This window comes from Macaca fascicularis, chromosome 11, assembly GCF_037993035.2.
Source record: "Macaca fascicularis isolate 582-1 chromosome 11, T2T-MFA8v1.1".
Taxonomy (NCBI): Eukaryota; Metazoa; Chordata; class Mammalia; order Primates; family Cercopithecidae; genus Macaca; species Macaca fascicularis.
This window is the reverse complement of record NC_088385.1, coordinates 100,444,744-100,588,922: the sequence shown is the minus strand read 5'-3', so window position 1 is coordinate 100,588,922 and position 144,179 is coordinate 100,444,744. Positions and strand designations below refer to the sequence as shown.

The following is a 144,179-nucleotide window of genomic DNA, read 5'->3' as shown; positions in this document are numbered from 1 at the left end:
TTGAGTTGATCTTCAAGGAGGAGGCAGAAGGAGAAGCGGTCTGAAGTCAAGTCAAGTTCAGGACACAGATAAAAGTACCTTGAATTTCCCCAGGACCTTCCTTTACTTTTTATTTTTGAGACAGGGTCTCACTCCTGCTCAGGCTGGAGTGCAGCGGTGTGATCTCGGCTCACTGCAACCTCTTCTTCCTGGGCTCAAGTGATTCTCCAGCCTCAGCATCCCAAGTAGCTGGGACTGCAGGTGCAAGCCACAAGGCCTGGCTAATTTTTGTATTTTTTGTAGAGATGGGGTTTCACCACGTTGCCCAGGCTGGTCTCAAACTCCTGGCCTCAAGTGATCTACCCATCTTGGCCTCCCAAAGTGCTGGGATTACAGGCATGAGCCACCGGCCCTTGTTTTTTAGATGTCAATGTAGCAAGGCGTGGTGATTAAGTGTGCAGCTCTGGATCCATCCCACCTAGGTTAGGATCCAAGCCGTGTGGCCTTCCAAGCCGTGTGGCCTTAGCTGAGTTACTTACATCTCTCTGATGTTTTGCTCCCACAACTGAAAATGACAATGATATTAGCAACCTCACTCATAGTGTTACTGGGAGGATTACTTGAATTAAAGCTTGCAAAGTGCTTAGCACTGAGTTTGTTTAGGACTTATTGACTTGATTTGAGCATCATGTTAAACCATCTTTTGAGCAGGATTGTATACCAATATTCAGCATTCATTTTGATTCTTTTTCTAGTCTCTCTTGTTCTTTTTCAGCATCCTCAAAATTTAAAAAAAAAATCACACAGTTGATATTCATTTACTAGGATCCTCCTGAAGGATACCTTCTTAGGTTTCTGTTATGTAAATGCTGTGTAACAAAAGACTCCAAGACCTTGTTGGCTTACCAAAAACATTTCTTTTTCATCCTTCTATGTAGGTCTGCAGGTGAGCTAGGGCAGCTGATTGGGATCAAGTCTACCCCATATTTCTGTCATTTGCTTGAGCCAACAGCTACCCGGGACAGTTCTCATGGTAAAGGACAGAGCCTGAGAAGCAAAGCCAAACCACATGGGCACATTTACAGCCTCCAATCATGCCCACTGACATTCCATTGGCCAAAGCAAGCCTCACGATCCAGCCCGACATGAGGAAGTGGGGAAACAGACTCCAATCTCTCCAGCAGGAGGCATTGTAGAGCAACATGGCAAAGAGAGGGTACACTCCAAGGAGAAAGAAGAGAATTGGGATACTCCAATCCTATCACAGACAAACTTCATTTTTAATGTTGCCTTCTTTTTCATGGAAAAGGAGAAAATAACTACATAAAAAGGTCATGGCCGGGCACAGTGGCTCATGCCTGTAATCCTAGCACTTTGGGAGGCCGAGGCAGGTGGATCACCTGAGGTCAGGAGTTCGAGACCAGCCTGGCCAACGGAGTTTAGTGAAACCCCGTCTCCACTAAAACTACAATAATAATAATAATAGTAATAATAATAATAATAATAATAGCTGGGCATCATGGTGGGCACCTGTAATCCCAGCTACCTGGGAGGCAGAGGTTGCAGTGAGCTGAGATCACACCACTGTACTCCAGCTTGGGTGACAGAGTGAGATTCCATCTTAAAATAAAATAAAATAGCCGGGCGCGGTGGCTCACGCCTGTAATCCCAGCACTTTGGGAGGCCGAGGCGGGCAGATCACAAGGTCAGGAGATCGAGACCACGGTGAAACCCCGTCTCTACTAAAAATACAAAAAATTATCCGGGCGCAGTTGTGGGCGCCTGTAGTCCCAGCTACTCGGGAGGCTGAGGCAGGAGAATGGCGTGAACCCGGGAGGCGGAGCTTGCAGTGAGCCGAGATCGCGCCACTGCACTCCAGCCTGGGCGACAGAGCGAGACTCCGTCTCAAAAAAAAATAAATAAATAAATAAATAAATAAAATAAAATAAAAAGGTCATTTCAAGGATTTCTGGGAAAAAAAAGTAAAGCCATTTCCAGAAAATTACCAGGATCGGTAAAATTTTGTCCCATTCCTTACCTGCTGGGCTGGCTTCGTGGGTGTGACTTGTGCAGGAGCACTGGGCTCCACACGTAGAAGAGCCGCGTGCTTGGCTGAATACTCTGCTAATGCTGTCTCACAGTTATTAATTTTTGAACAAGAAGCTCTGCATTTTTATTCTGCACTGGCCCCAACAAATTATGCAGCCAGTGCTGCCTACACATGCTATATTTAGGGTCCCAGATGGTGAGAATTAATGCTCAGACTGGTGACCCTGAATCTGTAGGTTTCTGAGTGATCCAGGATTCAATTATAATTATCATTTTTTTCATTCATTCAACACGTGTATTGTGTGCTATTCTAGGTATCAGGGATAAAACATTGAATCGACCAGCCCTGTCTTCATAGAATTTACATGGTGCCACACTTCCTGTATCTGCCCACCCAACAAATGACATTCATGTATCAGCTATTAATAGGACCTCAGCTACAGACACGCATACCAGCGTGTGTCACAGATACTGTATGTCGGGGATCACATGCAAATCCCAGCAGCCAGCAGGAACTCCAAGCATCCCAATCTCTTTCTCTCAAGAAAGCAAATCAGAATGCAAGTAAGAGTGACATTAGAGAGCTACATCTTAAACCCATTCTGATTTGTGAAGATAAAAAAAATCTTTCACAAACTTTGCTCTTTTGGATTTTATTCTAGCCTCTAGAGTAGCAAAAAGACAGATGCATTTGAGAAAAGTTTTCACCCATAAAGACTGAAATCAAAGAGCAAACTGAGTCTCCGGTTAACATTTCCCAGGGCCTCTGCAAATACTGTGAGAAATGCCACTTTGTGACAGCTCCAGCCAAGCACCAGGCTCATCCTTCAAGAGATCCACTTAACACTGTGTTGCTCAGAGGAGTGGAAAGATGTCGAATTGCTCATCTGCTTAAAAAACCCAAACAGGTGGATTTCATACTCAGACAGCAGGGATCCTGCCCTGGAAAGGCAACGGTCCTTTTTCTCATTTGATTGCTGTACAGAAATCTGTGCCCTTACCCCCTACTCAAATCAGATTTTTTGCTTCCAGCAAGCCCAGCTGAAGTAAACATGTTAACAACACACACATTTGTCTCCCTGAGACAGATAATATAGTTCAGCTCCATAAAAACCTAGTCCTAAGGCCCTAGTTCTCAAACTTTAGCCTGCATCCAAATCACCTGGAGTGCTTGTTAAAACACAGGTCACAGTACCTCACCTTGGAGTTTCTGATTCAGTAGGTCTTGGGTGGGTTCCCAAAATTTGCTTTTCTAGTAAATCCCAGGTGGTGGCTGCTGATGATCTTTGAGAACTGCTGCTCTAGGGCATTGCCTTGGGCCCTGCAGGGCTGCATGGGCAATTCTGTCCTCAGTGCAGAGAATGTCCCCACACAAACCTTAATTCTCTTTGACTTCTGACCACCCTATCTCATTTTCCTCAATTCTCATTCATTCCTCAACTCCCTTTAGCTGGCCTCCTGCCCTGCACTCTATTGAAAATGTTCTCAGTGAAGTTGAAGGTGACAAATTTGCTGCCAAATTTAATGGGCAGGGGACATCATCATTTGGGTATCTGATATGATCTGGGTCTGTGTCCCCACCCAAATCTCATATCGAATTTTAATACTCAACGTTGGGAGAGGGGCCTGATGGGAGGTGATTGGATCATGAGGGCAGATTTCCCCCTTGCTGTTCTCACGAGTAAGTTCTCACAAGGTCTGGTTGTTTATAAAAGTGTGTAGCAGCTGGGCGCAGTGACTCACGCCTGTAATGCCAGCACTTTGAGAGGCTGAGGCAAGTGGATCACCTGAGGTCAAGAATTTGAGACCAGCCAGGTCAACATGGTGAAACACCATCTCTACTAAAAATACAAAAATTATCTGGGTGTGTGCCTGTAATCCCAGCTACTTGGGAGGCTGAGGCAGTTGCTTGAACCAGGGTGTCGGAGCTTGCAGTAAGCCGAGATCGCACCACTGCACTCCAGCCTGGCGATAGACTGAGACTCTGTCTCAAAAAAACAAAAAACAACAACAAAAAAGTGTGTAGCACTTCCCCCTTCTCTAGCTCTTCCTCCTTCTCTGGCCATGTAAGACATGCCTGCTTCCCCTTCGCTGTCCACCATGATTGTAAGCTTCCTGAGGCCTCCCCAGCCATGCTTCCTGTGCATCCTGTGGAACCATGAGTCAATTAAACCTCTTTTCTTTATAAAGTACCCAGCCTCGGCTGGGCACGGTGGCTCATGCCTGTAATCTCAGCACTTTGGGAGGCCAAGGCAGGTGGATCACCTGAGGTCAGGAGTTCAAGACCAGCCTGGCCAACAGGATGAGACCCTGTCTCTACTAAAAATACAAAAATTAGTCGGGCATGGTGGTGCACGCCTGTAGTCCCAGCTACTCTGGAGGCTGAGGCACAAGAATTGCTTGAACCCAGGAGGTGGAGGCTGCAGTGAGCCAAGATTGTGCCACTGCACTCCAGCCTGGGTGACAGAGTGAGACTCTATCTCCAAATAAATAAATAACCCATTCTCAGGTCATTCTTTATGGCAGTGTGAGAACAGACTAATACAGTATCTCACCAGCCAGCTTAGCCACCAGTCTACATTGAACTCACTGTTTTCTCAAGCACTTGTCATCGCGTGTTTGGGCCTGAGCAGCTTCATGTGTTATTTGCAGCAACTGCCACTCCCTGCTAAGTGTAGTTCAGATTGGATTTTCAATCATAGCACCCTATAGCACTGGCCACAGGGATGGGCCTGTATCCCAGTAATGATCATCATACTCCCCTATCTCTTGGGTCACCATGATGGGCCCAGGGACAGTCAATGACACACACCAAACCAATCAGAGCCCTTCTCTAAAATTTTATATGGATTTCATTACATCTAAGACTCCATTACAGTAAGAAACACTATTATTTTATCCATCACTAAGAAATAATACTGCCAATTGGAACAACAAAAAAGGAAGATGCCATCTATTACAAGATGCTTCCAATTTCAGAAATATTAAAATTGGATGGGGCTAAACCTTGCACAGTGAAATTCAAACTAAGATGCTGGGAGAAAAAAGCTCTCTCTCCTGGAGTCCCTGAGCTGGGAAGATGTAAATGTCAAGTTGCAACAATACCACCTTCTCTCCATTGCCTGGAGGAAGCAAGTCTGCAGTAGGAAAGAGTGAGGCCAACACACCGAGAGAAGTGAAAATTTTAAAAAGAGAAATAAAGAGGGTGGAGCAGCTCTGTTTCTTCACATCAGTCCTTTATCCTTAAATTATTTGAAATCAGTTTCTGTCACTTGCAACCATGGAAATCCTGATAAATACAATCCTTTCCCCCATAAGCATCCCCAATAGTCCCCAAAGTAAAAGACTCATTACCCATCAAATTATCCAAATCATACTTAACTCCTTGCTCCTCCTCAACCCTTCGACACTGAACTAATGAGGAAATGTGTTTTCTTCAACTTCCTAAATATCTAATTCTTCCATTTCTCTCCATCTGCACTCAATCTCTCACCCCATCCATGATCCCCCTTCACAGACCCCTGGGACAGCCTCCTAACTGAGTCTCCTGGTTCTAGTCTTCCCCTGTCTAACTCTGGCTCCACACTTTAGTCAGAATGATCTTTCCAATAAGAACATCCCTGCCCAAAACCCTTTGGCGTCTTCTCATTGTCCTTTCACAATATGGCCCAGCCTATCTCCGCAGCTTTTTCTAGTTTTTTGAGCATTTTTCTGCTTTACACTTTTTTTTTTTTTTTTTTTTTTTGAGACAGGTTCTGACTCTGTCACCCAGGATGGAGTGCAGTGGTGCAATCACAGCTCAGTGCACTCCCCACCTCCCCGTCTTAAGCAATCCTCTCACTTCAGCCTCCTGAGTGGCTGGAACAACAGGTGCACCACCACACCCAGCTAATTTTTTGTGCTTTTCCTAGAGGCAGGGTTTCACCATGTTGCTCAGGCTTTCTTTAGACTTTTACTTTTCCCTGACTGAAACATTCCTCCTCGCTCACCCGTGATTTATTCATTTTTGATCCCAGTTTAAACATTGCATCGTCTAAGCCTGGGTGGACTCCTCTAGTTTCACTGAACCTTTTCACAGTTTCTATGGCATCTTCCTCATTATACTTTCAAAAATCAGCTGTTTACTGTAGCTTTTTATATTTGAAGACATAATAAACTCTTGTTTACACCCAAATCTTTAGAATAATAAACCATATCACTGAGATGTTAGTAAGAAACAAATAGTCCTGCTCTGGGGGCAGTTGGTGGGCTATCTGGACTAAAATGGTAATTATCTCCAGACTCACAGCTAGTCCCCAGGCAGGATGTGCCTCTGCCTTGTGGAAGATGTGGCAGAGAGTGGGTTCTTAGCAACTGCACTAGTTCCCAAGGGCTGCTGTAACAAAGTACCACAGACTGAGTGGCTTCAACAACAGAAATATACTTTGTCATAGTCCTGGAGGCTAGAAGTCTGAGATCAAGTTGTTGGCAGCATTGGTTTCTTCTGAGTTCTCTCTCTCTGGTTTGCAGATGGCTGCCTTCTCCTCATCTCCCCCTCTTATAAGGACACCAGTCATGTTGCATCAGGGCCCACCCCAATGACCTCATTTAACCTTAATACCAATTTAAAGACCTTGATATGGTTCGGCTGTGTCCCCACCCAAATCTCATCTTGAATTGTAGCTCTCATAATTCCCACCTGTTGTAAGGACCCGATGGGAGATAATTGAATCATGGGAGGAGTTTCCCCCATACTGTTCTCACGGTATTGAATAAGTCTCACGAGATCTGGTGGTTTTATAAGGGGGAACCCCTTTCACTTTGTTCTCATTCTGGCTTGTCTGCTGTGTTGTAAGATGTGCCTTTCGCCTTCCCCCGTGATTGTGAGGCATTCCCCAGCCATGTGGAACTGTGAGTCCATTAAGCCTCTTTTTCTTTATAAATTGCCCAGTCTTAGGTATGTCTTTATCAGCAGCATAAAAATGGACTAATACAGGCCCCACCTCTAAATACAGTCACATTCTGAGGTACTGGGTGTTGAGTTAGGACTTCAAGATATGACTTTGAGAGCAGCGGGAGAACACAATTCAGCCCATTACAGTAATGAATGAATGAACTTGTGAAGATTCCACATGCCACCACTTGAAAGAGTCAGCTCTCAAGAGTCACCATCACCTCTGGGAGAAGATGGGGCCAGGCGGTCATAAACGCTTATCCACTGTAGTGGGTTAAATTGTGGCGTAAAAAGATATGTCCATGCCCTAACCCCTTTCACCTGAGAATATGATCTAACATCCTGGTTAGAGTGGGCCCTAAATCCAATGGTTAGTATCACCATAAAAGACACATGACCAGGCATAGTAGCTCACGCCTGTAATCCCAGCACTTTGGGCGGCCGAGGCAGGAGGATTGCTTTAGCCGAGGAGTTCAAAACCAGCCTGGATAACATAATGAGACCCCCCAATCTCTACTAAAAATTGAAAATTCAGCCAGGCGTTGTGGCACATGTCTGTGGTCCTAACTACTTGGGGTGCTGAGGCAGGAGGATCGTCCGTGCCTGGGAAGTTAAGGCTACAATAAGCCATGAGAGTGTCACTGCACTCCAGCCTGGGCAACAGAGCAAGACCCTGACTCAAAAAAAGAAAAAAGAAAAGAAGAGACATGAAGAGAAGGGAGAAGACACATGGAGAAGGGGCCGTGCAAATGGAGGTAGAGATCAGAGGGATGCACCTACGAGCTAAGGAATGCCAAGGATGGTGGCAGCCTCCAGAAGACAGGAGCCAGGCGTGGAACTCACTCTCCCCCCATGCTGCAGAGGGAGCCAGTCCTGCCGACACCTTGAGTTTGGACTTTTGGCCTCAGAACTGTGAGAGAATAAATTTCTGGGGTTTCGAGCCCCCCAGTTTGTGGTAATTTGTTACAGCAGTCACAGAAAACTAGCACCTCTACTTCCATTAAAGGGAAGGGAGACCCTGTTCAGGAGATCTGATCTAGGATAGAGAAAGCGAGACACTTCAAAGCTTCATCAGGAGAGGTCTGGTTGCTTGAAAAATAGTCCAGTTACCAAGCTAGCCAATCTGAAGATAGTCAGCATTTTGGCATAGATCAGGAGTCTCCAATCCCCCGGCTGCGGACCAGTACCTGTCCATGGCCTGCTAGAAACCAGACCGCACAGCAGGAATTGAGCAGCCAGTGAGCGATCATTACCACCTGAGCGTGGCTTCCTATCAGATCAGTGGTGCCACTAGATTCTCTTGGGAGCACGAACCCTATTGTGAACTGAACATGTGAGGGATCTAGGTTGCCCGCTGCTTATGAGAATCTAATGTGTGATGATCTGAGGTGAAACCATTTCATCCCCAAACCATCCCCCACCCCAGTCTGTGGAAAAATGATCTTCCATGAAATAGGTCCCTGGTGCCAAAAAGGTTGGGGACCGCTGGCACAGATACTTAGCCCACTAAATATCCCCAAAATAGAACTCTCTCTTATACCAGGCCTGTTTATTTAGTACCTTGAGGTTGCAGGTATTCTGTCTCTGGCAGATAAAGGACAAAATTTCCTTGTATAATAATAATTTCTTAAATGTTTACTTTCACTGAAGGGTTTCTTTCCCAGAAAGCTTGAAATTAATTTGCTTTGTAATTTCTGGCAACAAATACTGATAGCAAATTTTTTTGCTGGCTTTTGTAATCCCAGTGACATCAAAGAACCTCCATCATTGTGGGAAATTGTTCTTCTAGGTAGCTGTGATGACATCACTTGCTATGAAGGAAAGGGAAAAAAAAGGAACAACAGGAAATTCTGCATTCGGTGGTTAACTGATAAATGAAGGAGGAACTGGTTTTGAAAGTCAGTTCCCATAACTAAGCAGCCTTCTCCATTACTTAGCTTTATTTATTTAATGTATTTATTCGTACAATCTCACTGGTAGTAGAAGTCCCTAGTCAAAAAGGCTCTTCACTCCTAGCAAATTAGGGAACATAGGCCAGAGCCCCTCACTTTGGGGGATGCCTGTTCACAGAGAGGATCTAAAAAAAGATCTGGGCAAAGAACAAAAAGAAAGAGAGGGAAAGGAGGAGGAAGAGGAAGGAGGAAATGGAAGGTGGAAGGGAATAAGATGAAATGAAATACAGATGACCAATAAACATTTGACCTAGGTAACCTCACTAATTGTATTAGACAAGGTTCTTCAGAGAAGCAGAACCCATAGGATAGGTGTGTATATGTGTGTGTGTGTGTGTGTGTATGTGTGTATGTGTACTTACATATAAAGAGACATTTAGATTAGTTTAGTGATTACCCGGGGAAGCATAAAGGCAAGATCTCAGAAAATCTGGAAAAGGAGCAAAATTGTGGAAGCAGATTCACCTGGCAAGCTGTTTATAGGTGGCCTTAATACAGAACCCAATGGAAAGGCTCTTGAAGCAGTATTTGGGAAATACGGCCACATAGTGGAAGTTCTTTTGATGAAGGATGGGGAAATCAAGTCAAGAGACTTTGCACTGATTACTTTTGAGAGCCCTGCAGATGCTAACAATGCTGCCAATGATATGAATGGAAAGTCTTTGGATGGAAAAGCAATTCAAGTAGAGCAAGCCAACGAACCATCTTTTGAAAGTGGTGGTAGGTGGAGACCACCACCTCTTTCAAGAAACAGAGGCCCTCCAAGATGTCTGAGATGTGAAAGAAAAGGTAGCGGAGGAGCAAGAGGGCATCCCTCATGTGGAGGACACATGGATGATGGCAGATACATTCTTAATCCCAACATGAGTTCTTCTAGGACAGGGGTCCCCAACGTTTTGGGCACCAGGGACCAGTTTCATGAAAGACAATTTTTTTACAGACCAGGGGTGGCGGGGGATGGTTTTGGGATGAAACTGTTCCACCTCAGATCACCAGGTATTAGATTCTCATAAGGAGCACAAAACCTACCCACGTTATGGAGGTAATCTGCTTTACTCAGTCTACTGATTTAAATATTGTTTTGTTTTGTTTGAGACAGGGTCTCACTGTGTTGCCCAGACTGGAATGCAGTAGCACAGTTATGGCTCACTGCAGACTTAACCTCCAAGGCTCAAGTGATCCTCCCACCTCAGCCTCCCAGGTAGCTGGGACTACAGGTACACACCACCATGCCCAGCTAACTTTCTTTTTCATTCTTTCTTTCTTTCTTTTTTTTTTTTTTTGTAGAGACAAGGTTTTGTCATGTCGCCCAGGCTGGTCTTGAACTTCTGGGCTCAAGTGATCCTCTCAAATGCTGAGATTACAGGCATGATCCACTATACGCCTAAATATTAGTCTCATCTAAAAAAATACCATCACAGCAACATCTAGACTGGTGTTTGACCAAAAACTGGGTACCAGAGCCTAACCAAATTGACACACAAAATTAGCCATCAAGCTAATAATAAAAATAGCAAGTATAATTGACAATAAGCTATTTTTCACCCAACAGGTTTACAGGGATTAAAAAAGAATCTCAGTTTTGTTGAGGGATGAGAGAACACTTGTGTACCATTGTGAGCCCACAGGCATCAACTTTTCTGAGGGCATTTTGCCAGTACCAAAATGGAAAGTGTGCATACCTTTTGAGAAAAAAAAAATATATATATATATATATATATATATATTTTTTTTTTTTTTTTGAGATGGAATTTCACTCTTGTTGCCCAGGCTGGTATGCAATGGCAAGCTCTCGGCTCACTGCAACCTCTGCCTCCTAGATTCAAGTGATTCTCCTGCCTCAGCCTCCTGAGTAGCTGGGATTACAGGTGCCTGCTACCATACCCGGCTAATTTTTGTATTTTTTAATAGAGATGGGGTTTCACTGTGTTGGCCAGGCTGGTCTCGAACTCCCGACCTCAGATGATCCGCCTACCTCTGCCTCCCAAAGTGCTGTGATTACAGACATCAGCCACCACACCTGGCCATGCATTTTAACAAATATGTCCTTTCTCTCTGACTTTTCTTCCATCACAATCTCCCTTGTGTCAGAGAACTCTGGAGTGCCCCTGGACACTATGGAATCTGGCTTAGAGAAAGTTGGCTTAGGGATACACGAAGTCGGGTGTAGTGGATATATTTATGTGTTTAGTAATCACTACCACGTCATCTTTTTATTGTACAGATGGACCCCGACTTATGATTTTTTTGACTTTACAATGGTGTAAAAGTGATACACACTCAGTAGAAATCATACTTCGCATTTTGAATTGGGATCTTTTCCTGGGCTAGCAATATGCAGTAGATACTCTCAAGATGCTGGGCAGTGGTATCAACTGCAGCTCCCAGCCAGCCACAAGATCACAAGGGTAAACAACTGATACTGTATTCTACAATGTACTGTATTTAGTACATTACATGAGATGCTCTACACTTTATTATAAAACACACTTGTGTTCAATGATTTTGTCCAACTGTAGGCTCATGTAAGTGTCCTGAGCACAGTTAAGGTAGGCTGGGCTGATAGGTGCATTTCCTTTTTTTCCCTTTTTTTTTTTTTTTTTTTAAGAGAGAGAGACAGGGTCTCACTCTGTTGCCCAAGCTGGAATGTAGTAGTGCCATCATGGCTCACTGCAGTCTCTACTTCCCAGGCTCAAGTGAGCCTCCCAGCTCCATCTCCCAAGTAGCTAGGACTACAGGCACATGCCACCACACTTGGCTAATTTTTAAATTTTTTTGTAGAGACAGGGTCTTATTATGTTGCCTGGGCTGATCTAGAACTCCTGGGCTCAAGCAATCCTCCCACCTTGGCCTCTCAAAATGCTAGGATTACAGGCATGAGCCACCATACCTGACCACATTTCTGACTTAGGGTATTTTCAATTTATGGTAGGTATATCAGGATGCAATTCCATCTAAGTTGAGGAGCATCTGTATTTGCATCCTAAAATTGTATTCTTTCTTCAAGAGGGTTTCCAAAATTATAACATTTCCCCAGACTCCTCAAAGCTAGGTCTGCCCACACACTGAGGCACAGTGTCATTTGCTTCAGACCCATGTATCTATCCCCCAGAGTAACCTTAGACTTTGATGGCTTTGTCCTGATCTTAGTTTTATAGCATTGTAGTTGTAGGTTGGCCCCTAATTTCCAGTTAAGTGCAGTGCTTAGCTCAGAGTATGGCTTCCAACCCATTCTTCTTTGTTCATTTTATTTTTGTACCTCTCTCCACCATTCCTCTACACACACATACACACACTCTCTCACTCACTCTTAAGTATCAAAGGCTGGAGTGCAGATTGGCCATGAGTCATTCTTTAAAAATGAGCTCAAATAGACAAGGCAAACACTTTTCAGGAGTGCCCACAGTTGCCTGTCTTTATTTTAGAGGACAAGAGTAGGAAATCAGGCAGGTGGTCTGTCTTTGAATCGACACTGTTTAATGAGACAGAAATATTTCCAACTCTTCACCTAACAAAACAGTGAACAAATAAAATTATCTTAAATTAGGAAAGACCCTCAAACCAAGATCTCAGAAAAAAATTTTAGCACACACAAAGTGCTCTAGAACTATTAACAGTTCATTTTAGATGAAAGCACGCCCACTCCTGCATATGGACTCTATTTCCATCTAAAATGTCCTGAAAGAGAGTTTCTTGTTTTTTGTTGTTTATTTTGGGGGAGGGGAAAGAGTTGTTTTCATCTTCTTTCCTTCTTCCATTCAATGCTTTTCCAGGAGTGTTAATGTCATCTATGTTGTTGTTGTTTTATGTTAACCTTCATTTCTCTGCTAGATTTTTAAATCATTTTCGGTTTAATTATAAAAGCAATCCAGGCTGGGTGCAGTGGCTCACGCCTGTATTGCCAGCACTTTGGGAGGCTGAGGCAGGAGGATAGCTTAAACCCAGGAGTTTGAGGCCAACCTGGGCAACACAGTGAGATACCATCTCTACAAAAAATAAAAAAATTAGCCAGGCACAGTGGCATGCACTCAGGAGGCTGAAGCAGGAGAATCCTTTGAACCCGGGAGGATGAGGTTGCAGTGAACACCACTGCACACCAGCCTGAGTGACAGAGTGAGTCCCTGTCTCAAAAAATAATAATAATAATCGCTTCTCGGCCTTTTGGCTAATATCAAGTACAAAAGAAGAATAATAAATATTTTAGAATAAAAAGCAATCCATCACCTGTCCCCCCAAAAACTTTCTAATGTATGTTATCACCTTTGACTTCCTCAAATCCTCTTCAACAATCACCCATACCTGTTTCAAGACTGGTGGGCATCATTCTATTCTTTGTATAGGGATTTGCTGTTTTCTAAAACACTTTCATTTTCTGGTGGCAATAAAAGTAGTCTGGTGGTGATACAAACTAATGTTGTTTCCTTTAACACTTACAGTTCATCTGTAGAAACACTTCGATTTGCACTCTTTTGCAAAGGCAAAACTTAGACAGTATCCACACACTTGTCTACTCATTATTATCATTCGAGACAGACAAAGAGCCCACCTGGGGAGGAAATTATCCATGAGAAAGATAGTCATGTGAAGGAATCATCTTCATTACTGCACATATTGGGATTTTGGGGGGGATGCATAGCAAAACACGTCCCTCAATAGCCTTGCTCACAAAAACAACACGTTGTTAAACGTGCCTTTCGACTCAGCACCTCCACTCTGGCCACTCGGACAGTAAAAATGCCCCACGGTTGTGCATTTCCACATGGGAAACAAATTTTATTGATGGAAAAGCATTATGCCCGTAATTTTTCTTTAGTTTTTTTGTTTGTTGGTTGGTTTGTTTTGAGACGGAACTTTACTCTTATCATCCAGACTGGAGTGCAATGGTGCATTCTCAGCTCACTGCAACTTCTGCCTCCAGGGTTCAAGTGATTCTCCTGCCTCAACTTCCCGAGTAGCTGGGATTACAGGCACGTGCCACCACACCCAGCTAATTTTTTTGTTTTTTTAGTAGAGACGGGATTTTACTATGTTGGCCAGGCTGGTCTCGAACTCCTGACCTCAGGTGATCCGCCTGCCTCAGCCTCCCAAAATGCTGAGATTACAGGCATGAGCCATCGCACCCGGCCTCTGGAACAACTTTCTACCAAGAAACAGTCCCACTTTCCAAGAAATGCGGTGCCGTCTTGAGAATGCCCCCAGTACCCGGTTGTTCCAGAAGACAAACCAAGGGGAAAAAACGCCAGGAGCAAATCTCTTGGGCTCCTTCAAGGTGAAATATTTGCTAACTGCATTGCCTTGTTGTCTTATTTGGATCGGAAGCCTGTTTAGCAGGAATTTGGTTTACATAATGGTTTAGGACAAGAATGATCAAGATTGAAGTTTAAGCTTTTCTCTTTCCTGGAAGCCAGGTAGCCTGAACGTAACTGATTGCCTAGTCTTTTCCCCTCTTGCTGTGTCCAGATCATGAAGAAATCCATGATGAGGGCACGGAGGGTTTCTTCTCTGGGTGACCAAATGGGACTTCACCAAAGCAGAGAAGAAGATTCGCAGTGGGGTATAGAGCAGTCATCATTCATGCGTCCACCAATGGTTTGTTGAGTGATTAGTATGTGCCAGAAGCGAGGCTAGGCACTGTGTGAATAAAACAGACACAACATCTGCCCTAGTGACGCTTGGTGTTGCATGAGAAGCAAACATTAAACAAATACTCATACATGTCAGTATAAAGCCACAGTCTTGGTAAGTGCTAGGGCATCAAGAACAGAGTTGGGAATGCCTATGATAAGGGGCTTTACCTTAATGTTGCTAGCGTTTACATCTGAAGGATGAGTCAAGGTTAACAGGAAGAAAGGGAAGGAAGCATATTCTGGGCAGAGGGAAGAACCTATACATAGAGGCTGAAATTCAGAGTTAAGGGAAGGGGCAAGTGTGCAGGATGCCTCCAGAGAAGTGGTCAGGACCATGCGGGGCCTTAGGTTTGGGTCTTCATCCTAAAAACAATGGGTCTTTAGACTATCAAAGGCCCTATGATCTGGTGAGTCTACGCATAGGTATTTACCTGAGAGAAATGAAAACTTATATACACAAAGGACTTGAAGACAAATATTCATAGCAGGCTTAAAATAGGTCCAAGCTAGAACCAACCCAAATGTCAATCAACAGGAGAGTGGATAAATAAATTGCCATAGGCTGGGCGCAGTGGCTCACGCCTGAAATCCCAGCACTTTGGGAGACTGAGGCGGGCAGATCACTTGAGGTCAGGAGTTTGAGACCAGCCTGCCAATATGGTGAAATCCCGTCTCTACTAATAATACAAAAATTAGCCGATTGTGGTGGCACATGCCTGTAATCTCAGCTACTTGGGAGGCTGAGGCAGGAGAATCACTTGAACCCAGCAGGCGGAGATTGCAGTGAGCCCAGAACGTGCCACTATACTCCAGCCTGGGTGACAGAGCAAGACTCTGTCTCAAGAAAAAAAAAAAAAAAGCTATATATTCATACAGCTTTCACACTCAGCATTTAAAAGGAACAGACTTAGCCAGGCACAGTAGCTCATGCCTGTAATTGCAGCACTTTGGGAGACCAAGGCGGGCAGATCACCTGAGGTTGGGAGTTTGAGACCAGCCTGACCAACATGGAGAAACCCCATCTCCACTAAAAATACAAAATTAGCTGGGCATGGTGGCACATGCCTGTAATCTCAGCTACTCGGGAGGCTGAGCCAGGAGAATCGCTTGAACCCAGGAGGCGGAGGTTGCGGTAAGCTCGTACCACTGCATTCCGGCCTGGGCAACAAGAGCGAAACTCCATATAAATGAATGAATGAATGAATAAATGAATGAATGAATAAATAAATAAATAAATAAATAAACAGACTACTGATCACACACCACCAAAGGAAAATCTCAGAAAGATTATGTGCAGTAAAATTAGCCTGACACAAAAAAGTCTATCTTGTATGACTGTATTTGTATGAAATCCAAAAATAGATAAAATCAATCTATGGTGACAAAAATCAGAAACTGGTTGCCTCTCGGGGTAGTGGGTAAGAAGAGGGTGAAATGGCAGGAAGTGGGGAGCAAGGGAACTTTCTGAGATGATGGTAGTCTATTATCTTGTTTAGGGTGGTGGTTTCACAGGTATATCAAAACACATCAAACAGTCCTGAAGATCTGTGCATTTTATTATTTGTCTATTATATATCAAAAAGTTTTTAAAAAGTTAAATACACATGCTAAAGTGTTGAAAGCACAGAACTGACATCAGATTTGCACTGCAAATAGAGCACCCTGGTTTTGGTCAGAGAAAGATTAGAAGGGGCTAGAATGGAAGTGGGTAGACCAGTTTCTCTCCTTTATGTGAATGACCTAGGAGCCAGTATACCCTTGAGCATTAATGAATGTCAGTCCCTCGCCTGAATTTAATGTAGAAGATTACAGACTTCACCTGGCTGACTCCCCTAGGAGTGGTTCAAAACAGCTGTCAATGGACAGCAAGAGGAATTTAGCTGGAGAAAAAAGGCTGGGAAGCTCAGGTAAGACAACTAAGGAAGCCACAGGAAAAAAAGACAGACTGAACCAAACTTCTATTGTGTAGACTCTTTCTAGGCAGGATTAATCATATTTGTTTTTAATATTTCAAATCTGTCAAATGTCTTCTTGGGTTCTTTTCCTCACAGCTACAATTTCCTTCTGAAATTAAGAAATCTAGCAGACCAGGCTGGGCATAGTGGCTCACCCTTATAATCCTAGCACTTTGGGAGGCCAAGGCAGGCAGATCACTTGAGGGCAGGAGTTCAAGACCAACCTGGAAAACATGGTGAAAACCTATCTCTACTAAAAATACAAAAAAATTAGCCAGGCGTGGTAGTGCACCCCTGTAATCCTAGCTATTCGGAGGCTGAGGTACGAGAATCGCTTGAACCCAGGAGGCAGAGGTTGCAGTGAACCGTATCATACCACTGCACTCCAGCCTGGTCTACAGAGTGAGACTCTGTCTCAAAAATAAATAAATAAATAAATAAATAAATAAATAAATAAATAAATAAATCTAACAGACCGAAACTGGCTAATGTAATAGGAAGGCAAAGATTATCTTTAATCCATAGTTGGAAATAACAGAAGTAAAATGAGATAAAACAGAGTCAGGTTATGTCTCAAAAAGATCATGGGCAAAATTAGAGCAATGAAAGAGGATTTGAGGGCAGGAGGGTTAGCTTGTAGAATCACACGTAGGATCCTAAAGGGTCAACAAAATTTCAAAGGCACTTGCTGAAAGTTTAAAAGAAACACAGAAACTAAGCGTTTTAGAGCTGGAAAGGACTCCTAGAGAACATTCCAGCCTACGTGTTTCACAGATGACGGGCAGAGGTAACCCGACCAACCAAATTACCCAGGAATATTTACAGCTAATATTTAACTGGGACTTTATCAAATGTTTCCACATTTATTGCCTATTTAATCTTCATGAAGTGCTGGCAAATAGCAATGATTAATTCCTCTTCAAAAGAAGTTGGGGCTCAGAGTGAAGCCAAGCAAGCTAACATTCACCAGTGTTCGAGTTTTTCTTCTTCCGGGGCATACCGCTAGAGCATAGTTCCCAGCTCTCCTGCAGTTGCAGTGGTGAGCTTGCATAAAACTTGGTTCTGACCAATGGGATATGAGTGGAAGTGATTTGAGTCCCCTCCAGGGCTGGCCATTGAAACCTTGAAACCTAGCGCATGATCCTCTGTTTTCCACATTCTTTTTTCCTTGCCGGCTGGCTGGGTGTCCTCAATCTAGTAGAGGAGCCTACGGCCCCAAGGGATGGGGAAGCCACCACTACCACGTGGAAGGAGTCTGTATCCCTGAATGGCACTGTGGAGCATACACATTTCTCCCCATTCATTGGCCAGAGTGAGACTGTAACAAAGGTGAGAAGTAAACATTTACTGTATCAAGGCACTGAGGTTTTGCTGGTTGTTGCAGCAGTTAGCCTAACTAAGAAAGGATAAGAAACTCATGCAAAATCCATATATGAGTTTATTTAAAGAAAATTTATTGAGCACCTAGTATATGTGGCAGACACTATGCTTGGCATTGGTCATATGTCAATGAATTAAGACAGATCTGGGCCATACCCCGATGGGGCTTACCCTTCATCTAGCTTAAGCTCCATCTAGTAGTTCTCAGAGTTATGGACAGGGGTAGAATTCAGATGAGCCTGCTAATTGTAAATTTCTTCCATTTTCTTCCAGTCCCAGCATAGGAGTTACAGGATGGGGAAAAATAGTGTTTATTATGTTCTCCAAGACCTAAGAAGGCCCAGCCATGGTAAAAACTCTCTTGTGCAGTAGTTTTTGTCAAGAAGGGATTTTCATCAAGAAGGGAAGGCACTGGAAAAACCATTGTTTTCATATATTTAATCTTTTAGTTATTTAAAGATTCAACCCTACATATGTATTTCTATTATACTGTTGAAAATGGCATTACTAAGCAGTAGGTGATGTAATGCCTCCAGATCTAAAATTCTGTAAGACTATGCATCTTTTTCTGATGACTGGCTTTAGCGCATCTCAAGGTCACTATTCAGAACAACTGTTTTATTGTAGTAGATTGTTGCCATAGAGATTATAAGGGACTGGGTTAAATCTCTCCAGCTCTGGATGTCCCAAGACACTGACTGAATGTCTTAGAAGAAAATGCTCAGAGCCTTGTTTCTCTTTCCAGATAAATAATTGTGGCAAACACATAGGTACAAGCTGATATGGCCAATAGATTCTGAGTTTTTGTTCCTTTCTCAGATCTTATTCTTTTTTAAAAAATCAGATACACATGTATTTATCCACTTTTTCTTCTTACTCAATTGAATTTCACATGATAAGTATAATATCAGTTAAGAATCTTTTGGTTGTAAGTAACAAAGATCCATTTGAATGAGTTTTAGCAAAAAAAATCACTTTTTTGGCTTAGGTAATTAGTAAGTAATTAGGACCTGGTTTCCCTTTCTCTACCTCTCAGAAGACTTTTGGGCTGACTTCATTCTCAGATAATCTTTTCATGATCGTAAGATGGCTGCAGAAATGCCAGCCTCACAGTCCCTCAAGGTCATGTCCAGCAGAGAGAAAAAACGTATCTGTTGGTGGCACTCATAAAAGTCTTGAAATATCCTCTAATTGTGCTGGTTTAGGTCATGTGCCCACTTAAGGAGTACATGTGCAGGTTGTCTTGGCCCTGGGCCGTGACTCTATTCCTAATGCAGGGGGTTACAGTACCAGTGAGATCTGACAGGAAATGGGGAAAAGGGTGAATCCCAGGAGAAAAGAGGAGACTGATTCTCTATGAAGGTATAGACAAAACAAAAAAACAAACCAAAAACTATTGGTGCAATGATTAACCCTGCTATTATAAGCAAACCCAGGATTCTTTTCAAAGAACAAAACCACTAACAAGCTTAGATAGCTGTCTTTGAAATTAGCACTTGTCTGGATAAACACAAGGATTAGGGTTTCTGCTTAACCTTAAGGACTTGGAAATCTGAAAGAGCAAATAGGGACAGTCCAACCAATTAAAATAAATTGTGGTTAGAGATACTATAAGCTTGAGTAGGTATCTGGGAAATTATATGTAACTTAGAGAAGAAAATAAGAAAGTATATGTACTTTTTCTGACAAATGATTTACTTCTTGTTGCTTTAGAGAAGAAAGTATTTGAATAAAGTGATAATACACATTCAATGCAATCATGTGATAGGAAGGAGAGCAGTGGAAATACAATTTAGACTAAGGTGATTCACAAGAAAGAGATCCTTGGGGGTTGCCTGGATAAATGTTCTAATATGTTAGGTATAGATAAAAAAAAAATTATTTTGAACAATTGCTACTTTTATTAGGAAAAATGCATCAGCCGTTTGCGGTCACTTTATTTCTTGGCATTTGGGGTGGGATATTTGAGATACTTATCAAAAGGAAGTTAGCTTTTGGCAATGTAAATTAAAACCAAGCTTATTTGAAGTCACTTTATGAGCGAGGTCTCTCTTTTTTGGTGAAATGTGGTTGAAACCCAAAGTCAAACTAGTGGAGGCCGAAAGGAATCTATGTTGGAACAGAGGTTCGCATGATTCTGAGATGACCAGAGCACACCTGGGCCTCACAGACCAGGAATCAGAGATTCGAACACTGCCTGGAATCTTCTCTCTCCATCTCTGTTTCTCTTGCACTGGCTTCTTCTAGGAACTATGCCACAAACAAACCTAATGTCCCCCGTCTCTGTTGGTCCTAGAAAAGGAATAAGCCTTTTGGGCCAGCTCTGGTTTTTCAAATCCTGAGAAAGGATCCTCACTGGCCTGGGGTGTGAGTCATGTGCTCACCAAGAAACAAAACACCATAAATGGCTCAGCCCTACTTAATGTAGTTACTGACCTCGGTCCAGTCTACTATGGCCGGGAGGAGGGAATGAGATGCATTTACAGTAGGAAAATGGGCATTTTCCAGAGCAAAAAAGGTTGGGGTGTTTCAACCTTCTTTGGAAGATTTTAGTTCAAATACTGGAACTAAAACATTCCATTATTTCCTTAATAATGAGAAATATTAAAGTCAATAAAAATAATTCTCACTTTAATAAACAAAGTTATAATTGCTTTGTTTATACAAAGCTTATACACCAGGATAACATTCTTGGCACAGGTAGCTTTCCCAAACATTTCAGAGGTGGTTTCAGGTTTTGCTTGGTGCCCAGCCCAGGCACATGGCCTCTTTCCTCTGCTGAGATCACTTCATGTCTATTGAGAAGCAGAGCTTCACCCACATTTCTTAAAAAATGAATCCTAACCTTAGGAGCTCTATTTGCTACTCTGGGACTCAAGGTCAAATAATCTTCAGACTTGCTTCTGACCTTAAGCTTCAGTTTGTTGTTGTTTTTGAGATAGCCTGTTGCCCAGGCTAGAGTACAGCGGCACAACCTTGGGTCACTGCAACCTCCACCTCCCAGGCTCAAGCGATTCTCGTGCCTCAGCCTTCCGAGTAGCTGGGATTAGAGGCGTGCACCACCATGCCAGGCTAATTTTTATATTTTTAGTAGAGACAGGTTTCACCATGTTGGCCAGACTGGTCTCGAACTCCTGACCTCAGGTGATCCGCCCAATTTGGCCTCCCAAAGTGTTGAGATTACGGAAGTGAGCCACCACACCTGGCCTTAAGCTTCAGTTCTGATCATACTATCTCTGCTTCGAGTTTTGTTTGAGGCAGGTTTCACTCTGTTGCCCCGGCTTAGTGTAGTGGCACACTCATGGGTCACAGCAACCTCAACCTCCCAGGCTGAGGGGATCCTCCCACCTCAGCCTCCTGAGTAGCTGGGACTACAGGTGCCTGCTACTATGCCTGGCTACTTTTTTATTTTTTTTGTAGAGACAAGGTCTCTTTATGTTGCCTAGGCTGGTCTCAAACACCTGAGCTGAAGCAATCCTCCCACCTTGGCCTCCCAAAGTGCTGGGAGTCCAGGCATGAGCCACCATGCCCAGCAATGTTTTGCTCATCTTTACCTGACTCAGGTATCCCCTCTGTCCTTCCAGTCCCACGTGTGATCATACAGCCATAACCCTGCACAGACAAGCTTCTTAAAAGGAATACTATACCAGATCTTGTTTTCTAGACACCACTTTCCACTAAAAGGATATGGGACTCCTTAGAGAAATGGCTGGTTCCAGGGCTAGGACAGGAAAGTATAAGAGGAGACTGAACATCTTATTGTGCCAAAAAAATAGAGGTGCTCGAAAAAGGATGGGGATATATATATGAAATAGCTTGAAGGGCACTTTATCTTACTTGACTTTTTAATAGCCTATGAAACTACAAATCTCATCCTCCTTGAAACTCTCTCCTCTAACATCTGGTCTTCTGCTTCTGATTATCTTTCCTCAATGACGGCTCCTTTTTTTTTTTTTTTTTGAGACGGAGTCATGCACTGTCGCCCAGGCTGGAGTGCAGTGGTGCGATTTCAGCTCACTGCAAGCTCCGCCTCTTGGGTTCACGCCATTCTCCTGCCTCAGCCTCCCAAGTAGCTGGGACTACAGGCGCCCGCCACCACGCCCAGCTAATTTTTTGTACTTTTAGTAGAGACGGGGTTTCACCATGTTAGCCAGGATGGTCTCGATCTCCTGACCTCGTGATCCACCCACCTCCCAAAGTGCTGGGATTACAGGTGTGAGCCACTGTGCCCGGCCAATGATGGCTCCTTCTAAGAGTCTTTTCTGGGTATCTCATTTTCTGCTCATCCCATAAGTATATGGGATATTCCTTGCTGCTCTGTCCTCAGCCCTTTTCTCATTGTTTTCCTTCTCTGGGTGCTCTTTGCCAGTCCTACAGCTTCAGCTATTATATACACAATGGGCCAGGTGCAGCGGCTCACATCTGTAATCCCAACACTTCGGGAGGCCACGGCAGGCAGACTGCTTGAGCCCAGGGGTTCGAGACCAGCCTAGGCAACATGGTGAAACTCCATCTCTACCAAAAATACAAAAATTAGCTAGGTGTGATGGTATGTGCCTGTAGTCCCAGCTACTTGGGAGGTTGAGGCGGGAGGATTGCTTGGGCCCAGGAGGTCAAGGCTGCAGTGAGGCAAGATTGAGCCACTGCACTCTAGCCTCAGCAACAGTGTGAGATCCTGCCTCAAAAGAAAGAAAAAAAAAAGCTCTCAAATATATATATTTCTGAGTCATATTGTGTGTAGCTACAGGTAGGTAGGTAGGTAGGTAGATGGATGATTGATAGATAGATAGATAGATAGATAGATAGATAGATAGATAGATAGATACAGCACAGACATCTCTCTTGAGCCCCAGAGCCATAAATCCATCCAATTACTTCTTGGATATCTCCACTTGGAGTAACCCACTAATATCTCAAAGATACCTTGTTAAAAACTGAAGACATTTTCTTCTTCTCCTCCAGTGTTCTTTATCTCTATTACTGGCAGTACTCACACCTGATTGTCCAAGCAAGAAAACTCTGAAATTATTCTTAATGTCAATGCCCTTTAACCAGAGACCACTAGGAACACACCTCTAGTTAAACAAGTTGAGTTTATTACTCATTGCAGCAAAGAACACACAACATAGGGAACCACGGGGTGTCTCAGTAGGAGTGTTTAGAAGAACCTAGTATAGAATTTGGGATTGGGAGAGGGTCTAAGGAAACAGGGGTTTGCTCCAGACTGGATACTATCAGAAAGAAGAATTTCATGATTATCTCAATACATCTTCTCTACAGGGAAGGCAGACTAGAGCTGGGACAAAGCCGTCACTCATAAAGTAGCAGTTGCTCATTTTAGCTGAGAGAGGGTGATTTTTGGTACTTTCTGGATGGCACCGTGACCCTCTTTTTGCCTGTGCTTAGACAAAATTACGAAGTGGACTTGTTTTTTCTCACTTTATTAAAGTCTCAGAGTAATCTTGTTTAATGTTGTATTCTGTGAGATTTATGCCCAACAGGAAAATAACATAGCCTAGCTGTGAATGCCAAGTCAGCTTTCAGATGTCAAGAGCAGCTTTTCTCCCCCGATTTTTCATTAATCACTCTCCGTCATTCCATATAAATTAGTTGCCAACCCAGGTGCAGTGGCTCACGGCTGTAATCTCAGCACTTTGGGAGGCCGAGGCGGGCGAATCACTTGAGGTCAGGAGTTCGAGACCAGCCTGGCGAAACTCCATCTCTACTAAAAATACAAAAATTACCTTGGAGTGGTGACGCACACCTGTAGTCCCAGCTACTCAGGAGGTTGAGGCACGAGAATTGCTTGAACCCAGGAGGCAGAGGTTGCAGTGAGCCGAGATCACACCACTGCACTCCAGCCTGGGCGACACAGCAAGACTCTGTCTCAAAAAAAAAAAAAAAATTAGTTGCCAAGGCCTATTAATTTTTACTCTCTACGTATCTCTGGCATCTCTTGGTCCCCTCTTCTCCTCCCTTAATCCAGGCCATTATCATTTCTCAGCTGAATGACTCCATCAGTCACTTAACAGTGTGCCCAGCATGCCATCATGCTCCCATTCCAGCCCATCCTCCTTGGTCTCCCTGTAGCCAGAATGAAGGCTCTGAATGCATCATCCCCTGCCAAAAATCTTCTTTGGTTACATTACCAGCTGTGTTTCTAACATTTAAATAGTAAAATTAAAAATCAGTGAGGTTAGCAATGAAAATAAACTTTTTTCTTTTCTCCCGAAAAGGAATCAAGAAGGGTGGAGAGTGTATTTGCAGAAGGAATCAGCTGAGTTTGGAGACTATTTTGAAATCCTGATTCTCTCTTAAGAAATGATGACTCAATGCAAATCAACAGAGTGGCATGACTGCTAAAAAAAAATGTAATGCATTATTGGCACCATTCGTAAAAGTATACTGTCCACAGTAAAAAAAAAAAAAAAAAAAAAAAAAAAGTTGTTCCGGGTAATACATTTTAAGAAATATATTATTAAAAGCATTTGCCTAGAGGAGGGCAACCAAGATAGGGAGGGTTCTGGAAGCATGTCACATGGATAATAAGAAAAAATAAAGCTTAAAGAAAAATAAGGAATATGACAAATATTTTCAAATAGGAGTAAATTTATTTCATACAGATTCAGGGGCAGAATCAAGTCTGAGGATTATAAACCATAAGCAGACTGATTTCCACTCAATATAAGGAAAGATTTTCCATTAAAACTGTCCAATAATGGCCAGATGCAGTGGCTCACGCTTGTAATCCCAGCACTTTGGGAGGCCAAGGCAGCTGGATTACCTGAGGTCGAGAGTTCAAGACCAGCCTGTTCAACATGGTGAAACCCTGTCTCTACCAAAAAAAAAAAAAGTTAGCCAGATGTGGTGGTGTGTGCCTGTAATTCCAGCTACTCAGGAGGCTGAGGCACAAGAATTGCTTGAGCTCGGGAGGCAGAAGTTGCAATGAGCCGAGATCGACAGAGGAGAAGCCATCTCAAAAAAAAAAAGAGAGAGAGAAAAACTGTCCAATAATGGAGTTAGGTCCATGGAAACATAGTGAACTCCCAGTTACTAAAAGAATTCAAGAGAAAGCTGAATAACATTCCAGAAAGTACACTATAAAACAGGAGCTGGCTGGGCATGGTGGCTCACGCCTGTAATCCCAGCACTTTGGGAGGCCAAGGCAGGTGGATCACGAGGTCAGGAGTTCGAGACCAGCCTGACCAACACGGTGAAACCCCGTCTCTGCTAAAAATACAAAAATTAGCTGGGTGTGGTGGGGTGCACCTGTAGTCCCAGCTACTTGGGAGGCTGAAGCAGGAGAATCCCTTGAACCTGGGAGGCAGAGGTTGCAGTGAGCCAAGATCGCACCACTGCACTCCAGCTGGGGTGACAGAGCAAGCCTCGATCTTAAAAAAAAAAAAAAAAAAAAAAAAAGGAGACATTGAACTATCTGTGATGAAAGGATAGTTCTTTAATCCATTGTGGCCCAGTACTTTTATAAAATATAAAATGAAACTAGTAGAATGAAAAGAGAAAACATTTTTTTAAATGCCCCACTTTTTAATTACCTTAATGGATATAAAATTAAATTTCAATAAATAGAATTGGAACATACATAAAAGGGAAAGAGAAAAAAGTATTAAAAAACTTTTTCACTGAAAATGTGAATTTAAGATTAATATAGAGAATTTCTATAACTCAACTTTTTGTCATTCTTCAATTATAACTGAAGATTATAATTGAAATAGTGATTCTGTTTATTAGACCATTAGATATACTTTGAATAAACACAGTGCTTATTAATATTTAAAAGTTTTTAGGTCAAGCGAGGTGGGTCACACCTGTAATCCCAACAACTGTGGGGGCCAAGACGGGAGGATCACTTGAGGCCAGGAGTTTGATACCAACCTGGGTAACACAGGGAGACTTGGTCTCTACAAAAAATTAATTAGCCAGGCATGATGGCAGACACCTGAAGCTCCAGCTGCAGGCTGAGGTGGGAGGATTGCTTGAGCCCAGAAGTTCAAGGTTACAGTGAGCTACGATTGCACCACCATACTCCAGCCTGGGCAATAAAATGAATGAGACCCTCTCTCAAAAAAAAAAAAAAGTTCTAAATGTCACAAATGAGCTGGTTTCTTTCTCGTTAAAATATGTAATCCAGGGTAGATTGACAATAATGCTACTCTCATGGATTGATATATATCTAAACTGTTTCCATGTTCTTTTTTAATATTATTCATAAGATGAAATCAGATTTACAAAGGGATAATAGTGGGAATGGGAAAAAAAGTTTTAAAAATAATTTCAGCATATTCAGAATATTCACTTTTAACTTTTATCCAAAATGAAGCAAGTGGTGTGCTATTTTCAAAACTCATTTTTAATTATTCATTAGTTGCCAGTTAGAACAATGTATCATATAAGCTTACAATTAAACTTTAATCCTCTTTTGATGAAATAAATGGATTCCAGATCTATGAATTTGCCATATGTAGGCATTCTTTTGTTCGAAAATAAAACTTAAAGCATTCTATCAAATTCATAATAGTTTGATTACTTCTCACAGATGTGCAATATCAAGATAATCACCAACTTCAATGACAATTGTTAAATTATGGAACATGTAATAACAATCTGTAGAAACTCTGGTCTTTCAAGCTTCTACCTTTTGCTTTTGCTCTTTGATTTTATCTGCCATTGAAAAACAAGTTACATTCCTGCCTTGTATGAAAGAATTCTGAAGCTATCAGAACTATCTTCAGATAATTGATGGTAACTCTAGCTGGCCAATTTGTATCTTTATTTTATTTTATTATTTTATTTTGAGGCAGCGTTTCACTCTTTTCATCCAGGCTGGAGTGCAGTGGCATAATCTTGACTCACTGCAACCTCCACTTTCTGGGTTAAAGCTATTCTCCTGCCTCAGCCTCTCGAGTAGCTAGGAATACAGGTGTGCACCACCACACCCAGCTAATTTTTGTATTTTTAGTAGAGATGGGGTTTCATCATGTTGGCCCGGCTGGTCTTGAACCCCTGACCTCAGGTGATCCGCCTGCCTTGGCCTCCCAAAGTGCTGGGATTACAGGCATGAGCCACCGTGCCCGGCCCAAAGTATATCTTTATAAAGCTGGGACCAAACTGGCTTCTTGCAGCAATAATAAATGTTCAAATATGCTCAACAGAACTTTCCCTCTAGATAACCATCATATCTCTATCACAGTTAAGTTTCCAAACTATTACATAATAAAGAGAACAATCTCAAACTTATTGCATTAGCCTTTATACAAGTTATAGTCTTTACCAAGTCACTGAGCACACTGTACAGTTCAGTTGATATGCTTTTTCTACCAAGAATTTTTCAAATAAAGATATAGTATGCTGATTTACATTCTAGGGCAAGCTCCTTAACTTAGGTAATTATTCCGGAATGTTTTCTTACCACTGCAGCTATCCATCCAACTGTATTGCTATACAAAGCTTCAAATCACATTTATTGGCAAGGTAATTTATTCCATACTTTTTTGTTGTTTAGAGTTAGTTGTTTGTTGGCAATGAAGCGGAAAAAAGAGAATTCTTCCTTCATATTACTATCATATTCAAATAGCATATAAACTAATTGCCATATTAGTAATATCTATACATTAATGGCACCTCAAACCAATTGCAAGAAAAGGTAATTTATTAGCTTTCTTTGTTCTATGGGTTGATCTTCCTGGATATTTCAAATTGTTGTACTGGTAATTGAGGTACTTTCTTTGCCACACAGTCTCCCAACATTTTCTAAGAATCTTTGATGCAGTTTTTCACTATTGTCTTAATAATTGCATTTTTTTTTTTTTTTTTTTTTTAGTTTTAGCAATCTAAAGTTGCTTACTTTATAAGATGTCTAAAAAGTATTAACGTTTATTTGTGAAATACTGAATATCTGTGCTTTCAGTTTTTTAATTAGGTTTTTCTTTCAAAGAGATCTTCTGCTTCTGGACTTATCTCTTTACGTTCTGTATTTAAATGTTGATTTAGTTTTCATGATTTTATTGCTTCATTTGCCAGAACTTCTCAGCAAATAACATGTTATGGTTTTCCCATGTCTTCATTTATGGCTAAAAAACTGAACTCAGTATATGAAGAATTATATTTATGAGTAAAACTAGAACAATCTCTTTTGGTTTTCATTTATTCAGAATCACTTTTATTGTCACCATTAGGTTTACTAATACTGCTTCATTCAGAAAAGGTCTTTTCTTGATTAAAAAAAAAAAGCCAATGAAGTTATTTTGCCATCGATAACATGGTGTTAAAGATAAATGAAACAAATTACCTCAAACCTTCACATCGATTGCATTCCCTGCCTGAAACGTTCTCTCCTTTCTCTTTAAACAGATCTAATCAACACTGGTCCCCCATAAAAATATTTCCAGTGCATATATCTGACAAAAGATTTATCCAAAATATTTAAAGAAATATTATAACTTCAATCATAAGAAAAAATAATAAGAGTAAATAGACATTCCATATCACATATTATCAGGCAAATGCAAATTAAAATAACCGTGATGTGGATGAGCTGTCTGAGCAGAGAAAAACAACACAGGCGCATGCCTGTAATCCCAGCTACTCAGGAGACTGAAGTAGGAGAATCGCTTGAACCCAAGAAGCGAAGGTTCCGGTGAGCTGAGATCATGCCATTGCACTCCAGCCTGGGTAACAAGAGCGAAACTCCATCTTGGGAAAAAAAAAATTTTTTTTTTTTTTACAAATGGGCTCTCACTATGTTGCCCAGGCTGGTCTTGAACTCCTGGGCTCAAGCAATCCCCCAACCTTGGCCTCCCAAAGTGCTAGGATTACCAGTGTGAGTCATCATGCCCAGCCCTAATCTTATACTCTAGAAACCCTAAAGCCATGTGAATAATCCAGGCCTAGTTTGCTGGATGATGAGACACAGTCCCCCTAATGCCCCAGCTGACAGTCACTCAATACCAGACATACAAGTGATGCCACCTAGGACCAGCCAGCCTCAACAACCCAACTAATGACCTCAGCTGCATGGGCAAGTTCAGCCAAGATAAGCTGAGCTGGATCCAGACAAGAATTACCTGGAAGAACACAAACTAATGAAAGATTGTTGTTTTAAGCCAATGAACTTTGGGGTGATTTATGAATTAGCAACAGATAACTGATATTCAAGGATTCATCCAAAGTTCCCTTAAAAGATAGAACCCATTAAGTCATTTTTAACACTTATTAGCAAGTTATTAAATCCTTAAAAGAAACTGAAAGTTTCAAAGGTATAGTGGGTTGGAAAAAGGAACAGAAAAAGAAACTAAAAGTGAAGGTTGAGACTGACAAGTAAGGAGTTATTTCTCCCTACAAATGTAATCAGAAAATAAGGTAAAGTGTCTCTGAATGCATAACTAGAACAAGTAAAGAAACGATCTAATGGTTTTAGTAGTAAATATATGATTTCAGGGGCACATCCAGTGGAACGGTGGAGTCAGTGCACACCAACTTGTAAGATCCAGTCATGGAAACTGGCAAACATTACAAGTTAGAACCAGTTGTTAAACCTTTATTAGTACATCACTGGAGACATCTATTGCTACAGGCGCATTTCATCAGTATGTATATGCATAAATATATATACAAAATATTCTTAATGTTTAAAAAAGACATTGGTTGGTTCTGCCACAATCTGTGATCTTGGGCAAGTCAATTAGTCTCTTTGGATCTGTTTCCATATCAGTGCCCAAAAATCATCTTTAAGATGTCTTTCAGCTTTACCATTCTATCTTTTATGCTTTTATGGTAATTACACCTGGATGCAGCAATTGAAAAGTCCAATGGGATCAATCTAAATTGCCACACTTACCATGTTACTGACTACATATGTTACTCATCAGGACTGTTATTCAAGTAAGTGGTATAATAGTTATCCAATGTACTTTGCATTATGAGTGAGGAAGAGATTAATTTTGACTAGAGGGGAAAGAAGGGATGGTCTGGGCAAGATATTTTGTCAATCAGGAATGAGGAGGGCTCATCTTTGAACCCACAGTGGCTTGAACTCTATAGGTGCTTAATAAAATTTGCCGAAAATATTACATGCTTGGAGACAATATTATAAAGAACAGACATTCTTGGCCAGACGCGGTGGCTCATACTTGTAATCCCAGCACTTCAGGAGGCCAAAGCGAGTGGATCACCTGAGGTCAGGAGCTCAAGTCAAGACCCGCCTGACCAACATGGAGAAACCCCGTCTCTACTAAATACAAAAAATTAGCCGGACGTGGTGTTGCATGCCTGTAGTCCCAGCTACTTGGGAGGCTGAGGCAGGAGAATCGCTTGAACCCAGGAGGCAGAGGTTGCAGTGAGCCGAGATTGCGCCATTGCACTCCAGCCAGGGCAACAACAGCAAGACTCTGTCTCAAAAAAAAAAAGAGACATTCTTGCTGAATTGAAGACTCAGAAGAGGCTGGGCGTGGTAGCTCACCCTTGTAATCCTGGCATTTTGGGGGGCCAAGGTGGGCAGATCACCTGAGGTCAGGAGTTCGAGACCAGGCTGGTCAACATGGTGAAACGCCATCTCTACTAAAAATACAAAAAATCAGCCAGGCATGCTGGTGCACACTCATAATCCCAGCTACTCAGGAGGCTGAGGCAGGAGAATCGCTTGAGCCCATGAGGCGGAGGTTGCAGTAGGCCGAGATCATGCCACTGCACTGCACTCCAGCCTCGGTGACAAAAGTGAAACTCCAGCTCGAAAAAAAAAGACTCAGAAGTAATCATAAGGTTTGTACTTGCTATTCTCATATATAATTGTGAGACTCTGCCTCCATTTCTCCATCTAAAAACAGGAGCTCATTTACAAGTAACATGACAAGAATTCAAGCAGTCATGACTGTGAAGCATTTCTGCAGGAGGATATGCTTTATAAGTATGAGGTTGTTACTAAATCAAAATGAATGCCTTTGTGCAAAACGAGAAAGCACATTACATATTGTTCCTGAGTATTCCTTCCCAGTGCATTCAAAGTATTTTCACATTCAGAAGGTTAAATAGCACATTAAAAAATAGTAGGAGGCTGATGGCTGAGCTCAATTGGGAAGATCTTTCTTTGGTGTTAGAATGTTTGAAAATTATTTTGGGAAGACTACGAGCAAGTTATTTTGAACTTCTGGGGGAAAAAATCTGCCTAAAAGCAGCGGAGACATTTATTTACGCCTTCAGCAAATAAAAGTTTACTTACTACCAGTGTTTGTGGGCTGATATTCAACTTATCTCCTGGAAATTTTAAAAATACACATTGAACCTGAAAAAGTATTATTTGAGTAAGGGTTTACCTGAAGTGCCCAGAACCATTCAAAATGATGGCACATAATATCTTTTTTTTTTTCTTAAAAATTTTTGGAATCTAATTGAAGATGCCTCTTAGAATATGTGGAAACCACACGTGCTATCTTGCATATCACTATCATTTCAGTTCTAATGTTATTAGGTGTTTAGCTACAGGCAAGTAGAATTATGGCATGATGTAATAGACTTTAATCAGTTGCTGAGAAACTACATACTCTATCCCCAGGAAAACACATATTCTCAAAAGTCTATATAATTTCAGGAGTTTCATAGATACCTCCACCCCAAATCCCATTCATGAAATCCTTAGCTTAAAATCCTGTGCACTAGAGCAATGTATTTTACAAAACCATATTCGGATGCCTGTGAAGCAATGAATGTGCTAGGCAATGTTAGGCGGTAGGAACAGTGATATACCTAATCAGACAGGGTCCCTAGAAGTCATGGAGCTTATAGTCTAGTAGGGGAGATGGATATTTATCAAATAATCACACAAAAAGATGCCTAATTACAAACTCTGATTAAGTGCTATGGAGAGATATACAGTCTTGCATGTAGCAATGGAATCTAAAGAAGTTACATTTTAGGGGGCATATAAAGAATGTTGTGCAGGGAAGGTAGAGGAAACACATTATGGTAAAGTGCTGCAAAGGAAATAAGCCCATAATAAGGCCTCTTATAGGTTTAAGTTAGGACCTGAAACTTGTATACTTCATATGCTTTGAAATGAGACATATACTAAATTTAAAGTGGCTGATCGAATTAAAACATTTTCCATTCCTTGTCTACTAAATTGATAAAGATTTTTTAAAATTTTAATAGAAGTAAAGAGAAAATATTTCCATCTACTGCTGTTAGGAGTATGCAGTTTAGGCTGGGCATGGAGATCACACCTATAATCCCACCCAGCACTTTGGGAGGCCGAGGTGGGTGGATCACTTGAGGTCAGGAGTTCGAGACCAGCCTGACCAACATGGTGAAACCCTGTCTCTACTAAAAATACAAAATTACCTGAGTATAGTGGTGCACACCTGTAATTCCAACTACTTAGGAGGCTGAGGCAGGAGAATTGCTTGAACCCGGGAGGCGGAGGTTGCAGTGAGCCAAGATCGCGCCATTGCATTCCAGCCGGGCAGAGCAAACCTCCATCTCCAAAACCCAAAAAGGATACAGTTTAAACCACTGACTTTAAAAATGTACATAAACATGGATGCCTTCTGATTCAATGATTGCACTTACAGAAACAAATCTAAGAAAATAGTAATGATCTTGCTAGCTTCTGATGAGATTATAAGAAAAAAAAAGAAATTTGAAAAATAATAAAAAACAGTAATAATCCACCAGGATATTAATAACAGCATTATTTACAAGATGGAACAAACAGAAACAATGATTACGTCTAACAGCAGGGGGTTAATTAAATTATGACAAGCTAGATTATAGAAGAATATGCACCCATTAAATCAGAGTACTTACGGAAAAAATTCCTATTAAGTGAAAAAAGCATTCCAAAACGGCATACATTATGAGCTCTATTTTTATTTTTGAAATATATTTATGCAGAGAAATACAAAGAAAGAAGGTATACAAAATGTTAATATTAAAAAAAAATAATAAGGCTTGGCACAGTGGCTCACACCTGTAATCCCACACTTTTGGAGGCCAAGGCAGGTGGATTGCTTTGAGCCCAGGAGTTCAAGACCAGCCTGGGCAACATGGCGAAACCCCATCTCTATAAAAAAATTAAAACAATTAGCCAGGCGTGGCAGCACACATGCGTAGTGCCAGCAGCTCGGGAGGCTGTGGTGGGAGGATTGCTTGAGCCCAGGATATTGAGGTTGCACTGCAATGTGATTGTGCCACTGTACTCCATCCTGGGCGACACAGCAAGATCTCTTAAAAAAAAAAAATCAGTTTTTGCTATTGGCCTACTCAGAATATTCCAGCACTTAATTTCACTATTACCATCTATTCTACTAGTCATTCTCAACTAATGAACATCCAAATTCTCTGCTAATTAAGTGCTTTTAAAAGTCACTTTTGGGTGAGATGTTCAAATGAAGCCCTGGGTGAGAGTGCCCTCTGGTGGTTTCCAATAATGCTTGAACAGTAACTGTGCAGTGAGTTTTTCATGAAGCTAAATGTATTTAATTTAAAGAAGCATCCCATTTTACGAATTTTAAAATGTCTGCAAAACAGAAATAAGTAGATCTTTCATAAAATGTTAGTGATGGTGGATAACAGGTTCTTATCCCTGGGGGGCGGGGGAGGAACAGAGGGCAGGTGATGCTGGTGATGGAATATGTGCTTATTTAGCAAAATTAAAAATCAGCAAACCATGAAAAGCAAAATCCCAGAAAGCACAGTGTTAATCTATACTTCCAGTACAATAAAGTCAAAGTTAATTCTCCAAAGCATTGACACATAAGCATGTGGATTTAGGTGTCTTGGGTAAATCCCTAATTTAGTAGAGCTTTCTACTTGGAAGAGAAGAAAATCTTCGTCATTATATTTTGATTTTTCACTTCTTTCTACATTTATAACATAGCTAAAAATTTGTAGGATTCTGGATATAAGTCAACCTGAAAGAAAACCAAACATTTTTCAAGAATACACCATCGATAAAGCTGGTAAATATTTCTGATTTATCAAGTTCAATCAAACTTGTTTTTTTAATCTTTCCAAATGAAATTTATATTAATGGAAAAAGTAAACCACTTAAAAATATTTCCTTTGGGTAACAGAGGGTCAACATTATTATTTCCTTTACTCTCTCCTAGTCACTATTCCTCACACTTCACTGGCCACTTGAAACTTCAACTAGAGTTCCTTTATTAAAAGAACTAGATCAAACAATAGACTGAATGAGAAATTATTTTTCACATCAATTTTACAAATACTGTATCACAAACATTCTACAGTACAAATTTAAATAAAGCAAGCTTTCTACCTTATTAAAAGATTCTTCACCTCCTAAATAGAAACTGAAGGGGAAGCAATGCTATTAAGGATCACATATAAGCTAATAGAGGCAGCAGAATTATCTATTAACATTCTCATAACACCAGTCTAGTGACCTTAATGTTTTAATCACAGAGCTGCAGCTGTTTGCATGTGTTCTAAAGCTAGCATAATCTTTAAGACAGCCAGGAAAAAAAAACCCTCAAAACAAATTACATAATATTCTATCTAGAAAAATTTCCAGGAAAGCACATTCTTGGGTGAAAGAAAACCACCCCTTTGTCATTGTGATGCACTGAAAAAAAGCTTTGGAGCCTGATAGTTTGGCTCCTGGCTCTCCCACTTTTTTAGTAGGGTTCAAGTCACTGTAAAATGTAATTATACTCCTTCAAAGGATTATTTTGAGAATTTAATAAGAATGGATGGAAGGGGCCTAGCAGATAGTAAAACCTGATTAAAATATCACTAATTTAATTATTTCCTAGAAGATAACTGAAACATTACAATATTTATTTTCTTGGTAGACCGTATGAGTTTATTCTCAAAGGCAATTTAAAAATCTCCTTCATGAAAGCTATGTACCTTTTTATTAATCATATTTACCCTACTAACAATGTTTTGCTGATGATTAAAAATACTTAAATCACAGTAGACACCCAAAAAGAGATGTTTCTCAACTTATGGTAGAGTTACATCCCAATAAACCTACTATCAGTTGAAAATATTGTAAATTGAAAATGCTAGCCTGTCTTAAATATGCTCAGAACACTTACAGTAGCCTACAGTTGAGCAAAATTATCTAACACAAAGCCCGTTTTATAATAAAGTGTTGAATTTCTCATGTAATTTATTGATATTCTACTGAATATGTATGGCTTTGGCACTATGGAAAAGTTGTAAATTGGAGACTGTACATAAATGAAAGACTAAAATCGAAAAAGAAAAAAAAGAAAATAGGTTTCTCTAAATAAGAATGTCAAATCCAGAACTACTTTATATAAAAGTACACATTCTAATATATGAAAAGATATTTTATCATTATTACTTTACTGTATATTAGTGAATACACCAGACTACATTTTCTCAAATGGCAAATGAGGCACATTTCTCTTTGATTCCCCCAGGAACCTCAGCATCATCTGTCTTTTGGAGGATTCAGATTCGTACGACGTCTGTGATACCTTGAAAAGAAGAAAATACTTGGAATGAGACGATTTTAATAAAAATCATTCCTGATAAAAATCTAACTTCTATGATTATTTTGCTATTGGAACTATTTTTTAAAAATCAATGAAACTATGTATCAGGCATTTCTTAATAATAAGCCACATTCTCCCATTGTGAAAATTTGTTTACCTTTTTTTATGTAATCATTTTTTTTTTTTTCTAGAGACTGGGTCTTGCTTTATTGCCCAGGCTGAAGTGCAGAGGTTATTCATAAGTTCAACAATAGGGTACTACAGCCTCAAACTCCTGGCACAAGGGCTCCTCCTACCTTACCCTGCCTAGTAGCTGGGACTACAGGCACACCACCACATGTGGCTAAGTTGTTGACTATTAATTATATTAAGCATTTGAAACAGTTTTCTTTCATATCTTGAGGATAATTACAACATGGTAACCTAGATGACTGATTTTGAATTAAAAACTAATGGTTTTTTGTCTTAGTAGTAAAGCAATATCACATCTGGTGAGATTTAGGCTTCTAAAACATAAAAGAAACATCACATTGTGAACACGAATGTGTTCTGTTAAAGTTTTATTTACAAGGGGCTATTTTCCTCTAAATGGAGGTCTTTAAAATGCAAAATCATGTTTTAATATAAAATAAGATATAACTAGTAATATGTTTGTGGAAAAATGTATGATGTCATGAAAAATGGAGGAATTGCAAATCAGAACAGGGAGGAACCTTTTACTTGTTTTTGAGATCACAAACATGTTAAAAATCATAATGCCCAATCCAAGCCCAGGTGTGGTGAAATTAGCACTATCAGACCCGACTGGTTAAAAGTATAAACTTTTACTTCAAAATACTTTTGAAAAGCAATATGATAAGATGTATCAAAAAATATTCATAACTTTTGACCTAGTAATTCCTCTTCTAGCACTCTGTCCCAAAGGAATATAGAAAAAGTAGTTAAAATATTCAGGAAGAACACAGGAGCAAATTTACATATACAGTATGATTATAACCATATAAAAATAAGCAAACTAACGAAACTTACGTATAGATATAGAGAAATGAAATGCATTGTTAGCAGTGATAGTTTTTGAGTGATTTCACCATGGAGAATTTTTTGTTTTGCTCCTCTGCATTTCCTTATTTTCTTCACTGATTCAAGAAAAATGTCTGCATGGAGTACATGTGCTTTTGTGATGAGTTATCTTCAAAAATTTCCTTCTGGTCAGATTTTGGAAGTTGGTCACAAGTTAATTTTTGTTTTCAATTTTTTGCTAATGTGGAAATTCAGTTTTATACTATAAATGGTAAGACATGTACCCTACGATCTTTAGTTGTTGTGATTAAGATAGCTAAAGCATTTTTTTGCTTCAGGTTTCATAAAGGCAACTTCCTGACACACTTATTTTTTTTCTGGAAAATTTGCAAAATACAAGAACTAAATTGAAAAGAATGAATTACATCTGTATATATCAACATGGAACAGTAAGTTGTCAAAAAATACACACAGTAAAATACCATTTGCATAAACATTTCTACATGTACTTATGTTGGCATAGAGAAAATTCTTCTTTTTTCCTAAAAGGTTCCATTGACATACCAGATAATCAAGGTTGTACTAGTGCAATAGCGTCTCTGAAAGGCATTCTCTCAAAGCAAGGAGAATGGTCATTGGGAATAGCGAGCGGTTCTAGAAGGGGTTTGGGAAGTCAATAACCTCTTGAAATTATTTGTAAAAATTGTGAATATGTGTTTTTCTGGGCAGTGGATTGAAAACTTTTATTAGACTCTCAATGAAGTCTGAGACTTTCAAAATGCTAAGAACCATCCATTAAAAATGTCATTCAGCATACACTGTTCAACTGTATTTACTACTCAAAACTGAAAATGTTTGAGACTCTGATAGCCCTAAATTGAACAAAGTCAAGTTCTAAAATATGCTCAACAAATGTCAAATGGCATTTACAGATTTCTTATCATGCATGAATTTTAGTGTACACTACAATCACTAGCCAAAAGCAAGCACCTTAATTTTAGGATGACCTTATTCTATCATCCAGACTGGGAACCTTGCAGGCACTATTAATAATTAATACACAAGTTAAATTGAGATTGCTCCTGGCAAACCAAGTTATATTGTTACACTTCTTAAATTACACAATAACTCGGTGACATCTGGAACACTGGTCCACAGCTCTTAACCCAGAAAACTTTACCTCCTGGTTCATACTAAGCTAGGTAATCAAATCTGTTTCCTACTGATGGAAGTAGCTAATTTTTGTTGTCTCCATGGGAAAATATTAAAGTCGTTTCTTAAATGAAGTAGTACTATTATTCATGCATTTGTAAGATTGCCCTATATTTCAGAAATTTAGAATTATTTTCTCCTTCCTTCATGCCCGTCTGCCTCTCTCCCTCCCTACACCCCCGTTCTTTTTCTCTCCTCCTTTCTTTCCTAGAGTCAGGGTCTTGCTCTGACACCCAGGATGGAGTGTAATGACACAATTATAGCTCATTGCACCCTCAAACTCCTGGGCTCAAGTGATCCTCCCACCTCAGTCTTCTCAGTAGGTAGGACTATAGGCATGCACCACCATGCCCAACTAATTTTTTAAAATTGTGGGGACCGGGCACAGTGGCTCATCCCTGTAATTCCAGCACTCTGGTAGGTCAAGGTGGGCAGATCAGTTGAGTCCAGGAGTTCGAGACCAGCCTGGGCAACATAGCGAAACCCCATCTCTACAAAAAATTTAAAAAGTAGCCAGGCATGGTGGTATGCATCTGTAGTCCCAGCTACTGAGGCAGGAGAATCTCTTGAACCCAGGAAGCAGAGGTCATAGTGCGCTGAGATCAGGCCACTGCATTCCAGTCTGGGTGACAGGGCACGACCCTGTCTCAAAAAAAAAAAAAAAAAACAGGTATTACGACAATCAGAATCATTTATCCATTTTAAAATGTGTGAGCACCTACTATGTGTAGATCCTAATCATTCTGTAGTACACAAAACAAGATAAAAATCCCGACTTTCATGGATCTTACATTCCAATACAGGAGATAGGAAAATAAGATAAACAAACTGGTCAGGGAAGGCTTCATTGAGTAAAACCCTGAAGGAAGTAAGAGAGCTAGCTTTACTGATACTGCGAGGAAGAGTGTTCTATGCAGACAAACAGCAAGTATAAAGGCCCTGAGGTGGAAGGAAGGGCATGTTCAAAAGCAAAAAAGAGGCCATCTAGCCAGAATACATGAACAAGGAAAAGACAGTAGGGCATGAGAGCAGAAAGGTAATGCAGGACCAAATCATGTAGGTAGTTGCAGGCCTAGAGTATTTGAGTGAGATAGGAAGCTGTTTGAGGATTTCCTTTTTTTTTTTTTTTTGGAGACGGAGTCTTGCTCTGTCACCCAGACTGCCATGCAGTGGCGCAACCTCAGCTCACTGCAAGCTCTGCCTCCTGGGTTCACGCCATTCTCCTGCCTCAGCCTCCCAAGTGGCTGGGACTACAGGCGCCTGCCACCATGCCTGGCTAATTTTTTTTTTATTTTTAGTAGAGACGGGGTTTCACCATGTTAGCCAGGATGGTCTTGATCTCCTGACTTCGTGATCTGCCCGCCTCTGCCTCCCAAAGTGCTGGGATTACAGGCGTGAGCCACCGCGCCCGGCCTGTTTGAGGATTTTCAACAGAAAAATTACAAGAACCAAGGGAAGTATTAACATGGTTACTCTGGCTGCTATGCTACAAACAGACTGCAGCAAAGCAAAGGAAGCAGCTGGGAGACCAGTTAGGAAATTATTTCAACAAAACAGGCAAGAATGGTGATTTGGACTAGGATAGTGGCAGAGGGAATGGTGATAAGTAGTCACATCTGGATACATTTTAGAGATAGAGCTAACAAGATTTGCTAACAGACCAGATGTTGGGTATGAGATAGAGAAAGGAGTCAAGAGTGGTACCAAGGTTTTGGCCCAAGCAGCTAGAAGAACAAAACTGGCATTAACTGAGAGAGCAGGCTGCAGGAAAAGCTGGTTTGTGGAGGACCATCAGAAGTGCAGTTAGACACATACCAAGTTAAGGATACCTACTACACATGTCAAGTAGGCAATAGGATATATAAGCCTAGAGGTCAAGGGACAGGTCTTGACCACAGATGGATTTGGAAGCCATCATCACACAGATGGTATTTAATGCCATGGGACTGGATGAGATTCCTGTCCTAGAGAATGGAAGAGAAAAGTGGAGAGGTCCAAGGACTGATTCTTGGGGCACTCCAAAATCTAGAGACAAGGGAGATGAAAAGGAAGCACCAAGATAAATCAAGATAGTATATTAACTTTAGATATATAAAAAGAATTTCAACAGTTACTAAGGTCGAATTAATGAGAAAAGTAACAGACACATCATCAGGAACTCTATAGAGATACGGGGTCCCCCAGAGAAACTCCGACCAGCCTGTGCACTGGGAAAATGGGGTAGAGCCTCGGGAAGTTCGTGCTGTTTGCAGGAAAAAGGAGCCTGGCCTCTCATGATCTGGTGTGGTAACCTGGGGATTCAATCTGTGAGATGTGGGCCTGTTAACAGGAACCTCTCTCGCTTTGCTGAGTTTTTTCCTTTTCACCTGATAAACCGTGTCCTTCCTCACCCTTCAGATTGTCTGTGAGCATAATTTTTTGTGGTTGTGTGTCTTTAGCTGACCTAAGAAAAAAGTCCTGCAACAATAATATTGCTTAAATGATGTGTTCTAGGAAGATTATATTAGAAGGAATACTTTGTGACTTGATTTTTTTTCATGCCAACTAAGGAAGACTAAAGACTCAACCTCCTAAGTAGCTGGGACTACAGAAGCATACTACCATAGCTGGCTGATTTTTGTTGTTGTTGTTTGCATTTTCTGGAGAGATGGGGTTTGCCATGTTGCCCATGCTGGTCTCCAACTGCTGGGCTCAAGCAATCTGTCCACTTCAGCCTCCCAAAGTGCTGGGATTACAAGCGTGTAATCCTGGCCCACAGATTTAATAGTAAACACTTCAGATTTTCAGACATGAGATAATCTAATCAACGATACTTATTAGCCACTGGCCTATTCAGCATTGATTCTTCAGTCATACAACTTACACTCCCAGTTCACCCACCTTGGGTGAGGCCAGTAATTAGACGCAGGTAGTTTCAAGACTGAATGAAGTGGGGCAACACCTTCGGATCATTAAGGATCTGCTGACCTTGATTAAGAATCTGATAATGAGGAACATCTTAACCCACCTGTGACCTACCTGGATAAAATGGAACTGGATAAACCCATATAACCTGGTAGCTGAACTCTGGAAATAAAACTTCCAAGAATCACTGGGAAATTTACCAGTGTATCCTCAAAACTACCATAAAGTACCATTTCAAAGAGGAACTAAACACCTTAAAGAAGCTGTGAAGACAATTAGGTGAGATAGTATTCCATCAGATAACAATTTAGTACCCATACATTGTATTAAGGATACTGTGTTAGAATTCTTGTGGCAAATTACAAAACAAATGTTTGGGTTTTATTTTGTTTGTTTGTTTGTTTGTTTTTTTTGACACAGAGTCTTACTCTGTCACCCAGGCTGGCTGCACAATCTCAGCTAACTGCAACCACCACCTCCTGAGTTCAAACAATTCTCCTGCCTCAGCCTCCTGAGTAGCTGGGATTACAGGCATCCACCATCATACTCAGCTAATTTTTGTATTTTTAGTAGAGACAGGGTTTTGCCATGTTGGCCAGGCTGGTCTCGAACTCCTGATCTCAAGTGATCCACCCACCTTGGCCTCCCAAAGTGCTGGGATTACAGGCATGAGCCACCACGCCCAACCACATCCTTGACAAAGAGAAAATAATCCAGAGAAGATTTAACCAAAAAAAGTCACCTAAAAGTGTAAATATAACATTAACAGATACCTAATAATCTATAATTATATATAGTTGTGCTAAGAGGGACAGTAGACATTCAAAGTGAATATAAAGAAGTAAAATGTCATGAAGAAAGTAAGCTAAGAGCAAATAGCAGAGGAAGAGTAAAAGTGCTGAAAACTGAGGGATAAAGCATTTTAAATAGCTTGATGTTGAAATGAGATGGGGCACTGAGGTCAGATTAGCTGAGAAAAAAAAAAAAAAGGGCAAGCCCCAACTATATGCTGCCAATAAGAAATCCACTTTAAAAATAAAGACAGCCAGGTTAAAAGTAATACAGAAATGACAAAGGTGACATTACAACCAATCCCAGAGAAATACAACAGATTCTCACAGACTATTATTTTTTTGGGGGGGTGAGGGGGCAGGGACAGAGTTTTGCTCTTGTCCCCCAGGCTGGAGTGCAATGGTGCACAATCTAGGCTCACTGTAACCTCCGTCTCCCAGGTTCAAGAGATTCCTCAGAGACTATTATTACGAACACTTCCAAGCACACAAACTAGAAAATCTAGAGGCAATGGATAAATTCCTGAAAATGTACAACCTCCCATGATTGAATCAGGAAGAAACTGAAACCCTGAACAGATGAATAATGAGTTCTGAAACTGAATCAGTAATATAAAACCAACAACCAAAAAAAGCTCTGGACCAGATAGATTCACAGCTGAATCCTACCAGATGTGCAAAGAGCCAGTACCAATCCTACTGAAACTATTCCCCCCAACAACAACAACAAAAAATCGAGGAGGAAGGACTCCTCCCCAACTAATTCTACAAAAACGGCATCATCCTGATATCCAAATCTGACAGAGACATAACAAAAAAACAAAACTATGGGCCAATATCCTGATAAACACGGACGCTAAAATCCTCAACAAAATACGAGCAAACCAAATCTAGCAGCACATCAAAAAATTAATTCACCATGATCAAGCAAGCTTTCTGCCTGGGATGCAAGGCTGATTCAACATATGCAAATAAATAAATGTGATTCATCATATAAACAGAATTAAAAACAAAAAAAAGATCATTTCAATAAACACAGAAAAAAACTTTCAGTAAAATCCAACATCCCTTCATGATGAAAATCCTCAGTAAACTAGGCATTGAGGGAACATACTTCAGAACAATAAGAGCCATTTATGACAAACCCACAGCCAACATACTGAACAAGCAAAAGCTGAGAGCATTTCCTTTAATAACAGAAACAAGACAAGGATGCCCACTCTCACTACTCCTATTCAACATAGTACTGGGGAAGTCCTAGCCAGAGCAATCAGGCAAGAAAAAAAAAGAAAAGGCATCCATTCAGGAAAAGAAAAAGTCAAATAATCTCTCTTCACTGATAAAACGATTCAATGCCTAGCAAACCCTAAAGATTCAGCCAAAAGGCTCCTAGACCTGATAAACAACTTCAGTAAAGTTTCAGGATACAAAATCAATGTACAAAAATCAGTAGTATTCCTATATACCAATAATGTTCAAGCTGAGAGCCTGAAGTCTACAATTACAGTTGCAGATTTCAACATTCCTCTCACAATAATTGATTAAATAAAAAATGAGTAAGGATAAAGAAAACAAACAACACTATCAACACAATCCCATTTACAACAGCCACAAGAAAATGTAAAATGCCTAGGAATACATCTAACCAAGGAGGTGAAAAGGCTCTACAACAACTACAAAGCACTGCTGAAAGAAATCACAGGAGACAGCCGGACACTGTGGCTCACGCCTGTAATCCCAGCACTTTGGGAGGCCGAGGCGGGCAGATCATGAGGTCAGGATTTCAAGACCAGCCTGGCCAACATAGTGAAACCCCATCTTTACTAAAAATACAAAAATTAGCTAGGTGTGGTGGCATGCGCCTGTAGTCCCAGCTACTCTGGAGGCTGAGGCAGGAGAATCGCTTGAACTCGGGCGGCAGAGGTTGTAGTGAGCGGAGACCATGACATTGCACTCCAGCCTGGGTGACAGAGTAAGACTCCATCTCAAAAATCAATCAATCAATCAATCACAGATGACACAAATGGACAAACATTCCATGCTCATGGGTTGGAAAAACCAATATTGTTAAAATGTCTATACTGCCCAAAGCAACCTATAGATTCAATGCTATTCCTATCAGACTACCAACATCATTTCACAGAATTAGAAAAAAACTATTCTAGGCCGGGCACTGTGGCTCACACCTGTAATCCCAGCACTTTGGGAGGCTGAGACAGGTGGATCACCTGAGGTCAGGAGTTTGAGAGCAGCCTGGCCACATGGTGAAACCCTGTATCTATTAATAATGCAAAACTTAGCCAGGTGTGGTGGCACATGCCTGTAATCCCAGCTACCCAGAAGGTTGAGGCAGGAGAATTGCTTGAACCCAGGAGGCAAAGGCTGCAGTGAGCCAAGATCATGCCATTGTGTTCCAGTCTGGGCAACAAGAGCGAAATTCTGTCTCCAAAAAAAAGGAAAAAATTATTCTAAAATTCATATGGAACCAAAAAAGAGTCCAAATAGCCAAAGCAATTCTAAGCAAAAAGAAAGAAGCCAGAGACATCACATTACTTGACTTCAAACTATACTACAAGGCTACAGTAATCAAAACAGCATGGTAGTGATAAAAAAGAGACACAGAGATAAATGGAACAAAATAATAAACCCAAAAATAAAGCCATACACCTACAACCTATTTTGCATATGGTGCCAGGATAACTGGCTAACCATATGCAAAATAATGAAACTGGACCCTTACCTACCATCATATATAAAAAACAACTGAAGACAGATTAAAGACTTAATATAAGACCTCAAGCTACAAAAATCCTAGAAGAAAACCTAGGAAATATTATTCTGCTTACATTTTTCTTTTCTTTCAAAGAAAGAAACATAAGCTACATTCAAAGAAACACCATGCTGGACATTGGTCTTGGTAAAGAATTTATGACTAAGTATTCAAAAGCGATTGCAAAAAAACACAAAAACTGACAAGTGGGACTTAATTAAAACAAAGAGTTCGCCAAGCACAGTGGCTCACACCTGTAATCCCAACACTTTGGGAGGCCAAGGCGGGTGGATCACCCGAGGTCGGGAGTTCGAGAGCAGCCTGACCAACATGGAGAAACCCCGTCTCTACTAAAAATACAAAATTAGTTGGGCATGGTGGTGCATGCTTGTAATCCCAGCTACTCGGGATGCTGAGGCAGGAGAATCACTTCAACCCAGGAGGCAGAGGTTGTGGTGAGCCAAGATCGTGACATTGCACTCCAGTCTGGGCAACAAGAGCAAAACTCCGCCTCAAAAATAAATAAATAAATAAATAAATAAATAAATAAATAAAGCAAAGAGCTTCTGCCCAGCAAAAAAAACTATCAACAGAGTAAACAGACAACCTACAGAATATAAGATATTCACAAAGTATGCATCCAACAAAGGTCTACTCTCTGGAATCTATAAGGAACTTAAGCAAAAAACAAACAACTCCACTAACAAGTAGGCAAGGGAACATGAACAGATACTTCTCAAAAGAAGACATACAAGCAGCCAATAAACATATGAAAAAATGCTCAACATCACTAATCATCAGAGAAATGCAAATAAAAATCACAGTGTGATACCAGCTGACACTAGTTAGAACGGCTATTGTTAAAAACAGAAAAAAATAACAAATGTTGGCAAGGCTGCAAAGAAAAGCGAATGCTTACATACTGTTGGTGGGAATGTAAATTAGTTCAGCCACTATGGAAAGCAATTGGAGATTTCTCAGAGAACTAAAAACAGAATTGCCATTCGACCCACCAATCCCGTTACTAGGTAAATACCCAACGGAATAGAAATTGTTCCACCAAAAAGACACATGTAATTGTATGTTCACTGTAGCCCTACTCACAACAGCAAAGACAGGGAATCAATCTAGGTGCCTGTCAATGGTGAACTGGATAAAGAAAATGTGGTACATATACACCATGGAACACTATACAGACATAAAAAAGAACAAAATCATGTCCTTTGCAGCAGCACAGAAGCCATTATCCTAAGCGAATTAACACAGAAACGGAAAACCAAATACTACATGTTCTCACTTATAAGTGGGAGCCAAACATTGAGTAGACATGGACATAAAGATGGAAACAAAAAACACTGGGGACAACAGGCAGGAGGGAAAGAGGTGAGAGAAGGCTGAAGAACTACCTATTGGGCACTAGCTCACTGCCTGGGTGATGGGTTCAATCATACTCCAAACCTCAGCATCACACAATATATTCTTGTGTACCCCCCTGAAGCTAAAAATTGAAATAAAACAACAACAACAAAAAAATCCTTATCTTACGGTCTTCTAGGAAACCACATCTAAGACAGTATCTATTAAAATACATACATACATACATTAAACATACATAGTGAAAAGCAAGCTTAGATAACAAAATTTACAAAGCATATAGCTCATATACCACTTTGGTCTGTTAAGTTTTATACCTTAATAAGACACTCAATTTGCTTTTTTAAAAATAGACAAAATATTTCTACAGATACTTAACTGAAAACAAAAAAAACCCAAACCCCAAACATATGAATGGCCAATAAGCACACGAAAAGATGTTCAACATCTAGGTAGGTTAGCCTCTACCTCTAAGAATAGCCCTACCTCATATTATACCCAATTCCCTATGGGGAACATAGAAAGAGAGAACACTTCCATTTTATATTTTAAATACTTCTGCATAGTTTAAAAATACTTTTAAAAAATGTGTGTTTTGGCCAGGCATGATGGCTCACACCTGTAATCCCAGCACTTTGGGAGGCCAACACAGGGGGATCACTTGAGGTTAGGAGTTTGAGACCAGCCTGGCCAACATGGTGAAAGCCCGTCTCTACTAAAAACACAAAAAACAGCCAGGCATGGTGGTGTGCGCCTGTAGTCCCAGCTACTTGGGAAGTTGAGGGACTAGAATTGCTTGAACCCAGGAGGCAGAGGGTGCAGTGAGCCGAGATGGCACCACTGCACTCCAACCTGGGCAACAGAGCAAGACTCTGTCTCAGAAAAATAAAAATAAAAATAAAAATAAAATGTGTTTTATACCTTTTAATGAAAACTTATTTAAAAAGTTACATATCCCCAGTTAATAAATTCATAATGAGTCCCATTCTTTTGACTGCTGTAACTTAAGAACTGTGAAATATTTAGTAAAACATCCTTCTATATATTAAATGAGGTTTAAAAAGAAATAGTCTGACTAGGGAAAACAAGCTGAGAATGAATGAATCAATCAATCAATCAATGGATGGATGGACAGATGGACAGACGGACAGACAGATAGATAGAGGGATAGAAAAAAAGAAAGAAATGGTCACTGACATCCAGAAACCAACACCTGAAAATGACTCACATTAACCCAAAATATATATGTAGATACCAAATAAATACGTGTTGAACGATAAGTGATTACACATAGGCTTATTGAAAATTCAGCAAGATGATACATCTACAAGGACAAGGCCTATAGATAAAATTTCTCTTTATACACATAAACTAGTCTCTGGGGTTTTTTTGCCAAGCTCTTTATTAGGATAGATATTGGGACAATCAAGTCCCTCTAATTAAAGTTAATTTACAATAAAAAATGCCTAGTAGTTTTGATGGGAAAAAAAATATCAGGAGATTAAACTAACTAGCAGTCAAAAGCTGATTAGCAGTAAGATTAAGTAAATAAGATTAAACATAGTTAGGGTACTAAACACAAATGTCTAAAGATAACATGCTTGGTTTTAAGACTCCTAATTATTCTCCCTGTCTTCAGTCTTGTCTCTGTCAGGTTACACACCTTTAGAATTATTTGGTTCTGAATGCTTAAAACAGATTGTAGCAATATGGAACATGCAGGAAAGAAACAGGTACGGAAAGCCATTACAGAAGACGTTGAAACAAGGTTTGAACTCAAATACCTGGATAATGTGATACAAGTCAAAAATAAACATGAGAGATGTTAAGAATCATAAAAAGAAATCTCAGAATATAATGAGATTTAATGATTTAAGATATAGGGCTATCAGATGGTTCCCTAATTTGTTTGCACATATCCTAACTTTACAATTAAAAATATAAGGAAAAATCCAGGTAGCATGCATAAACAAAGTGGGTATTAAAAAAGAAGGAAGGCCGGAGGAGTGGCTCACGCCTGTAATCCCAGCACTTTGGGAGGCCAAGGTGGGCAGATCACCTGAGGTCAGGAGTTCGAGACCAGCCTGGCCAACATGGTGAAACCTCATCTCTACTAAAAATACAAAAAATTCGCCAGGTATGGTGGCACATGCCTATAGTCCCAGCTATTTGGGAGGCTGAGGCGGGAGAATCACTTGAACCCGGGAAGCGGAGGTTGCAGTGAGCTGAGATCACACCACCACACTCCAGCCTAGGCGACAGAGTGAGACTATGTCTCAAAAAATAAATAAATTAATTAAATAAAATAAATAAGAAGGAAAAATCAAAGAAGGAGATACAAAAGAGAAGCAAGAATTGAAAGACCACGTTGGCCCCACTCCCGCAAAAAAAAAAAATCAATATTTTTCCTTGGGAAAATGATATAAAAAATCACTTTTATTATAGAGATTATTAAGAAAGGGGCTTCTTGGCCAGGCGCGGTGGCTCACGCCTGTAATCCCAGCACTTTGGGAGGCCGAGATGGGCGGATCACGAGGTCAGGAGATCGAGACCATCCTGACTAACACGGTGAAACCCCGTCTCTACTAAAAAAAAATACAAAAATTAGCCGGGCGCGGTGGCGGGCGCCTGTAGTCCCAGCCACACGGGAGGCTGAGGCAGGAGAATGGCGTGAACCCGGGAGGCGGAGCTTGCAGTGAGTGGAGATCGCGCCACTGCACTCCAGCCTGGGAGACAGAGTGAGACTCCGTCTCAAAAAAAAAAAAAAAAAAGAAAGGGGCTTCTTAACACAGAAAACAATGGGCTATGTTTTGTTATAATAAATTAATATTCTGGGTGCCATAATCTGACCTACTAGTAATTTCCCCCACACACTTTATCTGAAATGCTATTTCCTCTGCCTGTGAAGTTTACCCCTCATTCTCAATGGGTTAACTCCTAACCCTCCTTCAAGGCTCAATTACACTTGATTTAACCGTTTATTTACTCCACTTCCTTCCCTCCTTGACTATAAACAATTTGTAAACGGGGATTATGTTTTGCATTAACCAGCACTTAGAGCAGCTCGATGAATGTATATTCATTAATTCTCTAAATGTACTCAGCCCAGTGCTAGTTACTGAGTTAAACAAGTAAGAACAAAGTTTTGTTCAAACTAGCTGGGCATGGCAGAGTGTGCCTGTAATCCCAGCTACTTAGGAGGCTGAGGAAGGAAGATTGCTTGAGCCCAGGAATTCAAGATCAGCCTGGGTAACACAGTGAGACCTCCTTTTCAAAAAAAAAAAAAAAAAGTTTGTTCAAATATAAACAACAAAAATATCTTATAGTTTGGTATGGAAGAAGACAGATACAAAAGAAAAAAATCAAAAAAAGGAAAACTAATTAATGCCAGAGTCAAATGGCAGGTAAGAATAGATGGAAAATGTGTTTGTGAACATCAGGGCAATTATAGTTTCTAAGGGAACTGAGAACAACATATGCTGCCCAATCATTTGCTGTAACCCAATATTTTTTGCAGTAACTCAAAATCTGATAAAGAAATTAATAAAAGGCTGAAGACACAATCAATTACTTAACAGGAAAATGAACAAAAACAACATATCAAATGAATACATCATAGAATGTAAAAATTTTCAAGAACTCTTATAAAATTCACTGAAAGCTCTGGTTAAATTCCCCCATTAAAATAAAGAAAAAAAGAAGTACTATTTCATTTTAGCTAAATTATATGTAAACTTAAAAGTACAGTGGCAGGGGCTCATGCTTATAATCCCAGCTGAGGGAGGAGGATCACTTGACTCCAGGAGTTTAAAATCAGCCTGGGTAACACAGTAAGTGAGCCCTTGCCTCTACAAAAGAAAAAAAATGAGCCAGGCTCAGTGGCTCACGTCCATAATCTCAGCACTTTGGGAGGCCAAGGCAGGTGGATCACAAGGTCAGGAGTTCGAGATCATCCTGGCTAACATGGTAAAACCCCATCTCTACTGAAAATACAAAAAATTAGCCGGGTGTGGTGGCACGTGCCTGTAGTCCCAGGTACTCAGGAGGCTGAAGCAGGAGAATCGCTTGAACCTGGAGGTAGAGGTTGCAGTGAAACGAGATCACGCCACTGCACTCCAGCCTGGTTGACAGAGCAAGACTCAAAAAAAAAAGAACAAAATTAGCCAGGTGTGGTGGCACATGCCTGTAGTCCTAGCTACTCAGAAGGCTAAATGGGAAGATCACTTGAGCACTGGAGGTTGAGGCTGCAGTGAGCTGAGACTGTGGCACTGCACTCCAGTCTGGGTGACAAAGTGAGATCCTGTCTCAGAAAAGGAAAAAAAAAAGTACAAAATAGTATGTGATTATACTTGGGGTTAATTTCCTCATGCAAAATACCACTTCACAAGTTTGTTTCTGCAAGAAAATCAAGGTGTTCCTTTACTGTATCTAGTGGGGATTGAAGAAAAGAAAACTTACTGTCCATGAGGATACCAACGGTGCTTAGTTGTAAAGAACATTTTGCTAAGTTTTTCTATCATAGGTCCTTCCTCAAGGTGTTCAACTTTTTCTTCCAATCTGGTTTTCAGCACTTGATCATGTGTTTCTTCATTGTTATGCACAGGATCTGGCCGAGGGACAGGCTACAAAATAATCAGTAACAAACATCATGAAGATGTGGGAATGTTAGCCAGCATTTGTTCGAGATTACAATAAAACAATTACTATACTCAGTAATTCACTATAGTACTTTAGGGAGGGCAAATAAGTTATCAAAACAAAGTTTCACTTAGTTGCATTATTCATTAGTCAGAAATATTTTTCTTCTCACACCAAATTTTAGGTTTCTTTTCTAATAATAAAGTTCTTATTTAGGCCAGGTGCAGTGAGTGGCTCATGCCTGTAATCCCAGCACTTTGGGAAACCAAGACAGGAGAATCGTTTGAGCCCAGGAGTTCCAAAGCACGGGACCAGCTTGGACAACATGGTCAGACAAAAAAATTTAAAAACTATCTAGGCGTGATGGCATGCACCTGTAGTCCCAGCTACTCGAGAGGCTGAAGTGGGAGGATCACTTGAGACCAGGAGGTCGAAGCTACCTGTGATCACACTACTGCGTTCCAGCCTGGGTGACAGAGTGAAACCCTGTCTCAAAAAAAAGAGAAAGAAAAATAGAAAGGCTGGGTGTGGTGGCTCATGCCTGTAATTCCAGCACTTTGGGAGGCCAAGGTGGGAGGATCACTTCAGTTTGAGTTCAAGACCAGCCTGGGCAACACAGCGAGACCTTGTCTCTACTACAAATAGACAAAAAAAAAAAAGAAAAAAAGAAAGCCCTCATTTAACATTCTTATTTTCCACAGTAATAAAGTACTTATTACTTTAGTTTCTGTTTCTCAAAGGTATAAATTATGTCTATTATTATTTTTTAACTTAAAAGTTTACCATTCACTTTATATCATTAAGGTGAGAAACTGAAAAACTTTTCATTGAAAATGACATTTTTTGGCTGGGCACGGTGGCTCACGCCTGTAATCCCAGCACTTTGGGAGGCCGAGGCGGGTGGATCACCTGATGTCAGGACAAGACCAGCCTGGCCAACAGGGTGAAACCCTGTCTCTACTAAAAATACAAAAATTAGCTTGGTGCGGTAGCGCATGCCTGTAATCCCAGCTACTTGGGAGGCTGAGGAAGGAGAATTGCTTTAGCCCGGGAGGCAGAGGTTGCAGTGAGCCAAGATTGCACCTTTGCACTCCAGCCTGGGTGACAGAACAAGACTCCGTCTCAAAAAAAAAAAAAAAAAGAAAGAAAATGACATTTCTTATATCCAATGGAAGCAGAAAAATTTTCAACATTTTCATTTCAGGTGACTAAAATGCCACCAAACAGTGCTTTATTGTTATTTAAATACCTTTCCCCCAAAGTTAATGATTACTAAAAATCTCATCTCCTCGACACACATGAATGATATACAACATATTCCACCAGTAATAGTGGCTCACTAAAGAGTTTAAGAATCACTGTCTTGGCCAGCCACGTGTCTCACATCTGTAATCCCAGCACTTTCGGAGGCCAAGGTGGGAGGACCATTTGAGCCCAGGAGTTTAAAACCAGCCTGGCCAACACAGTGAGACCTCATCTCTACAAAAAATTTAAAAACAGCGGGCCGGGCGCGGTGGCTCAAGCCTGTAATCCCAGCACTTTGGGAGGCCGAGACGGGCGAATCACGAGGTCAGGAGATCGAGACCATCCTAACATGGGCTAACATGGTGAAACCCCGTCCTCACTAAAAAATACAAAAAACTAGCCGGGCGAGGTGGCGGGCACCTGTAGTCCCAGCTACTCGGGAGGCTGAGGCAGGAGAATGGCATAAGCCCGGGAGGCGGAGCTTGCAGTGAGCTGAGATCCGGCCACTGCACTCCAGCCTGGGCGACAGAGCGAGACTCCGTCTCAAAAAAAAAAATTTAAAAACAAAAAATAAATTAGCCAGGCATGGTGGTGTACGGCTGCAGTCCCAGCTTCTTGGGGTCTGAGACAGGATGATCCTTTGAGCCCAGGAGTTGAAGGCTGCAGTGAGCCATGACTGCACAGTACCCTCCTGCCTGAGCAAGAAAGAGACCCTGTATCAAAACAAAACAAAACAAAACAAAACAGAAAACAAAAGGAATCACTATCTTGGAGGGTCAAGTTACCTGTATTTTAAATATTAAGTGTTATTAAGGTATGTAACAAAGATTGTAACATTCAATACTATATAAAGCTATCATAATGAAAGTAACATATTCAATAATAATATATATGTAACAAGACTGTAACACTGCCTTGCTTTAAAATAACTATATATATGTATTATAATACAATGAAAATCTGAATTTACAACCAGTAAGAAACAATTCAAACAGATATTTTCTTTACATTCATATACTATTAGTGACAACTACATTCTACCACTGTATTAAATATTATAGCATACATTTATATCTAGTTTATGCACATGAAACAAGACCTCTTTAAAAGGCAATGTGGTCAGGTGCGGTGGCTCACGTGTTAACCCTAGCACTTTGGGCAGATCACTTTGAGCTCAGGAGTTGGAGACTCTGTCTCTACAAAACATACAAAAAATTAGCCAGGCATGATAGCTCATGCCTGTAGTCCCAGCTACTGAGGAGGCTGAAATGGGAGGATCGCTTAAGCCCAGGAAGCAGAGGCTGCAGTGAGCCAAGATCGCGCCACTGAATTCCAGTCTGGGTGACACAGACAGGCCCTGTCTCAATTAAAAAAAAAAAGGCAATGTGGACCACGTGCAGTGGCTCACACCTGCAATCCCAGCACTTAGGAAGGTCAAAGTAGCAAAGGAATATTTCAGCCTAGGAGTTCGAGACCAGCCGGGGCACCATCGTGAGACCCACCGCCATCTCTATTTTTATATGTATGTTTTTTAAAAAGCAATGGAGGTGGCACAATTAAGTAAAGTCATGGGCTGCATAAGAATGTTTTGAGGCTGGGCGCAGTGACACACGCCTGTAATCCCAGCACTTTGGGAGGCCGCGGTGGACGGATCACATGAGGTGAGGAGTTCAAGACCAGCCTGGCCAACATGGTGAAACTCTTTGTCTCTACTGAAAATACAAAAATTAGCCAGGTATGGTGGTGCATGCCTGTAATCCCGGCTACTTGGGAGGCTGAGACAGGAGAATTGCTTGAACCCAGGAGGCAAAGGTTTCAGTGAGCCGAGATCATGCCACTGCATTCCACCCTGGGTGACAGGGCGAGATTCTGTCTGAAATAATAACAATGTTTTGGTCAACAATGTACAGTGATGAAGGACAGTGTATACTACAGTGGTCCCATAAGATTATCATGAAGCTAAAAAAATTCCTGTCACCTAGTGATGGTGCAGAAAGCCACAGTGCAATACATTGCTTACATGTTTGTGGTGGTGCTAAAGTAAACAAACTGACTGCACTGCCAGCTGTATAAAAGTATAGCACATACAATTATATATAGCACATACTACTTGATAATAATAATAAATAACGGCAGGGTACAGTGGCTCACGCCTGTAATCCCAGCACTTTGTGAGGCTTGAGCTTAGGAGCTCAAAACCAGCCAAAGCAACATGTAGTGAGACCCTGTCTCAACCAAAATAATTTAAAAATAATAATAATAATAAATGACTAGGCAACTGGTTTATGCATTTACTATACTATACTTTTTATCATTAGAGTGTACTTCTACTTGTTAAAAAAGTCAATTGTAAAACAGCCTCAGGCAAGCCCTTCAGGAGGTATTCCAGAAGAAGGCATTGTTATCATAAGAGATGACAGCTCCAGGCATGTTATTGTCCCTGAAGACCTTCCAGTGGGACAAAATGTGGAGGTAGAAGACAGTAATATTGATCATCCTGACCCTGTGTGGGCCTAGACTATGTGTGTGTCTTAGTTTTCACAAAAAAAGTTTAAAAAGTGCAAACAAAAATTGCAATACAAAAAAGCTTATAGAATAAGGATATAAAGAAAATATTTATGTATAGCTGTACACGATATTTTAAGCTAAGTGTTATTACAAAAGAGTAAAAAAGTATTAAAAATGTTTTGGCCGGGTGCAGTGGCTCATGCCTGTAATCCTAGCACTTTGGGAGGCTGAGACGGGCGGATCACGAGGTCAGGAGATCGAGACCATCCTGGCGAACACGGTGAAACCCCGTCTCTACTAAAAATACAAAAAAATTAGCCGGCCGTAGTGGCGGCGCCTGTAGTCCCAGCTACTCGGGAGGCTGAGGCAGGAGAATGGCGTGAACCCGGGAGGCGGAGCTTGCAGTGAGCTGAGATAGCGCCACCACACTCCAGCCTGGGTGACTGAGCAAGACTCCGTCTCAAAAAAAAAAAAAAAAAAAATTTTTTTAAGTTTATCAAGTTTAAAAGTGACAGTAACCTAAGGTTAATTTATTATTAAAGAAAGAAAAATATTTTTAAAAAAATTTAGTGTAGCCTAAACATATAGTGTTTGTTTATAAAGTATACAGCAGTGTACAATAATGTACTAGGCCTTCACACTCACTGACTCACCCAGGGCAACTTCCAGTCCTGTAAGCTCCATTTTTGGCTAAGTACCCTATACAGGTGTATTACATTTTATCTTTTATATCACATTTTTACTGTGCCTTTTCTATGTTTAAATACGTTTAGATACATAAATATTTACCATTGTGTTACAACTGCCTATAGTATTCACTACAGTAATATGTTGTATACATTTGTAGCCTGGGAGCAATAGGCTATACCATAAAGTCTGGGTGTGTAGTAGCCTACACCATCTAGGTTTGCATAAGTAACACTCTATGATGTTCACATAACAATGAAATTGCCTAAGGATGCATTTCTCAGAACATATCCCCATCAGTAAGCAATGCATGACTGCACTACAGAAATGCAAAGTAACAAAGATATCAGTGAAAAGTAGAAAGGGAGCCAAGTCAGAGCTTTGTCAAAAAGACCAGAATGGGGCCAGGTATGGTGGCTCATGCATGTAATCCCAGCACTCTGGGAGGCCAAGGCAGGTAGATCACTTGAGGCCAGGAGTTAGAGAGCAGCCTGGCCAACATGGCAAAACCCCCTCTCCACTAAAAACACAAGAATTAGCTGGGCGTGGTCATGAGTGCCTGTAATCCCAGCTATCTGGGTGGCTGAGGCATAAGAATCCCTTGAACCTGGGGAGGCATGGAGGTTGCAATGAGACAAGATCACACTACTGCATTCTAGCCTGGTTGACAGAGACTTTGTCTCAAAAAAAAAACAAACCAGATTGGGCAAGGTACAGTGGCTCACGCCTGTAAGCCCAGCACTTTGGGAAGCCAAGGTGAGGACTGCTTGGGTCCAGGAATTCCATATCGGTTTGGACAACACAGTGAGACCCTGTCTACAAAAATTGTAAAAATTAGCTGGGCATGGTGGTGTGTGCCTCTATAGTCCCAGCTACTCAGGAGGCTAAAGTGGGAGGACTGCTTGAGCCCATGTTACTATTATTCTAATAGTAACATGTTCTCAAGAATGTTTCTTATTTTGCAGCCCAATCTACAATTTATTGCTTGACAAACAAAAAACTTTCCTGCTTTCTCATGTGAATGTCTATTAGCCCTAAAACATAAAACCCTTAAGCATGAAGAGGAAGGAACAATTTCATTCACTTAATAGAAAAATATTTATTGTGCACCTACCAAGTTCAAGTTCAAAGTGTTATTTCAGGTGCTGAAGACCAAGCATGGGAAAAAAACACACAAGGCCCTGTCCTCATCGAGCTTACATTTTAGTGATGGGAGACAGCCAGAAAACATCCAGTATGCTAGAAATAATAAATGCTATTGAGAAAAGTAAATCAAAGGACAACAAGGAGTACAGGAGCAAAGGTACAACTTGAAATGCAGTAGCCAAGGAAGGCCACACAAGATAACAGATAAGCAAAAAGACCTTAAGGAAAGGGAGTAAACTATGAGGTAAAAGCATTCCAGGCAAAGGAAGCAGGAAATACAAAAGCTCTGAGTGGGGAGCTCGCCTAATACAGTTGAAAAACAGCTGCGGTTGTGGTCAGTATGGTGGCAGTGGAGTGATTTACTTGAAAACTTGTAGGAGTGATTACTTACCTAAACTAGAGATGAATATTGATGATGTGGCAGAGAAGATAATTGTCAAAACAAGGGAAATACAAGAAAGAAAGAGGATGCAGGGGAGGTGGGCATGTATACAGAGGAATGATGATAATGATAAACCATGATACGAATCTGTGCTGGGTAAGGAGGGAGTGAGAATGTGTGAGATACATGAGGGACTGTGAAAAAGTGGTTGGATCAATGGATGTAGGTTACAAAGAGGGAATGAATAATTCTTGGAGCTGGGAGACCAAGAGGGACTGGTAGTTAACGATTGGATTTCTTAAAATTTAGATTGGAAAAGAGGAGTAGCAATTATTGGTAATTAGAATATCTCTAGGGAATCCTCCCATGGAAATGGGTGGCTGACGTAGTGAGAGATCAAGAAGTGAGACACCACAGTATTAGATCATCTACATGGATATTGAAGTAACAAAGGATGAGGGTAAAACAGTATTGGAGAAAGTGTGACAGCAAGCTTAGAAAATTCAAGGAAGTGCAGAGTGGTAGAGGAGGAGAAATAACCTGGCAGTTGGTAGATAACAGCAACAAAAAAAGATAGTAAATGATCTAGTTGGATGATACAAGCTACAAAGCCAGAAATTGTTAGGAAGGAAGAGAAATTATCTAGATTTGACAATGAGGAGCTACAGGGATACCTTCCCCATCTTTAGACTCAGTGGTAAAAGAGTATGAGAGAGAAAACAGCAACTACTTAAAAGAACTGCTGAGGAAGTAATGTCTCCAGGGTACAGGCAGGTTTCTATTAGAGTCAGAAGGTGAAGCAACATTCTGGAATAGGTTAAGGTTGTAAGAGATTTTGTCAAGGGTGGTAAGTTCTACAAGTACAGTGGGAAAGTTTTGACAGTTGAGGACGGTCAGATTCAGAGATATAAAGAGCCATATGAGGATAAGAGTCTGGATGATGTGAAATGACCTGGCATTCTTAGTATAATTGCTAAAACAGGGCAAATAAACCGAAGATATTCAACAAAATAACAATGGACAAAGGCACAACATAGTGTGACCTGGAGGGTTTACAGGCCAAAACTCAGTGATGTAGGCCTATTTTTCTAAACGTTGCCCAACTAAGTGATACAAAAGAGGCACTGGATTAGTACCTATGATACCTGGCTTTTGTTTCCTAACAAAGCAGGGAGACAAAATGGTGAGTTTAAAAAGGAATATAGAAATTATTTGTTGGTCAGGCGCGGTGGCTCATGCCTGTAATCCCAGCGCTTTGGGAGGCTGAGGCAGGCAGATTATGAGGTCAAGAGATTGAGACCATCCTGCCCAACATGGTGAAACCCTGTCTCTACTAAAAATACAAAAATTAGCCAGGTGTGGTGGGGCACGCCTCTAGTCCCAGTTACTAAGGAGGCTGAGACAGAAGAATCGCTTGAACCCAGGAGGCAGAGGCTGCTGTGAGCCGAGATCGCGCCATTGCACTCCAGCCTGGGCAACAGAGCAAGACTCAGTCTCAAAAAAAAAAAAAAAAAAGAAAGAAATTATTTGTCAAATCAACCAGCACCCTGACCTTAATGATGATTTTTTAAAATAAGTACCACTAAATACATCATGTGATGACCTAAACCATCTAATTATTTTCTCCTCAAAAAGCAAGTCAAGGCTGGGCACAGTGGCTCATGCCTGTAATCTCAGCACTTTGGGAGGCCAAGGCAGGCAGATCACCTGAGCTTGGGAGTTTGAGATCAGCCTGGGCAACATGGTGAAATGCCGTCTCTACTAAAAATACAAAAATTTTAAAAAATTAAAAAATTAGCCGGGCGTAGTGGCAGGTGCCTGTAGTCCCAGGTACTTGGGAGACTGAGACAGGAGAATAGCTTGAACCCAGGAGGTGGAGGTTGCAGTGAGCCGGATCACGCCACTGCACTCCTGCCTGGGCGACAGAGTGAGACCCTGTCTCAAAAAAAAAAAAAAAAAGCAAATCAAACATTACCTAGTAGAAGGAGGCTTAAAGAAATAGGAAAAAGCTTTTGAAATACAAAACTAAAAAAAAGACTTGGGTCAAACTAAAAATAAATTATATTAAAAACAATACAAAATCCTCTTCTGTCTAGTACTTGATTTTTTAAAAAAATAGGGAAAGAAATCTAACTGAGTCATTCAAAATACATACCTATGTTGTCCCATTAAAAAATAAAAATTAAAAAAACAAATTCACCAAATGTTAAAAAAAAAAAAACCATCAGAACCAACAGTAAAAAAGTAGTTGTAATCCCAGCACTCTAAAATATAACTTTTATTTGTAACAGCACTCTAAAATACAACTTTTTCATAATTTTCTACATTATAATATGGGGCAGTATGGGACAATGCATTTTATAATTTTATATTAGATGTATTTGATCTTTAACCAGAAATCTACCAAATCTTTTAGACCAGAAAACTGATGCCATAATTGTGTTTAAATGGTTCACTTTGTATTCTGAAAAAAACAAAACAAAAGACTGTAAAGAAAGCAGATGAAAAACAAATAAGAGAAAAATCAAAATAGTAAAATTAAAAAGCCAAAAGAAAATCTAAAGCAAGGAAAATCAGACGACTCCCTTCTTTTTGGATACTATAAAGAAGTACAAACATTTCTAACAGCAAATTAAAAACTACAAGACATTTTCTCATACATACTTTTGTGTGTTCATATGGAATGTCCACAGAAGGGTGGTAGCATACTATTGTCCTGCCATCAGAAGTCAGAGCAAGCTCTACGTTGCTAAAAAAGAATGTTTTAGAAATAAAGTTATACTGTATTCAAGGCAAAATGATTATTCTTTTTTTTTTTTTTTTTTTTTTTTGAGATGGAATCTCACTGTGTCACCCAGGCTGGAGTGCAATGGGCACTCCAGGTTAAAGCTAAAATTAGTGCCTGGCCTAATTTTAGCTTTAAGAATAATCATTCTGGGCCCAGCGTGGTGGCTCATGCCTGTAATCCCAGCACTTTGTAAGGCCGAGGTGGGCAGATTGCTTGAGGTCAGGAGTTCAAGACCAGTCTAGCAAAACCCCGATTCTACCAAAAATACAAATATTAGCCAAGTGTAGTGGCACATACCTGTACTCCCAGCTACGCAGGAGGCTGAGGCAGGAGAATCACTTGAACCCAGGAGGCGGAGGCTGCAGTGAGTCAAGATCATGCCACTGCACTCCAGCCTGGGCAACAGAATGAGACTCCATCTCAAAAAAAAAAAAAAAAAAAAAGCTAAAATTAATTAATCACAAATTGCTGAAGAGAAGATACTACATCACTGGATTGGCAAACCTGGTACCCAAAACACAGGAGACAACTGAAGACCATCCCACAGAATATGTCAGCTTAAATACCACAACAAAATAATTTGTAGGTAACAGAGAATAGGTATTAGATTGTTTCACCATGGTTACAAGATTGAATACTATAACATGGCTACAATGAACATTTAATCTGCCAAATGATTTCTTCATGAGAAGATAGTTTTATATAATGCAAAACACGCATATGACTCAATCTTTCCAGGTTCAAAAAATGTTACCTACTCCAGTTTCATCGCTATCATAGTACTCATTAGATGTACAATTAGTGTCAAGGCCAGGTGTGGTAGCTCACATCTGTAATCCTTACACTTTGGGAGGCCAAGGCGGGAGGATCACTTAAGCTCAGGAGTTTGAGACCAGCCTGGGTAACATGGCAAAATCCTGTCTCTACAAAAAATAAAAAAAATTAGCCAGGTGTGGTGGTACACACCTACAGTTCCAGTTACTTGGGGGCGCTGAGGCAGGAGGATAGCTTGAATCCGGGAGGTTGAGGCTGCAGTGAGCTGACATAGCGTCACTGAACTCCAGTCTGGGCGACAAAGTGAGACCCTGTCTCAAAAATAAAAATAAAAGGCCAACCATGATGGCTCACACCTGTAATCCTTGCATGCTGGAAGGCCGAGGGAGGCAGATCGCTTGAGCTCAGGAGTTTAAGATCAGCCTGGGCAACATGCTGAAACCCTGTTTCTATAAAAAATACAGAATTAGCTGGGTGTGGTGGCACACACCTGTAGTCCCAGCCGCTTGGGGGCTGAGGCAAGAGGATTACTTGAACCTCGCAAGTTGAGGCTCCAGTGAGCTGAGATAGCACCACTGCATTCCAGCCTGGGTGACAAAGTGAGAACCTGTCTCAAAAAAAAAAAAGGTCAGTTGCAGTGCCTCACGCCTGTAATTCCAGCATTTTGGGAGGCCCAGGTGGGCAGATTACCTGAGGTAAGGACTTTGAGACCAGCCTGGCTAACATGGTGAAACCCCATCTCTACTAAAAATACAAAAATTAGCCAGGCATGGTGGCACGCGCCTATAGTCTCAGCTACTCAGGAGGCTGAGGCTGGAAAATCGCCTGAACATGGGAGGTGGAGGTTGCAGTGAGCCAAGATCACACCACTGCTCTCTAGCCTGGGCGACAGAACAAGACCCCATCTCGAAAACAAAATAAAAATAAAACTAGTGTCAAGAGAGAAGAAAAAATATTTTTATTATCATTTTGTAATAAAAACAACACAGATTAAGAAAATACGTTGCAGTTTCTGCATATCAGACTCTGCTGCAGAGGAAAAAGACAATGTCATATGTTATTCCTAGTTCTTATCATAGTGACTAAATTGAATAAGTACCAAATGAATGGTGGTTAAATTAAGTATGTGTAATTTAGGATTATTCAATATCAAACAAAAGATAAATAATAGCTTAAGCTAACAGATATGAACCCTATAAAAACGAATTAACTTTTCCAAAAAGCTAAAGCATGCTTTAGAAAGGACGGCAGTTCTAAACAGCATGTCTGTCTTACAACAAATTAAATATTCAATGAAACACAATGATAATAATTTTTATTTAAAATGTTTATAAGCTCAGATACTGGGTAAATAAAATCATTAAAACAATTTTAAAAAACAAAATTAAGGAAAGAATAATGAGAAACGAAAGCGTAAGACATCAAAACAAGAAATAAAATTAAATTATTTCAGATATAGCTAAGACTATTATTTTTTCAGTTGAGTTTTAATACATACCAATTATAGTCATCTGGTAGAGGAGAATACGTAGATTTATGACAAACACAATATAAAGCTCCATCTGCAAAAACCCCAAACAGTAAAATAGATTTAGTTAATTTGAGCATATTTTCTCCATAAATTTAAAGCTAGTTTTACTCATTCAACCAACATTTACTGTTTACTATGAAACAGACTTGTGCTAGGGGCTAGAGATTCAACAACAAACAAAACTCAGTCCCAACCCTCAAAAGGGTATAGTCTGCTTGTGAGAGAGACAGACAAACAATTACAACATAGAGGATAAGCACTGTTAGGACTGGTAAACACTGGCAAAGATGGGTCACACAGAAAGGCTACCAAACAAATTGTGCAGGTTCAAGAAAGCCTTTTCAGTGGAGGTGATGTCCAAGGTGCTCTAAAGAATGAGAAAATAAGAATTGATAAGAGATAAAAACAATGTTTCTAGCAGAGGGAGTAACAGGTGCAAGGACTCCAAGTAAAATAAAAATTGAAAGTATTTGGGTACTCCAGCCTTTCCAAGAAAGAACTTAAAGTATTTGGGGCGAGGTGCAGTGGCTCACGCCTGTAATCCCAACACTTTGGGAGACCAAGGCGGGCAGATCACCTAAGGTCAAGGAGTTCAAGACCAGCCTGACCAACATGGTGAAACCTTGTCTCTACTAAAAATACAAAATTAGCCAGGCGTGGTCAGCTACTCAGGAGGCTGAAGCAGGAGAATTGCTTGAACCCAGGAGGCAGAGGTTGCAGTGAGCTGAGATCATGCCATTGCACTCCAGCCTGAGCAACAAGAGCGAAACTCCGTTTCAAAAAAATAAATAAATAAAAATAAAGTATTTGGGTTTTCCAAGGTGCAGAGTTTATAAGGGAGCGATGAAGTGATGAAATATGAAATAATCTGTTCAAAATTAACTTTTCTTAATCAAAATGCTTACATTTTAAAGCATATTTTCCTTTTTTAGAATACCTGCAAATTCAAGAGCCATAATTGCTCTTTTTTTTTTTTTTTTTTTTTGAGATGCAGTCTCGCTCTGCCACCCAGGCTGGAGTGCAGTGGCACGATCTCGGCTCACTGCAAGCTCTGCCTCCCGGGTTCACGCCATTCCCCTGCCTCAGCCTCCTGAGTAGCTAGGAGTACAGGCACCCGCCACCACGCCAGGCTAATTTTTTGTATTTTTAGTAGAGATGGGGTTTCACCATGTTAGCCAGGATGGTCTTAATCTCCTGACCTCGTGATCCACCTGCCTCAGCCTCCCAAAGTGCTGGGATTACAGGCGTGCGCCACCGTGCCCGGCCATAATTGCTTTTTTAAAAGCTTGTGAAAGGTTCTCCTATGTTCAAAAAAAGGATATTCTTTTAACACAAAGAAAAAAATTTAAAAGTAATTCAATATAGTTAAAAGCAAGTTTTGAATGCATCTTGATTAATGCCAAGAATCAAAGTCAGAGCCTCTTGTTCCTGTGATATAGGACTGTAACCTATCCTGCCTTCCCTATCTCCATGCCTTCACCATGTCCTCAGTATGGAATTCCATCCCCATTTTGTTCAAATACCCCTCATCCTTAAAAGTCTAACACTTGCCAGGCACAGTGGCTCATTCCTGTAATCCCAGCACTTCGGGAGGCCAGGGCAGGTGGATCACTTGAGGTCAGGAATTCGAGACCAGCCTGGCCAACATGGTGAAACCCCCTCTCTACTAAAAATACAAAAAACTGGCCAGGCATGTTGATGCATGCCTGTAATCCCAAGAGTGAAATTCCATCTCAAAAATAAATAAATAAATAAATAAATAAGCAGACATGGTGGTGCACATCTGTAGTCTTGCTTACTTGGGAGACTAAGATAGTAGGAACATCTGAGCCCAGGGAGGTCAAGGCTGCAGTGGGCCAAGACTGCGCCACTGCACTCCAGCCTGGGCAACAGAGTGAGACCTACCTCGAAAAAAAAAAAAAAAAAAAAAAGAAACATTCATTACCTGACATTTTACCAGTGGAAGTTCTGGATATAGAGGTAGCAGAAGCTCTAAATATATAATTAGGACCAATGCCGAAGTTAACACCAATCAAGCCAAAGCAATTCAATGTGCCAGAAGAACTTCAATTAACAATAATTTCTGTAATTTATGAGTTATTCTTGTTACATATATATGTTTAATTACATTTTGAAAAGAGCTAGCCGGGCGCGGTGGCTCAAGCCTGTAATCCCAGCACTTTGGGAGGCCGAGACGGGCAGAACACGAGGTCAGGAGATCGAGACCATCCTGGCTAACACGGTGAACCCCGTCTCTACTAAAAAATACAAAAAAACTAGCTGGGCGAGGTGGCGGGCACCTGTAGTGAGGCAGGAGAATGGCATAAACCCGGGAGGCGGAGCTTGCAGTGAGCTGAGATCTGGCCAATGCCATCCAGCCTGGGCGCAGAGCGAGACTCCGTCTCAAAAAAAAAAAAAAAAAAAAAAAGAAAAGAGCTATGAAAGCTAAAAGTTGTCCCATCTTCAAATGCTCAGTATTTTACCTTGCTACTGAAAAGGAAGTACAGTAGAAAGTATACTGGACAAAGTAAGGTGGGGAGATCCAGATTTTGGTCACAGTTCTCATTTACCAAATATGTGACCCTAGGTAAACTTATGAGGGCCACAGAACTCAAGTTTCCTTACCTTCATAAAGAGGATAATACTACATGGGTTACCAAAATCAAAACTGTTATAAGGATCAAATGGCTTAACATGCTTTGAAAACTGTAAAGTGCTCTACATTCCCAGGCTGACTGACCATTTGGGAAATTTTAAAATATTCCTTCTAGAATATAGGGAAGCCTTTTTATTTTTGCTCATTGAACTTCCTTCCTTAATCATGATTTCGCTTTGCCTCCAATCTTAATGTTCTTCCCTTTTTTATTAAACATCAATAATAACAGTAATGAAACTTTCTTTAATTTTAATTTTTTATTTTTGAGACAGGGTCTCGCTCTGTCTCCCAGGCTGGAATGCAATGGCACAATCACAGCCTCGAACTCCTGGACTCAAGCAGTCTTCCTACCTCAGCCTCCTGAGAAGGCTGCCTCCCGAGTAGGCTGCCTCCCTCCTGGGACCACAGGAGCGCACCACCTCACCCAGCTAATTTTTGTAACTTTTATAGAAATGGCATTTTGTCACATTGCCCAGCCTGGTCTCAAACTTTGGAGCCTGCCTCAGCCTCCCAAAGTGCTGGTATTACAGGTGTGAGCCACCATGCCCAGCCCTTTACTTTCAATAATAGTAGTAGTAGGAACTTCGCAGTATAAGGGACTTTTAGGACATAAGAAGTTAGGTCACTGAGTATTAGGATGACTGATAACGGAATGATTTTCTAGGGTAACCTAATGCTTAGTTAATTAGGTATTTTGAGAGTAACTCTAATCCATTCAGATTACTTCAACAAACACTGATATATCTCCTATCATGATGAGAGGCACCAGGGACACCAAAATGAATTAGATACAGTACAAACTTAGTGGGAAATCCAGTGGGGAAAAAGATATATAAACAATTTTCAATTATCCAGGGACACATTAATTGGTTTTCTGATGGGCCTGTGTGAGGACTAATTGCTTCAAAACATAGACTATGTAAAAACTGATTGGATCTGACTTCTCATTAGTCTAGGAGCTAGGTTCCTGCAAGGCAAAGAGTAGGCTAAGAAGTAAGGGTCTTTCTTCCAATTCTCACAACAAAAATGCTCCTAGATAATCAAATGCTGATTGTAGTTTTGTTGTGACTTATTTTAGTTTATATCCAAAGTCTCTTAAGCAATCTCCTATTCCATTTACTGAACTCTAAGTTGATTTTACTTTGAATATAATGTAATAAATGTTATTACGTTTAGGGCCCTAAAAAAGGGGACAGTAGGGCAAGCAAGGAAGCAGGGATGGAAAGCTTCCTATAAGAGCAGGATTTGGTGGCCGGGTGCGGTGGCTCACGCCTATAATTCCAGCACTCTGGGAGGCTGAGGTGGCAGACCACTTGAGGTCAGGAGTTTGAGACCAGTCTGGCCAAGATGGTGAAACCCCTTCCCTACTAAAAATACAAAAACTAGGACAGGCGCAATGGCTCACACCTGCAATCCCAGCACTTCGGGAGGCCAAGGCAGGCAGATCATTTGAGGTTGGCAGTTCGAGACCAGCCTGGCCAACACGGTGAAGCTCTACCTCTACTAAAAATACAAATATTAACCAGGCATGGTGGTAGGTGCCTATAATCCCGGCTACTCGGGAGGCTGAGGCAGGAGAATCACTTGAACCTGGGAAACAGAGGTTGCCATGTGCCAAGATCATGCCTCTGTGCTCCAGCCTGAACAATGGAGCAAGATTCAGTCTCAAAAAACAAAATAAAATAAAATAGAGTAGGATCTAACAAACCTTTGAGCATTCTATTCAACAAAGGTGTTTACTGAGTAAAATATTTTCCCCGCCTCAAGCATAACAAATTGCCTATTTATTACTTTACTTTTACTCTATTCTTCAAATAGCTCTTTTCTCTTTAATTCAATAAACAAACTTTCAATTACAAATGGTGGTAAACAGGAAATAAGAAAGAAGAGACAAAGGTCAAGGTCAAGCAGAGTTGTATTTACAAAGTCAGCTGCACCCCAGGCGCAATGGCTCACACGCCTGTAATCCCAGCACTTTGGGAAGCTGAGGCGGGCGGATCACCTGAGGTTGGGAGTTCGAGACCAGCCTGACCAACGTGGAGAAACCCCCGTCTCTACTGAAAATACAAAATTAGCTGGGTGTGCTGGCCTGTGATCCCAGCTGCTTGGGAAGTTGAGGCAGGAGAATTGCTTGAACCCAGGAGGCAGAGGTTGCGGTGAGCCGGAGATTGCACCATTGCACTCCAGCCTGGGCAACAAGAACAAAACTCCGTCTCAAAAAAAAAAAAAAAAAAAAAAAACAGTCAGCTGCACTTGCATGTTTATCAGTGCACTATTCACAATAGCAAAGACATGGAAACAAGCCCATCAACGGCAGACTGGATAAATAATATGTGGTATATATGTACACCATGGATTATTAGCCAGACATTAAAACAAATAAAATCACGTCCTTTGCAGCAACATAGACACAGCTGGAGGCCATTATCCTAAGTGAATTAATGCAAAAACAGCCAAATACTACATGTTCTCACTTACATGTAGGAGGTAAACATTGGGTACATATGGACACAAAAATGGGAACAATAAACACTGGTGACTCAAAACAGAAGGGAGGGATGGAGGGAAGGGTTGAAAAACTAACTATTGGGCACTATATTCACTATTTGGGTGATGGGTTGAGTTGAAGCCCAAATCTCAGCATATGTAATATATCCATGTAACAAACCTGCATATGTACCCCCTGAATCTAAAATAAAAAATAAAAATAAAAAGTTGGCTGACATAGTTAAATATAAAAAGGCAAACCTACTGTAGCCTTCTATACATGTCTACTTTAGAAATGGGAGAACAGAGTTTACAAACAGGAAAAGAAAAAAGAAAGCACAGTTGGCTGAGAAAAAATACTTTAATATTCTATTTACTTATTTGGGTCCATGCTTTGACTGTCAAACATGTATTAACAAGCTTTCGAGAAAATATTAACTATATACAGTTCTTTAGAAAAGGCAGAAATTACATTTCGTATTTTTAAAATGGCTAGGTACATAGAAAAAACACAATGAGAATCCACCAAAATATTAACAATGATTATCTCTGGAATATGGGACTGTAAATTTACCCTTTATTCGCATATTTTAAGAACTACTAAAAAAGCATTACATGTAATTGAACAAGAGAAAGTTACCCTTGACCAGTCCCTTACTCCTGCCCTCAGCTAAATCCCGAGTGGGCTACACAGATAGCCACTGTTTGGTCCAGACCTTTTACCTCTGCATTTATGCATATGCACACATGCATATGATGGATCATCTTTTAAACATACAAATAAGATCATATGATAGATATACATAGATATGGTTCTGACACGCTTTTTTTTTTGTTTCTATTTGGAGATTTTTCCATGTCAGTAACAGCTGTATGACAGTCACAGTTAAGATGTACCATAATTTATCCATTCCCCTCCCCAATCCACTTTTTTTTTTAGAGATGGGGGTCTTGCTATGTCACCCAGGCTGGTCTCAAACTCCTGGCCTTAAGCAGTCCTCCCACCTCCCAAAGTGCTGGGATTACAGGCATGAGACACCACATCTCATGTTTTCTCCCACTTTCCATTACTGCAAACACTCCTGCAAATTACAGGTGTATACAATAACTAAATGCTTTAAATTTTCTATATTCTTAAAAGTTTAAAACTTTTTAAACATTAAAAAAATTTCACTTACTTTGGATTGGAAATAAATGTTTCAAGATAGTTCTCTTTGACATCACCCATTTTACTGCAGCTACAGCCATGGTGTTTCAAGATGCTTATCAAGTGGTATGAAAAAAGATGTTCTGAAGAGAAACTGCTTTTAACATCTGCTTCTAGGCATACCAATTTCTACTCCTGCCGAAGAGATAAAGAAAAATCAGTGCTACCTATGGTAAACTGAAGTTAAATTAAACACCACAAGAACAAGGTAACAATCACGGCCTAGAAGTCAATTGAAGCAATGCTTTTAAACAACTTGGCAATTCACACGATTTAACAACAGGACGAAGAGCAACACGGTCAAAATATAAGATCAGAACCACTGGAACTATGTCCATTACTATTTATCCTAGATGCAAACTTCTCTGCACCCAGTGCAGCTCCTTCTACTTACTGAATACTCAGTACATGTGTAATTACTCTTGAAACAGTCATTCACAAATGGTACACAGAGTATTCATTCTCATAATGCTAGCGTGTCTGTGTACAACCTCCAAGGTTCCATATACAAGATACTATGTCACTTACAGTACTATCCTGTTTCTGATTAAATATTTCTGTCTGCCCTGAGCCATTAATATAATAATAAAGAAATATCAAACAAGAAGGCCTATCCTTAGCCTATTAAATACTCAATTGGAGGAACTCATACAAATGCCCTCAAGTCCCAGATAAAATTTCACCATCTTATATGTGTATAAGGTCTTTAACTTTCCAAGGTACTTTCGCCACCATTTCATTTTGCTCTCGTATTAATCATGTGATTATTCTGATTCATGAAGAAACTAAAGTATAAAATTTAAAAGTCTTGCTTCCAAGGACTTTAAAGTCAGTCACTGCCAAACTGGGAAACTTTATAACAAGTCATTAAATGATCCTCAGTTTCTCCAATGACAAAATGGGGAAAACCACAATCTTCATGGGCTGTTGTGAATAAATGACAAATAACCATTGTTAAACCTTGTTTTTAATAGTCTTCAACGACTATCCGTGCCCTTCCCCCAATAGTGATAAAAGGGAATTAGGACACAGGTCCTCTTATTTGCTAGGCTAAATCACTCACACTGATACCTTGCACTGCCAGTACATTAACACTGCTAACCGTGAGCTCCTAAGTGTGCTTTTTAGTTTATAATCCACTTTCATATACATTACATGCTCTGACTTTCACAAGTCTGTGAAGCAGGCATCTCCATTTCACAGATTAAGAACAAAGGCTCAGAGAGGTCAATCGATTACTTGGCCAGTATATCGTTGCTTAATAGGTGACATGCGTGGGACGTAAACCCATGACCTCTGACCACGAACAAAACATCTTGGGGGAAATTAGGTCCCCTCTGACCGAAGCCCAGAGGCAAGCACACTCTGCTGGGAGTCAGATTATTCACCCCAGGAAGATCATTTCAGAGGTCAAGTCCCTTGGCCCGGAATTCAACCCCAAAACAAAAGCCACGTAGCCTCTGAGGGTAAGAGGTTTGAGGAGCAGGCTACCAGGAGCACACGGACTCTTCGACCTAAATGAGTCCCTAGAGCCACAAGCTGCATCAGCCACCCCCGGGCGTCCGCCAGGTAACGAAGGGGGCGCTACAGGAAGCGCGCGGCCACATGCCGGCCCTTCTGCAGGAAGGGCAAAGGCTGGGGATGCAGGCAGCCTCGCCCTGCCGGGAACGACAGGCGGGAGACCTCGACACCTGCAGACAAACACTGTGGGCCTGCCTAGCTTCGAGGGAGTCCTCCACAGAAGGACTAGAGGGAAGCGGTTACCTTGACAGCTTCTCACCACGAGCCCGCCATCTTGTTTCAATCCGGGTCCCAAGAGACAGCGCCGCGCGCGCCCTCCCGGCCGCGGGGCATTCTGGGAAATGTAGTCTCCGTGGGAAAGCAGCCCGGTCGCAGAGGGAAAGCGGAGTCGTTGCTATGGACTCTTGCCTTTATTTGTAGCAGCATGGCCGCAACGTTATCAAGGTGCCCAGAAAAACAAAATCACTGCCCCAAATACATACCCTTAGAAACTAACAAACTTTTTTTGTGTGTGTGTGAGGCAGTCTCATTCTGTCACCCAGACTGGAGTGCAATGGCTCCATTACGGCTCACTGCAGCCTGTACCTCCTGGGCCCAAGAGATCCTCCCACCTCAGCGTCCTGAGTAGCTGGTACTACAGGCGCACACCACCACACCCGGCTAATTTTTTAATATTTTTGTAGAGACGGGGTCTTGCTATGTTGCCCACGCTGGTCTCAAGCGATCCTCCCACCTCCACCTCCCAAAGTGCTGGAATTACAGGCCTGAGCCACCATGCAAGCCTACAAGTACTTTTTAAAAAAATTATGTTAATATTCAAAGAAATCGTAGATTGCCCTTTAGTAAATGAGTTAAAGTTTCCCAGGGGAAGAGACATTCCCGAGAAGCCCTGAAATGTGTAGGTTAGGAATTGGACGTTTGGAATCAGAATGTGAAGAGGCCCTCCACTTGGAGAACCTGGCACTGTGCCCTCAGAACTGTGCTGGCTACCTATTATGGGAGGAAGTAACTATGCAGAATCTTGGACCTTGCCTTCCATCTTAGGAGGAAGGAAAGGCCCCTGGGCCTTTGCACTCTCTGTTCCCATTGCCAACAATGCGCTTCTCTCACCTCTTCTCTTGACCTTACTGTATACAGGCCTTTCTCAAATATCATCTTAGAAAGGACCACACCACTAAAATAGCCTCACCCACCCTTATTCCATGCCCCCCTTTATTTTCCTTCAGAACATTTACCATTACCTGACTTTATATTATTTGTTTGCTCGTTTAACTTTTTTTGTTTGTTTGTTTGTTTGTTTTTTGAGGCAGAGTCTCACTCTGTCGCCCAGGCTGGAGTGCAGTGGCATGATCTTGGCTTACTGCAACCTCTGCCTCTCGGCTTCAAGCGATTCTCCTTCCTCAGCCTCCCGAATAGCTGGGATTACAGGTGCCCACCACCACACCCAGCTAATTTTTGTATTTTTAGCAGAGATGGGACTTTGCCATGTTCGCCGGACTGATCTTGAACTCCTTACCTCAGGTGATCTGCCCGCCTCCGCCTCCCAAAGTGCTGGGATTACAGGCGTGCACCACTGCACCCAGCCTCGTTTAATGTCTCTTATGCTGGATAATGTAAGCTCCGTGAAGGCAGAGACATATGTCTATCTTGTTCTTCACCATGTGCAAACCCAGCATCTCAGACTGTGCTCAGCCTCATTATAGGTCTCCAGTAAGTGTTTGCTGAACAAATGAAAAGACTAGATAACATTGAAAGTATCCAAGACAGCAGATGATTGGCTGGTAAAGCAGAAGTGGTTGCCTAGAAATTCCCTTTTCCCATGATTTGCAAAATGTTGCTTTTGTATATTTTTCTAAGAAAGAATCTATAGCTTTTAGTATGTATTCCAGGGAATTGATAAACCCCTCAACAAGTTAAGAACCATATTCCTGAAGTGACAAGTATTGAAAGTAAGTGAACACAGATCACATAGTAAAGAAAACTGAATATGGGCTGTGTAGTATGTCTCCTCATTTCCCAGGGAACATCAGGAGGCTAATCTTTGCTCTTGTAGAAGCCCACAGAGGGTCCATCTGTGTCCTTTCTGGACTATGCAATAGGAAGGGACAGAGAGGAGAAACAGATTTGAATGAGCAGTCAACTGGACTGGTTGAACATTCCCTGCGTAAAGTGTAAGAAGAATGGATCAAAGATTATTCCAGATGTCAAGTCTTGATGGCTGTGAGCAGAGTGGGACCAGTCCCCAATAGGGAGACTCACTTAGTGGGACCAGGGAAGGTCTCACAAAGCTGAGACTGGAAAAGAAACCAACATTTCTGGGGGAAGAAAGAGGAGAGACAATTTAGGCTAAGCGAGGGAACAACTTACACAAAAGCTTTAATGTGGTGGAAACAGCTTACCATATACTGGAGTAGGGTGGACAGTGTGGAGAAGAGTGGCAGGAGATGAGGAGAGTTGGAGCCAGGTCATGTTGGGCTTCATAAGTCTTGGAGGGGTTAACACAGAATTAGGACACAGGACATATGTAGAGATTAAATGGAGTAGGTGGTGCTGTGTGCCTGTAGTCCTAGCTACCCTGGGAGTAGGAGGCTGAAGTGGGAGGATTGCTTGAGCCCAGGAGGTCAAGGTGGCAGTGAGCTATGATCGTGCCGTGCACTCCAGCCTGGGTGACAGAGTGAGCCCCTGTCTCTTGAGATTTTTACACAAAAGAAGTGACATAATTTGATTTCTATTTTTAAAAGGTTACTCTGGCTGCCCTGGGAGGAGTGGTTTGGAGAGTGGCAAGACCACAGGCAAGTCTAGCAAGGAAGCTACTACAGTTCTGCAGTCAATAAATCATGTGACGGAGGGTGGTGGCAGTGGAGACAGAGAGAGAAAGAGTCCAGATGTATTTTAAAATTGGAAGTAATGACTTAACTTGCTGATGGATTGATTGAGAGAGAGGAAGACACTTCAGGTGACGCTTTGATGACTAGCTTGACAATGGCGCCATTCATAAGACAAGGAAGACTGAGAGAGGAGCAGGTTTGGGGAGTCTGATGAGGGCGGGAATGCATACTTCTGTTTGGGAGTTGTTGAGTTTGAGATGGCTCTGAGACATTCCAGTGGAGACACAAAACGAGGCAGCAGCCCGGGCAACATAGTGAGTGAGGCCTCATCTCTACAAAAAATCCACAAAAATAGTCAGGCTGATGGTGCGCACCTGTGATCCCAGCTACTAAGGAGGCTGAGGTAGGAGAATCGTTTGAGCCCTGGAGGTTGAGGCTGCAGTGAGCTGTGGTCGTGCCACTGCACTCCAGCCTGAGTAACAGAGTGAGACCCCACTCCCCCAAAAAACAAAAAACAAAAGGCAGGTACTTGAAGAGGTGTGTTTGGAGAGTAGAGGTTGGACTAGGTATAGAAAAAAAGATAAAGGGCCTGGAGGCTGGCCCCAGGGAATTCCAATACTTAGAAATCAAATGAAGGAGGATAACCTTGAGCAAGGGTCTCCCAGGAGTGGCAGTAAGAAAGGTAGAAGGAAAACAAATACGATAATGTCAGAGTAGTTAAGAGAGGCCACGTCACAAAGTGTTCCTAACTTAAGAGTTCAGTGCTAGCAACTTATAAAGTATAATTTCTAAAAATACAAACTTGAAATACCAGCAAATAACTTACATTGACCTACATAAAAGTGCTTTATTTTATTTTATTTATTTATTTTTTGAAGATAGCATCCCGCTCTGTCACCCAGGCTGCAGTGCAGTGATGTTATCTTGGCTCACTGCAACCTCTACCTCCTGGGTACAAGTGATTCTCCTGCCTCAGTCTCCTGAGTAGCTGGGATTACAGGTGCCCGCCACAATGCCCAGCTAATTTTTGTATTTTTAGTAGAGACAGAGTTTCACCATGTTGGCCAGACTGGTCTTGAACTCCTGACCTCAAGTGATCCGCCCACCTCAACCTCCCAAAGTGCTGGAATTATAGGTGTGAGCCACTGTGCTCAGCTACAAATGCTTTAAATTCATGCTAGTAAAATGACAAAACAGACAAAATTCTAGGACTTTGGAATTGGCATCAAATGACTTCCATTTAAAAGGAGATTGCCTTTTCTTCTGTAACTTCCCAGAAAAAAAAGTCATTCTTTGTATCAATCAGAGAGCAAAGATTCCAGAGCAATCTTACAACCCAACTATGAGAATGATCTTTCTGGCCAGGTGCAGTGGCTCACACCTGTAATCCCAACACTTTGGGAGGCCGAGGCAGGCGGATCACGAGGTCAGGAGTTCCAGACCAGCCTGACCAACATGGTGAAACCCCGTCTCTACTAAAAATACAAAAATTAGCTGGGCGTGTTGGCACATGCCTGTAATTCCAGCTACTCAGGAGGCTGAGGCAAGAGTATCGCTTTTACCTGGGAGGCAGAGGTTGCAGTGAACTGAGATCACACCACTGCACTCCAGCCTGTGCAACAGAGTAAAACTCTGTCTCAAAAAAAAAGATCTTTCTAAACACTTAATTATTGTGACTGTCATTTTACAAACAGAAGTGACAGAGGCACAGAGAGGTTAACAACTTGTTCAAAGTCACACAAGTTACTGTGCTTTGAACCCAGGAACTACTATTACCAGTGCTCGTGAACCTAACCTCTGTGCTAGACTGAGCCATGCTTATTTCAAAATACAAAATATAGATGAGACTAGGTGCTGTGGAGTGCACCTGCAATCCCAGCTACTCAAGAGACTGAGCGGGGAGGATTGACTGAGCCAATGAGTTCAAAACCAGCCTGAGCAACACAGCAAGATCCCATCTCAACAACAAATAAAACAGATTTTTAAAAAATGAATGCAGATTTAAAAAACAAAACCCAAGAGATAATCACTGCTAACATTTTGATGTATAACTTTTCACTTGACATTTCTTTTCTTCTTTTTCTTTGAGACAGGGTCTTGCTATAGTGCCCAGGTTGGTCTGAAACTCCTGGCCTCAGGCAATCCTTCTGCCTCATCCTCCTGAGTAATTGGGATTACAGGCTTGAGCCACAGAACCTGGCTCTCTTCTTATATCTATATTATGATAATAGCTAACATTTATCTAACACATTATGTGTACTATTCTAAAGTTCTATGGCAAGTAAATGGTGGAGCTGAGATATGAACTAGATAGCCTTATTCTCCTTCAGTCTCCCTTTCTTTTACACAAACACATTATTTTTAGGTTTTCTCCTATTACTGTTAATATGCATATATAAATAAGTATACATATACATGTATGCACATATTTTTTTCCTATGAACACCCTATATATTGTCAGTGTAGAACTACAAGTCTCCTAGAGATCATCAGGACTTAAAGGGTTATTTCGATTATTAAAGATCTTTGCACTGGTTATGATGGCTCATGCCTGTAATCCCAGCACTATCAGAGGCCAAGGCAGAGGATCTCTTGAGCCCAGGAGTTTAAGACCAGGCTGGGCCACATAGTGAGACCCTAAAACTTAAAATTTTGTTTTTTAAAAATGAAGTCTGGGGCCAGGTGTGGCAGTTTATGCCTGTAATCCCAGCACTTTGGGAGGCCGAAACAGGCAGATCATGAGGTCAGGAGTTCAAGACCAGCCTGGCCAACGTGGTGAAACCCCGTCTCTACTAAAAATACAAAATTAGCTGGGCATGGTGGCGGGTGCCTGTAATCCCAGATACTCAGGAGGCTGAGGCAGGAGAATCATTTGAAGCTGGGAGGCAGAGATTGCAGTGAGCCGAGATTGTGCCATTGCACTCCAGCCTGGGCAACAGGGCGAGACTCCATCTCAAAAAAAAAAAAAAAAAAAAAAGAAGTCTGGAAGTCTGGGCATGGTGGCTCCCACCTGTAATCCTAGCACTTTGGGAGGCCAAGGCAGGAGAATTGCTTGAGCCCAGGAGTTCGAGACCAGCCTGGGTGACATAGTGAGGCCCCTATTTCTACAAAAAAATTAAAATTAGCCAGGTGTGGTGGCATACGCCTCTAGTCCCACCTACTCAGGAGGCTGAGGTGGGAGGATCACTTGAGCCCAGAAGGTTGAGGCTGCAGTGAGTCATGATTGCGCCACTGCACTCCAGCTTGGGCAACATAGCAAGACCCTGTCAAAAAAAAAGAAAAGAAAGAGAAAGAAATCCTTACAATGTAACTCTCATCTTTTTTTCTGAGATGGGATCTTGTTGTTTTGCCCAGCCTGGACTCAAACTCCTGGGCTCAAGCGATTCTCTTTCCTCAGCCTCCCAAGATGATAGTTTTCATTTTAAAGTTAATTCATTGTTAGGTGCTTTCCTGCAACTCCTAGATTTTTAATTTATTCTAATTCATTTACTTATCTAATAAATATTTATTGAGGACCTATTATATGTACCAGACACCAGAGAAGCAGTCTTCACAGATTATATCGTCCGAGGGTGACAGATACTAAATATATACTGATGGGATGAATTATTTTATGACAATTTTGCTGAGTGTCTCAGAGGAAAGGGATGTCATGGAGCACATACCAGGAACATCTGACTAGTGTTCTCAGGACAGGAAAGGCTTTCCTGAGGAAGTGAATTTAAGCGGAAATGTGAAGGAAGAGGAGAAGTTAGGTAGAGGAAGAGGGCCTGAGGGAGCAGCCCGTGTGAAGGCGCTGAAATAGGAAGTAGTATGATTCTTCTAAGAAACAAAAGAGCTGGAGTGGTGGCTCCACCTGTAATCCCAGCAACTTGTGGTAGGGGTGGAGGCATGGTAAGGCAGGAGGATCACTTGAAACCAGGAGTTCGAGACCAGCCTGGGAAGCATAGCAAGACCCTGTCAATAAATAAATAAATAAATAAATAAATAAATAAAGGCCTGTGTGACTAGAATATAGGGTGCTAGCAAAAGCAATGAGGCTGACGGCAAAGGCAGATTTATTTTCATGTTATTCCTGACAGCCAACACTTAAAAACTGGCTGGTTCAAGTGCAGCGGGGTTTACAACTCATTGATCATAACCAGTTACAGATATTTTTGTTCCTTCTCCACTCCCGCTGCTTCACTTGAGTGGCCTAAAAAAATAATTAACAAATAAAGCTTTCTAGGAGACCACATCATTTCAAACTTAACCAAAAATCAAGACCCTGTTTTTCTAGTAAGCACTAAGTGTTCTCTTTAAGAAGTGCTTGCTTTTTCTTGTTATGATAAATGTTATACCTTAAATCATAGGGATTCATGTTCCCACCACAAACTGAGAAATCTGTAGCAGAAACTGCAAGCTATCCCCTAACAGATGTTTCTCCCCTTCCTCTGTATTAACAGAACCCCTAATTCAGGGGTATGTGGTTACTCACAATTATAAAATTCACACTTTTTTTTTTTTTGACAAAAAATTAGCCTGGCATGGTGGCACATGCCTGTAATCCCAGCTACTCAGGAGGCTGAGGCTGCAAGGCAGAGGTTTGGCAGTGAGCCAAAATTGTGCCACTGCACTCCAGCCCAGGTGACAGACTGAGAGCCTGTCTCAAAAAAAAAAAAAAAAAAAATTTACATTTTTCAGCTTCCCTTGCAAGCCTAGATGTGGTCATATGACTTCCTTCAAGCCAACTGGTATGCACCCTTTGCTCCCTACTTCATCCTTCCTCTTGGAGGGTGGATTTAATGGTCATTATTGTAGAATCCCAGGATGGCCTTAACCTTGGAATGATGGAGCAGTCAGCTGGAAAGAGTCTGGATTTTTGATGACTTTGTAGACAAGGTTCCTGAGACTTCCTACTACAGATTTTGACAAAAGAGAGAAGTAAACTTTTATCTTGTTTAAGCTGCTGTTACAGTGATTGCGGTTTTTGTCATTTACAGTAATGGCAAAAGTTAGTGCAAAAGTCATTGCACCAATTTTCGCCAGACACCAGAGCAGCAGTCTTCACAGATTACATAGTCAGAGGGTGACAGATATTAAATATATAACGATGGGATGAATTATTTTATGACAATTATGTTGAGTGTCTCAGAGGAAGTTGAGTGTCTCAGGGATGTCATGGAGCACATACCAGGAACATCTGACTAGTGTTCTCAGGACAGGAAAGGCTTTCCTGAGGAAGTGAATATAATTTGCCATATAATCTGTGAAGACAAACGGCTGCTCTGTTAGTAAAAGACAAAGTATTAGCCTGCTGCGCAGCAACCTAACACTTTGTCTTTTACTAACAGTGGAAACTAATGCTAACTGAAATGACAGGATCAAAATAATTCAAATCAGAAATCATTCAAGAAAAATATCTATGAAGGATTAGTAATGATAAAAATGTAAGGTCCTCTATTCCACTGAATACAATACAGATCACAAGTTATAAACTACTATTCCTTCAAAAGTTTTCTTATGAACATTCCAAACGAGTTTTACACTTAATGTCTTCTCTATCTTTAAGATCTTAAAGGGTTCCCCATGTGTAGGACCATCTTATTTCTTTTTTTAATAGGATTTTTAAAAATTATTGTTTTTTAAATTTTTGAGACTGGGTCCTGTGCTGTCACCCAGGCTGGAATGCATTGGTGCGATTTCAGCTCACTGCAACCTCTGCTTCCCAAGCTTAAGCAATCCTCCCACCTCAGCCTCCCTAGTGGCTGGGACTACAGGAACAAACCACCACCCCTGGCTAATTTTTTGTACTTTTTGTAAAGACTGAGTTTCGTCATGTTGCCCAGGCTGGTCTCAAACTCCTTGCCTCAAGTGATCCACCCACCTCAGCCTCTCAAAGTGCTTGGATTACAGGCATGAGCCACTATGCCCAGCCAGGACCATCTTAATCATTTTCTTTATAGCTCCTGGAGGCTCAACATAATGTTAGGTAGGCAGTAGAGTACAGAGGTTAAGAAATGGAGTCTGAGAATCTAGCTGCCTAAATTTGAATCTCCCTCCTTCCTTCTTAATTATGTTATTTGGGGTAATTTAATTACTTAATATTTTTGAGTCACAGTTTATCCTTTGTAAAAGTAGGATACTATGTTTTCTGGCTGGGTGCGGTGGTTCACACCTGTAATCTACTTTATAGAATTGTTGAGTGGAATAAATAACAGAAAGTGAGCAAAAAGCTTAGCAAAGTACCTAGCAGGTAGTAAGCACTCAATGAAAGCTAACCATAATCGTATCTTATAGATGCTTAACAAAATCTTGTCTAATAATTTTTGTGAAAATCTATACCAAGGAGATGACTTATTTCCTAGGCATTAAAATAAAAGCCTTCCCTTTTGACTACCAAGAATAATCTAATGAATGTAACTAAAAATGAAAAAATAAATCTGGTCTAAAATGAACAATAATGGCCAGGCACAGTGGCTCATTCCTGTAATTTCAGCACTTTAGGAGGCTGAGGCGGGTGGATCACCCGAGGTCAGGAGTTGGAGACCAGCCTCACCAACATGGCAAAATCCCATCTCTACTACAAATACAAAAATTAGCTGGGTGTGGTGGCACTCACCTGTAGTCCCAGCTACTTGGGAGGCTGAAGCAGGAGAATCGCTTGAATCCAGGAGGTGGAGGTTGCAATGAGCCAAGATCACGCCATTGCACTCCAGTCTGGGCAATAGAGGGAGACTTTGTCTAAACAAAAATAAAAACAAAAAGATTGCTATATCTGTTAGGGTCCCAGAAGAAAACAGTTGACTTACTCAAATCGGGATGGTTTCAGGAGGGTTTGTTTACAGAAGGTGTCTTCATAGAAGTGTGAGTGGTATGTAGGGGAATCACAGGATCACAGGTAGTAGCAGTAATAGTAGTAGTAGTAGTAGTAGTAGTAGTAGCAGCAGTAGTAGCAGTGGTAGCAGAAGAAGAAGAATTTGGGCTTAGTAAAACTGGCTGTTCCTTCATGCCCCTCCAGGCCTGAAGGTACAAAGAGAGGGAGCGGTTATCAGAGCCCAGAAAAAGAGAGTCCTGCAGCAGCTACCTTGAGAGGGGCAGTAATCTTCAACTGAAGGGCATAGCCAGCCTGAGGTGACCTTGAAGGAGTAACCCAGAGTAATAATTACCCTGACCTCTCCATCTTTCCCATCTCCCATGGGTTAAGGGCCCAGTCTCATAAGACACAAGACTGTCCCCTGCCACTGCAGATGCCAACCTGTGATGTAGACACGCGTGTGTGTGTGTGCTTGTGCGTGTATACTGGAAAATAGCACTCTAGGTGGATCTGGTTTATTTCATTACAGTCATATATATATGTGTGTGTATATATGGCTACGTGTATATATGTGTACACATCATATATAATGTATGGTATGTGCATATATACACATCATATATTACTATATATATGATTTGTGTGTATGTATTCTATATGTAAGTCCTTAGAATATATTAGATTCACTTTGTGGCCTATTAGTTTATCTTTGTAATTCTAATTTTTTTTTCAGATGGGGTCTCACTCTGTCACCCAGGGTGGAGGGCAGTGGTACCATCACGCCTCACTGCAGCCTTGACATTCTGGACTCAAGTGATCCCCCCACCTCAGCCTCCCAAGTAGCTGGAACCACAGGTGCACCACCATGCAAAGCTATTTTTTTAAATGTATATATGGGGGTCTCACCATATTGCTCAGGCTTGTCTCAAACTCCTGGGTTCAAGACATCCTCCCACCTTATTCTCCCCAAATGCTGAGAATACAGGTATGAGCCACTGTGCCTGACCTATGATTCTAATATTTAAAGACTTATTACAGAAAATTTCAAACATATTCAAAATTAGAAAGAATAGTATAGTAAACAACCAGATACCTCTCATTCAGCTTCAACAATGATAACTCATGGCCAATTTTATTTCATCTGTACTCCCACCTTGTACCTTCTCCTATATTATTTTGAAGCAAATCACACATAGCCTGTAATTTCATCTATAACTATCTCAGTAAGAAACACTAGTAGGTAATAACTCCTTTCTTCTAACATAACCATATGTAATTATATAATTTTTAAAAATTGACATGGATTATTTAACATTCTCAAATATCCAGTAAATATACAGCTTTCCAGATGGTTCATAAATGTCATATTTTAAATTTGCTTTGCTTGTTTGAATCAGAATCCAAATTAGATCCATGCATTTTAACTGTTTAATGTCACTTTTAAGTTTATTTAATTTACAAGTTCCTCCTCGATTCCTCTCTCTCTCTCTTTTTTTTTTTTCCTTGCATTCATTTGTCAAATAAACCAGGTTGTTTGCCCTGAAGAGATTCTCACAGTCTGGACTTTGCTGAGCGCATCCTTGGGGCAAACTTTAACATGTTCTCAGGTCCTTTGTATCTTCTGTAATTTGTGATCCCAATTTTTTTAAAAAAAATTATTTCCTTAGAAATCATTATATTAAAAAGGACAATTGCACTCATATGTTTATCACAGCACTAGTCACAATAGCAAAGTCATGAAACCAACCTAAGTGTGCATCAACAGTTGGCTGGATAAAGAAAATGTGAGATAGATAGATAGATAGATAGATAGATAGATAGATAGATAGATAGATGATAGATATCTCGTGGAACACTATGCAGCCATAAAAAAGAATGAAATCATGTCCTTTGCAGCAACATGGATAGGGCTGGAGACTATTATTCTAAGTGATCTAATTCAGAAACAGGAAATCAAATACCCCATGTTCTCACTTATAAGTGGTAGCTTGACAATGGCATACATGGACATAAAGATGGAAATAATAGACACCCAAGGGAGGAAGGTTGCAGGGGGACTAGGGCTGAAAAATTACCTATCAGGTACAATGTTCACTATTTGGATAAGGATACACTAGAATCCCAATCCATCCCCACCAATATGAAATACAGTCATGTAGCAGACATACACATGTACTCCTTGAATCTAAAACTAAATTCATTTTTAAATAAATTTTAAAAATTTATCTTCAGGTAGCTAACTTAGACTTGTAAGTCTATGTAGGAGGGTGTAAAAAATTGTACTGGGTTTGGAAGCATTATTAGAGTATTTAATAGGTGAGTTGCCATATTTAGATTTTTTTAATTTATGAGAATTATTTCAGTACTTGAGAATATTTAGCAGCCAGAAAATTGAAGGGCTAGAAAAGAAAATCGTATGTGCTAGATTTATGAATGCAATTTTAAATGTTTAAATGACCAGGCATGGTGACTCATGCCTATAATCCCAGCACATTGGGAGGCTGACACAGGAAGATCGCTTGAGCCCAGGAGTTCACGACCAGCCTAGGCAACATGGGGAGACCCTGTCTTAAAAAAAAGAAAAAAAATCAATATTTAAATGTATTTAACTTACTCAAGTATTATTTTAGCTGCTAGTCTATAAATAGAACAGTAAGAACTATTACAGCCATAAAAAAGGATGAGTTCATGTCCTTTGCAGGTACATGGATGAAGCTTGAAGCCATCATTCTCAGCAAACTAACACAGGAACAGAAAACCACACACCTCACGTTCTCACTCATAAGTGGGAGTTGAACATTGAGAACACATGGACACAGGGAGGGGAACATCACACACAGGGGCCTGTCGGGGGTCAGGGGAAAGGGGAGGGAGAGCATTAGGAAAAATACCTAATGCATGTGGGGTGTAAAACCTAGATGACCAGCTGATAGGTGCCTCAAACCACAATGGCACATGTATTCCTATGTAACAAACCTGCGCATTCTATTTATGTATACCAAGACTTAAAGTTAAAAAAAAAAAAAAAAGAATAATAAGAACTATAAATCAAACTTGAAAGTTTGAGGAAAAACTATACTTCACTGTTACACCAATCAATTTAATGTTAATTTTTTAAATCTGTAAATGACCAGGCATGGTGGCTCACGCCTGTAATCCCAGCACTTTGAGAGGCCGAGGCAGGCAGATCATCTGAGGTCAAAAGTTCAAGATCGGCCTGGCCCACATGGTGAAACCCCATCTCTACTAAAAATATAAAAATTAGGGCAGGCACAGTGGCTCGTGCCTGTAATCCCAACACTTTGGGAGGGCAAGGCAGGTGGATCATTTGAGGTTGGGAGTTCCAGACCAGCCTAGTCAACATGGTGAAACCCCATCTCTACCAAAAAATACAAAAATTAGCCTGGCATGGTGGCAGATGCCTGTAATCCCAGCTACTCAGGAGGCTGAGGCAGGAGAATCGTTTCAATCTGGGAACCTGGGAGGCGAAGGTTGCAGTGAGCTGAGACTGTGCCACTGCACTGGGTGACAGAGTGAGACCCCGACTCAAAAAAAAAAAAAAAATTCTATGAATAATCTTGTGCCTCAAAGACAACAAAATACATCAACTTAAAGATGTTTTTGCCCCCATCTCTCAAAAATCACACCCAAACAACAATGAGAACAAAAATGGAAGCCAACAGAAACAGGAATACCTGACTTGGTAGAGCAAAGTCAAGCATGCAAGTTGCACCAAGGCTTAGGAATTGGTGGTATTAAATATTTAGGAAGGCAGGAGGGATGAGGGGGCTGAAAAGTGATGTAGTATTTGAAAATCAGCATAAAGCACAGTTAGACCTCAGATTCCCATATCTAATAGCCTACCCCAGTTGGAAATGGAAATCAAATCCCAAAGGTTCTGGATTTAGGAAAGTTATACCTAGAAGAGGGCAGAGAAAAAGAGTCCAGTGGAAAACGGGGGAGGTGGCTGGGATGGTGGTTCACACCTGTAACACCAGCACGTTTGAGGTCCAAGTGGGAGGATTGCTTGAGGCCAGGAGTTAGATACCAGCCTGGGTAACATAGTGAGGTGCTATCTGCACAAAAAAGAAAAAGAAAAATTAGCCGGCTGTGGTGGTGCATCTGTAGTCCCAGCTACTCAGGAGGCTGAAGCTGAGGTTGCAGGATTGCTTGAACCCAGGAGTTTGAGGGTTCAGTGAGTTATGATCTTACCACTGTACTCCAGCCTGGGTGGCACAGCAAGACCCTGTCTCTAAAAAAAGGAAAAAAAAGAAAACAGAAAACTCGGGAGGAGGAATGCCAGGTCTGTTTTTTGAGCCTAGTCTGCAGCCTTTCCTGTGATCATGTGAACCTCCCCATGTCCTCCCAGTGAATTCCTTTTCTGTTTAAGTCAGCCTGAATCAGTTTCCATGCCTGTAACCACGAACCCTGACTAACATAATATTTTGCACTTACTTGGTGACAATTCTATTAACATTATGTTTCCATCCCCCATAAACCCATAAGGGTAGTTTATTTTCCTGCAACCTCTGCCTCCTGGGTTCGAGCGATTCTCATGCCTCAGCCTCCTGAGTAGCTGGGATTACAGGCACATGGCCAAATCGTTTTTGTATTTTAAGTAGAGATGGGGTTTCACCGTGTTGGCCAGGCTGGTCTTGAACTCCTGACTTAAAGTAATTCACCTGTTTCGGCCTCCCGAAGTGCTGGGATTACAGGCGTGAGTCACCATGCCTGGCCCCATAAGAGTAGTTCTTCATCTGATTTTGCTAATAATTTTACTTGCAGAGTCTAGTATAGTGTCTGGCACTTAGTGGGCACTAACCAAATACATGTTTTGGTTTGTTTTTTTGTTATTTTTTGTTTTTTTGAGACAGAGTCTCGCTCTGTCACCTAAGCCAGAGTGCAATGGCGTGATCTCGGCTTCCTGCAACCTCCCACTCCTGGAGTCAAGCAATTCTCCTGTCTCAGCCTCCTGAATAGCTGGGATTACAGGCGCCTGCCACCGTGCCTGGCTAATTTTTGTATTTTCAGTAGAAACAGGGTTTCACTATGTTCGTCAGGCTGGTCTCGAACTCCTGACCTCCAGAGATCCACCCGCCTCAGCCTCCCAAAGTGCTGGGGTTACAGGTGTGAGCCACCGAGGCTGGGATAAATGTTTATTGAATAATTGAATGGATGAAGAAGCCTTCTCTGTGTCTTCTATATACTCCTCATTGCATCTTCTATATCTCAGTTTGACAACTTGTCACATCAAATTATATTAGTTTTTTAATGTCTGTTTCATCTATTAGAATGTAAGTTCAAGCCAGGTGCGGTGGCTCACACCTGTAATCCCAGCACTTTGGGAAGCTGAGGCGGGCGGATCACCTGAGGTCAGGAGTTTAGACCAGCCTGACCGACATGGTGAAACCCTGTCTCTACTAAAAATACAAAATTAGCCAGGTGTGGTGGTACATGCCTATAATCTCAGCTACTTGGGAGGCTAAGGCAGGAGAATTGCTTGAGCCTGGGAGGCGGAGGTTCCAGTGAGCCGAGATCGCACTATTGCACTCCAGCCTGGGCAACAGGGCAAAACTCCATCTCAAAAAAAAAAAAAAAAAAGTAAATTCAAGATCAGAGAGCCTACCTTGTTCATTAAAAAAAACTACTTAGGCCAGGTGTGGTGACTCATGCCTGTGAACCCAGCACTTTGGGAGGTCAAGGCCAGAGGATCGCTTGAGCTTGGGAGTTTGAGACCAGCCTGGGCAACATAGCAAGACCCCACCCTATCTTGAAAAAAAAAACTTTTGAGGCCGGGCGCGGTGGCTCAAGCCTGTAATCCCAGCACTTTGGGAGGCCGAGACGGGCGGATCACGAGGTCAGGAGATCGAGACCATCCTGGCTAACACGGTGAAACCCCGTCTCTACTAAAAATACAAAAAACTAGCCAGGCGAGGTGGCGGGCGCCTGTAGTCCCAGCTACTCGGGAGGCTGAGGCAGGAGAATGGCGTAAACCCAGGAGGCGGAGCTTGCAGTGAGACGAGATGGTGCCACTGCACTCCAGCCTGGGTGACAGAGCCAGACTCCGTCTCAAAAAAAAAAAAAAAAAAAGAAAAAAAAACTTTTTTTTTTAAAATTTAGTTCCTAAACCAGGTGTGGTGGCTGGTGGCTCAAAAAAAAAAAAAAAAAAAAAAAAAACAAAAATTAACCAGTTATGGTGGTATGTGCCTATGGTTTCAGCTACTCAGGAGGCTGAGGTGGGAAGATAGCTTGAACCCAGGAGGTTGGGGTTGCAGTGAACCACGATGGCACCACTGTGCTCCAGTCTGGGCAGCAGAGTGAGACCCTATCTCAAAAAAAAAATGTTCCTATAGATGGTCTAGTATAATACATCATAGGCAGAAAATGAGCGAAGGCAGGAAGGAGGGAATGTGTGCAGCCATTATGTTACCGCTGAACACATAACAAAGAAGAATATGGTGCTCCCTGCCTTAAAGGGGTGCACAATGTGGTGAGGGAGACAGGAAAACAGATTATTACAAGTGACCATTGTTAGAACATGATGAACAAGGTGTTTTGGAGAACGTGGAGGAAACTTCATTGTAGAAAGTAAAAAGCTTCTTCTTCAAAGTTTCCCTTCTTGTTAAAGAATAAATCATAAGTGTTAGAAATAATAATTTCTTTTAAAGACTAACTTCCTTCAAGCCTGCTTGCTTTGTGCTGATAACTGTTTGTTAAGCCCTATCCTGTGTAGCTGTTAGACATGCTCACAGGCACATAGTACATTCTATGTCCTTGTACTTTAACCAAGATATTTGTGCTGGACGTGCTCACAGGCATATCCCAGCTTGCAGCCTATGCCCCTTCCTTATTTGGGAATATTATTACTTTTCTAAGTCCTTTGGTAAGCAACTTCCTCTTTTACTCTGTTCTCCATTGCTTTTACCTATTTTTAAAGGTTTTTAAGCTGTTAGCCAATCGGGTGCAGTTTGGACTGTGAGGTCTGGCTCCAGCCAGTGGAGACAGGACACAGTAGCAAGGACAAGCTGCGTAAGGAATAAAAATTGCTTACCTCCTTTGTTCAGATGTGCTCTTGCCATTGTTCCATCTGTAAGGAGCATCCTTTCTGCAGAAACTAAAATTGCCTTGTTGGAGAACTTTTTGTCTGAATGCTAATTTTTCCTTGCAGTACCAAGGAACAAGCATTCTGTTTTTAAATAAACATTTTACATATAACATTCATGGAGGAGGGCAAGAAACCATCAGGCAGATGGGGTGGAGAATCACTTGTGAAAAGGCAACCAGATGTGAAAATTATGGTGTTAGAGGGAGTGCAAGTATGATCCATTATAGGACATTCAAAGCAATGATGAGATTGCCCAGGTTGTGATCTGGGGTTGCTTTTAGGGAGTTGTCATAGAAACTGACATGTTGTTCTCTATTAACAACATGTTGCCTAGCCTGGTCTTGAACACATAACATCTTTCTTATGCTTCTGCTTACTTTTTGCTGTTATTGTTAATAGGGATGTTACAACAGCATCTCTATTAACAACAACAACAACAAAAAGTAAGCAGAAGCATAAGAAAAAGTCAAGTGGTTTTGGGATTACAAGAGGAATGAGTTTTCTGATTGGTGAATTTAAAACTAATGAACTCAGTCTGCTCAGCCTTTTATCTTTCTCTCCTCCCATTTTTTCTCTCTCCTTTTTTTTTTTTTTGTCCCTGCCTCTGGCCTCATGCATTCCCATTTGCTGTCTTGGGTTAAGGAGCTTGCAGTTGTCTAGCTGTGCTAAGTGACTATGGAGCTATAATTGCAATTATGGGGCTAGTGGGGGAACATAAGTAAGCCCAACTGGTTGCTGATTTAGAGCTATATTCTTCAATCAGATTTGTTAATAATGAAGCAATATTTTAATTTCCATCTGTTGTGTTTTTCAGCTGGTTATAATTTCAGGAGTGGAAAGCCGGGTGTGGTAGCTCACACCTGTAATCCCAGAACTTTGGGAGGCTAAGGCGGGCAGATCACGAGGTCAGGAGATCAAGACCATCTTGGCCAACATGGTGAAACCCCGTCTCTACTGAAAATACAAAAATTAGCTGGGCATGGTGGTGCGAGCCTGTAGTCCCAGCTACTCGGGAGGCTGAGGCAGGAGAATTGCTTGAACCGGGGAGGCAGAGGCTGCAGTGAGCTGAGATTGCACCACTGCACTCCAGCCTGGGCAACAGAGCGAGACTCTGTCTCAAAAAATAATAATAATAATTCAGGAGTGGAAAGAGGTGAACAATACTCAACATCCAAAACCCAACAATCTGGAATACTGAACACCTGGGGTCAACTTAAACTTCGACAATCTGAAATATTTCACACTTGAACCAAAAGAATTTGAATAGGCCGGAGGAAAGATACAGGTATTGGATCAGAAGAGTTTAGAAAAACAGGAGTAAGTAAATTATAATTCAAGGTTCCTGTTGCAACTGTTTTGCTTTTCTTGAAAAGATCACATAATGTGACATTGACTCTCAAGCTTTAGACCCTTCAGTGGTCCTTAGGGAGCTTGTTAAAAACACAGAGACATGGGGACTATGACTTGAACTCAGAAGACCTTGGGCAGGGCCCCTTCACCGGTATGTTCAACTAGCCTCTGAGATGAGCAAGCAGTCCAAAGTGTGAAAACATCTGTTCCAGGGTATATCGGATCCCAAATCATTGTACTCAGAAGAAAAACAACAATTTCAAAAACATTTCTAATCATACTAGAAGCAGGTGAGCAGTTTTTTGCAGATAGCAAGTGACATAATAGAGAAACATAGGAGAAATCAATCAGACTTGAGACAGACAGGTGATGGTGAAGGAGGAAGAAAGGTGATGGGAGTGAATTGAAAAGAAACTTGGGTGGGGCACATCAGGTGGGAGGAAATGGGAAAACAGTTTAGGCTGGGTAGGGGCTGAGTATGCAGTCACTGGCAGAGTTACGAAGTGACTGAAGCCCAAGGACATGGAAAGCAAACAGTTCTCCTGGGAAACTAAAAGGGTGGCACACAGGCGGAGAAGTGAGCCCTACTTTGCAGAGTTCCAGTTCCAGCCAGGCTTCTGGCCAAACGTCTTGAGTCACCAACCTCTGGAATCCTGTTTCCACTGGGAACTGGCTCAGAGAAAGGAAATGACTATATGTGTGGAACACCCCCCTCCATCCACTTTTATTTGAGACAGAGTCTTGCTCTGTCACCTAGACTGGAGTGCAGTGGCGTGATCTCGGCTCACTGCAACCTCCACCTCCTGGGTTCAAGCGATTCTCCTGCCTCAGCCTCCCAAGTAGCTGGGATTACAGGCACGTACCACTATGCCCAGCTAATTTTTTTTTCTTGTATTTTTAGTAGAAATGGGGTTTCACCATGTTGGCCAGGCTGGTCTCGAACTCCTGACCTCAAGTGATCCGCCCACCTCAGCCTCCCAAAGTGCTGGGATTACAGGCATGAGCCACCCCGCACAGCTCCATTTACTTTTATAGGAACATTGCAGAATCAATGATGGTCCTACAAAATCATTCTAGTGGTGCATGCACTTAAAGGTACTCAAAGCTGTCACTGGGTGAGATAACATTCAGAAACACTTTGTAAAGCATAAAACACTAAACAAAGTAAAGTTGTATTACTCTGATTCTCCTGGGTCTCGTGTTTTCCAGGGTCTTTCACGTGAGACAGCACTCCTTAGGGATTGCCTGTGACCCTGGAAGATTCCACTCAGGTCCTTCTTACAGGCTGGTCTTGTGTTGGTTAACAGTTTGTAAGTGCTCAATGTCTTATGTGAAGGCACGAATATAAGCCACCAAGCAATTTGTCTTCCTTTTTTAAAATCAGTGAGCAGTCTTTTCTTCCCACACCCCCACCCCACCCACTGCCTGTTTGAATCAGTGTTCATGAACCCTCCTCTCACAAATTCTTCTATCTTGATCACCCACGAAACAGTTTCCCTATGCTGCAAGAAACAATAAGGGAACTTGCAAACAAATACTTCTGCCTGATGACAATTGTATGTGAATTGAAATAGGACCTCTATTAAAGGTGACTGATACACCATTTTCCAAACTGAACTACTCTATTCTTTTTCTGCAAAGCATTAGTTTGTAGAAAAACTCTGTTGCTCTCCAGGAAGTCAAGTTGAAAGGTTTAGAGATTAACATAAACATCCTGTGCTTTCTGTAAGTGTTCACTTATGGATCATGAATCTATGGCAACCATTCTCAAACAGGTGTTTATATTCAGCCTGCACTGGTTGATTTATTCCCTTGACAAGTATTTTTTGAGAGCACACATGTAGCAGTCCCTGCACTTAGGCCCAGGATACAGTGGTGATCAAGACAGAGAAGATCCCTGACTCTGAGAAGATCAGGCACATATGTCCTAAGTTATTGCCTATAGGGTAAATAGCACTTAGGTCTCTGCCATTACAAGACCAAAGTAGAAAACCTGGAATATTTGGGGGTGGGTAATGAAGAAGCAGCAAGGGGTAGTAAAATATTGTTTGGGGGAGTAAGAGTTTCTCATACAATGGGACTCCTTTAACGCCTCCAACATAGCATTCATTCTTGCTTGCTTGTGCCCTGTAAGATAATGCAAAGGCACTCGCACTTTGAGTCCCAGAAGGAGCAGAGACTGGAAAGAAACAAGAAGAGTGCGGCCTGACAAAGAACCAATAAAAGGCTAATTAGCTAAGAGTTCTGGTCCAGGCGTGGTGGTTCATGTCTGTAATCTCAGCACTTTGGGAGGCTGAGGTAGGTGGATCACCTGAGGTCATGAGTTCGAAACCAGCCTGACCAACATGGCAAACCCCATCTATACTAAAAAATACAAAAATTAGCCGGGTATGGTGATGTGTGCCTGTAGTCCCAGCTACTCAGGAGGCTGAGGCAGGAGAATTGCCTGAACCTGAAAGGCAGAGGTTGCAGTGAGCTGAGATCGCAACAAAGCGAGAGACTCTGTCTCAAAAAAGAAAAGAAAAAGAAAAAGAAAGCCTGGGTGACAGAGCAAGACTCTGTCTCAAAAAAAAAAAAAAGAAAAAAAAAAAAAGAAAGAAAAAGGAAAAAGAGTTCTGGGCCAGACGTGGTGGCTCACACCTGTAAGTCCAGCATTTTGGGAGGCAGAGGCAGACTAATTTCTCGAGGCCAGGAGCTTGAGACCAGCCTGCACAATATAGCCAGACCCAGTCTCTACAAAAAAATTAAAAATTACCCAGGCATGGTGAAGGCTGAGTGGGGGAGGAGTTGGAGATTACAATGAATTATGACTGCGCCACTTCACTCCAATCTGGGGCAACAGAGTGAGACCCTGTCTCTTAAAAAAAAAAAAATTAAAAAAAAGAGATATGGCTAGCACTGCTCAGCTTAGTGAAGCTATCTGCCACTGTCATCATTTATTCAGTACCATGGACCTGGACCAGCATCTTTTTGCTGAGTTTTGAGTGTATTATATAATTCCTGCTCAGCACTGTTACAGCTTTCAATACCTCTTGAGCAATCTATTGAAATTAGTGAACTGAATACATATTTCACATTTTGAATAGGTAAAATATTCACATGGTTCATAATTCAAATGGTATAAGAGTACACAGTAAAAAGCCTCCGTTTTACATTTGTTCTCTAGCTGCTAAATATCCCACCTCTGAAGGAATCCAATTAGTTTTTTTAAAAAAAGTCTTGCGGGTACATAGTAAGTATATGTATTTATGAGGTACATGATCAGTTAGTTTTTTAGATATCTTATTTTATCCATATTTTATGGGTATAGTAAGTAGGATTTTTACAAATAAGTTTTGGCCAGGAATGGTGGCTCACACCTGTAATCCAGCACTTCAGAAGGCTGAGGTAGGAGGGGTTGCTTAAGCCCAGGAGTTCGAGACCATTCTAGGCAACATGGTGAAACCCTGTTTCTAAAAAAATTTAAAAATTAGCCGGGCGTGGTGGTGTGCATCTGTAGTCCCAGCTTCTTGGGAGGCTGAGGCCCACTTGAGCCCAGGAGGTTGAGGCTGAGGCTGCAGTAAGCCATGTTTGTACCATTGCACTCCAGCCTGGGCAACAAGTGAGACCCTGCCTCAAAAAAAATTTAATTAATTAATTAATTTATTTATTTATTTTGAGACAGAGTTTAGCTCTTGTTGTCCAGGCTAGAGTGCAATGGTGCCATCTCGGCTCACTGCAAACTCTGCCTCCCGGGTTCAAGTGATTCTCCTGTCTCAGTCTCCGAAGTAGCTGAGATTAGAGGCATGCTCCACCACACCCAGCTAATTTTGTATTTTTAATAGAGACAGGGTTTCACCGTGTTGGTCAGGCTGGTCTCGAACTCCTGACCTCGAGTGATCCACCTGCCTCAGCCTCCCAAAGTGCTGGAATTATAGCGGTGAGCTACTGCACCTGGCCAAACAAAATTATTTTATTGTGTATATTGAAGGTATACAACATGATGTTAGGGAATACGTCATGTATCAATAGTAAACAGGTTACTATTGTGAAGTAAATTAATATATCCATCATCTCACATAGTTACCTATGTTTTTGTTTTTGTGACAACAGTAGCTAAAATCTACTTATTTAGCATGAATCTCGTACATAGTGTAAACTTATTACCTATAGCTCTCATGTATATTAGCTCTCTAGACTGTCCTAAATATCTGCTACTTTGTATCCTTTGATCTACATCTCTGATTCTCCATTACTCCACCCCACAACCTGCTCTGGGTAACCACTGTTTTGTTATCTATCTCTATATTAGATATAGAAATAGGATTCTTAACTAGCCTTCTAGACAACCTGCTCTTCTAGAATGTATCCTGTTCCACAGGCTTTATATGAATCAGAAGTTCAGATTTTCGTTTCCAGATGAGTATAGTGTGAGCTGTCCTCAAGAGGGAAAAGAACAGAAAAAACAATTCGGAGAGACAGGAAAAATGTGTATGTTAAAGTGTTAATACTCTCAGATGGATTTATGCCAACAATCCAATCTCTACCAAACAAGGTTATACTATCAAGTTTTAAAAATATGGTTTCCTAAAGAAAAATGTACATGGTTCTATCAAATTACAAAAAAATAAGTGATTGCTAAGTGCTGTGTACTGTTCTAAGTACCGTATACAAATTACATAATTTAAACTTCACAACCACCACATGAAGGTAAGTATATTTAATAGGTGAAGAAAACGAAGGACAGAGAAATTAAGCAAAGTGTGTTTTCAAACCTGGACTGGGGGCTCCAGAGCTCTCACTCTTCACCTGAATGATACTTATTGTCTGTTCTGATAGAAAATAGACAAAAGGAGGCCGGGTGGAGTGGCTCACACCTGTAATCCCAGAATTTTGGGAGGCCAAGGCAGGCGGATCACTTGAGGCCAGGAATTTGAGACCAGCTCAGCCAACATGTTTCTACTAAAAATACAAAAATTAGCGGGGGGGCGATGGCACACACCTGTAATCTCAGCTACTCTGGAGGCTGAGGCAAAAGAACCGCTTGAACCTTGGAGGGAGAGGTTGCAGTGAGCCAAGATCATGTCACTGCACTCTAGCCTGGTTGACAGAGTGAGAGACTCTGTCTCAAAAAATTTTTTTTGCTTTGCTTATCGTTTTTTGTTCTCGTTTGTTCAGAATTTTTTGCCGTTAAGTGTTAGTATCTATCAAAATTACCCCTGATGTTTAAATGCAGATTCCCAGGTCTCAGCACTGACCTAGAGAATTAGAATCCCTGGCAGAAGGGCTCCAGCTGCAGGAATGCTTTTTAAAAAACAAAAACAAAAAACAGTGACCTAGGTGATTCCAAGGCGGCTATGAGTGGCAGTTTCTTTCCGAAGTTGGCCACAACCATACTTTCCATCACATATATGCTGCTAGTTTCTAGACTCTTGCAGCTCCCCTTTCAAGAGGTGGTGCCCATGTCCCCTGCCCTTGAGACAGGGGCGGTTTGTGGCTGGCTGACTGATGGATTATGGTTATGGTGATGCCATGTGACTTCCACGAGACCATGTGATTTCCATGGCTGGGTCAAAAAATGAGATTTAGTGCCCATTTTAGCTTGAACACTTACTCTTGGAGCCCAGCCACCATGCAATGGGGAAGCCCAAGATGCCCCGGGGAGAGGCCCACTTGGAGTGAAACTAACAGCCAGCACCAACTTGCCGGCCTTGTGAACCATCATGGAAGCCAATCTTCTGGTTGCACAGAATGATGCAGCACAAGCAGAGTGCCCCTTCCTGCCAAGCCCTGCCCAGACTGCAGACCTACACACTCCCAACACAATAGCATTCTGCCTTTCTGCCTGCCAGCATGAATTATCCTGGGTCCTCTATAAAATATTCTGAAAAGTATCTTTGTCCAGTTTCATTTACTTTTGAAGATTCTTCTAGTCACAGAACCACCTATTGCAGACTTTGGGTTATTTGAAATTCTCATTATTACCTCTGAACCTTGGCTTCTCATCTAAAACTTTCTGTTAATAATAGAGCCTACCTCATCTGTTTTATAATTAAATGATGTATTAAATTTATGTAATCATTTAGCATAGCGCCAGCACAAAATATTTCTCATTGTTCTTAGTTGGTTTCTTGTATTCAGAGTTCCAGTTTCTTTAGTGCACTATTTTTTCTTTCTCATAGCTCAATGCCATTTCACAGGCCATTTCCTATGCTTGGCATACTCTTCCCTACAAGGTCAGATAGGTTCTTACTCATCATTTAGGACTCCACTTATTTAAGAAGGCTTCCCTGAGTTCTCAAGCAGTTAATGCCTCTGCTAAAACAGCACCTGGGAGGAACCTCTACTACAGCCCTTAACACGTTGGATTGTAACTAATTGTTTACTGGTCTCTCTTCTCCATTGGAATCTAAGTTCCTGGAAGGCATGGTCAGTCCTGTCTTCATTTATTCACCATCTACTGTCAGTGTGCTAGGAAACACTGTGGTTAAGTAGTTAAGGGCCAGGTCTTGGCAGATCTGCCTGGGGACAAAACAGATCCTTGGAAAAAGTTAACTCTCTAAGCCTCATTTGTAAAATGGAAACAACACCTCCCTCCTCTATACTATTGCTGTGAAGGTGAAGTAAAATGCTTGCAAACAGTCCATCACACAGCAAGCCATCCGTCATCAGGATAAAATGCTTCCCCAACAATTCAATTTTCGGGCACCCCCATTCTAATTCTCTCATAGGACCTCGCACTCTGGGTAATCTCTGGTTTACGGATTACTCTGGGTTCTTTAAACCTCTCCTTGGTCATTCTTTCTGTTAACAATTCTGAGTCTCAACCGTTAGGTCTAGGTCTTACCGCCTCCAGCTGGCTCCAAACCCTTTTCCTTCAGTCCACCCTGGGCCTACGGGGCGTGTCAGAGGCCCGATTTATACAATTTAAACATCAAAACTCCCCAACAGGGTGGGAGTAACTGGAGAGACCCCCAGTCAGAGCTTTGCCACTGAGTTTCGGTCTTGCCCTCCCTTTGAGGAAGGAGCAAGACGATCAGCCCCACCGCAGTCGTTCACTGCAGAGCCAGCAGGGAACGCGCGCAATGCAGGCTGAACTGAATGAACGAACGCGTGAATGAATGAATGGGCTACGTCGTAGGCCAGGCCTCTGTTACGTCGTCCACCGGAGCGGGCGTGGCCACGGTTAAGAGAGCGCGCGCGCGAATCGCGCGCTACCACCGTCGCGGGCAGGCTCGGCCACGAGCGCCGGAGCCCCGCGCCTCCCCGCGAGGCGTCTCCAAAGTCCCTGCCCCGCCGCGGAGCGTCACTTCCGCCATCCCCGGCCGGGGTTGGGGCGGGGCGCGCCGGGGAGGGGGCCAGGTCGGAGGGAAGCCCGCCCGTGCCCGAGCCCGCGCCTGAGCAGGGACTACATTTCCCGAGGGGCCTAGGCGGCGGCTGCGGCGACGGGCGCGGCAACGTCCCCCGGAAGTGGAGCCTGGGACTTCCACTCGTGCGTGAGGCGAGCGGAGCCGGAGACGAGACCAGAGGCCGAACTCGGGTTCTGACAAGATGGCCGGGCTGCCCCGCAGGATCATCAAGGTAACCGCCCAGGCCAGCCTCCAGCTCTTCGCTGGACTCTCTTCGGCTCAGCTGGGCAGGCAGCGCGGTCTCTCGCTGCCTTCGGCCCGCGGCCCGCGCTGGGAGGCCCGAGGCGGCGCGGAGAGGGCTTGGCCGCGGCGGCGAGGGAAGTCGGGTGCTGGGGAGGGGGCGCCGGGGAGACTTCCGGCCGCGGCGGGGCAGCGGGACAGCGGGGACCCGGGGCTTCCAGGCGCGCCCGTCGGGCTAGGGAGTCCTGGCCGGCGCCCCGGCGGAGGGTGGGGCGGCAAGGTTGCGGGTCTCTGGGCTTGGGCGCTGGCCTCCGTAGCTTCTGAGACCACCCCCCGCCGGAGGCCGCGGGCGCGCGGGAATCGCGGCGGGGCTCGGACTCCTGGCGGGGGTTGTAGCCTGACAAGGTCCCTCGGCAGCCGAGCCCTTCTTCTCGGCCCCGACCGGGGCGCGGAGGTGCGGCAGCCGCGGGTACAGAATGAATGAACCCGGAGGGTCAGGCCGGGCGGGGCCGTGCGCCCCGGGAAGTGGCTCTGGGAGGCCCGCGCGTATTGCCGCGGTCAGCACATGCTCGCCCCTGGTTGCCGCGGCTGTCTGAGTCCGGGGACGGGTCCGCGCCCCGCTGCCCTTGCTTCCGCGGTCTCTCTCTTCTAAATACGTTTCCGCTCGTTTATCTCTGCGAAGTGATTTTACTCTGGTTGGCAAACTCTTTCAGAGCTGTTCCGAGGAAATAGTTTTAACACAAGGGTCGGGGAGGGCCGCAGTTATGGGGGATTCTCTCCTCTCTTCTCTCCTCTCCTCTCTTTTTCGTACACATGAGGCCTCGCTATAGTGCCCAGGCGGATCTCAAAACTCCTGGCTTCAGAGATCTTCCTACCTTGGCCTCTATGGGGGAATCTCGTGAAATCTTTTGCCTCTCAATTTTGTGTGCTTTAATTATTAATTGGCTATTTATGAATACTGTGCTTTGGCAAGTATATACGGAACCCTGACATTTTCGATTCTTTGATTTTGTAAAGTTTTCACCAAATACCAACAAGTCTTCCGATGTGAGATATTCCTTGTCATCCACAACAACTACACCTTAAATTTTTGTGTCAGTTTTTATGAAGGAAATTAGTTGAACATTTATGTGGCTAAATGCGCCAGTTAAAGTAACTCAATTGCAGCATCATTTTGCTTGATATAACCTGGTGAACGTGTATGTTAATCTTGTTCATTCTTGTAAAATCTATGAGGAGGTGCGTACTAAGTGGAAGACTTTCAATTGGATGATGTACTGTATACTGCTTCATCCAATTGCATTTAAAGATATCTGAGATGAGGGTCATGTCACTGACCTAAGGGTGCTTGAAGCAGAGAAATAAGATATTTTCGTATGGTAGAAATTATTAGAAATGAGAGAAGTATAACAGATTGTCAGGGAGCCTTGGAGTCTAATAATGTGAACCTTCATAGTCCGAAATTTGTTGTGTGGATTTATCTAGGATTCTGTCCAAGGAGTTTTAATTGTCATATGTATTGGCAGGTCCTTACAATGTGGTTTTAGTTATAATGCAGTCACATGGTCCCCAAAGATCATGTTCATTGAGGCCCCAGTTGAAAAATGAATAGGGAGTGATAGAGCCATTTACCAAATATCCTTGTTTTTGTTGTTACTTAGCTGATTGACTAAGTACATAATGGAAGTTGACATTCATGATAATTCTCTAAATACATAGTGAACTAAACATTTAACATGCATTTTTCTATTTTTGATTATGAAGATATGCCCGGTAATATGAAAGCCTTGGATGAAAAAATAAATTCTGTGGAACCTTGTTTATAAACTTACAGAAATGGTTTAAGGCAATAAGATGAAGTCCTCATGATTCAATTCATTTGGCACACAGTAATTTAATTTGTACTGGGCATTTACATTTTGCTGTTCAAAATAAGACAGTAGTAACTCATACTGTGATATATAATCTTAATTTTACGGTATCTTGTTGAGAACATCTATCTAATGAATGGTACCTTGATTTGGGTTTTATCTTATTAGTTTAATGTCATTTATAGGTTAACAGGATGGTTTTCTCCAATCCTTACGGAAGACTAAAATACTAGATTTTCAAAAGTGTCCATGCTTGTGTTACGTAGGTTGTTCCATAATCAGTGACAATGCTTTAAAAAAAATCAGAATTTATTTTTAAAAGTTGCCTGTTTTCTGTCAATCACTATACAAAGTTCTATGTGGTGGATGGGGGTAGCAGTATTGTCCTGAGGCAATAGGGACATGACTTTGTTGATTGAACTGTTAATTTGTTTTATTTCTGGGTGATCTTTGACTTTCTTTTCTTTTCTCTTTTCTTTTCTCTTGTCTTTTCTCTTCTCTTTTTTTGAGACTCATCTCACTCCGCTCCCAGGCTGCAGTGCAGTGGCAGGATCTTGGCTCACCACAGCCTTGATCTCCTGGTCTTAGATGATCCTCCCAGTTAAGCTTCTTGAATAGCTGGGACTGCAAGATGCATGCCACCACACCCAGCTAATTTTCGTAGAGACGAGGTTTCGCCATGTTGCCCAGGCTGATCTCAAACTCTCGACCTCGAACAATCCACCCACCTCAGCCTCCCAACGTGCTGGGATCACAGGCATGAGCCACTTTGCCCCGCCTGACCTTTGACTTTCAAAAAGGATGAAATTTAGTGTTGATTATAACATCAGTGTTACCATTCTCATCTAATGAAAATACTAAAATAAGATGGTTTGATTTGCATGACTGTTAATATGATTCTTTCTAACTTATAATGATCATTATTTACATTTGTAGATTTCTTAACCATTTGATTCTTACAGACATTTTTGTGAATATATTTTGCAGTCTAGAAACTGACTTAAATGACTTTCCTAAGGTAAAGCTGGTAAGAGGCAGAATTTGGATCTTGATTAGTGTCACATTCACCTGTCTCTTGTTACTGTAAAATGACTAACTCTACAAATACAAGATGATTTTCTGGACTACTATTCACCGAGTTACTATCTCATTTAGATTCCTGTGTCTAATCCAGTAGCAAATTCTGTGGGTTCTGCTTTCAATATATATACTAAATCAGACACTTTTCCCTCCGTCTCTTTCAAACCTCTGTTCACTTCCATCACTTACTGCCTGGCCTGCTGTATTAGCCTAATTTGGAGCAACAGTGTTATCTTCTTAAAATATAGACCATGTTACTCCCCTGCTAAAAACTTTGTAGAGGTTCTCCATCACACAGTAGAATCTTGCCCTTTCCCTCCATTAGCTATAAGGCCATACATTCATCTGGGATCTGCCTACTTCTGAGTGCATCTGCGCTTCTCTCCTTGGGTCACTCCACTGTAGTCACACTGTTGCTTTGGTGTACCCTGAACAATAAATGGTTGAGCTTATTCCAGTCACAGGACTTTCCTCCTGTTTGTTGCATTGCTTGCTTTGTCCACTTGTTCCGTTCTTAGCTCATATGTCATACCCTCTACCTAACCTGTCCCGTATAAACCAGTTTTCCTTTTCCTTCCCCCGCAATTTTATCCTCCTGTCTCCCTTTCTTCTGTATAAGTGCTTATTACTGTTCAAAGTTATGTTATTTACTGTTTATTTCTCTCTATTCCCCATTAAACCTTCATGAAGTTAGGGACTCTTGAATGTCCCACATATTGCTCATTCATGCCTAGACCAATCCTTGGTGCATAGTAGATACTGAAATATTGATAGACTAACTGAATAGATGAGCCTTAATCTCAATGAGCAATAATTTGACATTGTTACTGCTTAGTATATTCTATCTGAACCAATGTCTGAGCTAAAAATTAAAGCTAGTCTCATTTTCCAGCCATAAGCTCATTTAAAAACAAGACATATGAGTCTTTTACATTATTTCTTTTTTGTGAGTCTACTCTGCTTATGTATTTTTTCTTATTAACTAGGAAACGCACATAGAGCATATTTGAAAGGCTCTGAAGGATACATAGAGAATCCCTCATCTGTCCTTCAGCATTCCAGTTCTCCTGGTTAGACAACCACTGTTTTTGTTTGTTTTTTGAGATGGAGTCTCCCCGTGTTGCCCAGGCTGGAGTGCAGTGGTACAATCTTGGCTCACTGCAAACTCCACCTTCCAGGTTCAAGTGATTCACCTGCCTCAGTCTCCTAAGTAGCTGGGACTACAGGCACGTGCCACCACGCCTGGCTAATTTTTAGTAGAGATGGGGTTTCACCATGTTGCCCATGCTGGTCTCAAACTCTTCTCCTCAAGTGATCCACCTGCCTCAGCCTCCCAAAGTGCTGGGATTACAGGTGCGAGCCACTGCACCTGACCTCAACCGCTATTTTTATTGTGTATCCTTACAAAAAGACCAGAGCAACTTTCTGCTGTAAGTTAGGCTTCTTCTCATGCAAATACCTTGATTCCCTTCTCTTCCCCTCTAACCACCTGTGTATCTTCAAGTTGACTCTTTTTTTTTTTTTCTTTTCTTTTTAAGAGACAGATTGTCACTTGGTTGCCCAGGCTGGAGTGCAGTGGCTTTTCACAGGTGTTATCATAAACTGTATACATACAGCCTCAAATTCCTGATATCAGGTGATCCTCTACCTTCAGCCTCCAGTATCTGGGATTACAGGCATGCACCATAGTGTCCTGCTTTGGCTCATTTTTATTATTTTTTCAAAGGACTGTTTAATGGAACCTTGCGGGTGGACTTTTTTTTTTAATTTTTTTTTTTAATTTTGGAAATTTAATACTTTTTCAATAGAGATGGGGTCTTTTCATGTTGCCTAAGCTGTTCCCGAGCTCCTAGGCTTAAGTGATTCTTCCACCTTGGCCTCCCAAAGTGCTAGGGTTACAGGCATGAACCGCTGTGCCTGGCCTAGACTTTATTGTAACTAATTGCTTATTCATAACTTTCAGATTGTTTCCTAAATTGTGCTATATAAACAATGCTGTAATGAAGTTTTGTATGTATGGCATTTTGCACAAGTGTGAATGATACTGAGTCTTGGTAGTTCTGTTTTAAGCTAGAATTTTTAGTTTCGTCTTTCTGCCTTATCTCCTGGACCAAGCTCTTTTAGTCAATAAAAGTGACTGAAGCTGGACACGGTGGCTCACACCTGTAATAACAGCTCTTTGGGAGACTGAGGCCCAAGGATTGCTTGAAGCCAGGGGTTGAGACCGGCCTGAGGAACATAGTGAGATCTCCGTCTCCACCAAAAAAAAAAAAAAAAGAACAGTTAAAAGCTTAAAGTCATAAAGGTTAAGAGGTACCTAAAAAAAAAAACTCTCAAATGAGAGGTTCTCCATAATCCTGACATAAAGAAGGATCACTTTTGGGAACCGATAAATGAGATCTATAGTTATGGCCTTGGTCAAAACCAAATCTGTTTCAGCTTTACATGTTAAATTGATATAGTGACTGACATTCCTTTAATCGTCTTTTCAAAATGAATCATGAGGGCTGGGCACTGTGACTCATTCCTGTAATCTCAGTACTTTGGGAGGCTGAGGCGAGAGGATCCCTTGATTCCAAGGTTTCAAGACTGGCCTGTGCAATATAGTGAGACCTTGTCTCTACAAAAAGTAAAGTGAAAATTAGCTAGGTGTTGTGGCACACATCTGTAGTCCCAGTTACTCAGGAGACTGAGGTGGGAGGATTGGTTTGGCCTAGGAAGTTGAGGCTGCAGTGAGCCTAGATCACGCCACTGCACTCCAGCCTGGGTGACAGAGTGAAACCCTGTCTCAAAATAGTAATAATAATAATATTGAAAATGATAAAATACAGTCTTGGGAAAAAGTAGTTAACTTACCCTAGGGGTTGACTTATTTGATTAAAACCTAGTGAGTCAGCCTGCTGGAATTAGAATTTTACCAGTCTTTCCCAAAATTTACTTTATGTCTCCCTTCCCCACCGGTCCCTTTTCTATGGTGTTGAAAAATTTTACTTTAAAAAAAATACATTTAATTAATTTTTCTCACTCTGTCACCCAGGCTGAAGTGCAGTGGAAAATTTTACTTTTCTATTTAGTGTGATTTAGCCTCAAATTCTTAAAAATCAGATACAGTCTGATTTTACATTGAGACTTGAGTTTACTTTTTTAATAATTAGGACTTTTTTTAAGTACACACATTATTTTTTCCTCTTACTGTTTAAAAGCCACTCATCTGATAGGTATTCTAGTGCATAAGGTATTTTTTTGTTGTTGTTGTTAGAAAGTGATTTAGAAAACTCACCTTTTTAAAAATTTATTTATCTATTTTATTTTATTTATTTTTTTTGAGGCGGAAGTCTTGCCTATTGCCCAGTCTGGAGTGCAATGGCATGATCTCGGCTTACTGCAACCTCTGCCTCCCAGGTTCAAGCAGTTCTCCCGCCTCAGCCTCCAGAGTAGCTTTCCTCACTGCCCCACCGTTCTGTCTTGGGCTTTTTTTTTTTTTTGAGATGAAGTTTTGCTCTCGTTGCTCAGGCTGGAGTGCCATGGCGTGATCTCAGCTCACTGCAACCTCCGCCTCCTGGGTTCAAGAGATTCTCCTGCCTCAGCTTCCCTAGTAGCTGGTATTACAGGTGCATGCCACCACACCCAGCTAATTTTTGTATTTTTAGTAGAGGCGGGGTTTCACCATGTTGGTCAGGTTGGTATCGAATTCCTGACCTCTAGTGATCCGCCACCTCGACCTCCCAAAGTGCTGGGACTACAGGTGTGAGCCACCGTGCCCAGCCTACCTATTGTTTTAAGCTCTGAAAATACTTGTCTGATAATGTCTTTTTCCAGCTAAAAAAAGGACTGGAAAAGTTACCATGATGTTTCAGAAATATATCTACCTCCGGGTGGGGACAGGGGCACTTAGCCAGGTATGGTGGTTAATGCAGTAATCCTAACAGGAGACCGAGGCAGGAGGATCCCTTGAATCCAGGAGGCCGAGGCTGCAGTGAGCTATTAGTGGCACCACCACAACCCAGCCTGGGTAATAGAGGCAAGATCCTGTCTCTTAAAAAAAAAAAAAAAAATTAAAAAAAAACATGATGAAGATGGATTTGATATAAATTGTAATTAAAATCACCATTGGAATTTAAAAAAAGCTTGTATAGTAAAAATTTGACCAGGAACAGTGGTTCTTTAGTTCTTTCAGTTGTCTCATTTAAGAATTTGTCTGACCTCTTCCTAGGAAAAAAGCTACTTTTTTAATGTATGACTTCTGGGGATTCAGATTCTTGCCAAGTTTATTTGTGGATTCCCTAGGTCTCCATGTGCTCCATGTTAAGAATCCCTGGACTGCTTTTGGTAGTGATTAAACTTTCAGGCTCTAAAGATACTGTTTTAATATACTATCTAATGTTTTGATTATGAAATGTGAGCATAACTGAAAGTAAGTTAAAAATAGCAGTCAGTTCAGTATTCTTTTTTAAGCTCCTCTGTGTCAAGCAGTTCCTTTAGTCCAGATTGATCAGCTCCTGCACAATTGAAATTAAGTTTTGTCAAATTATCAAGCACTTTAGTGTTCACTGTGCTAAATGACTGTGACTAGAAATGTTACGCATTTGCTTTGCTGAAGTTTAGAATTTTTTCCACACGTGTTAATGACCACTCTTAAAACCAGAGGTTTTTTTTGAGATGGAGTCCTGCTCTGTCGCCAGGCTGGAGTGCAGTGGCATGATCTTGGTAATTTTTTTATTGCTCTATAACTTTCTTAAGATTCCTTTATAGCTTATACTGAGGAAAATGTTAGTAAGTAGCTGGTTTGTGTGTGTGTGTGTGTGCGCGCGCGCGTGCGTGTGTGTGTGACTCTTAAAGACAACTAGATTACCATGTTAGTATGAGGTAGGGACAAAGTGGTTTTAGTAATATAGGGCGATCCCAAGGCCAAATATCAGTTTTCTGTAACATTGTAATTTGTCTGTCTCTTTATTATCCATTCATAAGATGTATTTCAGTTCAATTAATTGGGCATTCATTGAATGCATAGTATGTATTTACCAGTAAGCCAGGTGAACAAGAAAGGCATCCTTGTGTGATGGAAAACACAGTTATGAAACAAGAAATTACAGTAAGGTGTGTTATAAAAGAGGAAATACACAGGATTTACCATAGTCTAAGGATGAAGGAAAGGTATCTGTTGAGGAAGTGAGAAAGTGTTTTTTGTTTTGTTTTGTTTATTTGTTTTTGAGACGGAGTCTCTCTCTGTGGCCCAGGCTGGAATGCAGTGGCGCGATCATCTTGGCTCACCGTAACCTCCGCCTCCCAGGTTCAAGCAATTCTCCTGCCTCAATCTTGAGTAGCTGGGATCACAGGTGCACGCCACCACACCCTGCTAATTTTGGTATTTTTAGTAGAGACAGGGTTTCACCATGTTGGTCAGGCTGGTCTCGAACTCCTGACCTCGTGATCCGCCTGCCTCGGCCTCCCAAAGCGCTGGGATTACAGGCATGAGCCACTGCGCCCAGCCGAGGAAGTGTTTTTAAACTTGAAGAGTAGAGTTGGCCAGGCCAAGAGAAGGAGGGAGTTTTGGGCACATGGGTCAGCAGATACGAAAGCTGGAAGGAGAGAGAGAAAGCATGGCATCTATCTAGAAATATAGTATGTGATGGATAATAGAATCAGGGTCTCATCAAAAGTAGTTATTACTGTTTTAAGAATTGTTAGGCAAACAAAGTGTTTCTAATTGTGAAATTCATATTTAGTCTGTGAACTATTCATCAGTATGCAGTGTGGCAACTGTTCCTGAAGTGAGGTTGGTCATACAGTTTTTATTATGTAAAAATAGATACCTTTTGCCGGGCGCGGTGGCTCAAGCCTGTAATCCCAGCACTTTGGGAGGCCGAGACGGGCGGATCACGAGGTCAGGAGTTCGAGACCATCCTGGCTAACACGGTGAAACCCCGTCTCTACTAAAAATACAAAAAACTAGCCGGGCGAAGTGGCGGGCGCCTGTAGTCCCAGCTACTCCGGAGGCTGAGGCAGGAGAATGGCGTAAACCCGGGAGGTGGAGCTTGCAGTGAGCTGAGATCTGGCCACTGCACTCCAGTCCGGGCTACAGAGCAAGACTCCGTCTCAAAAAAAAAAAAAAAGAAAAATAGATACCTTTCATTGGCATTGTGTACCAGGCACTGTTCTCAGCATATTTCATGCATTAATTTACTTAGTTCTAATTGCAGTTTTATGATGTATGGATATTAGTATTATTCCAGTTTTATAGCTATGGGAACCTGCACAGAGGAATTTACTAATTTGTAGAGCTGTGATTTGAACCCAGGTAGTCTGATTCTGTAGACTGTGGGTACCGAAGATAGAATACGCCAGAACATATCTATTCCTAGATAATAACTGGCAGTGTATGTGTTTTTTATACTGTACCATTTGGACACATGAAGTGGAAACACGTTTAAGAACAGGATCTAAGTGCTTAGCTTACTTGTTTTGGGGTTGTGTTTTTTGTTTGGTTGGTTGGTTGGGTTTTTTTGAGATGGGGTTTTGCTCTTGTTGCGCAGGCTGGAGTGCAATAGCACGATCTTGGCTCACTGCAATCTCCACCTCCCAGGTTCAAGCGATTCTCCTGCCTCAGCCTCCCGAGTAGCTGGGATTACAGGTGGCCACCACCATGCTCGGCTAATTTTTGTATTTTTAGTAGAGATGGGGTTTCACCATGTTGGCCAGGCTGGTCTTGAACTCCTGACCTCATGATTCGCCTGCCTTGGCCTCCCAAAGTGCTGGGATTACAGGCATGAGCCACTGCGCCCAGCCATGTTTTTTGTTTTTTTCTTTTAAGATAGGGTCTCACTGTGTTGCCCAGGCATGATCATGGCTCACTGCAGCCTCAGCCTCCCGAGTAGCTGGGATCACGGGCATGCACTACCATCCCCAACTAATTTAAAAAATATTTATATATATATATAAACATATATGTTATATATAATATTTGTTATACATATATATAATATATATTACGTAGAGACAAGGTCTCCCTATGTTGCCCAGGCTGGTTTTGAACTCCTGGGCTCAAGTGATCATCCTGTCTCAGCCTTCCACAGTGTTGGGATTACAGGCGTGAGCCACTGAACCTGCTGCTTTGTTTTTTTTTTCTTTTTTTAAATCAGAAGTCTCTTTATTGTAATTTAATTAAAGACTTTCCTACAAACATGTAGACCCTGTTTAGTAACATAGTTCATAACATAGTTCACCTTAAGATGGGATGCCTCTGGTCTGGATAGCATATTCTTTTCCTCCCGCTCCCCACCCAGCCAGTCCTGAATTTGAGGAAGTTTGTGGTTCTGGTGAAAAGAGACTCTTTGCTACTCTTTCTTACCAGCAAAATATACAGTCTTGAATCACTTAACAATGGAGATACTTTCTGAGAAATGTACCATCGGCAATGTCATCATTGTGTGAACATCATAGAGTGTATTTATACAAACCTAGATAGTGTAGCCTGCTACCCACCTAGGCTATATGGTATAGTCTGTTGATCCTAGGCTACCAACCTGTATAGCATGTTACTCTACTGAATATTGTAGGCAGTTGTAATGCAGTGGGAAGTATGTGTGTATCAAAATAGGAAAGGTATAGTAAAAATCTAGTATAAAAGATAAAAAATGGCATACCTGTATAGGGCACTTACCATGAAGGAAGCTTGCAATACTGGAGGTTGCCCTGTGTGAGTGAGTGGTAGTGGATTTGAAGGTCTGGGACATTACTGTACACTACGATAGACTATAAGCATTGTACACTTAGGCTACACCAAAAAATTATTTTTTTAAATGTTTCTTCAATAATAAGCCTTGGCGGCCGGGCGCGGTGGCTCAAGCCTATAATCCCAGCACTTTGGGAGGCCGAGACGGGCGGATCACGAGGTCAGGAGTTCGAGACCATCCTGGCTAACACGGTGAAACCCTGTCTCTACTAAATAATACAAAAAACTAGCCGGGCGAGGTGGCGGGCGCCTGTAGTCCCAGCTACTCGGGAGGCTGAGGCAGGAGAATGGCGTAAAAAAAAACCCGGGAGGCGGAGCTTGCAGTGAGCTGAGATCTGGCCACTGCACTCCACCCTGGGCGACACAGCGGGACTCCGTCTCAAAAAAAAAAAAAAAAATAATAATAATAATAAACCTTGGCTTACTGTAACTTTTTTATTTTTAAACTTTTGATTCTTTTGTATTAACATTTTTTATTAAACTTTTTTGTATTAAACATTTTTAATACATTTGTATTAAACATTTTAAATGTTTAATAAACATTAATAAACAGATTTATTTAATAAACATTTATTAATAATAAATTAATTAACAGATTTATTAATTAAATAACAGATTAATTAACAGATTAATTATTGATTAACAGATTTATTTAATGAACATTAAATAATCAGATTTATTTAATAAACATTTTTAAACATTTTTAATAAAACATTTGTATTAAACATTTTTGTATTAACATTTTGTATTAAACTTTTGATTCTTTTGTATTAGCATTTTGTATTAACTTTTGATTCATTGTATCATACAGCTGTGCAAAAATATTTTTTCTTTGTATCCTATAAGCTTTTTTCTCTGTTACAATCTTTTTTAAAAAAACTTTTTTGTGAAAAACTAAGACACATACACACATATTAGGCCTATTCAGGATCATCAGTATCACTGTCTTCCAGCTCCTCTTGTCCTACTTGAAGGTCTTCAGGGGCAGTAACACACATGGAGCTGTCATCTACTATGACAACATTGCCTTCTGGAATACCTCCTGAAGGACCTGCCTGAACCTGTTTTACAGTCAACTTTTTTTTTTTTTTTAAATAAGCAGAAGGAGTACACTAAAATAATCATTAAAAGTATAGTATAGTAAATACTAGGCAATAGGAATTTTTCAGTTCCATTACAATCTTAGGGGACCACTGTCTTTTTTACAGTTCATCATTGACTGAAACTCATACAGCGCATGACTGTATTTAAAGTACCACTGAATCAGATGAATTTTAAACAATAATTTTTTTCTCAGTAAGCCTAAAAATATATTAGAATTATCTTGCATTCATTTATATATCAAGTTGAGTTTTGTGTTTTCTTTCTTTCTTTTCTTTTCTTTTTTTTTTTTTTTGAGACACAGTCTCCCTCTGTCGCTCAGGCTGGAGTGCAATTGTGCGATCTTGGCTCACTGCAACCTCTGCCTCCTGGGTTCAAGGAGCTCTACTTCCTCAGCCTCCTGAGTAGCTGGGATTACAGGCATGCACCACTACGCCCAGCTAATTTTGGTATTTTTAGTAGAGACAGGGTTTCACCATGTTGGTCAGGCTGGTCTCAAACTCCTGACCTCGTGATCCGCCCGCCTTGGCCTCCCAAAGTGCTGGGATTACAGGCATGAGCCACCGTGCCCAGCCTCTACTTTTTCAAATAAAGCACACTATCTAGGACCCTGTCTTTATTGTTGTGATTCAGGTAAGGGTTAAACTAAAAGTGCTGCAAGCTCCCAGGGGCCAGCACCAACTGTGATTAGAGAAGTACTTGGCCAGACCTTGCCTATTTCTTTTCCTAGTTTAATTGGCAGGGCTGCTGATGTATTGACAAGGATGCCAAGACAAGAATGTACTGGCTATTTTCTCTGAACACTTGTTTCTAGTCTGAATACTTAGTTCATGGTTTTGCATCGGAATTATCTGGGGATGTTTGTAAATATAACATTGCCAGCCCAACATATTTTTGTTGTTTTAAGAGCTCCTGATGATTTTAGTGTACACTTTGCAGAAACACTGGTCATATGTGTGCTTGGCTTCAATGCAAAGATGGGTAGAATGGGAGACAAAAGTAAAATCATACAGCTAGCGCTGCTTTGTCTATAGAATACAAAGGCATCAATGGGAACACCAAAGAAGTGACAGGCTGGCCTGGAAAACCCTCAAGATTAGTTTAGGGAAAGGTTTTTAGAGGGTGATACTGGAGCTGAATTTTGAAGCATAAGTAGAAAAGTAGAGTAGGGGGAGTAGATTGTCATTCTAGGTTAGACATACCTTACCCAGGAGATATTTGAACTAAGACTGTGTAACTTGAGTCAGCATGTCTATGCTTGGATCACAGATACTTAACTTCAAAAGTAATCTTTTAATTTGAAGTTTCTTTTCTTCAGAAGTGTAGTTCATGAATATATATTCATTACTAAAAATTCTGTTGGCTGGGTGCGGTGGCTCATATCTGTGATTCCAACACTTTGGGAGGCTGAGGCAGGTAGGTTGCTTGAGCCCAATAATTGGAGAACAGCCTGGGCAACATGGAGAAACCCCATCTTGACAAAAAAATACAAAAATTAGCCAGGTGTGGTGGCACACATCTGTAGTCCCAGCTACTAGTTGGGAGGGTGAAATGGGAGGCTCACTTGAGCCTGGGAGGTTGAGGCGGCAGTGAGCCAAGATAGCCTGGGTGACAGAGCAAGATCCTGTCTCAAAAACCTGAAAACTGTTAACATGCTGTAAATATGTTATATACTAAATAGCCAAATAATAGATATTAATAAATTATTTCCCCTTCACTTACTTTTACTATTCCAATCTCTTAATTCATTGGTAAGATTCCAAAATCTCACTGAATATTGAAGGAAAACTCAAATGCTTCGTTTATTTTTTTGAGGTGTAATTCTCATACCATAAAATTGAGCCACTCAAAGTGTGCAGTTTAGTGATTTTTCATATATTCACACAGTAGTACAACATCATCACTTGCTAATTCCAGAAGATTCTTGTCACCCCAAAAAGAAAAACCCTGTACCCATTAGCAGTCACTCTACCTCCAACCCCTGGCAACCATTTATCTGCTTTCCGATTCTATGGATTTTCCTATTTTGCACACTTCATATAAATGGAATTATACAATATGTGGCCTTTTCTTTCTGGCTTCTTTCATTTAGCATGTTTTCAAGGTTCATATGTATTGTAGCATGTATTAGTACTTCATTCCTTCGTAAATATTTTAGCCAAGTGTTTTCTAAATAAAATCTTAAAAAGTGACAGTGCTGAAGGGAAGCAAGGTAGAATTTTTAGGAGATAGGTAATCTGTATTGGCTTTCATAAAACTAGTCACATTTGAAGCCTGCATTGCTTTAGAACAGGGGTTTTCAACCTTTTGGCTTCCCTGGGCCACACTGGAATAAGAATTGTCTCATGGCTGGGCATGGTGGCTCACGCCTTTAATCCCAGCCCTTTGGGAGTCTGAGGCGGGCTGATCCCTTGAGGTCAGGAGCTTGAGACCAGCCTGGCCAACATGGTGAAACCCTGTCTCTACTAAAAATACAAAAATTAGCTGGGTGTGGTGGCGCACGCCTGTAATCCCAGCTACTTGGGAGGCTGAGGTGGGAGAATTGCTTCAACCTGGGAAGCAGAGGCTGCAGTGAGCCAAGATCATGCCACTGCCCTCCAGCCTGGGCGACACAAGAGAAAAAAAAAAAAGAATTAGGCCACACATAAAATACACTAACACTAATGATAGATGATGAGCTTAAAAAAAAAAAAAAAATCTGCTGATGCACCCATGAGAGGGGAGACAGCACTGTTCTCTCTTGCAGTTTTCCCTTAGCAGCCCCTTATCTGCAGACTTAAACTAGGAGCCCCTGGCAGAGTCCCACCTCCAGCATCATCAAGTGTAGAAGGAAAGTGAGAGACATTGATTGACTTTATATCTGATTTACTAGTTTCCTAAGGCAGAGATTTTAAAGATAGAAAACTGCCTGGCCTGGCCCAGCCCATGATAGATAGGGATGGGTAAGAAGCCCCTGAGATGTGGCAGTATGTGACCTGACTTCAGACTTGTCAGATTAGGGGTTTTATAGGGTTTTTTGCTCTTGTTTTGATTAAGCTTGTTTGACGTGCAGGGTGTCTCCTACCTGTGTTCCAGCCACCTGATTTCCTTCCTCAAGAAAACTAATGTTTACTTACACTATTTAAATTAGTTATTCCCAGGGCTATTTTTATGACTTTTTTTTTTTTTTTTGGATGCAGTTTCACATAATACATGGCAGGCTCGTGTTGCTAGGAAAAACTGATTCCAGCATTTAGATTCTTTGAATGTATTGTTGCATTCTTTCGGAGGCTCAAGCTATCCACATGAAGTAGACGAATTTGACCCAGTGTTATTGTCCATGGGTACTCTAGTGTAACATATCAGCCCTAGTATGAAAGTTTGTGCTTATTTCAGTTACATTAAAATCTGAGTTGTCTGGATCATTTCTTCCTCTGGCTTAGTAGTGCAGGACAAGATAATCTGAAATCATAGAAGAATAAAAAATCTGCTGAGTTATTTACTCCACCTGGATCTCTTAAGACTGTTCAAATTTCAGACCTAATTGGTAATCTGTGAAATATTAAAGTCTCTAACTAAGCTGTTTCATTTCAGATTCTTCCCAAAACCTTGAGATGGGAAAGAATCATCTTTAATGTGTCAACTCGTGATTATTGAGGCAATGATCATTTTTTAAATCGAGGAAAATGCTTATTAGATTGTTGAAGCTGCTTAGAGGGGCAAAAGAAACGATAAGGCTGGTATCTCTGGTGCTTCGTATTTGGTTCATTTAAGTGTATGACCTGTAGGGATAGTGTCAAAGCTAAGGCTTTTGGACAGAAGTGTGAAATAGTTTGTAAAGATTGGGTTTGGAGTCTTGCAAGTCTTTTTTTCTGCATACTTCTGCTCTTTACAGTCACCGCCTGGCTAGGCCTACAAGTTTTGAAAATTCTTGAATTTCCTTTTTACCCAGTCAGTAATTTTCTTTACTCTGTGGGATTGGTCTCAGGTAGTTCTGCAGTTGATCTGTTCATTAACTGGTAAGAAATGCGAGACACACTGTGGTGTCCAGCATTGGGTCTGCAAATGTTAGACACAGGCGTTGATCTCTAGGAACTAGTTTAGTTGGAGAGACAGTAAGGTAGGAAAGTGTATAAGGGATGGCTTACAGAAGGTTCATTCCTACTGTTGTCTGTTGCTGACCTCTTAATTGACAATTGACTTTCAAGATGGTAGAAATGCTGCTTTTCATGACTTAAATAATGTTTTATGGCTCAGAGAGCCTTACTTCCTAATTCTCTAGCGTAAAACACTGATTTAGGGAATATGAAATGTATGTTTATGTATGGCAGGAGCAAAGAATCTGAGGCCAGACTCTGAGTTTGATTTCTAGCTCTGCCAAATAATAGCTTGGGTAACCTCATTTGACGTCTCTGCTTCTTTATCTGCTTAATATACTAATGTAGCTCTATGGTAATTGGAAGGATCAGAGTGTAAAGAACAGATCCTAACATAATACTGAGCTTTATGTAGTGTTGGTTATTACTGTTTTCTGACTTGGCAAAGATGCTGCTTCACCATAAACATAAAAAGACTGAATGTCTTCCTAGTGTGTGGGAAAATGGTTTGTTCATTTATGTATTTGTTTCACAAAATAGATAACATTAAATATAACTCTCTGAAGTGAGGCATAGATTTTGTGAAAGCACAGTGAATGTCCATTTACCAACAGTGAATAGCAAAATCGGATGTTTTGGGTAAATAACATTTTGATTTTATTAAAATTATATATGTAATCCATTTTCTGTGGGTTAGGTAATAAGTTTATCTTTGCAACTGCTAAATTGAAGTTTTATTTTTTAATCCAAAGTATTTAGGCCCTTTCACTGTATGACTTCAAGGGGCGCCATTTATGCAGACTGTCATACGAATGGTCCTCTCCCGAAAGCTGTGCGCTATGGTTAGCCCTGCCAGAGGATGCTTACTGGGAGGGAGACAGCCCTCCAATATCTGCATGCTTTCATGCTTCCTAATTTATCTCAAGTGTTAGTATGCAGAGTGTAAGAGACTATTTTAATTTTTCTTTCCTGATGGTTTGGATTTTATACAAAATTGTGTTACTGGCACAATTGGATTGAGAATGCAAATCTGAGCGAAATGTAACTTGTTTTTTGTTTGCTTCACTGAAAAGTTCATCTGCTCTGCTTCCATCTGTTCTTGTCTTGCCTTACCTATTACGGAGTCCTCAGGCATTAAATTTTGTTGTGATTGCTGCATTTGAAACCAGAAGTAACCTGAAGAAAAAGGGTCGAGTAAGTAAATAGTCACTAGCTTGTAGGCCAGGAAAAGTACCTGTTTATGCCATATGGTTTTTAAAGAATATTGATTTGTCTGTAAATCAACCAGCCTTGAGGAAAGCAGGCTACAGTAACACAGGAGTGAAAAAATGTGGACATATTAAACTGTTTTTAAGGGCTTTTGTCTTTATCAGAACAAAAAATATAAACATTCTAGAATGTTAATTGGATTTTGGTTATTAGGAGAATGGTTAATTTTATTTAGATTAATTTTATGTATTTCTTTAATGAGCAAGTGAAAAAAAAAACTTGGGAAAAAAGCAGGTGCCCTTGGCAACAAATTTTCTCTTTATTTAGATATTGAACGTTGGCATAAATACCAGGATTACAGTTCATAATATCCTTCTCCTTCAGCGGGGAAGACTAGAACAGTAATTATAGGCCTAAAGAATATTATTACAAAAGGGGACCTTCCAGTAGAAAGAAGCATATAGCAATAAGATTTAACTCATTCTAATAATAATAAAGTGTTCAGTCAATTTTAGTGCTAGAGAGAACCTTTTAAATGTTCAAGGGGCGTTTTAGAAGGCTGGAGAGGTAAATGATTTGTCTGTGGTCACGTATCACATTGGTACAATTAAAATTGGAACTAAATTCAGATGTGCTAACTCTTGAGCGCCCCCACCCGCCCTTCCCCGCCCTTCCCTGCCCTTCCCTGCCCTGCCCTGCCCTGCCCTGCACTAGGTACACCAGGCTCTGCTTAGTTGAATTAACTGTAGTGTGAAATTAGCTTCTCCTTTACAAGCTCTTAAATAGAAGTTCTTTGATAAAGAGATTAGTTGACTTGTATGCTCTCCTCTTTTGACTTCATTTAATCCCAAAGAGATATTTAGCTTCTTAACTTCTTTACCAGCCCCCCAACCCCCTCCTGCCCTGGTCTGTTAACTCTTACCTTTTCTTCACTTCCTTTCCTATTGAGTTTAGACTTTATTTTTAGCAACCAACAGAAGCCAGCTTGGCTAGTTTAAGCAGAAATGATACTAAGAATTATGAGGTACCTCACACATTCTTCAGGAGGGCTAAAGAAAAGAGGGAGCCAGGAACTAACTTCAGAATCACATCATGGTGATTTCACTGCTCACACTGTGTGCAACACATTCTACAGTGTGTGCAGTGTGATTGTTGATGTCAAGCACAGAATGCTACCACTAGAACTCTGTTGCTATCTTAGTGGTAACTACTGCAGTTCTCTCCAGAATGGGTTATTTCTTTGCTTGTGATGCGCAGGGAGTGCTGCGTGCATACTACCAACCTCATTTTGCCCTAAATGCTTCCAGGCAGTCCTTTTGTGTGACCACAGGTAAGTTTTTCTTTTTCTACAAGTTACTTTAAATTTTTACAATTTTCTTAATCTCCCAGCTCCAACATTATACTAAGGAGTGGGAGCTAAAGGAACATATGAATGAGTGGGGGAATTTTTTAATAGTTAACATAGACAGATGACTAAAACTACATATAAGGGCCTGAAATGAATTACCAACTTGAAAAACCAAGTAAAATTTTATGAAAGAAGAAAACCCACAATCTACATCATTTTTTACATAAAATGGATTAAAGAAAAAAACAAGTTCATTAGTTTCTGCTAATCTTATGATTTTAGTATTCACCACATAAAACAAGCTTTTAAAAATTTTCCCTAATTTTAATTCAGGATGAATACAGAAGAACATTTCCTACCTCACCTGCTAAGTTATATACCCACTCCCAGAACCTAAAATATGCAGTGGGTTTGTTAATAGTGCCTTGAGGACCATGGCACACAGCAATCCCAGTGAACTGTGTTACTAAGCTAGGTCCTTTCTTTTCATTCAGCATTCTGAGACATCTCTGTCAAATCATTCCTGAGATACAGAGTTCGTTAAGATAGACAGCTACATTATTTAAATCACTGAAGTCTTATTTTTATTTTTTGAGCCGGTGCTAAAAAAGAAAGTTCAGGCAATGAAGTGTTGTGTCATTCATCAAATCAGGAACCATAGAAAATGGAGAAGCTTAACTGCCATGAGTCTACTAATTATAGTGCTGAATATTCAAAGAACATTTTTACCACCAAGAACTTCATGAATGTCTTATGAAGGAATAGTTGACACTGTCTTTAGCTGTGATGCCAATATTTGGAAATCTTTGAAAAAACAAAGAGGAAAAAAAGATGGAGACAAGGTTTTTAATCTTTCCAGAAAACTTAAAAAATGACTTTAGAAATAAACAAGAACATAATAGCCCTGTAATCTGGCTCTGCTCTTCATGTATTAATAGTATCCTAACTCACACCTCCAGTACCTTCTCTTAAGACCTTGACTACTCAAACAATGAAATAAACTGCTGGATGCCAAGAAGTTTTGCTCTTCCTTCCAGTTAGTTAGTACCACAGTGCCATGAACAAAATAAGCAGTGAATAAACATTTGTAAGTAAATTCATATTTCAGAATCACGAAACATTTTAGAGCATGTTGATTTCATGCAGTATCAAAGATGGGCAAAATGGTTTACCATCTAATAGATAATTCCAGGTCAAAATAGTATACACCAATTTTTCAATCAAAGCAGTTTTTTTTTGTTTATCTTAATAAGACTATACTTTTCTGGTTGCCAGTTCAAAAAGGAAAAAAAAATTAATGACATTATGGCTTAAATTTACCTTTTTCATGAAGCACCACTTCACAATTATGAAGGATTGAAAATAGCCCTTTTAACTCCTGTGCTGTTTACTATCCCTGCCAAACATTTGACATTTACTGCTTATGTAGTAAGCCGGGCCTGATGGCTCACGCCTGTAATCCCAGCACTTTGGGAGGCTGAGGCGGGCGGATCACGAGGTCAGGAGATCGAGACTATCCTGGCTAACATGGTGAAACACTGTCTCTACTAAAAATATAAAAAATTAGCTGGACGAGGTGGTGGGTGCCTGTAGTCCCAGCTACTCGGGAGGCTGAGACAGGAGAACAGTGTGAACCTGGGAGGTGGAGCTTGCAGTGAGCTGAGATCGGGCCACTGCCCTCCAGTCTCCAGCGAGATTCTGTCCCCCCCACCAAAAAAAAAAAAAAAAAAAAAAAAGACTCTGAAGCCAGACTGAATGGAGCCCAACAGCTTGGATTTGAATCTTGGCTCTGTTGTTCACTAGCTTTGGTTGATTACTCTTTGTTCCTCATTTGTAAAATGAGTATGAGGATTAAATGAGCTAATACATCTATAGCACTTAAGTCAGTATTTGGCAGAGTTTGTTTTTAATTGTTACCCGAGATTTTCTTTTATTGATTCTTTGCGTATCTGGGAGCAGTGCTTGATAACTGCATGTGGTCCCTGCTTTTATGGGGCTTACAGACTGGTGGGGAGGAAAATATCCACAGACTGCAATACAACCTAATGTGTTTAGTGGGCAAAAGAATTGGGGAGGGAGGTGACAGACAAGAAATAAAGGAATTCAGCTTAACAGTTTTTCTTCTTGCTGTGATAGTTTGTTAGTAGGATTATTCTGGTTTTTGTTCATTGTCATTGTCAGTGATTGGAATAATCTTAAATGCTGTTCCTGAGATGGAATTTACTGACCGATGAACACAGCAGATATAGTATTCCTCATGAGCTCTGTGTGGTACCTAAGCATTGCATGTTTGTTCACTGAACAAGCATTTATTTAGAATTTACCACCATTTACTAGCTGGGGTTCCCCTCTTCAAATAGTTTAGGGTCTGAGAAGTAAACCAGCAGTTACTGGGCGTAGTTACAGTAAGTGGAGAGGTAGTAATGAACAGGAAACTGAAAGTACAAGGGAGAAACTTTCAGACTAATTCAGACCTGAGATACATTCTGATGTATCTCAGATTATATATACTTTGCCTTCCAGAAGTCCATCCAGCTCCCAAGTCTCCATTCGTTTTCACTGAACTTCACAGAAATATTGATCTGGTCTTGGGTTGAGGAAAATTTAGGATGTAGTGATTTCTAGCCCAATTCATCTGGCCCCATGTATTCATTATTACTTCAAGTGGAATAGAGAGTACTTACCTATTTGTTACCTATCAACTCATAAATAAAGCTTTTCCCAAAAAAGGAATACTCTGGTCTAAAGTACTCTGAGATTTAGTGTTTGGTACCCAGAGTCTTAGATTTTAATAGCTTCTTCCATTTTTCCTTCTCTGAATCTGTCACTTAAGAAATTGTGAGATTTAAGTATGTGGGAGTAGAGGAGAAAAGAAAGAACAAGGGAGGGGCATGTCTTGAGAACCATTATTCTCCATTTGACTTTAGGATAGGCATTTTCAGGAAGTTCTCATGGACCCAGTTAGCTTATCTGGGGGAGTCTAAGTGGTTAGGAGCAAGATAGGCACAAGAGGTGAAAGCAGAAAGGGAATACAAAATTGTCTTAGCTCTGCTTGGTTTGCTTTTATTAAGTTTTCTTAAGCTATTTTCATTTTATTTACTGTTGGAATCTATAGGTCTTTTCCAAGGACATGTTTAGGTGGGTGCTAACCTTGCTTTGGTTTTACCAAAGCAAGGAGTGATCATATAATGTAAGTTTAAAAAACTTAGCAAACTTAGGTACAATAACTTTTAAGAGCATCAGTTTTTTCATTTGCAAAGGAAAGGTGGCGAAATAAGTAGATGATGTCTTATGTCCACTAGGGGGTAGTGTGTACTGTAATAATTAAAATAGTTCTTCAGTGAATTCTTTACTTCATCATGCAGTTAGCTTGTTTGAATTAATTTTTGTTCATTTAATTTTTTTTTGACACAAATTGTTTTTTTCAAACACAAATCTTGTGACTGTAGCAAACAGTAACTCTTGTTACATGTATTCCTGTTATTAGTGATATCAAATGTTCTGACATTACTTTTTATATAGAATTTTTTGAGGGGAAGAGTGATGCTTTACAGTTTCTGTACAAAATTTTACCCATTATGTGAAATAAGTTAAATTCTTAATGACCAGGCAGTAACATTATAACATGATTGTCTTGTGTTTCACTGTCCAGACTAATATGGGAGCTACTAATCACTGCATGTGGCTGTTGAGTGGTTGAAATATGACTAGTTTAAATTAACATGTGGTACAGGTGTGAATTGCACAGTGGGCATTGAAGGCTATGAAAAAAGATAAAATACATCATTAATTTCATACTGATTTCATGTTGAAATAATATTTTAAATACATTTTTAGATAAAATATATTAAAATTAATTTTACCTGTTTTTACTTTTTTATGTGGCTACTAGAAAATTTTAAAATACTTATGTGGCTTGCATTATATTTCTGTTGGACAGCAGTGCTGTAGAAAAAAGTCCTCATCAACCATTTTTATCTTAGCATATCTCTAGGTGGCCTTATGATTTGTAAGGAAGTAGTATAGTGGGGAGCTTGAGCAAAACTTTGGTTCTATTTCTAATCCCAGCTAGAAAATAGGCAGTCAGTTTTACTATAATGAGACGTTATATGTTCCTAATAATGTTATATGTTATACAAAGTCATGTAAAATTCACAGGACTTGCAGGTAAAATGAAGCAAGGGGTATGCACTTGAAAATGTCCATTGATGATAATTAACTTTTTTTTTTTTTTTTTTAAGAGACAGGGTCTCACTATCACCCACGCTGGGGTACAGTGGTGTGATCACAGCTAACTGTAACCTCAAACTCCTGGGCTCAGGCAATCCTCCCACCTCAACCTCCCAAGTATGCTAGGACTACAGGTGTATGCCAGCATGCCCAGCTAAGTTTTTTAGTTTTATTTTGGTTTGTAGAGATGGGGTCTTGCTGTGTTGCCCAGGCTGGTGGTAACATTTTTTAAATGCTCACTTATGGGTCCAAGTGCAGTGGCTCACGCCTGTCATCCCATTGCTTTGGGAGGCCAAGGCGGGAAGATTGCTTGAGGCCAGGACTTCGAGACCAGCCCGGGCAACATAGAGAAACCCATGTCTATGAAAAAAAGTGATAAATAAAAATGCCCACTTGCATATAGAGGGTGAACTTGCAGATTTTCATAAGTAATTTACAGTTGTGTACATAATGAAGAATTGACTTGCTTTATTAGTGATCCCAAAAAAAGGAGCCCTGTTTGTTTTATTTTATAAATTTTTTGTAATTTGTTTTTTCTTTATTATATATTTTTTTCTATAACACACAACTTTGCCCAGAACCGTATTTGTTAATATTTTAGAGTCACTTAAAGATGTAGTGACAGGTTGGAGTTTACAGAGTAGGTATCATTGAGGTATCACCCAGTTTTTTAACACTTATTTTTCAGTAATGAAATGGGCAGTTACTGAGTTATCAGACAGCTCTTGCTTGAGATGAGCTAAAAGTTGATACAGCTAAAAGTTGATGAGCTAACAGTTGATACTACTGGTCATACATTGCAATTTTGTGTTTCAGAGAATATTCTAAAAAACCTAATCATTGTAGACAGGATGCACTGGGATATAGATAGTTACTATCTGTACCAACTTTTCTCACACACAAATTAGCACTCTTTCTAAGAATACTGTTTATTATCCAAAAATTTTACTGCATATAATATAATCATTGCCTTAGAGAAGAAATCTAAGACCTGATACTGCTTCGTACTGAGCACAAATTATTTTTCAACTTAAAAATAAGAGTCCTGGTTAATAGAGATTGATTGACAGAATGTCAATTGTTATAATTTACTAACTACAGTATAGTTTACTGTAGTTTTGAGTCTAGGGTTTGCTCTTCAGGTCCCAGTAGATCTATTGATAATTAGATATTTGATTCCTTTTAGAAATATTTGTAGGCCGGGCGTGGTGGCTCACGCCTGTAATCCCAGCACTTCGGGAGGCCGAGGCGGGCGGATCACGAGGTCAGGAGATCGAGACCATTCTGGCTAACATGGTGAAACCCCATCTCTACTAAAAATACAAGAAAAATTAGTCAGGCATGGTGGCAGGCACCTGTAGTCCCAGCTACTCGGGAGGCTGAGGCAGGAGAATGGCGTGAACCTGGGAGGCGGAGCTTGCAGTGAGCTGAGATGCGCCACTGCACTCCAGCCTGGGCGACAGAGCAAGAGTCCATCTCAAAAAAAAAAAAAAAAAAAAAATTTTGTAGCATTAACTATTGTATGCATTCTATAAGATGAGACACTTTCCTTTAGACTTAATTTTGTTGCCATTTAAATCCATACCCTACTCCTTTACCAACTTCCTTGTCTTATTTTACTAACTAATTTCCTGAACATAGTCTATAGTACTTTCTGTTATGCATGGCCCTAAACTCACTTCTATTTGGGATTCACTCTTTGGACTGCTTTTAAACATAATAGAATCACAAAATGCATTTAAGGGTTTTTCTGTTTTTCTGTAAACAACTATGGCCTTCCTATGTGATCTCATTTGTCAACTCTTTTTTTTTTTAATCTTTGTAGAGATGGGGTCTCACTAATGCTTGCCCAGGCTGGTCTGGAACTCCTAGCCTCAAGTCATTCCCCTGCCTGCCTCAGCCACCCAAAGTGCAGGGATTACAGGCATGAACCATGGCGTCCCACCTGCAGTGTAAATTACTTATGCCAAAAGATAGATAAGGCCGGGCGTGGTGGCTCATGCTTGTAATCCCAGCACTCTGGGAGGCCGAGGCGGGCAGATCACTTTAAGTCAGGAGTTCGAGACCTGCCTGGCCAACATGGTGAAACCCCGTCTCTGCTAAAAATACAAAAATTAGCCAGATCTGCTCGCTTGAACCCGAGATCGTGCCACTGCACTGCAGCCTGGGCAACAGAGCGAGACTTGTCTCAAAGAAAAAAAAAAAAAGATAAGTGAAACAGCAGGAATTTTAGCCCTTTACTTCTTCACTTAAAGAAATCATACTGTACTCTGTCTTTCCACCAAAGAATATTGTAAAACCAGGAGGTATTTTAGTCAGTCATGTGTTGAATAGTGGCCGGAAATATTTTATTTCCTAGCCGGTTTTTGCCTTTTTAGGAAAAAAATTGACATCAGTTTCTGTGGTTGAGACTTTTTCAGATGCTGCCATTTGAGACTTGTTTCATGTAGTTTGGATTTTATTCCTTTTTTCCCCTCCCACGATTTATGCCGTGAGTTTGTTAGGGAAAACAACACAGTTTAGTGAAATAATTAGGCGTGTTTTTGTGTCAGTCCATTAGAACTTGAGAGCAGCATAAGAACTATTTCAAAATGTTTTCTACATGCCAAAGCTTATTTTAGAATGTGTTCCGATTAAATCTAGGCTTGATCAGGTCACATGATGTGCTTAATATGTACGTTCTTGACAAAGAATATCTGATTTTGAGGGTGAACTGAAGATGAGAAAGTAAATGCCATATCTATCTCTGCCACTGTGCACTGAGAGTGATTTTGAAGCTATTTTGGGATATGCTTTTGGAGGCCCTTCTGTAGCTTTTTATAGTAGATATAGAGCTGCTACTACTTTGTGTAACTGGTGAGTAGTGGATTGGGACTCTTGGGCCCTGGCTTTCTTTTTTTTCCAGTCAACCAATTTATGGCTTTCTAAAGACATAAAGATCTGGGGTAAAATTAAAGGATGGAGGTGAGGAGAGCCCAGAATTCAAGGAATTTTACCATCCAGTTATTTTCTCATTCTTCTACTCCTGCTGTTCATCCCTAATATCTTAACTTTTTCCTAAAAAATGAAGACCAGCCTCTTTTGTTCTGGTCACAATGTTAAAGGACTTCCCAAGGTCAGAGGCTTCATTATTGCCTCTTGAGCTTTTTAATGCTCTAAAAATGTTTTAGTTTGAACCTAAAGAACATGTCAGTTTCTCACTTGCTCTTATATTACCATGATCAAAACAAAAAACTAGTCTTAAAATACCAGAGACATTACCTAAAATGGCCATGGGTTTAATTAACACATTTTGGGGAAGCATTTGATTTGTATTTACATCTTATGACTATTTCAGTATATTACTGTGCTGAGAGAGAAGTTGTTTGTTGTTGTTATTGTTGTTTTTAACATACGCCCTGTAGCTTGTGGAATGAAACAGTTTAAGATGTATTATTTTTCTTAGGTGAAGGCAGTGTAAATAAAATATTCTCATTTATTGTTTTTCATACCTAAAAGCTTATTTAAGTATGATTATTTTTCTGGTTAAAAATAAATAAAATTAGACTATTTTTCCCCATACTTGAGTGGCTCCTTTTCCTTCCATAATGTGCACATCCTGCCTTGAAAATAACCCTGCTTTAATGATGTTAACGATGAAATTGATAGTTTATTTTCCTCTCTTTATAACATCAAAGAGATTCAGAATTCAGTAAATATTAATTGAATTATCTATTGTGCCAGGCAGTGATCTAAATGCTGAGGATATAGCAGTCCATAAAACAGACTCAAATCCGTCCTCTCATGGAGCTTAAATTCTGAACAAAATAAGTAGAAATGAGATTTGTTAGTAGTGCTGTGGAGATAAAGCTGGGGAGTGGGGATAGGGAGTGTACAGGATAGGGTGGAATGGGGTTTGCAATTTCAGTTATGAGGGCTTCACTGAGAAAACATGAAGATCTTAGGAGCTGAGGGAACAAGCCATATGGATATTTTGGGGAAGAAGAGCAAGTGCAAAGCCCTTGAGGTGAGAGGATGCCTGGCAGGTTAAAGAACTACAAGGAAGCTAATTTTTGTCTGGAACAGAGAAGGTAGGGGATGGAGGGAGAATAGCTGAAGATGAGTCAGAGAGGTGGGTGGAGTGAGGGCATCATATAGAGCCTCTTTTGGGGGCCCATTACAAGGACTATGCCTTTTTTTTTTTTTTTTTTTTTGAGACGGAGTTTCGGTCTTGCTGCCCACACTAGAGTGCAATGACATGATCTGTGCTCACCGCAACCTCCGCCTCTCCAGTTCAAGCGATTATCCTGCCTCAGCCTCCTGAGTAGCTGGGATTATGGGCATGCGCCACCACGCCTAGCTAATTTTGTGTTTTCGTATTTTTATTAGAGATGAGATTTCTCCATGTTGATCAGACTGGTCTCGAACTCCTGACCTGAGGCGATCCACCCGCCTCAGTCTCCCAAATTGCTGGGATTACAGGTGTGAGCCACCGCACCGGCTCAGGACTATGACTTAAAGGGTCTGTGGGTAACAGACCTGCGAGGGAGGTAGTGAGGTCAGAAGCAGGAAGAATAGGTTAGGAGGGTGTTGTAGTATGCCAGGTGAGAGCTGATGGTTGCTTGGATCAGAGGTGTAGCAGTGGAAGGGTGAGAAACAGTCCAATCATGAGTAGAATTTGAGGTATTAAAAAAAATTTTTTTTTGACAATCAGGCTAGATGTGTGTGGCATATGAAGGAAAAGGTGGATCATTTGGAAAGATGAGTTTGCCAATAACTGACATGGGGAAGTCTTTATGGGAGGAGCAAAGGTTGTGGGTAGGGAGATCATGTTAAGTTTGGGATGCTTATTAGACATTCAAGAGCATATATCGAGTAGGGAGTTACAGAGGCAAGAGGCACGATCAGGGGAGAGGTCTGGGCTGGATATGAATTAGGGGAGGCTTCAGCTTAAAGAGTCTATTTAGTGTTTAAATTTATTGCATTACATGAGATCACTGTGGAAATGTATAAACAGAGAGGAAGCCCTAGGACAGAGCCCCAGTGCACTTCAGTGTTGCCACGGTGGGAGATAGGAAGAAACCAACAAGAAAACTAAAGGAAGCTGCTGCCAGACAAGGAGGAAGACAGCCATGAGAATGTGGTGATAGGAAGTTAGATAAAGCTTTGCAAAGAGGAAGGAGACCAGCTGGATAAGATGTTGCATTTAGGTCAAGTAAGATAAAGATTAAGCACTGGACATTTGATTTAACCTTGTGGAAATCATTGGTGACGTTAACAAACAAGTTAGTGATAACTACAGCTTGATTGAAGGGTGTGTTCAAGACAGAAGAGGAGGAGAGAAATTGGAGATGAGCAATTACAGATCTCTTCAAAGAGGAGCAAAGCAAGGGGCAGTAGCAGTAGCTGTTTGGGCGAGTGGGGGTAAGTTTAGTTTTCTCCTTTTATGGGAACATAACAGCAAGTTTGTGTAGTTTGGGGAAAGATCCAGTAAAGAAGGGAGAACTGATGATTCAGGAGAGGAAAGAGATGCTATTCAGTGTTCTTGAATAGTTGAGAAGGAGATGTAAAAAGTAAAGTAGGGCCGGGCACGGTGGCTCATACCTGTAATCCCAGCACTTTGGGAGGCCGAGGCGGGCGGATCACGAGGTCAGGAGATCGAGACCATCCTGGCTAACATGGTGAAACCCCATCTCTACTAAAAATACAAAAAATTAGCTGAGCGCGGTGGCGGGCGCCTGTAGTCCCAGCTACTCAGGAGGCGGAGGGAGGAGAATAGCGTGAACCCAGGAGGCGGAGTTTGCAGCGAGCCGAGATCGCCCAACTGCACTCCAGACTGGGCCAAAGAGCGAGACTCCGTCTCAAAAAAAAAAGTAAAGTAGAGGTTCCTCTTCAAAGACTTTCCTCCCCATCTAATTAGGAATAAATAGTAACTTCTCTTAGAAGCAAAATTTATTCAAAGACCTGTGCTAACATTCTTAAATATCTGCTAACCATAATAAAGAAATCAATATACTTTATGTTCTTAGCTCCCACAATTTAGCCTAAATATTTGCCCTGGCATGTTTATACTGCTGCAAGCAAGCAGTAGGTTATAGCCTGTTCCTCTTCCTTATTTAAAAGTGTTTTTACCTTTCTCAGCATTCCACAAGTGGCTTCCTCCTTCCTGTGTTCCCCTCTACCTTTATTTCTTTTAAAAATTCTAAGTTGCTAGCCAATCAGGATAAATATAGAATGTGAGGTCCCATTCGAGCCGATGGAAACCAGACACAGCAGTAGGGTGGACGCGTCAGGTTATAAATGACCCTGTCTCCTTTGTTCAGTGTACTCTCGTGGCAAAATTCCTGGCGAGTGTACCCTTTCTGCAGGAAGTAAAAATGGCCTTACTAAGTAAATTTATGTTCAAGTGCTATTTCTTTACAGCACCGAGGAACAAACATTTCAAACAGATAAGTAAGATCTAGTGCTCAAGAAGACCGATTGGCCCTAGCTAAGAGTACATGGCATTTCATCTCTACAGGAGAAAAGCCAGAGTGTATAGGTGCAGATGCAGGGAAATGTCCAAATGCTACAGTGGAAGCTGATGGAAGTATCTAACTTGTCATGAAATAGGAAGCATGAAATAGGAACATCAGCCACAAGTGAGGATGGGGATGGAGATGCTGGAGGTTTGAAGAGAGAAGAGAAAGAATAATATAGTTATTTAGGAGAGAGGGAGAATGATGAAAGAGAGAACTAATGATATGTTTGTTGGGAGTATTAAAGGTTCCTCTGAAGTTAATTATCAATTTTAGACTAATCAGCATTGTTAAATATATTTCTTTAGCCCTGTTCAGGTACCTGGGCCTCTTATCTCCTTTCTTTAGTCCATTACATTTTTCAGAGGGGAAGTTTTCAGTGGGTTTAAAAACTAATTTTTGGCCGGGTGTGTTGGCCTATACCTGTAATCCTAGCACTTTGGGAAGCCAAGGCGGGCAGATCACTTGAGGCCAGAGGCCAGCAGGGCGATACCGTCTCTACTAAAAATACAAAAATTAGCTGGGCGTGGTGGTGCACACCTGTAATCCCAGCTATTCCGGAGGCCGAGTTGGGAGGATCACCTGGGTCCAGGGAGGTAGAGGCTGCAGTGAGCCAAGATCTTGCCACTCCACTCCAGCCTGAGTGACAGTGAGACCCTGTCTCAAAAACAAACAACAAAACACCACCAAAAAATCCCAATTTTACTTTTTAAATTTAAATAGCTTGGTTTTGGTTGAGTTTAGAGCAAGTTGCCTTACCTATGTAATCCTAATGCTACTTTATTTTACTTGAGTAAAATATCAGTTTTATTAACCTAATTTTATTATCAACGTATTTGTAAACATTTGTAGCCAAAATGTATGACACCATCATTGGTATTTGCTTGCAGTTGCATTCAGCTGGTTGTAATTATTTAAATGGTATTTTTTTGAATTTTGCATTTTATAAGCAAAATAAATCCTGTTGGAAGATTGGAGATGTTCTATTATGCCTATTTCCAAGAGATGAACTTTCTAATTTTACTTTTGGTGTCTAGTAAAGTGACATTTGTTTCACAAATGTGTTTGTTTTTCTGTTGTAGGAAACCCAGCGTTTGCTGGCAGAACCAGTTCCTGGCATCAAAGCAGAACCAGATGAGAGCAACGCCCGTTATTTTCATGTGGTCATTGCTGGCCCTCAAGATTCCCCCTTTGAGGGAGGGACTTTTAAACTTGAACTATTCCTTCCTGAAGAATACCCAATGGCAGCCCCTAAAGTACGTTTCATGACCAAAATTTATCATCCTAATGTAGACAAGTTGGGAAGAATATGTTTAGATATTTTGAAAGGTAAGTGTTATCTTTATCAGCATATGCTATTATTAAGCTTTCTCCTTTTTCTCTTAAGCATTCCATGTTTAGAATGTAAATATACAAAGACCAGAGAGGTCTGCGGGAGGGAAGTGAAGCAGTTCTGGGCCTGTTTTTTCATGCTTCATCATACTGGGCCTGTTGCCTTCATAGATAAGTGGTCCCCAGCACTGCAGATCCGCACAGTTCTGCTATCGATCCAGGCCTTGTTAAGTGCTCCCAATCCAGATGATCCATTAGCAAATGATGTAGCGGAGCAGTGGAAGACCAACGAAGCCCAAGCCATAGAAACAGGTATCTAATATTCATTCTCCTTCACACCACTTCCACTCTTACAAACAAATTTGTATTGCCACTTAAACTTTTCTAAAGTTTCTCTTGGCAAGGAAAAGAAATAGAAAAAAAAATACTGTAATGAGTGAGATCCTGCTTATAGTATGTAAATACCTCTTATAACAAAATGGCCTGCTATGGGAACCCCCCAAATTTAAAGACAACCTGTAATTGGGAGATCTTGGAGTCTCTTGTAACTACACCTGGTTTAACAAATACTAAGTGCGTACCATTTATCTAGTTATATGTAAAGAACACTGGAAAACTTTTGAACTGTTTTTGTAACCCATTTGATTAAAGTATTCAGCTGTTTATGGCTAGAGAATTTGGAGTCAAGAAGCTTCAGCTACAGATTTTAAGAAAATTAGTGGGGAGAATTTTGTATCCAGAAATGGACAACTTGGTTCGAACCTCTTGAATTTTCTAGAACTTACGAATTTTATTGTAGTGTTTTGGTAATTGGACGTATACAAAATCTTTCAGCCCTGATCCGATTTATAGAAAAAGGCATGAATTTAAGAGATTACAGCATGACATTTCCATAATTAACTTAATAGTGTTTGTTTGCCATTTATAGTTTGGAAAGTAACATATTGAACTAAGTAAAATTATAATTGTGTGTTTGTTTCTGTCTACAGCTAGAGCATGGACTAGGCTATATGCCATGAATAATATTTAAATTGATCCGATCATCAAGTGTGCATCACTTCTCCTGTTCTGCCAAGACTTCCTCCTTTTTGTTTGCATTTAATGGACACAGTCTTAGAAACATTACAGAATAAAAAAGCCCAGACATCTTCAGTCCTTTGGTGATTAAATGCACATTAGCAAATCTATGTCTTGTCCTGATTCACTGTCATAAAGCATGAACAGAGGCTAGAAGTATCATCTGGATTGTTGTGAAACGTTTAAAAGCAGTGGCCCCTCCCTGCTTTTATTCATTTCCCCCATCCTGGTTTAAGTATAAAGCACTGTGAATGAAGGTAGTTGTCAGGTTAGCTGCAGGGGTGTGGGTGTTTTTCTTTATTTTATTTTATTTTTTTTGAGGGGGGAGGTAGTTTTATTTTTAATTTTATGGGCCCCTTTCCCCCTTTTTTGGTGATCTAATTGCATTGGTTAAAAGCAGCTAACCAGGTCTTTAAAATATGCTCTCTAGCCAAGTCTAACTTTATTTAGACGCTGTAGATGGACAAGCTTGATTGTTTGAACCAAAATGGGAACATTAAACAGACATCACAGCCCTCACTAATAACATTGCTGTCAAGTGTAGATTCCCCCCTTCAAAAAAAGCTTGTGACCATTTTGTATGGCTTGTCTGGAAACTTCTGTAAATCTTATGTTTTAGTAAAATATTTTTTGTTATTCTACTTTGCCTTTGTACAGTTTATTTTACTGTGTTTATTTCATTTTCCCAATGTGACAATCGTATTTTAAAATTAAAACTATGGAACATTCTGTCTTGGTCTTCACCATCTGGCAAATTGAATGGCAAGAGGTGGATTTCACCAGTTTCTTTTCACTGATGCAGATTTGTGTTAAGATAGTACTGAATGGAGTATTTATAAACTGGCCCTGAGCATGCATAAAGCATCAGTATCTGACCTTTTTTTAACCTCCTAGGAATTTGAAATAAATGTGTTTGTGTTGTCTGATTAGACGATCATTGGTGTCTTGCCACAATGTTTAAAAATTACTGTACAGGAAAGTCACAGCAAAGATAGCAGTTGTGACTGACATGTAGGACTTTCACAGTTGTGCCACATTTTTGCCTAAAATTTGGGTTATGACCTTTTTCTTGGTTCTTGTCTGAAAATTTCATCTGTAACCTTTCATGTGTGTTATTAAGAAACACTGATCTGATAATCATTTGGGATTTGCTGAGGCATTTGTGAGTCTTCCTTATAAACCTGATGAGCAGATCTCAAGCATCCAACTTGTGTGTCATCAGAAAGGTTTATTCCTTTGAGAGTAGCAAGTCCTCAATTAATGATTCTTGCTTTCATCCCTCTAGTATTTGCTATGGGAGCTCCTTTTATTCTTTAATTTGGAATTCAGTAATTTTTCTTCTTTATTGACAGAATTCCTCCCCTCACAAAACTGTTCTTTCCCACTTCTCTCCATATCTAATTCCTGATTCTTGTAATTTTTAAGTCATAAATGTAGCCAGTCATAAATACATAAATGTTAACCTTGGGTTGGAACCTTGTCTCTTGCAGTTTAAGGTAATGGATATTGTAGCCCATCTGAATTTTCTTCACTCTTTTTCTCGTAATTCTGGAGTTTCTTCAGATTGTGGTGTATTTTATTGTGCTCCTATGTAAGATGAAGAATTAACTATTAAAATTACATTTTCAACATACAAAAGCTTTTGATGACTGGTAACTGGTATCCTTCCAAATAAATGCATTGCTTGGTAACAAATGTTAGCTTAATGCAGACTAAAATTGTTAACAACCCTAATATTGTAAAATTTGAAATAATAACAGCAGTCGTCATAACAGTTCTTGGGTTGTTTAAAGGGTGCATTTGACTATAGCTAAGGAAACTGAATCTCACTTTAAAAATGAACCACACAAAACTTCAAGAAACGAAATAGAGATCAACATTTACTGCCTGTAGTATCGCTCATGGTTATAGCTAGTATCACGTAGTGATTTACAAACCATGAAATTCCAGAGTTAAATCTGTTGCACTACAAAAATATGGCTAAATGATGTCTGCTAAATTTGTGAGTTACAGAAGTACAGAAATAAGTTATTTTAATTTCAAATGCCGTGAATTTCTAATTTCATGGTATCACATTTTTTTCCTTTGCAGTTTTGGTAAGAATCTCCCATTGCTTTGATAAGACTGTCTTTCTCAACCAGTGGGATGAAACAACTGCCAGTGTGTTCACTGAGCCTTCTTAGGACTTAAGGGGCTCTGGGAGAGGCCAAGGCAGCAGTTGAAAACTGCAGCTTCACCTGGCCTTTGGGCCTGTTTTCCCTGGCCCACACAGTATGGCTGGTTAAAACATTCTGAATTTGATGCCAACATTTTTAAAAATCGGGAGATTTACATGAAAATGCAGGATTCTGGTAACTTTTGAATGAGCTGAAGATCTGGCAACAGTAGACCTGACCCACTTTCGTGCATGGGACTCAACTGAGAGGATCTGAGTAGCGAACACCGTAAGAGCATGTCATGTCTTCTTACCAGCTACTCTCCAGTTGGCTAGAGTCTCCTCCAAGCACACCTGCTAGTCCTTCCTCCTTGTAAGCCTTTGACTTTGTAATCCCTGGGCTAAAGAAAACATTATTCAACAAAAGTGTTTCATGTTTGCCCACTAGTTGTTGGGGATCATTAGGTGGTGAGTTAATGGCATGGAGCTTTCCTTTGGGACCTTTTACTCTAATGGGGAAGGGGGACAGACAAATAGTTGTAACTCTGTCATGGAAAAGGGAAGTGACTTGGACAGACTTTTGGATTCAGGCCAGATGAACATCTCCAGGCAGAGGGAACAGCAGCATCTGCAAAGTACTGGGAGAGAAGAAAAGAATCTGAACATTAATAAGCGGCTTCCTGAAAATCGACTGCCCAGGCCAGGCACAGTGGCTCACGCCTGTGATCCCCAGCACTTTAGGAGGCCGAGGCAGGAGGATCACTTGAGTCCAGGAGTTTGTGACCAGTCTGGGTAACATAGTGGGACCCAGTCTCTATTTAAAATTGCCTGTTAAGAGGCTTTTCTAAAATCTTGAGGTGTTGATAGGAGCTTTATGTTTTTTGGCTTTTTTGATTTGTTGTAGTCTACTTTGCTGTGATTTGCTTGTGCTCTAGTTACCCTTAGTCCTCTCAAAGGCTGTCTAGCAAGATATTAGGTCTAAAGTCAAGTCATCTCTTGGTATTTGTCTGGAACTGGTTCTAGGACTTCCCTTGGATATCCAAATCCACAGATGCTCAAGTCTCTGGAATAAAATGATGCAGTATTTGCATACAATCTACACAGATCTTCCCGCATACTTTAATATTTAGGTTACTTATAATACCTATTATAATGTAAGTGCTATGTAAATAGTTACACTATTGTTTAAGGAATAATGACAAAAATATACATGTTGGCTACAGACAATGTTTTTTGGAATATTTTCTATCTGGTGGTTTGAATCCACAGAAGTGGACCCATGGATATGGAGGGCCGACTGTATATAGAACCTTACTCTACACCAAGAATGTACTTTTAAAACAATTTCAAAGAAGCACTTACAAATAAGATTAAATACAAACCAATAGATAAAAGTGACAGGTGCTATGGTGGTTTTGTGGAGAATGGGGAAGGAAATCTATCCTACAAGACATTATAAACACAGTGACCTAAATGGAACTAAATGGGATCATGGAAATGATAGGAATAGGCTTTATTTTTCTGTTAAATGATTCAGGAACCTTTTTTTGGCTGCTCTAGTACCCTTTTTTTTTTCTTTTTTTTTTTTTTTTTGAGACAGTCTCGCTCTAGTTCAGGGTGGAGTGCAGTGGCACAATCTCAGCTCACTGCAGTCTCTGCCTCCTGCATTCAAGCGATTCTCCTGCCTCAGCCTCTTGAGTAGCTGGGACTACAGACACCTGCCACCACGCTCGGCTAATTTTTTGTATTTTTAGTAGAGATGGGGTTTCACCATGTTGGGCCAGGATGGTCTCCATCTCCTGACATCATGATCTGCCTGCCTTGGCCTCACAAAGTGCTGGGGTTACAGGCATGAGCCACCGTGCCTGGCCCCGCCACATCTTTTTTGTTAGTTGCAGTAGCAATACAACCTTATCTAGAAAAGCTGGCCAAAAAAAGAAAATACCATAATAGAGTACCTAAATTATTGCTTTATATAAAAAAATGTAATATTCGAATAAGTACTTTTGGGCTGGGATGGCATTTCATTTAGCTACTTGGTATGACATCCATCTTAGGGAATTATATGAAGGTTTATATTTTAAATAACATAAAAAGCAAAACATGCTGAATGTAATAATTTGAGTGAAGTGTAAATAATAAAAATCTGTAATCTACCACCTGGACTGGTAATATGTTGTTTGTTTTCTTAACTATACACTCACCACTGCTCTAGTCTCCATTTTATCATGGAAATTAGGTCTATTCCAAGAGTTGGCTTTATGGTACTAACTGGGTAACTTGCCATTAGCTGCCATGCTGGGAGCTGGACTAAAATTTTTCCTGTTAAGTGTGGAACCGAATATTAAGAGTTCGGGTCTCCCCAGCCCTCTCCCAGTTTCATCTTTGTCACCCTTGAGCCGATCTCATTTCATGTATCTTGTATGGCCCTGTTGGGTGGCACTCCTAAGTGTATGAACGTAGACTTGATACCAAGCTGTGCCTCTACTACTGATCACATGATTTTTTTCAGTTTCTTGTGGATTGTAGAAACATATAATTACTGCCTGAATGTTTAGATTTTAAGTTCCTTGTAGCAGAGCATTTTATAGTGATCATTAAGGAACTTTTTCTTTCTGCCAATCACCTTATCTATGGGGACAGAATGTTTTAGAAATTAGAAAAGATTTAACCCCATGTTACCAACTAGAATAGCATATTTCCTTTTTTTTTTTTAAGACTCCTGATCCATCTCACCATATGACGGCTTTTGAAATAGTTCCATGATCTATTAGTAAATATCGATAGTGCTTAAGTTTTATTATAACCTAGTAAGTTTACAAAGTCTTCTGGCTTAAGGTCAGGAGTAGATATCAGATCTGGCAAAAGCAGCTTAGATGTGATAGGTTGGTTGCACTAGATTGAACTTGGCCCTGTTTCCCTTAGGTTTTAGCAGGATGCATTAGGACTGAGCAACCAAGTAGGGCCAAGTTCTTGCAATTCATGTTGTTTTCTTCTAAAACAGTAAATATTTTGGCCTTTGTGGGCCACAGGTCTGTCTCAACTACTGAATTCTGCCATTGTAGTGAGAAAGCACCCATAGACGATTTGTAAACAAATAGGCATAGTGTGTGGTTTTTTTTTAAACCACCTAAAACATTAAAAAAATTTTTTTAACTTGAAGGCCATACAAACAGGCAGTGGGGTGGGGTTTGGCCTGTAGGTTGTAGTTCTCTGCCCTGCTCTTCTGGCACCGATTACTCACTGCTCATGTCTATTTCCCAAAACATGTTTTAAACCATACAGGCCTTTAAAAACAAAATCTAAAATCTGTACAACCTCATTTTAAGTGACTAAGTTTTTTCAGTGTATGCAAATGCGTGCATAAAACATAGTTCTGTCCTAGTGTTCTGCCTTTTTCAATCACTGTTGAAAGGATTCTCCTTGTGGCAGCACATAGCTCTTTGGTAACCACGAAGTATCCATTAAATAGATTGCCATGACTTAATCCCATTTGAATATTAAATTGGTAACAGTTTCATAAGTCCTACAACACACATATCTGACCATAGTTTGGTTGTGCAACTTGTGCATTTGTTGACTAGATTCCCAGAAGTGGAACTGTTGGGTGAAAGGGTATGTATGCAGCTGTGATAAATACTAAGTAGCTCTCCGACAGGGTGTATCAGTTTCCACAATCAGACCCTTACCCGAATGTCATTTCTAATGACTATAATATTCCACTATATGGAAATTAACCGTTACAATCCCTTTGCTGCTGAGCATTTTATTTTCATGGCTTTCCACTCCAGTGCCTTGTCTTGATATGTAAGTCTTTGTCCACATTCCTGTAGATAAGTTGAATTCCTAGTATATTTACTTGGTCAATAGGCATGTTTCTTAAGGTTGATAAATAATGATGGCCAAATGAAAGTATTTTACTAACTTAAGGAATGAATTTGAGTAAAAGCCGAGAAAAGCAGAAAAATTTACTTTCATTGTCTGATACTGATTAGCATCAGGAGAGTGGCAGTCTACATATTGGGAGATGTTTGTCAAATGTTACAAAAATGCATTAATAATAATATCAGGTATCATAATTTGTTGAAATCATATCAAGGTGGAAGAATTAAAGAATAGTTCCCTGGCTAAAAGACATTGAACCTTTTGAGTGTTAAGGTCTTTGCTATAATGTCTTGTTTGCTAAAATAGGCCTTAATGGCCCTGTCATCTTACTGCTTGAATTTAGCCACTGGCACCAGTCAGGAAGGTATTAAAGTAGCACCAGAGACAGATTACTTTCCATCCTGACTTTTGTCCTACAGCTCCATAAAATGTTACACATTTTGTGGAAGAAATCACATCTACAAATAAAACTGTATTGCTTTTGAAGATGATACAAGCCTACATATAAAAAGCTGTAAAACCTTGAAAAATACTAAAGGATGTAAAAACACCAAGATAAGCTGGGCATGGTGGCTCATGCCCATAATCCCAGCACTTTGGGAGGCTGAGGCAGGCGGATCACAAGGTCAGGAGTTTGAGACCATCCTGGCCAACAAGGTGAAACCCCGTCTTTACTAAAAATACAAAAAAATTAGCCCGGCGTGGTGGCAGGCACCTGTAATCCCAGCTACTAGGCAGGATGAGGCAGGAGAATCGCTTGAACCCGGGAGGTGGAGGTTGCAGTGAGCCGAGACTGCCACTGCACTCCAGCCTAGGCGACAGTGCGAGACTGTCTCAAAAAGCAAAACAAAAACCACACCAAGGTAAATCACTTAGCTCTACCCCACTAGAATATAAACTCTTTGAGATCAGAAACTTGTTTTTTGCTCTTATCACAAATACTAGGCATAAAGATGCTTGTTATCGAACAGCAAATGCTTTAAAAGACCTGTAGGCCAGATGAGGTAGCTCATGTCAATTATCCTAGCACTTTTGAGAAGGCTGAGGCTGGAGGACTGCTTAAGCCTGGGAGTTTGAGACCAGCCTGGGCAACATAGCCAGACCCCATCTCTACCAAAAAAAAGTAGAGTCCTGTAGAGAATTCTTATACTCCAAAGTGAAGGCAACATTGCAAAGGGCCAAGTTTCTCATCCCCTCCAACTATTAAAACCCTAATAAAAAATAAATGACACTCGAACAAGACTTTTACATGAAGATTCTACAGTTGGTCTTGGATAGCAGTCTATTTTAAGAAATGTAATGCCGGCGGGGGTGGGGAGTGCCTTAGCCACTTATGCTTTTAAATGGAACTGCAATAATAAAAGTGATAGTAGTGCAGAAAGTATCTGTAATGTATTAGAATTCTAGGGTAAGTCAAGAGCTCATATTCATTAAAATAATGACACAACTCCATGGGGGTGGGGAGAACAGCAATAAAGCAACCACATACTATACTATTAGACTGGCAACATTAAGATGGAAAATATCCATCAGGAGAATACTGATATCTTAGTGGTAAGCAGTTCCTTTTAACCCAGTAATTCCACCGGTAAGGATCATACAAATGTACCACTAGGAAGAGAGAATGTATATGATCATCAATGGGAGAACAGTAAAGGTGTTACTGTGGAATTCCCGACAGGCTTCCACTTGGAAGGGGAATATTTGACCACAGTTTAAACAACCCATGGTGAGCACATAATGCACTATGCCCTGAAAGGTATACGTTTCCACTGGGTGTTTATACATTTCAAAGTTAAAAGCATGCACCTTACCCAAAGTTTCAGAAAGCTGGTTTGCAAATCTGAGTTCATGTGTGTGTGTGTGTTTTTTTTCCAAAAAGCCATGATTTTTTCCATTTTTATTTGATGTTTCCAAATATAAAAAAGTCAAGATTCTTACACCAATTATCTCAAATGAGACCATGCAAAGCAATTCAGTGTGTACAACAATCATTTTTCCCCTTCAGTTCTGCTGCTTTATACAACAGCGTGATTGACAGAAAATTGGATGGCATGTGCTTGGTTGGAAAATGTCATCCATTTACAAAATAACAACATCATGCAGGACGGTTCCTACTTTGTCTGCAAGTCAATTCACAAAAAACTACTTATTTTCTGTTTTTTATTTGGGAGGCACATGGAACTGAAATTTAACTGCCCAATTTTATTCAACTACCCCACCAAAAAGAAATCACATATGACAGTCCCAACACTGCAAATGTTGGAGGGTTGAGATAGTAGACACTATTTGTTATACTCAGTAGAGTTAACTATTTAACAGAAATAAATCTCCCTAGGGCCTTTCCTCTAATTTTGCTAGACTGGGTTCCAGGAGAATCGTGAAGAACCCCTCATGTAAAATTTGAAGTGTGAAAACTGTATTGTTGCATTATGCAGATTTTTGCTAGTTGCATAGACTAAAGACAGTTGGTTTGCTAAATGGCACTGAAAATCCTTAGCGAGTGTCACTATGCAGTCCAAATGTTTCTGACCAAAGAAAATTATACAACAATATTTATAGGCTAACTTTAAAGAGATGGTTGACATTAATACTGTACATATTTTACATGTCAAATACATAGTCCAAGAGTTTATAAAACAAGTTCATGCATTATTACCTTATTACCTCTAAGAATATCATGTACAAGATAGGCACTCCCCCACCCCCCAGTACTTATGACAGCATTTCAGGTGGAAGCAGTCTTATATACAAAAACAATCCAGTTTCTCTGCTATAGTAAGTATATAATTTAGGGAAATTTCAGAGATTACTGACCAAAAAAATCTTTGAAGATAGAAAGCGTCAATTTGTGGGATTTAAAGTGTTTCCTTTATAAAAGAACACCCAGAAGATGTAACCTCTGTACAAAGAAAAAATACAAAAATTCTGGATGATCATGTTTGATCACACTACATGCTTTAGAATGAAATGCCGCTGGTTAAAAGTTGTTCTGCTTTACTCATTCCTCTGACAGCATTAATTTGTGAACGTTTATATTCAGTTCAGCTGTATTTATGGCACGAGATCTCATTTTCAAAATGGCACTAATTTTCCTTAAGTGTAACAGCACTCTATTTTTAGCAGTAATTTTATTTTTAAAGGTTAATTTGTAGAACAAATGTTTTAACTATACTTTCTTCTACTCTATACTCCCCAGTTACAGTATTTACAAAGGGCTGAAGTCTATATAAAAAAAAAGATCTTTGGCTGGGCGCGGCGGCTCATGCCTGCAATCCCAGCACTTTGGGAGGTCAAGGTGGGTGGATCACGAGGTTAGGAGTTTGAGACCAGCCTGACCAACATGAAGAAACCCCATCTCTACTAAAAATACAAAATTAGCTGGGCCTGGTGGGAGGTGCCTGTAATTCCAGCTACTCGAGAGGCTGAGGCAGAAGAATCGCTTGAACCCGGGAGGCACAGGTTGCAGTGAGTCGAGATCGTGCCATTGCACTCCAGCCTGGGTGACAAAGGGAGTCTCAAAAATTAAAAAATAAATAAATAAATAAATCTTTTACTTTCCCCCACCTCATTTCTGCCCTGGTTGGGGAAGTGCAAGAGTTTCAGATAAGGTATCTACTATGTGTTTTAGATGGGATTCTGGATTTTAAATGAGTATAAAGTAAAAGATTTAATTCTTAGTTCAGGTATGTTCCAGTGCCTCGAAAGTTAGTTATGTGACAAATAGTACCTGTTGACAACCTAGAAAAGATGAGACATTCTAAGGTGCCCTAACAATCTTCAGCCTCTAACAGCTGAACAGGAAGGCCATTTCACTCAACTGTGATGCAATCATCACTGACTGGCATTTAGAGTTAGATTTCAAGACTCCACTCCTGTGGGGGGCCACTAGATTAAATAACTGAATACATTTTAAGAGCAGTGTACACTGAGGGAAACACGGTTCTAAGGTATTATGCGTAGAAAGAGTATCGATAATGGGAACTGGCAACTGAGCATGCTAAACCAAATTCCATGAATACAGTTTTCATGTCTTTACTACATGCATTTTGCTAATATTTCCCTAAAATATTCACCAACTCTATAGAGTTATACTTTGTGTTAAGGTTCTATTGAGTTATAAGGGAAATAGGCATATCAGGTAGCTAGTGACATAATACCAGTTGTGAAAATTCAGACAAATGAGTCAACAAATCCCCAAAAATGGCAAATTAAGCCCCATGACAAAATAAGTTAGTGGCTCATACAGAGATAGCCCAAATCTGGAAATTTTGAATTAAAATTGTAATCCTGTAAAACAAGTTTTGGGGTGCATGGATTTCTTTAATACCAATAATATTTTTCGTTCCCACCACAGATGGATTTGCTGAATATGCTAATGCTGTGAATGAGAAAACAATTTTGGGGGAGGTATACTCACAAGTAATCTGATGACAAAATAAATCACAGACTGATGTCAAATGGACAAAAAATTGAAAATATGCTGTGAGAAACAGACAACCAAAATAATATAGGGGTTTGCAGGGTGTGGCACAGTTAAGGCATCTAAACAAAAATTCCACATGGCTTTGGCTTATTAAAATATTTTACACTATTTTTTTTTTAAAAAAGATTTGAAAGCATCTGAAAAACATGCAAATTGTTTGAAAACCTTGCATGGCAAATTCAGACAGTTTGCAAGCGTCATTCAGATGTTTGATGAGGAAAACAATGAAGCCTCTCCCCATGAGACTGCACATGGTGGGAGAGGCCTACCCAGTTCTCTCTATCTTATACTAGATGGCAACCCAGAGGTCTGTGCGGCAGTTACAAACAAGGCATTATTATCTGGAAGGGAAGGGACCGTAGAATTTCCATTGGCTGGGGAACAACCCAGCTTTAGCTTTTCCAGATACTCTGCATGTACAGGTTTATGACACTGGAGAACTTTGATAGCATCTTCTACTTTGAACCACTCTCTCTTCCTTCCTAGAGAAAAGAATGACATTGGTTACAAGACAGTCCATTTTAAAAAGTAAACCGTGTAAGTAATGTCCACTTACTCCCTGACAAATGACTGGGACAACAACATGTTGGGGAAGAACTAAGATGAATGTGCATCTCTGCATTTCAATTACCTTCCCTGCTCTAAATGAAGTGACCAGAAATAATCTAAGATGGAAACTGGACACAGGAATATAGCATCTGACTTAAGAGTATTCAGATAACAAAAGGGAACTTACTTACATTAACAGGATCTTCCCAACCTTCTGTTAGAACAGAGTATTCAGATATCAAAAGGGTACTTACCAATATTAACAGAATCTTCCCAATCTTCTAATATTTCAGTGACTGTTAGAACATAAACATATGTTCTGTGCTTTCGGTCTTGGTTCTGCTTGAATATAAAAAGAAAATGCATTTTAATCTACAGGAGGTAGCCATTGACACATTTTCCAAGGGACAAAAATTAGTCTGCCTTACTGCTGATTAGCATAGCATATTTCCCAGCACAAACAAACATATTCAGTTGTATAGTCCAGCACGAAAGTGATTTTATATAAGACAAAACATTTAAAAGTTAAAAAGATAGAAGACTAGAACTAGAGCGTCATCACTACTGGTGGTGAAATCAGCTCTCGATACTACTTTTTTTGTAGAAGTCTGAAGATGTTGCCCAGACTGCTCCACTCCTGCCCTCAAGGGAACCTCCTGCTTTGGCCTTCCCAAAAACTGAGCTTACAGCTATGAGGACCCAGCCTCCAGCACTAAACTTTTAACACTGATTTCTATATATCTGATGTTATTTTCTTTTTTTCATTTTGAGATAGGGAGTCTCACTCTGTCGCCCAGGCTGGAGTGCAGTGGCTCGATCTCAGCTCACCACAATCTCTGCCTCCTGGGTTCAAGTGATTCTCCTGCCTCAGCCTCCTGAGTAGCTGGGATTACAGGCGTGCGCCACACCACGCCTGGCTAATTTTTGTATTTTTAGTAGAGATAGGGTTTCACCATGTTGGTCAGGCTGGTCTCAGACCCTGACCTCATGATCTGCCCGCCTTGGCCTCCCAAAGTGCTGGGATTACAGGTGTGAGCCACTGTGCCCAGTCTATCTGATGTTATTTTCATAAAGAAAATCTTAAGAGTTGAATGGAATCTTATTAAAATAACAGACCTGCATTCCCATAGTTTTTATCCGATATCCCCCTCTTCCCTGGGGCTAATCCTGACAACCTTTCAATGCCATGGAAAACTGCTTCCTTTAGGACCTTTGTAAGAGCAAACAGCACCAATTCCTTTAAGCACTCCTCCTACAGGCCTGTCAAGGTGCACATAAACAACAGTCCATGGCCTGGCGCAGTAGCTCACGTCTATAATCCCAGTACTTTGGGAGGTCAAGGCGGGCAGATCACTTGAGGTCAGGAGGTCGAGCCCAGCCTGTCCAACATGGTGAAACCCCGTCTCTACTAAAAATACAAAAATATTAGCTGGGCGTGGTGGCGCATGCCTGTAATCCCAGCTACTCGGGAGGCTGAAGTGGAAGGATCTCTTGAGCCCAGGAGGCGGACGTGGCAATGAGCCCAGATCATGCCACTGCACTCCAGCCTGGATGACAGAATGATACCCCATCTCAAAACAACAACAACAAAAAACCATAAATACATAAAACAGGCACATGAGCTTGTTTCTAGGTTAAAAATTAAACAAGTTGGCCTTCCTTCATCCTGATTAAAGTTAGCCTTCTTTGCCATAGGCCACAACTTTAGATACTTGGTCCTGATTTTGGCCACAAACAACCTGAATAATCTACTCAAAACAGTGGGTTTTTATAGCTGGGAAGGATTATATTTTTATATCTGAGAAGGAATAAAAACAACAATAAATTAGAGGCAACTGTCACTTAACACATCATTATTTTTAAGCATCAGTTGTTTTATTTCTATGTCTGACAAATCAATACATTTATTATGCTAAATTCACAAATTCATTAAAATCACTGGGATGAATGGGCAGGGCAATCCAATTTTCCCTTATACTTTCTAAGGGGAAAGGTATTTTTTGATTGACATGTCCTGGTAAACAGTATTTGTAAAGCACTTAATACTGTTACCTTCCCATATTATTTAAGCTTTATTTATAATGTGAGACGTTTTCTTCAAAAACCTTGCCAACTTACTGACAAATGTGTTATTTGTAAAAACCTCAATATGTTTTTCAGTTTAACCAGGAGATGGTGCTATTTAACTGGGTGAAGCAACTGCTGAATTCTGGAAAAGACTGAATTCTACCTGAATGACTTTTCTCTTTCTCTCTTTTTTTTTATTTTTTTGAGACGGAGTCTCGATCTGCAACCTCCACCTCCCAGGTTCAAGAATTCTTCTGCCTCAGCCTCCCAAGTAGCTGGTACTACAGGCACGCATCACCACGCCCGGCTAATTTTTGTATTTATTTAGTAGAGACAGGGTTTCACCATATTGGCCAAGCTGGTCTTGAATTCCTGACCTCGTGATCTGCCTGCCTTGGCCTCCCCAAAGTGCTGGGATTACAGGCATGAGCCACCACGCCCGGTCAACTTTACTCTTAATAATTACTGTATTCTGGTAAAAGTCATCAATTCTACCAAGTGCTATAGAATCGGGATTTTTTTCTGAATTCCTAAGGCTTAAAAATAAAATTTATATGGTTCATAGTACTATAAAGACTGAACTAAGCTATAAATAGTACTCTGAAAAAAAGGAAAGTGACCATGTTTCTGGTATACTATGTATCTAGGTCTGAATCTTGGATGACAATACATCTGGACCTCCTTTCTCCCTGGCTGCCAAAGAGTGCCTATCACATTCACATTCCCTCCCTGAAAATTCTATTCTACCCTCAGTAATAAGAGAATATATGAAAGAGAATTCTGTTCTTTTAGCATCTGTTCTATGTACCTGAGATTTATATTTTCATACAATCCTTTAAGTCACTATGTATATCATACAATATTATTTGCTAAGCGCAATGGGGACATTTCCAGATAAAATACATGAGACCTAAGCCTTTAGGTCATACTAAAAATATTGTACCTCCTAAAATATCTATACCCTAAATAGTCTACAGTGGATTAAGAGAAACATTTCAGTATCAGCTCCACTGTATTGTCAAACAGAAGTAATCGCTACATAATAATGCTGTATAAAAGTGATGGCAGCTGGGTGCCGTGGCTCACGCCTGTAATCCCAGCACTTTGGGAGGCCAAGGAGGGCAGATCATGAGGTCAAGAGATGGAGACCATCCTGGCCAACATGGTGAAACCCCATCTCTATTAAAAATACAAAACTGGGCCGGGCGCGGTGGCTCAAGCCTGTAATCCCAGCATTTTGGGAGGCCGAGACAGGCGGATCACGAGGTCAGGAGATCGAGACCATCCTGGCTAACACGGTGAAACCCCATCTCTACTAAAAAAATACAAAAACTAGCCGGGTGAGGTGGCGAGGGCCTGTAGTCCCAGCTACTCCGGAGGCTGAGGCAGGAGAATGGCGTGAACCCGGGAGGCGGAGCTTGCAGTGAGCTGAGATCCAGCCACTGCACTCCAGCCTGAGCAACAGAGCGAGACTCCGTCCAAAAAAATAAATAAATAAAAAATAAACATAAAAAAATAAAATAAAAATAAAAATAAAATACAAATACAAAACTTAGCTGGGCGTGGTGGTGTGTGCCTGTAGTCCCAGCTACTCAGGAGGCTGAGATAGGAGAATCGCTTGAATCCGGGAGGCAGAGGTTGCAGTGACCCAAGATTGTGCCACTGCACTCCAGTCTGGTGACAGAGCGAGACTCTGTCTTAAAGAAAATTAAAAATATAAGTAAATAAATAAATAAATAAACGTGATGGCATATGAAAAAGTGGCTTTTACTTCCTTTCCTACCTAATCCTGGACTGATGCCTACTGCTAGTCTGACAGAAATGTCTGGTTCAGGCTGCTGCCACATTATTTGGTTGGTTAGGAAGAAATCATTAATTCTATTATCAGCAAAGTGAAGATTACTTTTTAACTCACCTCAAATATGCCCAGAAGTCTGCCTAGTTTTCCTTTGACTCCAGCCTATTAAAAAAAGATAAAATATAAAATGTTTACCTTTTTATAACAAAATGTATATAAATACAACTTATACTCTGGCTATTTACTTAAATCTAAATACAATACCTCTCCCCATACCAACTCACTATCTTCCTGCTTCTGTGAAGTTTTTATTGTCATTTACTTCATAAGTAGCAAGGACTGATCAAAAATTAGTATTTCTGGCTGGGCACTATGGCTCATGCCTGTAATCCCAGCACTTTGGGAGGCCGAGGCGGAAGGATCATTTGAGGTCAGGAGTTTGAGACCAGCCTGGCCAACATGGTGAAACCCTGTCCCTACTAAAAATACAAAAATTAAGGCCGGGCGTAGTGGCTCATGCCTATAATCCCCAGCACTTTGGGAGGCTGAGGTGGGTGGATCACCTGAGGTCAGGAGTTCGAGACCAGTCTGGCCAACATGGTGAAACCCTGTCTCTAATAAAAATACAAAAATTAGCCAGACACGGTGGCATGTGCCTATAATCCCAGCTACTTGGAAGGCTGGAGAATCACTTGAACCTGGGAGGCGGAGGTGGCAGTGAGCCAAGATCATGCCACTGTACCCCAGCCTAGCAACAGAGCAAGACTCCATCTCAAAAAAAAAACGAAAAAAAAATTAAAATTAAAGTTGTGTCAGGCAACAAAAAGCACTCCTGCACCCATCTCCTTGTCTTAGTGTTATGTAGCAAAGGGCCTTGTTTTTAAAACTCCAAAACAGAATTTGTGTGAAAGAACATCTCACCTCCTCATAAACTTCCCTCACGGCAGCACCGCCAGGTTCCTCCTCAGGTTCCATTCCTCCTCCTGGGACAATCCACTGGTCTGGGTACCGGCTGCTACTCACCAGCAGCACCTGTAAGGTGAACCGCAAATGTATACTTCCAGCCTGAGAAACACTTCATATATAAACAACATTCTCAAACCTCTGCAAGGTTGTAACTCTACTCTAGATTAATCCATTTTAAAATTTAATTAAAATTATTAGGGGTACGCATTATACCACAAAATGCGATTAAGAACCTTTATGTTAAACACCATCTCTCTGAAATCAGAATTAACATTAACATGGTCGCACTACCAAATCACCTGTATCTAATAAAATAATTTAAACTACCAGATTCAATTGGTAAAACTCTCGAATTACTGGATACTAACAAAGAATAAAAACAGAAACTTGGCTTATTAGCCAGAGCTGTATGCACTGAGATCTATGGTCACATAAGTTTCTTTAGTTATGGAATATTCCAAATTTAAGGACATGACCATAGGTAGGTTTCCTTGTTTCCTCACCTAGAAAATAAGAATACTAAGAAGAAAACGGATTTATGAGAAAGAAATGGGGAAATGCACTAAAGTCGATTCTTGATACAGAGTGCTTGTTACTGTTATGATTAGGTGGCAAGAAGCATCCTTCATATTTTAAACCTGCATACATGGGCCAAAGTCACTTCATTCTGCTAACAGGCAGCTATCATTTATGATCTAGAACAGGACTGGCAATCTGCAGTTCACCACCTGTTTTTGTACAGTCTGCGAGTCAAAAGTATTTTTACATTTTAAAATTATGTGAAATTCAAATTTCAATGTCCACAGATGGAATTATTAGAATCGAGTCACACTTACTCATTTTTACATATTGTCTATGGTTGTTTTAGTGATGCAACAGCAGAGTCAAAGTAGTTGCGACAAAGACTGTGTGGCCCTCAAAGCTTAAAATGTTTATCTGGCGCTTAATTTGGAAAAGTCTATGGACCCCTTACCAAGCATTAAGACTGAAATGTGGCCGGGCATGGTGGCCCACACCTATAATCCCAGCACTTTGGGAGGCCGAGGTGGGTGATCACCTGAGGTCAGGACTTCGAGACCAACCTCGCCAACATGGTGAAACCCCATCTCTACTAAAAATACAAAAATTAGCTGGCGTGGTGGTGCATGCCTGTAATCCCAGCTACTTGGGAGACTTGATGCATGAGAATCACTTGAACCTGGGAGGCGGAGGTTGCAGTGAGCCAACACTGCACCACTGCACAACCAGCCTAGGCTGGTTGGAGAGCGAGACTCCATCTCAAAAAAAAAAAAAAAAAGACTGAAATGTACAAACTGTTACAAAAATACCTTAACTATTTAAAGATGGTATTACATACCCATCTTTTAAATGAATACTTGGCCGGGCGTGGTGGCTCAATGCCTGTAATCCTAGTACTTTGGGAGGCTGAGGTGGGCAGATAACCTGAGGTCAGGAGTTCAAGACCAGCCTGGCCAACATGTTGAAACCCCATCTCTACTAAAAATACAAAAAATTAGCCAGGTGTGGTGGCAGGCACCTGTAATCCCAGCTACTTAGGAGGCCGTGGCAGAAGAATCACTTGAACCTGGGAGGCGGAGGTTGCAGTGGGCCGAGATTGTGCCGCTACACTCCAGCCTGGGCAACAGAGCTAGATTCTGTCTCAAAAAAATGAGACAGAGCTAGATTCTGATTTTGAGACAGAGCTAGATTCTGTCTCAAAAAAAAAAAAAAAAAAGAGTATTTGTGGGCTAGCTTATGTTGAACTTCACTAAAGTTAAAAATCAACTCGAGGTGAGCGTGGTGGCTCACGCCTATAATCCCAGCACTTCACATCTATAATCCCAGCACTTTGGGAGGCTGAAGTGGGCGGATATCTGAGGTCAGGGGTTCAAGACCAGCCTGGCCAACATGGTGAAACCCCATCTCTACTAAAAATACACAAATTAGCTGGGTGTGGTAGCACATTCCTGTAGTCCCAGCTACTCAGGAGGCTGGGGCACAAGAATTGCTTGAATTTAGGAAGCAAAGTTGCAGTGAGCTGAGATTGTGCCACTGCACT

At 40.9% G+C, this 144,179-nt stretch overlaps 3 protein-coding genes across 5 annotated transcripts in view; 1 reads left to right on the top strand and 2 right to left on the bottom strand.

Annotated features, from left to right (window-relative positions):
• Positions 1-32,732: 32,732 nt before the first annotated feature.
• MRPL42 (mitochondrial ribosomal protein L42) lies at positions 32,733-69,295 on the bottom strand. Its single transcript, XM_005571862.5, has 6 exons — positions 69,258-69,295; positions 67,465-67,628; positions 61,111-61,174; positions 58,715-58,799; positions 49,903-50,066; positions 32,733-35,355 (listed from the first exon to the last, which is right to left on the bottom strand). Exons 2-6 carry the CDS (start codon positions 67,532-67,534, stop codon positions 35,310-35,312), a joined length of 429 nt encoding a protein of 142 aa, XP_005571919.2. The 5' UTR covers positions 67,535-67,628; positions 69,258-69,295; the 3' UTR covers positions 32,733-35,309.
• A 25,265-nt stretch (positions 69,296-94,560) lies between these two features.
• UBE2N (ubiquitin conjugating enzyme E2 N) lies at positions 94,561-127,852 on the top strand. The gene is made up of 4 exons (XM_045365698.3): positions 94,561-94,653; positions 124,888-125,134; positions 125,309-125,449; positions 126,127-127,852. Exons 1-4 carry the CDS (start codon positions 94,624-94,626, stop codon positions 126,165-126,167), a joined length of 459 nt encoding a protein of 152 aa, XP_045221633.1. The 5' UTR covers positions 94,561-94,623; the 3' UTR covers positions 126,168-127,852.
• Positions 127,853-134,406: 6,554 nt separating this feature from the next.
• Positions 134,407-144,179, bottom strand: part of NUDT4 (nudix hydrolase 4) — a 24,467-nt gene continuing 14,694 nt past the window's right edge. Inside the window, exons 2-5 of one of the 3 annotated variants that reach the window (XM_005571859.5) lie at positions 142,076-142,186; positions 141,272-141,316; positions 137,544-137,631; positions 134,407-137,222 (exon numbers count right to left, since the gene is read on the bottom strand). In XM_005571859.5, coding sequence (XP_005571916.1) covers positions 137,020-137,222; positions 137,544-137,631; positions 141,272-141,316; positions 142,076-142,186 — 447 coding nt within the window. In that variant the 3' untranslated portion in view covers positions 134,407-137,019. The remainder of the gene's footprint in view (positions 137,223-137,543; positions 137,632-141,271; positions 141,317-142,075; positions 142,187-144,179) is intronic. The other 2 variants (XM_045365695.3, XM_045365696.3) reach the window with 2 other exon arrangements.

Coding starts and splice junctions, on each gene's coding strand:
- UBE2N (XM_045365698.3), top strand. CDS start 94,624: ATGGCCGGGCTGCCCCGCAGGATCATCAAG. Junction 125,135..125,308: donor ATGTTTAGATATTTTGAAAG/GTAAGTGTTATC, acceptor TTGCCTTCATAG/ATAAGTGGTCCCCAGCACTG. Junction 125,450..126,126: donor AGCCCAAGCCATAGAAACAG/GTATCTAATATT, acceptor TTCTGTCTACAG/CTAGAGCATGGACTAGGCTA.
- MRPL42 (XM_005571862.5), bottom strand. CDS start 67,534: ATGGCTGTAGCTGCAGTAAAATGGGTGATGTCAAAGAGAACTATCTTG. Junction 50,067..58,714: donor TTCCATATGAACACACAAAA/GTATGTATGAGA, acceptor ATTATTTTGTAG/CCTGTCCCTCGGCCAGATCC. Junction 35,356..49,902: donor CGTTGGTATCCTCATGGACA/GTAAGTTTTCTT, acceptor CTTCTTTTCAAG/GTATCACAGACGTCGTACGA.